Consider the following 144,179-nt stretch of genomic DNA (forward strand, 5'->3'; position numbering starts at 1 on the left):
CTTGGCTAAGAAACCTAAAAATCGTCTTGAATTCGGAAAGGGTAGCATATACACTGACTGAGTCGCCCCCTGTTGAGGCTCCGACTGACTGCAATCCTGAGGAATTGCAGGCTTACAAGGAATGGTGTGACCATGACTTGATAGCCAGGTGTTATATGCTGACTTCTATGAACGATGAGCTGCAGAGGCATTTTGAGGATGCAAAAAGTGCTGCTGACATTCATTTGCATCTCAAGGAGCTCTTCGGTGAGCAAACACGGCCTCTTAGGCATGCTACCGTCAAGGAGCTGATCACTTTGCGCATGCGAGATGGGGCATCGGTCCATGAGCATGGCCTAAAGTTGATTGGGCTCGTGGACAAGCTCGTTGGCATGGATATGATCTTGCCTTCGGAGTTGACCACCGACGTGTTGCTCTTATCCCTGCCTAGCTCATTTGATCCTTTTGTGGTGAACTTCAACATGAACAAGATTGAACCGACCCTTGAGGAGTTGGTGAATATGCTTGCTACGTTTGAATCAACCATCAAGAAAGAGAAGTTGGTTCTTTATGTGGGTTCTTCATCTGGTACGAAGATTGATCTACATGGGAAGGGAAAGAAGAGTTCTTTCCAACGTCCCAAGAAGAACGTGCCCTTGATGAGGCAATCTCCGAATCCCGTTGTGGCAGCCACACCAGTTAAGGCTGACAGGACTAGTGATGTTTGTTATCACTGTAAGAAGCCTGGACATTGGAGGTGAAATTGCAAGGAATATCTGGCCCAGAAAAGTTCTGAAAACGGTATGTTCTAAATTGAAGTAAACATTTCAATTAACTCTACTTCTTGGGTATTAGATACCGGTTATGACTCACATCTCTGTAATGGGTTACAGGTGATGGGAAGAAGTAGGAAGCTTAAGGGAAGGTGAGACCTTCTTGAGAATGGCTATGGAGCAAGAGTTGCTGCCAAGACCTTAAGAAATGTTTACTTAATGTTGAACAATGATTTTAAGTTAATTTTTAAGAGATGTTTTGTTTGTAACTTTTTGGTGAAAAACATTATTTCCATTTCTATTGTGATAAAGATGGATATTCTTGTCTATTTAGCAAAGGTGTTTGCAAAATTTACAAGAATGAATGTTTAATTGGTACTTGAGAACTTGAAAACGATCTCTATAACTTAAAATTAAAAGATATTCCACTAAATGTCCATTCAAAGGCATACACCATATGAGATATGGATGGGTAAACCTCCTAAGTATTCTTATCTTATAATATGGGGGTGCCCTGCTTATGAAGCAGGTAGTGGGAGATAAATTGGATAGTCGATCTATTTTATGTTACTTTGTGGGATATCCAAGGAATTCCGTTGGATATCACTTCTATCATCCCCAAGAAACAAAGGTGTTTGTTTCTAGGAATGCAACCTTTTTGGAAAAGAAATTTCTATTGGATAGAAAATGGGAGATGATAGAACTCGAAGAGGTTCGAGAGACACCCACAATTATAGAACCCACACCCGAAGAGCCAAGTGAGAAGATACAAGCTCCTAGAAGATCCGAGAGAGTCTCGAGACCACCTATAAGGTATGGTCAGCTTCTTGAAGAGGGCCATGATGAGCCTAACCATGGATGTGATCCAAGGACCTTCAAGAAAGCGTTATCTGATGCCGATTCATCCAAATGGCTTGAAGCTATGGAATCTGAGATGAATTCCATGCATTCGAACCAAGTGTGGGATCTTATAGATCCACCTGAGGGAAAGGTTCCCATAGGGACTTGGGACGGATGGGAAGGTATTGACCTTCAGGGCGCGATTGGTGACAAAAAGATATACTCAAAGACAAGGAGTTGACTTTGAGGAAACCTTTTCACCAGTTGCAATGTTCAAGTCCATAAGGATTTTGCTAGCCATAGCTGCATGGTATGACTATGAGATATGGCAGATGGATGTCAAGACAGCCTTTCTTAATGGGGATATTAAGGAAGAGATTTACATGTCTCAAACCTGGAGGGTTTACATCTATCGGAAGTGAGCATATGGTATGCAAACTTCAGAGATCTATTTATGGTCTAAAGCAGGCATCTAGGAGTTGGAACCTTAGATTCGATAGTACAATCAAAGAGTTGATTTACTAAGAATCCTGAGAAACCCTGTGTATAAGAAGGTCAGTGGGAGTGTTGTGACATTACTGGTGCTTTATGTTGATGACATTCTACTAATTGGGAATGATGTAGGAATGTTGCAATCAACTAAGATATGGTTAGCGAGTAAGTTCTCGATGCAGGACTTGGGTGAAGCATCTTTTGTATTGGGATACAGATCTATAGAGATAGATCGAAAAGATTGCTTGGTCTCACCCAGTCCACATACATTGATACCATCGTGAAGCGGTTCTCGATGGATAAGTCCAAGAGAGGACATCTACCAATGTGTCATGGCGTGTCCCTATCCAAGTCTATCTTTCAAGACTGATGCAGAGATAGCGGCGATGACAAGCATTCCTTATGCATATGCGATTGGTAGCATCATGTATGAGATGATATCTACGCGTCCTGACGTGGCTTTCGCACTAAGTGTAGTGAGTAGATATCAATCGAACCCTGGTCTTCCACACTGGAAAGCTGTGAAAGACATCCTCAAGGAGTTGTGAAGGACCAATAAATTGTTCTTGGTCTATGGGGTGGAGAACTAAAATTGGAAGGCTATACCGACTCTAGCTTCCAAAGCGATATCGATGACTCGAAGTCAACCTCTAGGTTTGTATTCATGCTCAATGGTGCTGCTGTCTCTGGGAAGAGTTCCAAGCAAGACAATACTGCGGATTCCAGCACAGAGGCCGAATACATTGTTGCATCAGATGCAACAAGGGAGGCTGTTTGGATAAGGAATTTCGTCTAAGAGTTGGACGTCATTCCTAATGGAGTTGCTCATGTCCCGGTGTTGTGTGACAACACGGGAGCTTTAGCTCAAGCAAAGGAGCCAAGGTCTCATCAGAAGTCCAAACATGTATTGAGAAAGTACCACATCGTCGGAGAGATTGTGGAAAGAGGAAGAAGTGTCTATTGACATAGACGGCTCCGCAGACAATGTTGTTGATCCACTAGCTAAGCCTTTACCTGGACCATTATTCGTCAAGCATCGCGAATCAATGTGTTTAAAGCATATGGGTAGTTGGCTCTAGTGCAAGTGGGAGATTGTTAGAGTAGGTGCCCGTCGAGCCAAGTGTTGGCCGAGTGTTCACAATGAAACTCTATGTATAAGCAATCTTTATTTTAGTAATATTTGATATTATTATTTTGGCACATCTTTATCTGTATACCCATGCTAGTTGCATAGATAAAGCCCTTGAATATACAAATAGTAGAAAGAATATGAGATGCTCATATGATGAGTATCATGAAACTCATATTTGTAATACTGTATATTCTAAACGGTTCCTAGTCGATTCAGCCGCCACTAAGAAGGATATAGGCCGCTCGAGTTAGAGACTAGTATCTGCGATGTGAGTACCATGTTTCATTGGTAGGGGACATTGTGATGTCCGAGCATGCAGATAGGTGCTCCTGGTAGAGTGCACTGAACAACCCTCCATAAAAGGACTTTCCAAGTGGTTCTCACTTATCGAGTGGAAAAGTCCTGGTTTATGGTTGTACACCATTAGTCCTTATGACCCGGGACAACATTGAGACTCTATGTGCTAGAATTACACTTTGACTTGTTTACCGACTCTCATGGGGTCATCAGGTGGCAAGGTTGGGTGTTCTGTCGAAACACATAGGAGTCGATGCATTGTAGTCGGGGATTCACCGCTTACCTTCGGGTATGGATATCCTATGTGTTATCATGTGTATGTAGGTTGAAATCTCTGGCCAGAGTATGGTTGTAATTATGAAAGGGGTTTCATAGATTACACAATCGATGCAACTACGACATGACACATAGTATCGATTCATTGACAACTCTCGATAAACCAATGGTTGTCGAATCGGTCGGGATATATGAGTTGAAGGGACCGTACTGTACGCTAACCATAATAGAATGGTTCTTGCAGGCACTATCATTTGATACCTAGGGAATCATGTAAGCGATGCTGCTAGGCGTTTAACATGATTGGTTGGGTACTATCAGACTTGAGTTCTGACGTTCTTGTTATCAAGGAGTTGATAAGTAAGAATGGAGCAATTGGGGTATGCTCATATAAGGACATGTTTAGTCCGAATCACATGGAGATGTGAACCTACGGCTAGTTGTATCAATGAACCATTGAGGGCCAGACAAGTACTAGCTTTCTAGATCCCGTTGAGAAGTAAAAATAGTTCAATGTGTTGAACGGCTTATAAAGGAGTTTATAAGCGTAAGGAAGAATTAGAAGTATGACTTCTATAAAGGAGAAAATAGTTCAATGTGTTCAACGACTTATAAATGAGTTTATAAGTGTAAAAAAAAATAGAAGTATGACTTCTATGAGAGAAATGTAAATTTTAATTAATGGAAGTGTTCCTAAATTAAAATTTGACCAAGTGAATAATGTATTTGAAAATTGTGATTTTCATAAACATTATTATGGACTAAATTAAATTAATTCAAGTGTTGAATTAATTAAACACTAGTGGGCCTAGTAGAGTCCAAATAATTAAATTAATTCAAGTGTTGGATTAATTAAATAACATTGGGCCTTGTAGAGCCCAATTGAAAATAATTATTTAACTAGTGGGCTTGAGTAAAATCAAGTAAAGTCTAATTGGGCTCAAATGGGTTTGAGACAATTTAAATAAAAGTCCATGGGCCCTTGTAAATTGTTACAAGCCCACATGCAAAGCATGCATGGGAGGTGAAGGGTTGTGAATACTTTTTATTAAAATATTGCAAAGACATGCAACTTTTTCTCCCAACTTTTCCCACAACCAAAAAAATGTCTCTCCTTCTCTCCTAGCATGAATAGTGCCGAAAATACTATTCATCCTCTCCAATATTTTTGTTCTTCAATTGTTGAGGAAACAATACACTTCTCAAAGAAAAATGCTCTAATTTTTCTAGTGCAAAATTAGAGTGGTTTTAGCTAGTTGGTGGTGGGCTTAATATTTGAGCAAGGTGGGCTCAAAGGAAGCTTGAAGATTGTCTTGCCATTAAAGAGCTTAGTTATATATCAACTAAGTTGGAGCCATCATCAATCTTTTAAGATTGATAGGTACAATTCTAAACACACTATGAATGTCATTTTTGGTGTTTATTGTATTTGCTACACATTATCATGAGGTGGCCGAATTTTTGATGAAAAATTAAAAATTTTAAACTTCCGTTGCGCTTCCGGTCACCGTAACCGATCCCCTTTCACTGAGCAGGTCACAGAATTTCCTTCATTAAGGGAACAATGAATAGCTTTTTAATGAAGCGATTGAAGTATTTGAACACCCGTTTGGAAAGTGTAGAGGCCCGAAAATTCGTGTTTGAAAATTTGCGGAAATATTTGAAAATTTTCTTTTAAAATAAATAAAATTGCCTCATTCATAAATGAATTAATAAATAAAGTTTGATGTTCAAAATGGCAGCGGAAGAAATTAACATTTGAAATAACAGAAAAAGTTTATCCAACGATAATTAAAATATTTGAGCAATCAAATAATAATAAATGCTGAACTGAGGTCCTCGGGTCCTACTACTGCCGACTCGAGCTGGCTCAATGATCCCCGCCCTCGATCCCGACATCATCAGTACCTACAACAATCAAGTCTAGTGAGTCTAAAGACTCAACATGCATATATCGTAAATAACAAGTAAATAAATAGTAAAATTTGCATGAGATAAAAATATCATGTCATGAGGCATAATGTGAAAATAACTTGTCATGAGCAATTATAATACGTGCATAACTGAACTGAAAATCATGGTGAAAATGTTTGCTCCTTGGAGCCCTGTACTGAAATAGCATGTAATAATTTTCTGGTGAGATTATGGTCTACGCAAATGGTCCCTGAACTGTACTGAACTGAGCTGACCGGCAACTGGCGACCGGACCGGTAACTGGCGACCGTGTTTAATAATGTACGTCTGATCAGAATACTGCCACAGTATACTGGGTGAAACAACTGAACTGACCGGTAACTGGCGACCGGGTTTAATCATGATAGTAAAGTGACCACAAGCAATATCGCATAAATCTCAAAATGAATATTTTTGCACGTAATATAATTAATTAACATTATTAAATATCCTGCAATAATTTTACTGAATGGATTGGATCGCTCTCAGGCTCGCTGCAACCTACATATGCCATGAAAAATATGCAATAGCTTTTACTTGACCAAACTATGCAATTAAATCCAAAAACTGAGACAAGTGCGCCTAATGACTTCGTATTTAATCATGACTCCGAACCAACCCGAACCAACACTGAAACATCATATAGTCATGATTAAAATACGCTTAAAATGATGAGATTATGCTCCTAAAATGGTGAGGGTCGAAATCTAGGTGAATGGAGGCCAAAACATGAAACGCTCTTTCGAGAGTCAATTTGGCACATCGCACCGTAGATTCTCGTACGACCTCAAAATGATCCGAATCACGAACGGCCAAAAACATGACCTTCCTAACTCAATGAGGCACTGTCCAGTCCAAGGCCATAGGCTGAAAGCCATCCGAGAACTCGAAACACGCCTGAGAACAACAGCACCACTTGCTGTCAAATTACAGCAGCTGTGCAATCGCATTTCTTGTGTCGTTTTCGAGACTACCGGCCATTGGGGCTTGAACCACCGACCAGAGACTCTTACCAACATCCCAAAAAATGATTTGAACCATGGCTAAGGGCCCTAGGCCAGCCACAATACGCACCATTCCAGCAAACATCAGAAAACTCCAACCGAGAACACTAATACATGCGTGTGTAGTGTTGTCTTTCATTTGTTGTCTCGTGTCATTCCAGTGGCCATTTGATTGACCATGGCACGATATAGACATATAGGGGCATGGTATGAACCGTGGCTAAGGGCCCTAGGCCAACCAAGATCCATACCATTCCACAAAATCGAAACACATGTGCTGTCAAAAAACACGAAGCCGAAGGGTGCAGGGACTGTTCTTGAGTATTTTGAAAAAACCGATTCACCATGGACCAAGCCTCCAAAAGGGCGACTTAGTCACGTCTTATACATGCTAGGTAAGTGATCTAACCATGGCTATAGGCCTTGTGGCAGCCATGATCAGATTCATATCCCTTATGACAGCAAACAGAATTTTTCGAAACACAAATGGGCAGAAATGGGGAGTTGCTGTCATTCCTTGCTTTCGGCTAGCATGGGACTCAAACCAATGGACAAATGTGTTCCTAACATGTCCAAGTACATGCCTAGGAGCAACCTTGAGAGCCTGGAATCTATTCAATACCTGAAACCAACACATCAAAGCAACCTTTGAAGAGCATCATGAAAACCGAAAATCTGCATGCTTATTTTCTGAAAAATTCTTGATGTATTTCGGTTTTTGCTTATCAAAACATGATCATGTAATGAAAATAAATGATAATAGGACTTGATTGAAGAGTCAAGGAAGAACATAGGCATGCCTGGTTTGTTTTGAAAGAAAAACGAATGAATAAGACGACTCGGCGCAGAGGAGTGGAGCGCTTTCTTTTCTTGCAACCTTGATCTCTATTTTTTTCTCTTAATTACACTGATATTCTCACGGTTTTATGGCTCTTAAAATGGTTCTGAATTTGGTGGAGAGGGGGAGAAATTGTGGTTAGGGGAGTGAGGGAATGGTTGCCAAATATAGGGAACAAATCAAGACCAAGTCTCCACCTTTTGAATTTTGAATTTTGGTTTGATATCAAATATTTGTTGGGGTGTTTATTTGAAGGCTATGACCGAATTCCTCATGCTCTCTAGACTAGGATAATGCTTATTAGTTAATTAATTAAGGTTGCTCAATAATTAAAAAATTAGCATGCTAAAACAACAAAGAATGTGTCAAAGGGTGAGTTGGCAATTGAATTGCTTAATATTCTAAGGTGGCCGAAATTTATAGATTAAGTGGAGGGGAAATGTTGATTATTTAGTAAATTTATAACCCTTAAAAGTTTTACCTCTCTATTTAAATAATTTAGTGAACTAACCCCTTAATTATGGAACTTAAATGAATTTATTTTCTACTCACCTCAAGTTGCTTAAATAAATCATCAAACCTCCTTTTAACTTAAATTAAATTACTTGCAAGATAAAATAAATTCTGGAAATGTTTTCTAAATCTTAAATTTTATCCCTAAACTCCAACTCCAGTCCGGCCTCACTGAATAAGCTGAAATTATAGAAATTAAACTACTACGTAAAATAATTAAATTTAAATACTCATGAAATAAAAATCATTTTAATTTAAAACCAGAATTATGCATGGCTTATACGTAGTCTAAGTTACGGGTTCTCCAGAAAGCTTCCAACGGTTGAAACTCTTCTGCTGAAGTGGTCGAAACCTAAGCGGTTGAATTGTTCATGTTATACAAGATAGATAGCGGATGTATCCTGAAACAGTTAGATGTTGTTTTGATTTTTTCAATTACTAAAACTTTAGGGTAATAATAATTTCTTAAAAATTTCTCCCTTTTTGGTGATAAAAAAACCCAGATGCAGAACTATACAACAATTTACATATACTTAAGAAATCGTAATAAGAGAAAATATTGTATTCCATCGATTGAATGAAATTACAAGCTTCACAAAGTACAAGAAATTTCATTAACCTATTAACCCAATGTTTTAACCTTTATTTTCTTCTTTAACTCTTCTTTTGTTCTTCAAGTTGTTTTTGTATTAAGGCTTCATCTGCTTTGGCACGCTCTACAACTGTAACGTCCCAAAAATTCGAAACTTCACGTGAACCACATGCACACAAGATTATCAAATTTCTTATGTATTTTAATTAAATTGCTTTATTTTAATAAATTTATTATGATGTGCATATTTACATGTTTAAAATGTGCTTTCTACATGAATGCATGAAACCATGTTTTTAAATTTATTTGAAAATGCGATCGAGGAACGGAGACTGAGGGCTGAAAAGGGAAAATATTTTTATTAAATAATTGCTTTTAATTATTTAAAATAAGGTTGATGCTAAATGATATTTTTGAAAATAAGGTGTTTTAAGGTGATTTTATACGCTGAGACTTAGTTTCTAACGGTATTCGATTTTCGACGAATACATGAAATTTTTGACAACTTGGCTAATATTTTCACAAACTTTCCTAAACGAAATATTTTAAAAATTCACTAATGGGCTTAATGAGCCTATTATACTAGACTAATGAGTCCTATCTTGCACACCTATGTATTTAGTAAAATAAAAGCCTAAAACCCTTCCCATTAATTTTAAAACACACGCCCCTTCCCCTACATCACACAAAGACTCTTTTCCCATCAGTAAATACACAACACACATGTGATTTTTGAGAGGTAAGCATCGGCCTTCTCAAGGTTTTTAGCCTAGGGAATTTCTACGTCGTCGTTCTTTGTATCGTCGATTGTTTTCGTGTGTAAAATACGCAAAGGCATGCCATACATCTCTTTTTTCTCATCTATCACATCATAATACTTGTTTGAATTCTGTTTGCATGGAAAAGATGATGACCTTGTTAATATTTTCGTTTTTATGGATAGGCATGTGATTAATTCATGATTCTTGTTCCAGAGCTTGAAATATATTTGCGTGAAGGGGCTGCCATGCTAAAGGATCATAGGGGGGAAGTTTTTACTCGAGTTTAAAGGCGACACGACGCACGGTTAAAGGCTGTACACAATAGGAACCAATCTGGAATGAATTAATGCATGATTGGATTAAAAGGGTTCAGTTAGGGGGTAACCATTGCATGGGTCGGCCAGGGCTTGACCAGGGCAGGGCCCGGATGTGGTGAAGTGTGAGGAAGAGTTCTAGCCATGCTAGGACTCGAGCACAGTGGCTGGGAAGGAGTCCAAGCAAGCTAGGACTCTTCCCGAGCCAAAATGCGAGAGTGCAGCTGTGCGCAAGGGATTGTGGCTCGTCCAGGGTGGTTATGGCTGGGCTAGGCTAGGGTAGGAGTCCTAGCCCCCGAGCTACAAAGATTCCTAGGGTTGTATGGCATCTCAGCCGCAACCCTTGTCTTTTGCAGGTGGCTTCGACGCGGGCTAGGGTTTAGTCCTAGGGGTCTAGTAGTGTCCATAGAGGGTCTGGGAAAATTTTTGCTCGGGGTGGCTCGGGCTTGGCTCGAAGGAATCGCAATATGGCTCGATGGGTAACATAAGGTTTCGAATTAAGGGGTGTAATTGGTTAGGGGTTAAACCGTGGGTCCACGGGGGCGGTTCATGGTTCACAAGGGTAAAATAAGTAATAAAAAGTCAATGTTTAAAATTTAGAAATTTAATAATAAAGTTTGAATTAATTTGAGAATTCAACGCTCTACAAATTAATAATTATGAAATAAAATGAAAGCCTAGTTTTAAGCTAAATAAAAATATTAGAAAATTATTTTAAGCTTAAATAATTATTTGGGATGGTCTAGAGTCAATGAAAGTAAGAAAATGTTAAAAGCGAGAAATTTTACGTCTAGGGGTAAAACGGTCATTTTAAAATGAAAATGGTTAGACGGCATGGCAGTGCCCCAAATGCTATAATATATGATAAAATGCTTATTTTAAATTTTTAAGAAATTTTATGATAAAATTTTAAAGTTAAAAGATATGTTGCATTCTTGGTTTAAAAGAAAAATGATATTTATATGCATGATTTTTATAAAGTGATGAAAATATGAAACGTTGGATGATTTGAAGTAATTGTGACTATTATGATGATATGATTGAAGATATCGTGAGGCAAAAAACCCCAGAGCGAACCTATTTATGGGAGAAGGCCCCAGAGCGAACCCATTTATGGGAGAAGGCCTCAGAGGGAGCCCGTCTATGGGAGAAGGCCCCAGAGGGAGCCCGACAATAGTATTTCCATATGATGATGATAGGCCAAGGCTCAGTTGATAGGTGAGAGTGTCACTGATGTCCCCGCCGCCCAGTACCGTGGTTACATGTAGATGGATCCATCGACCTTATGATGAAACGAAAGTCACAATTAACAATTCGAATTCAATAAAAGGAAAATGCTTATGATGAAAAGGAAAATGTTTATGATGAAAGAAAATATGATATGTTATGAAATGATGAAAGGAAACATGTTTATGTTTATGTTCATGAAAAGTTATTTTAAGTAAAAGTATTTTCACTGTTGCATGCGATTGTATATGTATTACTTGTTATAAAGATTATTGTTTGATGAGTATTTAGACTCACTAGGTGTGATGGATGTAAGTGAGCATGATATTAATGTTGATGGAGGTTTTGATGGTTAATCTTGTTGGACTGAAGGTGCACACAACCCGAGGACCAGCGCTATATTTTCCGCATTATGATTATGATTTACGTTTAAGATTATGATAAAGATTTTTACGACTTTTATATGTTTTGAGTGGTTTTGGAGAGGATATTAGAGTTAGGTTGATTTTGAAAAATGTTAAGTTTAGGTTTGGTAAACTAGTGATGAATTTATGTTTCAAGTTACATTCTTTTGAAATTTTAAATATAGTTAGTATGTTTTATTTTAAAATGGTGTCAATATATTTTATGCATGTATTTAGGAATTTCGGCCGAGACTAGGAGTTAGGAAGAAAAAAAAAATTCTAGTATATTTTAAAGAAAACGAGTAGTGGACGTTTCAGCAACCCTTTTCTTTATAGCTTCTTCAGTTTTCTGAGCTTCATTCTGCCTCTTTCTTTCCCCCTTTTTGACATCACCATGCATAAGGAATTGCATGATTTCGGTCAGTTGAGCTCCTTGGACATCCATGCGCTGGATCAACATGTGCTTGAAGTCTAGATATTTTGAAACGTCCACTACTCGTTTTTCATAAAAGTACTAGAATTTTTTGCCAAGTATTCTGCCGAAACTACAATGTATATACATATATATATATATATTTTTTTTTTAAAAATAATTTTGCATCATTTATAATAAATCAATCAACTATTATTTGAAATCTAAAAGAAAGTAATTCAAAGCATGAAAATCATTAAACGTCAACCAATCCTAAACTAACATTATTTCAAAAATAATCTTAACTCTAACATCCTCCCAAAACCTCTCAAAAGTATCATAAGTCATAAAAATCTTTAAATAATCATAAATCATAAACATAGTTTTATTTGCAGAAAACTAGCGACGGTCATCGGGTTGTGTGTACCATCAATGTAGCAAGATCAACCATCAAGACCTCTATCAATATCAATCTCATGTTCACCTGTATCGATCACACCTAGTGAGTTTATTGACTCAGCAAACCTTAATCATGATAACAAGTAATACACATATATTCACAAGCAACAGTGAAAATAATTTTATTTCAAATAGCTTTTCATGAACGTAAACTTTAACATTTTCTTTTCAATATATCATATCATATTTTCTTTCAACATATACGTATATGTTTTCCTTTTTATTGATTTTAGATCCTCAATTGTGACTTTTATATTAGTTGTAGGTCAATGGATTCATCTACGTATTACCGCGGTACCGGGCGACGGGGACATCAGCGACACTCTCACCCACCAACCGTGCCTTAGCCTTACATATCATCGTATTAGTCACAATCAATTCACCTCTTTCAACTTTTTATATTTTCATCACTTATAAAAAAACTCATGCATATATAATAATTTTTCTTTTAAACCAAGCATGAAACATGTATTTTAGCATTAAGGTTTCATCTTAAAATTCCATAAACATTTGAAATACACATTTTAACATATATTACAGCATTCAGGGCACTGCCATGACGTCTACTATTTTTCATGTGTAAAATTACCGTTTTACCTTTAAAATTAACTTTCCCAATTTATCCTTAAACTTTAAAACGACAACCCAAATCATCCAAACTCAACATATCACCTTAAAATGAACCATTAATATTTCTTAGACATAAACTTAGGCTTTTCGACTCATTTCCCAATTCATTTTTAGACTTAGACCTACATCCCGAGTTTGACTCGTATGGACTCGAAACTTAACCAAACTGGAACCATAGCTTAATAACACCTAGTTATACCATATATAACCCAAATAAAACCAATCAAGACCCATTAACAAGCCTATCAAACCAATAAAGACCCATGAAGAAGCCTAAATCAGCTACTGAATTTTATGCATGTATGGACCGAACCCTCACTCATGTCATCCTCAAAACTTTCGAACCTAGACCCTAACCGATTGGACCGGCCCCTGACCAACCCTCCTAGGACCTATACCGAACCCTTTAGTACCCCTTTAGACCAGCCCCCACAGCCCATGCACGTAAACGTGCATGGTTCATCCCAAGCACTCGGCCGTGGCTAGGAAGAGTCCTAGTCGTGCGCCTCCTCTCTTCCTGCTCCTCCAGCCTTGCGTGGACAACCATGGCTCAATGCTAGGACCCTTATTAGCCCAGCCCCTTTCCTAGAAAGCACCATGCACGACCCATTTCCTGAATCTCCCAAAAGTCGAGCCCTAGTAACCCTAAACCACAAAATTCATGCAACCCTTAGCCTCCCATGTTCCAGCCTTGCATCATGCTTATATGGACTCTTAAACATGTGAGAAAACATCCCTTCAAGAACCCATAACATGGCAGCCCCTTTGTGCATCATTAGGAAGAGTTTCAAAAAGAGAAAACTCTAGTTTTGTGCATGTATAGCCATAAAAAAGAAAATAAAAGTGGTGCATCATATTCCTCATGCAAACATAATTAAACATACATAATATGATGTGAAAGATGTTTGAAGGAAGATTAAGGTGGCCTTTGCATTTATTACGCACGAAAAACAACTTGGCGATGCAAGGACGTCGACGAAGTGAAGACCCTATGCTGATTTTTCTTCAAAAACGTGACCTTCCCCTTCAATATTCACGTGTGGTGTGTGCACTTGCTGAAGAGGAGTCCTAGTAATTCTTTAGGTGAGGGTGAGTGTGGATTATGGGGTTTGGGGCATGGTTTGTTAGCTTTTTATTTTAATTAAAGCCCATTGTGCAAGCTTGGGCCCATTAACCTAGCATAATAGGCTCATTAAGCTCATTAGTAAATATTTAAAATATTTTGTTTAGGAAAGATTGTGAAAATATTAGCCAAGTTCTCGAAAAGTTCATATTTTCATCGAAAATTTAATACTGTTTAAAAAAATGACTCGACGTATAAAACACCTCGAAACACCCAATTTTCGAAAAATTCCATTAAAAATACACCACACATTAAACAATTAAAAATAATCGTTTAATAAAAATATTTTCCCTTATATGGTCCTTGGTCTCCGTTCCTTGACCGCGTCTCGAATAATTTAAAAACACACAGTTATGCATTCTAACAGAAAATCCTATTTTAAACATGTATCCATGCACCACATATTAAATTTATGTAATTAAAACCATTTAATTAGTCTTTTTTCATTTTTTTTCTAGATTTTCATGCAGTTGGATTACTTTATCATATTTTGGACCTTACAATTTCTCCTTGCCTTAAATGAAATTCCGTCCTCGAAATTAGAACTTACCGAATAATTCTGGGTAACGAATCCTCATGTCCCTCTCGGTTTCCCAAGTAGTTTCTTCCTCCGAGTGGTTTAGTCACTTGACTTTGACCACTTGGATAACTTTGTTTCTGAGTCTCCTTTCTTGTCCACCTAATATTTGTATAGGTCTTTCGTCGTATGCAATATTTGGAGTCAATTGCAGAGGCTAATAATTTAGTACATATGAAGGGTTCGACATGTACTTTCGCAACATCGAGATGTGGAACACATTGTGTACTCCGGCTAGCATTGGTGGCAATGCAACTCTATAGGCTAGTGTTCTAATCCTCTCCAAAATCTCAAATGGTCTTATGAACCTCGAACTGAGCTTGCCTTTCTTGCCAAATCTCATAACACCCTTCATAGTTGCTATTTTCAAAAATACGTGGTCGCCTACGGCAAACTCTATCTCTCTTCGTCGCTTGTCGGCGTAGCTCTTTTGTCGCCTTTGTGCAGTCTTCATCCTATTTGGATTTTGATTACTGGCTCTGTTATTTGCTTGATCAAGTTCGGACCAAATTACCCTCTTTCACCAACCTCGTCCCAATGTATAGGTGATCTACACTTCCTTCCATATAGTGCCTCGTAAGGAGCCATTCTATAGACGATTGGTAATATTGTTATAGGCGAACTCTACTAGAGGTAACTTCGATTCCTAATTTCCTTGGAAATCAATCACACAAGCTCGTAGTAGTTCTTCCAAGATTTGAATCACCCTTTCAGACTGACCATCAATTTGAGGATGGAATGTTGTATTGAATAACAACTTCGTCCCCGTCGCTGCATGTAGACTCTTCTAGAAAGATGATGTGAACCTCGGATCTCAGTCGGAAACGATAAACACTGGAATCCCATGCAGTCGGACTAACTCTCGAATATACAGCTCTATATACTATGTCATGGTGAATGTCGTCTTTATATGTAGAAAATGCACTGATTTCGTAAGTGAATGTCGTCTTTATATGTAGAAAATGCACTAATTTCGTAAGACGATCAACTATCACCCAAATGGAATTGAAACCCCTAATAGTCATTGGCAATCCCACAACAAAATCCATCGTAATATTTTCCCATTTTCACTCAGGAATAGGAAGTGGCTTAAGCTTTTCGGCTGGCCTCTGATGCTCAGCCTTGACTTGCTGGCATGTCAAACACTAGGACACAAAATGCAAGATATCTTGTTTCATGCCCGGGCACTAATACAACAACTGTAGATCCTCGTACATCTTCGTACTTCCAGGATGAACGGAGTACGATGTATTGTGAGCTCCCTTCATAATAACCTCTCGCAGTGAATCACCACTAGGAACCCATAGTCGATCTCGATATCGAACTATACCATCCTCCTCAAAATACAGCTTCCGACCCTTAGCTTCATCTCTCAGTCTCCATTTTTGTAATTGCTCATCAGAAGACTGACCTTCTCGAATTTTATCCCTCAGAGTCGACTGGACTGTCATAGTAGCAAGATTTGGGGCCTTGCCCCTATCATTCTATCGGTTCCAAGTCACTTATCGGGCTTCGCCTGATGTCGAGTGATTGTCGGCTTTTGCCTGGCTGAGAGGGCTATCGGGGTTCTCGTCCGGTGCGAGCTTGAATCGCTGAATCTCGGACTGCAATGGTCTCTGAAGTGATAATTCAATAATAACCGTTGTCTTACAACTCAATGTGTCCGCTACTACATTAACTTTTCCTGGATGGTAGCTAATATCGCAGTCGTAGTCCTTTACCAGCTCTAAACATCTTCGTTGCCTCATATTCAACTCTTTTTGGGTGAAGAAGTACTTGAAGCTTTTATGGTCGGTGAAAATCTTGCACTTCTCTCCATATAAGTAATGTCCCCAAAATCTTCAATGCAAACACTACTATTGCGAGCTCAAGGTTGTGAGTCGAGTAATTCTTCTCATGAACTTTTAACTGTCTAGACATAAGCTATAACTCGGTCTTTTTGCATCAAAATTGCGCCCAAACCAAGTTTCGAAGCGTCCGTATAAAGAATATACTCTCCTTGACCCGATGGCATCGATAGAACTAGCGCTAAAGCCAAGGCTTGCTTCAACTTCTCGAAGCCCTCTTGGCATTCGGATCCTTAAATAATTTTTGCATTCTTCTTCGTCAAAGCAGTCAAGGTATCACAATAGATGAGAATCTGTGAATGGAATTTCGATATTAGCCAGCTAGAACCAAGAAACTACGGATCTCGATTACGCTCTTTGGTACTGGCCACTCTCTAACTGCCTCGACTTTTATTGGATCAACTTCAATTCCATCTCTAGAAATGATGTGGCCTAAAAATGCCACTCTCTCGAGCCAAAACTCGCACTTGCTGAACTTGGCGAATAAATTTTGATCTTGTAATAATGTTAGTGTCGTTCTCAAGTGCTGACTATGCTCCTCTCGTCTCTTTGAATAAATCAGAATGTCATCAATAAATATTATGATGAATTGATCAAGATATGGCTTAAATACGTGATACATGAGATCCATGAAGATCGTTGGCGCATTGGTGAGCCCAAATGGCATGACCATAAATTCTTAGTGCCCATACCGAGTCCTAAAAGCCGTCTTATGAACATCAGACTCTTTTATTTTCAACTGATGGTAACCCAAACGAAGATCTATATTCGAGAAAATCGATGCTCCTTGCAATTGATCAAATAGGTCTTCGATTCTCGGTAAATGATACTTATTCTTGATGGTGACCATATTCATCTCTCGATAATCTCTACAAATTTGCATACTGCCATCATTTTTCTTCACAAATAATACCGGTGCGCCCCACGAAGAAAAACTCGGGCGAATAAAACCCTTGTCCAGCAATTCTTGAATTTGATCCTTTAGCTCTTTCATCTCGGCGGGTGCCAGACGATATGGTGATTTAGATATTGGCACAGTTCCCGGCATCAACTCAATAGAAAATTCCACTTCTCGGTCCTGTGGAATGCCAGAAACATCCTCATGAAAGACGCTAGGAAAGTCTCTGAAGACCTCAACATCCTCTAGCTTCTGACTGTCAGGAATGGGTGATGACGTAACACATGCTAGAAAATCTTGGCAGCCTCGTCTCATAAGTTTCCTCGCACTGATGCAGGAGATGATGTACGGCATTTGCTTGTTTCTCGCTGCCTCAAAGATAAAAAATTGTCATTGGGTGGTCGAATAGACACTAACCTCTGCCGAAAATTTGTCGAAGCTTCATTCAATGATATCCAATCCATGCCAAGTATGATGTTGAATTCAGGCATTGGGAATACGATAAGACCTGTCCGAACCACATCTTTTTGCAAACGAAGCTCCAGATTATTCACAATGCTCGAGGTGACCATTTGATCACCGGAAGGAATAGAAATTTCGAAGCACAATCCCATATCTCGGTATGATATTTAGTCGCTTGACGAATGCATCGGATATCAACGAGTGTGTAGCTCCCGAATCCAGCAATGCGCAGGTAGCTACACCTAGAATGAATCTCCTTCCTGCGACGAATCCACCATCCAATCCATTCGTGTTGAAGCTTAATGAATTTCTATAATTATTTTCCCAATTTTTTTAAAAATTTAAATGCCTGAAGCCTAATTTTTCAAAAAATATGCATTCTAACCCCTTAAATTTTCGAAAATATCCTTGTCATCCTTAAAAGTTTCGAATTTTGCCACTCTAGTCCCCAAAAGTTTTGAAAATTTCAATTTAGCACCATAAATTTTGAATTCCATCAAATTAGGCCCTAAAATTTTGGAATTTAATTTTTTAACCCTTAGGATTTTGGAAATTGCGAAAACAGCCTTTATTTACCTAAGATCTTCAAAACAGCACCTATTCTTTTAAAATTTGCAATTTAGTCCCTGAATTTTTGAAAATCCCATATCATCCTAGAATTTTCGGTTTATCACAATTTTAGTCCTTGGACTCTTCAAAAATTCGTATTAGCTATAGGTTGATGGATCCATCTACGTATTACCGCGGTACCGGCGGCGGAGACATCAGCGACACTCTCACCTGTCAACTGAGCCCTGACCTTACATATCATCCTTTCATCGTATTAGTCATAATTAATTCATCTCCTTAAACTTTGCATATTTCCATCACTTATAAAAAAAATTCATGCGTATATAACTCATTTTTCTTTTAAACCAAACATGCAATATGTCTTTTAGCATTAATGGTTCATCATAAAATTCCATAAACATTTTAAATACACATTTTAACATATATTACAGCATTCAGGGCACTGCCAAAGACGTCTATTATTTTTTAGGTGTAAAATAACTGTTTTATCCGTAAAACCCTAACTTTTTCAATTTATTCTTAGACCTTAAAACGACGACCCAAAGCATTCCAAACTTAACATATCACCTTAAAATACACCTATAAATATTTATTAGACGTAAAATTAGGCTTCTCGACTCATTTCCAAAATCGTTTTTAAAATTAGACGTACATCCCGATTTTGACTTGTATGGACTCGAAACTTAACCAAACTTGAATCATAGCTTAACAAAACCTAGTTATACCATATATAACCCAAATCAAGCCAATCAAGACCCATGTACAAGACTAAATCAGCTACTGAATTTTCTGCATATATGGACCAAACCCTCACTCATGTCATCCTCAAAAATTTCGAACCTAGACCCTAACCGATTGGACCAGCCCTTGACCAACCCTACTAGGACCTAGACCAAACCCTTTAGGACCCCTTTATACTAGCCCCCATGGCCCATGCATGTAAACACGTATGGTTCATTCCAAGCACTCGGCCGTGGCTAGGAAGAGTCCTAGCCGTGCTCCTCCTCTCTGTCTGCCCCTCCAGCCTTGTGTGGACAACCATGGCTTGATTCTAGGACCTTCATGAGCCCAGGCCCTCACGTGGGAGGCTAAGGGCTGGACGAATTTTGGGGTTTAGGGTAACTAGGGCTCGACTTTTGGGAGATTCAGGAAAGGGGCCATGCTTATGTGGACTCTTAAACATGTGGGAAAACATCCCTTCAATTACCCCTAACATGTTAGCCCCTTTGTGCATCATTAGTAGTGGTGATCAAATTTTTTTATTAACCACACAAACCGTCCGAACACATTGCACCGCACCATTTTTCTTAATGTTTTATAAAAACCGCGATTAAAAATAGTAATTATAAACCGCACCGCATTCGCGGTTCGGTTATTTTTTTGCCAAAAACTGCACCGCTCAAACCGTTTGCCATAATATGTGGCCTAGGATTATAAAAATTTATAAACAACTTATTCAATTAAAGAAACCGTCCTTCATTATATCTCAACTCTCTTCAAAATATTACTCCTACAAAATAAGCTTATCTTCAACTTAATTTATTTATTTATTTCTTTTACAACAATATTTTGTTTGAAGTTTGAAAATAAATAAGAAAAGATAAAATATTATAAATGTTATTTTTTTGTGAGTGTGTTGTATTGTTAAATTATTAACTTAGTTTTGAATCTTGATTATTGTTTTATATAGTTTTTTTATTTGTGTGGTTTGAACTATATTTTATATTTGAAGACACTATATTGTTATTATTTTAAAATCAATATGAATATGAGTTTTAATATTTTTCAATAAAAAAACCGTAAACCGACAGCAACCGCCTGAAACCGCTCAAAACCGTAAGATTAATTCTACATGTAAATCCACAATTATTTTTCTAAAATACTAACCGACCGCATATGGAAATTCGGTTTTAATTTTTTTTAAAAAACCGTAAAACCGCATTGTGATCACCCCTAATCATTAGGAAGAATTTCAAAAAGAGAAAACTTTAGTTTTTTGCATGTTTAGCCATAAAAAAAAAGAAAATAAAACTGGTTCATCATATTCCTCATGAAAACATAATTAAACATACATAATATGGTGTGAAAGATGTTTGAAGGAAGATTAAGGCATGCCTTTGCGTTTATTACGCACGAAAAATAACTTGGCGATGCGAGTACGTCGACGAAGAGAAGACCCTATGCTGATTTTTCTTCAAAAACATGTCTTTCCCCTTCAATATTCATGTGTGGTGTGTGCACTTGCTGTAGAAGGAGTCATAATAATTATTTAAGTGAGGGGGCGTGTGGATTATGGGGTTTATGGTAGGGTTTATTAGCTTTTTATTATAATTAAAACTAATTGTTCAAGATTGGGCAGGAATACCCGTCTTTCTGCTAAACCCATTAATCTAGTATAATAGGTCCATTAAGTTCATTAGTTAAAATTTAAAATATTTTGTTTAGGAAAGGTTGTGAAAATATTAGTCGATTTCTCGAAAAATACATATTTTCGTCGAAAATTTAATACCATTTAAAAATACGACTTGGCATATAAAAATACATCGAAACACCTCATTTTCGAAAATTCCTTTTAAAATACACCACACATTAAACAATTAAAAATAATCATTTAATAAAAAAAATTTCTTTTATATGGTCTCTGGTCTCCGTTATTCGATCGTGTCTCGAATAATCTTAAAAACACAGTTTTATGTATTCTAACAAAAAACCATATTTTAAACATGTAGCCATGCACCTCATATTAAATTTATGCAATTAAAATCATTTAATTAGTAATTTTCCATTTTCCCTAGATTTGCATGCAATTGGATTACGTTATCATACTTTGGACCTTACACATTTGCCTTGAAAGCTTGGTGCACATGTTGATATGCGAGAAATTGTGTCGTTCTTGTCGGAGGGAAATACTTGTATTATGACGAGAAATTCTTTGGAGAGTTCAAATTTCATAGACTGAAAAACTTCTTTGAGATCAAATTGCTTCCGGTTGAGAGCAAGAATTGAGTTATCCATGGTCTTCAGACGGTCCAAAATCTCCTTCTAGCTATGTTCTTCCGCAAATTATTCCTCAGGTTTGAAGAGGTCTGATGAAAAAAATTATTCAAACCTTGATGGAGGCTATTTGAGAAGAAGATGCATTTCCGGTTGACTTGGAAGGCTGTGGTGCATCTATTTTGGAATCTAGAACATCAAACGCCTTGTCATAAGCAATACAAGAAATAGGAATTGCTTCCTGGAGGACTTATTGTGCTAGAAGACTATTCTATGGATCCTCAGAAAAATCAGAGATTATTGGTACATAATTTACCATTGCAGAGTCATCTTTAGGTGCACCAGGTGAAGATATTGACGGTTTTTGGAGAATGGTGTGAATAGGATCAGCAGATTCAGACTTTGAAGGAGAAGAGATTTCCACCTGCGTTGTACCTGATCAAAGTCAAAAAGGATTGCACAACCTCTTCGGCAGAGATAAGAGGGACTTCTGAAAGACCAATATGCGTCAAGAGAGGATGCACAGCTGATTTGGACTTGTGAATGGGTTTATATTCCTCATGGATCTCTTGAGGAGCTGCCATGGAACCAGGTTCATCTTGTTCATGGATTGTCTCAATGATTGGATCATCCTTTATCGTGATGATTTCGGCAGTTGAAAGGATGTAATCAGCATCACTGGTCATAGCGGTTTCAACCGGTACCTCGGAAACAATAGAAGTGACAAGGACATTAGAGGATGAAGATGGTGGTACCTGAGTAGTAGAGAAGTCTTTGATGGTCTCAGGAGCCAGCACTTCATCAAGGTTCTGTTCTGGATAAAAATTGGACGTATCCCCAACCGTAGGAAGTTGAAGTTCATGCCGCTTAAGAGCAATACCCATTGAGAGTGAAAGGCGTCCATTTCAAGTTGGGCTATGACAGAAGAGTCATCCTTGGCGGTTGGACAAGTAGGAACAAAATTGTTCCTCTTCAGTGGAATTAGTGCTTGGAAAATACTCTCCTTCAGCTATAATTCAAGAAAGTCTCTTCATAGCAGAGCGGTTGGGATGTCAGAGGATTCTGTCCACTCCAACATTGAAAGTTCAAGTTTGGTAGATGTTATATCTTGTCGGTTTGAATAAGTGAGTTGAAGTTTGTGACGTTCGAAATTCAACCCACTTATCAAATATTTCCATTTTCTGTCGAACGATCTCATTGACCTATTCGCTTGTTAGCACAATAGCATTGTGGACATTATTGTTTTTTGGTGGATATTCTTGCAGAGTTTTCTTCCTCTTTTCTGTAGGATGAAGGAAAGGAATACTAGAGAAGGAAGACGTGATTTTCAGTTCAGCAATTTTAATTCCTTTGAGATTCCTTGCTTTAGCGGCGAGGACTGGAGGAGGAATCAATGGTGCAGAGAGATGTTTGATCATCTTAATTCTTGCAGTCTTGGGCTTTTCTGACCGTTTCTTCTTAAAGACTTAGGAGACTGGTATGTCATCCTTAGATTCTTCCTCATGACTGGATTTCATAACCTTCTTACGTTTGGATGACTTCTTCTTATTAACAAATTCGATCGCGATCTCTATTTTGACAGAGACACTCTCCTCATATGTTGGAAGGTTCTTCTTTTGAAAACTTTCAACTACTGGCCAGTTGAACAACCTTGTTTTTTCGACATGAATCATGTCCACCGGATGGACTCCTTCCTGTAGCAGAAGATGACAAATTTGAACCGCCAATCCTTGAGACTGATTCTCTTTCTTTATCATAGCAACCAGTGTCTTGAATAAGACATCAAACCAGTTGACTTTAAGATTTGAGGCAATAGTGGCCATGACAAGGAATTTTTCCGAGGTGATTTTATCAAACGCATCAGCCTTGATTAGAATTCTCTTCGCCACTATATCAGCCATCAGTCTCAACTCAATCTTCATATCTCGTTTTTAGCAAGTTGGAGAAGAGATAGGAGAGTTAGAGAGAGAAGTTACATCGCCAAAGCTCAGCATTGCCATCTGGAAGAGTAGTAAATTCGGTGATTCCATCGACTGATAACTTAAACAAATCAGCGAACATCTTTCGATAATGCGAAGGTTCTTTCCCTGAAAAGCGCATAAGATTTCCCCATTTTCCATGTAGTGCAGTGTCAAAGAATTCCTTTAAAATGGTTTCAGAGTATTGCTCGCTGCAACTCAGAAATGTTTGGGGGCCCGAGGCAGCAATCATTCTAAACATGGCTACCATAGACTTGTTGGTCATAGCAAGCACCGATACAAAGTCGACGACCATGGTGTTGTGAGCAATGGAGGCAGCCATTGGATCGAGTGAATGAAGAATGTTTAATTAGCAAGTTCTGCAAACCAATCTTAACGAGCAAAAGTCACAGAGTGTTAGAGTGCTAAGATGCTAAATGTTTGCAATGGAGTAAAGATTATGATGTAAATTTGATATGAGTATATCTGGTTCGGGGAAGCACAGATCAATCACTTGGTGGATTGTTAGTGGTTTGATTTTGAACAACCGATGGTTGACAGAGATCTCTTCATATTCTCATGTCAATAAGTAATAATGGTGATTGCGACCCTTCATATGGTTCGAGTCTATAAATAAGAGCTAATCAGTTAGTCACAAAATCACTGAAAACTTTTTATAGACAAGATAATATTATATCAAAGCAAAAATAATGGATAAGGCAAGCAGCTCTAAGGAACCAGATATGGCGGAGGAGTTTCAGCGGTCCATAGTGGTCGCCCGCAAGCTGAAGTATGAGGACAACATTTTGGAGAAGATGTTGTCCACCTGGTGCAAACTCCGGGAGTTGCAGTCCTTCTCTCAAGGAGGACCTGTTGCCACAAGGGAAAGGAAATACCAGCGTCGTCTAGGCGTCCCCCATGCTGCAGACATCTTCAAGGGTGAAGGTGTCTACCTCCTGATGCTCTTCAAGGAGCAGAAGATTCTGAGAAGTATTGTCTTCTCAGATGAATTTTTTAATACCATCACCAGCGGGATAAGCGCTTGGATGTCCTTTTGGAGGGATGTTGTAGACAGGGAAATAAATGATGTAAAAGCCTGAACAGAAGAAATTTAAATTGTTCTTTCTTATTAGGGTTAAACAAATTGAATGAAATAAAAGTTTATTTTTTGCATTTGGTGTTCAAGTTTTCTTTTTCATTCTATCCAACACTAATTCCTGGAAGTAAATAACATACTAAAATGTTAAAGAGAATAAGATAAATCGATTAATCCAAGTATATTTTGGAAATAAGAAAACTGGGCGTCTGGTAGAAGTTTTGTGAATATGTATGCTGCATGCTGATCTGTTGGGACATATTCAAGGTGAATCTTCTTCTTTATGACTTGTTCTTGGATAAAATGATGTCTAATTTCAATTTTCTTTGTCCGAGAGTGCAATACAAGATTATATGTAATGACTATTACACTTGTGTTGTAACAGAAGATAGGAGAGTCAGCGGTTTGAATTCCATAGTCTTTGAGCTGCTGTTGCATCCACAACATTTGAGCACAGCAACTTCTAGCCGCAAGATATTCTGCTTCCGCAGTTGAGGTGGCGATAGAGGTTTGTTTCTTGCTGAACCAAGATATTAATCTGTCGCCCAAGAATTGACATGAACCGCTGGTGCTTTTCCGTTAAATTTTTCATCCTGCGTAATCTGCATATGAGTAACCTACACTATTAAAAATTGAATATTTGGGATACCAAAGACCTAGTGCCTTTAATATATTTAAGAATTCGTTTAGCAGCAGTGTAGTGTGATTGCATAGGATTAGCTTGAAAGCGTGCACACAAACAAATTGAAAACATGATGTTTGGCCGGCTAGTGGTCAGATATGACACAGAACCAATAAATCCCCGGTATATGGTTGTGTCTACTGAGATTCCCCCTTCATCTTTGTCAAGTTTGATTGATGAGCTCATTGGGGTAGCAGCTTTAGAGCAAATTTCCAGACCAAACTTCTTTAACATGTCTCTTATATATTTGTCTTGGTTAATAAAAATGTCATTTTTTGACTGCTTGACATGCAGTCCTAGAAAGAAGTTTAATTCACCCATTATGCTCATTTCAAACTTATCATGCATGAACTTGGAGAATCTTTCACACAATTTAGGATTAGTTGATCCAAATATAATATCGTCGACATAAATTTGTACAAATAGTGAATGATCATCTTCTGAAAATTTAAAGTTTTATCAACCGTTCCAATTAAGAAATCTTGATCAAGTAAGAACTTGGTTAAAGTGTCATACCATGCCGGTGTTGATTTTTTTAAGCCATATAATGCTTTATCCAATTTATAAACATGATTAGGATGAGTGTGACTAATGAAGTCGGGTGGTTGTTCAACATATACTTATCCATTTAAGAATGCTGATTTGACATCCATTTGGTACACTTTAAAGTCTTTGAAGGCAGCAAATGCAAGAAATATTCTAATAGCCTCTAGTCTAGCAACATGACCAAATGATTCATCAAAGTCAATATCTTCTTCCTATCCATAGCCTTGTGCTACTAGTCTAGCATTGTTTCTGACTACTGAACCGTTTTTGTCCATTTTATTTCTAAACACCCATCTAGTATCAATTACATGCATATTAGCAGGTCGACGAACTAAGTGTCATACTTTGCTTCTTTCAAACTGATTTAGTTCTTCATGCATCGCATCTATCCAGTTATTATCATTTAGTGCATCATCAACTTTCTTAGGTTCTATCTGAGAAACAAATGTTGCATGCATAAATTCATCAATCATTTTCTTTCTAGTTCTAAGAGAAGCAGTTGATTTACCGATGACCAGCACAAGTGGATGATTCTTTTTCCACCGGAGACATGGTCCATATGGAATGGGCTTTGTTGGTTGAACCATAGCATCTTCTTTTTCCACCATTTCCTCCTCTATCTGAATAGTTTCTGGAGTGTGATTTTCCGCCGGTTCATCCTTCTGATGAAGTTGTTCTTGGACAGTTGGATTTTGTCCAGAGATATGTTCGCCTGTTATTCTCAAATCTATCGCATCATCACTGCTAGATTCAAGGTTAATAGCATCTAATTTATTACTTAAATCATGAATGTTGTTACTACTATAATCATGACAGATAGATGATTCATCAAATACATTATGTATGGATTCTTCAACAATTAGAGTCCTTTGATTGTATACTCTATAGGTTTTGCTCAGTGCTGAATATCACAAGAAGACATCATTATCATATTTAACATAACTGCTAATAAATGTTTCTTGCCATTATTATGTATAAAATACTTACAACCGAATATGCGAAAATATCCAATCTCAGGCTGCTTGCCGATCCAAATCTCATATGGTGTCTTTTTCATGATTCTTGTTGATCATAAACCGGTTCTGAGTGTAGCAAACTGTGTTGACAGCTTCTGTCAAAAATCTCTTAGTTCTAGCTGCTTCTTTGAGAATGCAGTTTCTTCTTTCAGCAACTCCATTTTGTTACGGTGATCTGGCAGCTGAGAGCACATGCTTGATGCCATGATCTTCAAGATAGGATGACAGCATTTGGTTCAAGAATTTAGTTCCTCTATTACTCCTGATCCTGTCCACCATTGCAGTTCTTTTATTCTGAAGTCTCTTGAGAAGTTTGATGAGCTGGGCAGCGGTTTGATCCTTGGAACTTAAAAATATTACCCACGTGAATCGAGAGAAATAATCAATTACCATTAGGGTATATTTCTTTCCACCTAAGCTCATTACTAGTATGGGTCCAAACAAATCCATATGAAGTAGTTCCAAGCATCGAGCTGATGAGTTTCTTATTTTATTCTTGAAGGTTGATCGAACCTGTTTACCTAGTTGATAAGCATGGCAGATTCTATCTTTTGCAAAATCACTGTTAGGCAAACCAGATACCAACCTAAGCTTGATAATATTGGCAATAAACTTGAAATTAAGGTGATTAAATCGTTTATGCCATAACCAATTTTTATTTCCATTTAAGGCAATAAAACAAGTAGAAATGTTTAAGTTGTCATCATTTCATCTTACTTTATATGTGTTTTGTTCTCTAAGACCAGTCAACATAATATTGCCAGTTACATATTTGACCATGCAGGTGTGCTTGTGAAACTCAACGATAGAACAGTTGTCATATAGTTGTCTTATGCTAATCAAATTGTAACACAAATTTTCAACTAAGAGTACATATTTGATAATTATTTTTCGTGGGTAATCTTACCTTCACCCACTGCTTTACCTTTAGAGTTATCACCAAATGTGATTTTTGGTCCTTGGTAATCAATAACTGTTGATAGAAGTTGTCTATTTCCTATCATGTGTCTGGAGGAGCCACTGTCTAGGAACCAAGTAGATTCTTCTACATTCTTCTTCTTTTGTACCATATCTTAGGTAGATTCTGATACTTCATCAGCCATGAGACATTTGACTGCCTTATCGTCGCTTTTACTCGAAGATTACTCGGAGATGGACCGCTCTGAGTCTGATTCGACCCACTAGTTATTTTCTTCCTCTGAAATTAAAACTCTCCGATCTTTCTTTTTGATAAACTTCTTATCGTCTTTGGACAGTCTCATTTCAATCGGCCTCTTTTCATCCTTATTTGGCCTGTTACATTCTGGAATAAAGTGTCGATTTTTCCCATTGTTAAAACATGCTTGACCATCATCTGTATGGTCCTTCTTGTAATTTGGTTTAGCAAATTGATATTGATTTTTACGTATAAATTTACCAAATCTTTTGACAAATAGAGATATAGCTTCATTTCTTAGTTGCTCAGCCGATTTCTTCTTGCATACTGTCACTGTGGTTACTGCCAGAGCCTTGGTTTGCAGGGATGTAGATGGTTCATCTTCAGTCCGGATTCCAAGCTCGAAATCATATGCTTTGAGATCGGCAAAGAGATCATGAAGCTCCAGTTTGTTCAGATCTTTTGATTCCCGCATCGCTATTGTCTTGACGTCCCATTCTTTGGGAAGAGTTCTCATTACCTACAAGGAATTTCACGGTTAAAATATTCTTTACCTAGAGAAATAAGTTCAATAATAATGCTGCTAAACCGTTCATCAAATTCGGAAAGAGTTTCTCTTGGCTTCATTTTGGCGTTGTCAAACTTCTGGATTGCAACGGTTATTTTGTTTTCTCTGATCTGATTGATGTCTTCACACAGTTGTGTGAGTTCTCCCATATCTCTTTTGCTTTGGAGCAAGTTTTAATTTTGGCAAACATATTCTTATCCAGAGTTTTATAATGGATATCCTTGGCCATGTTGTCAAAGTTCACCTTTTTCTTTTCCTCAGCGATCCATTCAGATCGATTCTTTTCCACCATCTGGGGAGCACCTTCAGTTATAGCCACATCTGGATTTATTTTCAAAATCTTCATAGGCCCGTCAGTGACGACATACCACATGTCATCGTCCTGAGCTGCTAAATATGCATGCATGCGAATTTTCCAGTCATCATAGTCTTCTTTTGAAAACATGGGAATCTTGTTAAATCATGCCATATTATTGTAAATATCAAAGTTCAAGAAAACCTACTCTGATACCACTTGTTAGGATCGGGAAAGAGTTTAGAGGGGGTGAATAAACTCTTTAGAAATAGTTGTTTTTAAAATTTATTTTCAATCGTTTTTAGGCGGTTGAAAATTTTTCTCGAACGATTATAATTATGAACCACTTTAAAAGTATAGAAAACGGTTCAAAATATCTAATGATAGCTGTAAACGATTGGCTGGCTTGTTAAAAAAACGTTTTAAAATGTGAGTGCTTGCAGAAAGTAAAGACACGTGATTTTATGGATGTGCGGAGATAAAACTCCTATGTCACCAATTTTTCCTCTTTATGAAGGATTCCACTAAAAGACTTTGACTTTACAAACTATTGCAACAGCCCACTCCAATCAGGACTTATCATACTGCCTATTTTTGAATTCTTAGCGAGATCACTTTATACTTTTGGATATTTGAAAAACCTTGGTTCACCAGACAACCCAATAAATCAAATAACCAAATGTTACTGATGTAAAGAAACATTATGTTTTGAGTAGCACGAAGTTGATCCTTGAATGATCAGATATATTTCTGTTGAGTGCGTGTTTGATGAGCGATGAAGTATATGAACTTTAGGTGCGCTTAGAATCTTGAAGTATGCAAGCTTAGTGATGTGTCAATTGCGCGGTTGAAAAGCTTGTATTATCTTAATTGATCGATCTTCTTTCTGTATTTTTCAATTCTTCTTTTATAAGCTATTATTCCAATGGTCGAAAAAGATGTGTAACGTAAACCTGTAGCGCTGGAATGAAGTGTCACTATCAGCTGCAACAATATTAAATGTTCTCAGCAAACATTTACTGTTCTCTTTGTTTGTGCAGCTTTGAATCATGTTCCTTTGAAGATTTGTTGTTGAGCATCTTTTTCTGGTAACTGTTAGCTCCATCATAACTTGTAGGACATTTAAGCAATCTTTCTGTTTTGGGATAGTGACATAAATGAAGATCTTTATCGGGACTGGTGCTGGATATGGTTGACTTGTAGCGGTATAAAATCATTGAATGTCTTGAGCCGTTCAGATAACGTCTTTCATTAAGCGAACAATGAATAGCTCTTTTCACGAAGCGGTTGAAGTCTTTGAACAGCCGTTTGGAAAGCTTCAAACGGTCGAAACTCTTCTGCTGAAACGATCGAGACCCAAGCGGTTGAATTGTTCCTGCTATACAAAATAGATAGCAGCTGTATCCTGAAACAGTTAGGTGCTGTTTTGATTTTGTCAATCACCAAAACTTTAGGGTAATAATAATTTCTTAACTGTATATATATAAATATTTGTGTAATAGTTTTCCATTTTTTGTTATTCAATGGTAGAGTGAGGAGTTTTTAACTCTGAGACGCATTAGTTAATTTCATCATATTATCACAATGAGTTAATTTTTCTTATTGTTCTTTATATTCAAATTGAAAAATATTAATAAAATGAATTTTTTTCGTATGGATGATATATTTCTTTTCATCAATTCAATAGATAATATATAATTGATGGGCTCAAAGTATATATAATTGTTTGTATATATATGTAATTGTGTGTTTTTAATTAAATATTTTCTAAAACTTTTATGTATATCTTGTTCAAATGATATTCATTGATATGTATTGAAACATCTACTAATTTTAAAAGCGCGGAAATATTTTTTTTTAAATAAAAGCTCGCATTTTCGAAATAACATTCGAAAATGATCTTAAGTATTTGACAATAAAAATAGTGCGTAAACATAAACGAGTAAAAATTGTGAAAATCAGCAGCGTATCAAAACCAGCGTATAAAAATATCATATCATCTCAAATCTCATAAAAACAAAATGCGGAAAACATGTGGTCCTCGGGTCGTGTCACCCCACCAGGTCTGTCTACTCAGTGTTCAGCACCTCTAGTCCTTTCAATAACAAGCTCACCTGGATCACACACGCCTAGTGAGTCTAAAGACTCAACACACCTGTACCGTTAATAACAAGTACATATACATGGCACATAGCAGTGAAAAATATCATACTCAACATATATTTCATGAACTTAAAAGCATAACGAAAACGTGTCATATAAAATCATGTCGTGTCAACTCATGTCGTCTCATATCATCATATACGTGTCAAAACAATTCATCATGTCATCATAAACTTAACATTTTCTTTTAATTGAATTCAGTTCATTAGTTGTGACTTTCGTATCAGCTCTATCGATGGATCCATCTATAAAAACCGTGGTACCCGGCGGCGGGGGACATCAACGACAGCATTACCCGCCCATTGAGCCCGGGCCTCAGCTCATCATATCTCATGTCATCGTATACATATACATCGTCAGTCACAACCAATTCCCATCCTTCAAAAATATCACCATTTTCATCACTTAATAAAAACATGCATATGCGTAACGTTTCCATTAAAACAAGCATGCAACGTATTTATCGTAATTGCGTAAAAATCATAAAAATGATGCATAAACATTTAAAATATCATATATTTGTGCTTAGGGCGCTGCCAGGACCAAAATCTCACCCCGGGTGCAAAATGACCATTTTGCCCCTAGAAACCCGAAAATTATCGTTTCAACTCTGGACCTCTAAAATTGACCAGAAGCTTACCAAACTCCTTAAAATATCCCAAAACATTATTAAAAGCTTCCCTAGACGTAAATTCGAGCCTAAAACAAAACTTAATCGATTCATTTTAAAACTTGGACCGGGGTCCCGGTTTTAACCCGAATCGACTCGAAACTTAACCCAAAATTTCTCAAACTTTTACCACAATTACTATACCCTCTAACAGCCCCTAAAATATTCAGAATTAGCTCTCTAACCTACGGCTAATCCACTTCACTCAATAATTCTCGGCCACCCCCACAAGCAACATCCTAAACCCAACTCATGGCTCCATTTCTTAATTTCCTTCGGTCCACCCAAGTACCACCACATGTCCAACCTTTACGAATCACCATTTAGTCCTTAATGAACTCCTAAACTAAGCAAAACTCACGTGAAATGCTGTTGTACGAATCCTACAAGGGAAATGTTCGAACCTCTCCAAGAACACTACCCGGACTCCCACTCCACAAGACATGCAGCCGACTCATCTATGGTTCCAGCAGCGGTGGCCTCTTCCAGGACCGTGACTCAGACCCACCAGGGTCTTGTCTTGGCCTCGGTTCAGCCCTCACACCAACCATTTTATCTCAGACCTGACAGCAGCCCCTACCGAACGAATCCCAGCCAATCTCCCTTCGATCTCGCCTCCAAGGACATTATCGATCAGTTTCACTCCAAGGTTCCATTATGACACAACCCTCAGCCTCTAAACAATCCTAAGCCGCAGCCCCTTACACTTAAAACAGAAACAAAACGTGAGTAGCAATTATAAGAATGCAAGAAACTCATGAAATTCATGGATCTTCCCTACACATGCTTGGACCGAGAGTTTTACATGCATAAACACATACAAATCAGTACTATAACATGAATGATGCAGCAAGGGAGATACAAGCGTGCCTTTGGAGTGTGAAGCTCAAGAACAAGCCAAAACCGATGGACTCTAGCTGGAGATGATAAAACCGAGAGGAGAGTTGGAATTGTTGAATGGTGTCGGCTGGTTGGGTTTTAAAACCGATTGGGGAGAGAATTTGAATAGACAAGAAACTTATATGACAGCGTGGGGTTACTGTTGTCAAATTTATCTCATAATAATTAGTTGGTTGATTAAATGGTTAGTGGGTCTTAATAAAATAATTAAGGGTTTTAAGCTCAACAATCTTAAAATAGGCCCATTAAATCTAAACGCACTCCCGAAAAATATTTTGTGTCGAAAAGAATTTAAAAATATTAGCCGAAGCCTCGAAACGACCCCCGTTTCGATAAATTTTTACGTTCTGTTAAAAAATAAAAATCATGCGGTTAAAAATACCCAAAAATCCCATTTTTGAAAAATACCTTTAAAACATATTATATTAATTAATAAAAATTAATCTTGTAATAAAAATAATTTCTTGATAAATCTTCGGTCTTCGTTCCTCGTTCGAGCTCGAAATGCAACTTAAAAATCTTTAATGCATGAACCTTTAAAATTTCATTAAATAAATTCTATCATGCATAAATTATGCATAAAATGCATAAAAATAATTAAACACATAATTAATAAAATAAACATGTATTTTATGCTTTAAAAGATTTTAATAAAATACCAAAGAAATTTAATAATTTGCATGTACGTGGTTCACGTGGACATTCAAATTTTCGGAACGTTACAATCTTCCCCCCTTAAATTGAATTTCGTCCCCGAAATTCGCTTACCCTCGATAAACAAAAAGTTTAGATTCTTAATTCTAGAATCTCATTAGTCCACGCTTCCGCTGCGCTACTCTAATAAAATAAGTGTTGAGTTTTCCTTACGTCTCCTCGATCCTAATTAAATTGCCTATTGAATCCTTGATTGCAAATCGCAACTTAAAACAACTTATAGTGACTTAGTTCTATTTTTCTATAACCTCGAATTTCAAATTTTCTCAAAATTCTCAATATTAGAAATGGTAGTCCGAATTTATTGCGTCTTATTTTCTTATTATATACTCAGGATGTTCATTGATCTATTATATTAGCATTTATGCAGTTTGACTTGAGAAACCTTAGCACCAAAAATTATTGATCGACTTCTATCCTTAGTAATACACTTAAAAGTTAAACCTTATCTCAACCCCCATAATAATATTAGCATAAGATCCTTGAATCGAATCTTTGTCTTACGGCACCAACTTACCTAACTTAATTATTTATAAGTACATCTCAAATATAAAATCGTTGCACATCTTAAATTCGAGTACGTTAATTCTTAAAACCCAAAATGTACAATACCGATTTTTCACCTAATATTAAAACCTTTCCAACATAAGTTGCACGCTTAAACTATTCTCTTCTCATTTACAATATAGTTCAGGCCTAAGACCCTTGATCTTTTCTCATTAGAACAAATGTCGTATACTTACGTATCCTCAATACTTAATTAATTCCAGCGTATAAAACTTACTAAGTTATCCCATGTTAGTGTTGGACTAACTCTAGTAAATCAACTTCACTTATAATCCATAGAATTCTAGAATTCCCATATCAAGATTTTAGATTTCTTAGTCAATAAAAATCTTAATATTCATTCATTGATAACTTATGTTGTACACAACTAATTCCCTTTTTGTTTTTGTTTCATCGAAAAATTTTCGTATGAACGGATATCCCATAAATTTGAAATTCAAACTTACATAATCCAAATAGCTTTAGATAAAATAATTCCAATACACATATTCGCTTAGCAAGTTTCTTAATAACTTTCAAAATTCCTCAAGACAAGGTGTCAACCTCACCTCTTACATGCGTCTATCAAATATCTTAACCATCAATCACATCCAACTTTCTAGAAAAATTAAATTCCAACAAAAGTATAATTTTAACTCTTAAGATTACGATTAAAATTTATGATACATCAAACTTAAGTTCCCAAAATTTTGCGAACTCAATGTTTATTCTTATAATTTAACTATATGATCAACTTCACCTTAAACTGCTATAGTTTTAAATTCTTAATTTGTCACACATTACTCTACTAACGCTTAGATTTTCGAGCCCAATATCGATTCATGCTACAATGTATTTGATTATCATTCCTTATAACATTATAACCCAAATGTTTCGAGGTTCTAAATATACCTGCTAGCCTAAATCATCGAAATTTTTGTCTTTTAAACTGTTCGATTCTCACTTACTGATAAACTAGTCTCCAGATTTCTTAAAAATTACAAAATTAATTCTTAATTTCCTCGAAAATCATCCAATTTTTCCTAAATCTCGGAAATTCTACAATTACCCATAAGTCCTCGACATTTTCAACATCATTTTATAGGTTTTTCGTACATAAGGTTCAATAGCCTTAAGTTTATTAAACCCAAAATTAATTCCCATAACCCGTCTTACATTTCTATAAATACTTAAAATCCCAAGTGTTCCTCAAAAGTTCGCATTTAATCCTTAAAAATTTTGAAAATTGCAATCTTGCCCTTAAAGTTCTCCAAATTTATATTTTTGGCCCTACAACTCTTCGAAATTTGTATTTTTGTCCTCATAATATTTTCGATTTTACCCTCATTAAACATTAACATTCTCAAAACTCAGAACTAAATCCCAAAATTTGGTAAATTCAAAAATAGTCTCTTAGAAGTTTATTTTTTGTGATTAGGTAATCAAATTATTGGTTATTACACTTAGGTCCTTAAAATTCTCAATTCATGCAATCAACTCCTTAAGTCTAACTACGTAGAGCGTGCATCCTAAGTAAATTCTACGTTTTTATACTTCCAAAAATTGTCATAGTCTTCGAGTCATTATTCCTTACATGAAATCCTCAAAATTAACTCAACTAACAACCACGAACCATCAATAACTTCTTAGGAAATCTATAAGTCCCAAAAGCATTCATAATTTTAAATTTTAACTTATGACCCACAAGTAGAACATCAGTACTACTAACCAAAAATTAATATAGTAAAATCATTTCTAATTTTTCCTAATGCCCAATAGCAAAATTCTTATCATGTCCAATTCCACCACAAAACCAGTATGCATGAAAATCATATAATTTCTCATTTCATGTCGTAACATGCATAAAAATTTTAAAACATTAAAATTCAAAACATAGCGACCGATAAACATGTATTGTAAGCATATATCATGTAAACATGCAGGTGATAGCATTAAAAACATTTAGAATATTTAAATCATAAAAGCTTACGGACTTGAGGCTTGAAGATTGAGCGGCAGAAGCTGGCGGTGGCACAACCCTATACAGGACCCTTGCTCTGATACCACTTGTAACGCCCCAGATTCGACGACTGTCATCACTGTATCAAGACGGGTCTTTCCAGCGTGCTTATGTCCTCACTCACACGCACCCTAGGAAACTTCCCAGGAGGTCACCCATCCCAAAATTACCCCAAGTCAAGCACGCTTAACTTTAGAGTTCTTATGTGATGAGCTACCGAAAAGAAGATGCACCTTCGTGATATGAGTAGTACCAATCAAATCTTTTAAGCCCTCTTCAACTGTTCAGTCCATTACATTGCACAGTCTCAGAATCCCTCTCATTCCCATGTGGGTCGGTTCATTCATGTTCCCTCCACCTAGAAGCCTGCCAGGAGCCGCTCATTGTCCGTGCAACTGATGGCACCGGCAATCACCCCCCGCCCTCTTCGGCCCCGGGCCTCACATGCCCACCAGCTTCCGCTTGGTTCGTCCCCGAACCATACCATACTAAGAGAGGTCGGCTCTGATACCAACTGAAACATCTACTAATTTTAAAAGCGCGGAAATATTTTTTTTTAAAATAAAAGCTCGCATTTTCGAAATAACATTTGAAAATGATATTAAGTATTTGACAATAAAAATAGTGCGTAAACATAAATGAGTAAAAATTGTGAAAATCAGCAGCGTATCAAAACCAGCGTATAAAAATTTCATATCATCTCAAATCCATAAAAACAAAATGCGTAAAACATGTGGTCCTCGGGTCGTGTCACCCCACCAGATCTGTCTACTCAGTGTTCAGCACCTCCAGTCCTTTCAATAACAAGCTCACCTGCATCACACACGCCTAGTGAGTCTAAAGACTCAACACACCTGTACCGTTAATAACAAGTACATATACATGGCACAAAGCAGTGAAAAATATCATACTCAACATATATTTCATGAACTTGAAAGCATAACAAAAACGTGTCATATAAAATCATGTCGTGTCAACTCATGTCGTCTCATATCATGTAATCTCATATCATCATATACGTGTCAAAACAGTTCATCATGTCATCATAAACTTAACATTTTCTTTTAATTGAATTCAGTTCATTAGTTGTGACTTTCGTATCAGCTATATCGTATCAGCTCTATCAATGGATCCATCTATAAAAACCGTGGTACCCGGCGGCGAGGGACATCAACGACAGCATTACCCGCCCACTGAGCCCGGGCCTCAGCTCATCATATCTCATGTCGTCGTATACATATACATCGTCAGTCACAACCAATTCCCATCCTTCAAAAATATCATCATTTTTATCACTTAATAAAAACATGCATATGCGTAACTTTTCCTTTAAAACAAGCATGCAACGTATTTATCGTAATTGCGTAAAAATCATAAAAATGATGCATAAACATTTAAAATATCATATATTTGTGCTTAGGGCGCTGCCAGGACCAAAATCTCACCCCGGGTGCAAAATGACCATTTTGCCCCTAGAAACCCGAAAATTATCGTTTCAACTCTGGACCTCTAAAATTGACCAGAAGCTTACCAAACTCCTTAAAATATCCCAAAACATTATTAAAAGCTTCCCTAGACGTAAATTCGAGCCTAAAACAAAACTTAATCGATTCATTTTAAAACTTGGACCGGGGTCCCGGTTTTAACCCGAATCGACTCGAAACTTAACCCAAAATTTCTCAAACTTTTACCACAATTACTATACCCTCTAACAGCCCCTAAAATATTCAGAATTAGCTCTCTAACCTATGGCTAATCCACTTCACTCAATAATTCTCGGCCACCCCCACAAGCAACATCATAAACCCAACACATGGCTCCATTTCTTAATTTCCTTCGGTCCACCCAACTACCACCACATGTCCAACCTTTACGAATCACCATTTAGTCCTTAATGAACTCCTAAACTAAGCAAAACTCACGTGAAATGCTGTTGTACGAATCCTACAAGGGAAATGTTCGAACCTCTCCAAGAACACTACCCGGACTCCCACTCCACAAGACATGCAGCCGACTCATCTATGGTTCCAGCAGCGGTGGCCTCTTCCAGGACCGTGACTCAGACCCACCAGGGTCTTGTCTTGGCCTCGGTTCAGCCCTCACACCAACCATTTTATCTCAGACCTGACAACAGCCCCTACCGAACGAATCCCAGCCAATCTCCCTTCGATCTCGCCTCCAAGGACATTATCGATCAGTTTCACTCCAAGGTTCCATTATGACACAACCCTCAGCCTCTAAAAAATCCTAAGCCGCAGCCCCTTACACTTAAAACAGAAACCAAACGTGAGTAGCAATTATAAGAATGCAAGAAACTCATGAAATTCATGGATCTTCCCTACACATGCTTGGACCGAGAGTTTTACATGCATAAACACATACAAATCAGTACTATAACATGAATGATGCAGCAAGGGAGATACAAGCGTGCCTTTGGAGTGTGAAGCTCAAGAACAAGCCAAAACCGATGGACTCTAGCTGGAGATGATAAAATCGAGAGGAGAGTTGGAATTGTTGAATGGTGTCGGCTGGTTGGGTTTTAAAACCGATTAAGGAGAGAATTTGAATAGACAAGAAACTTATATGGCAGCGTGGGGTTACTGTTGTCAAATTTATCTCATAATAATTAGTTGGTTGATTAAATGGTTAGTGGGTCTTAATAAAATAATTAAGGGTTTTAAGCTCAACAATCTTAAAATAGGCCCATTAAATCTAAACGCACTCCCGAAAAATATTTTGTGTTGAAAAGAATTTAAAAATATTAGCCGAAGCCTCGAAACGACCCCCGTTTCGATAAATTTTTACGTTCTGTTAAAAAATAAAAATCATGCGGTTAATACCCAAAAATCCCATTTTTGAAAAATACCTTTAAAACATATTATATTAATTAATAAAAATTAATCTTGTAATAAAAATAATTTCTTGATAAATCTTCGGTCTTCGTTCCTCGTTCGAGCTCGAAATGCAACTTAAAAATCTTTATTGCATGAACCTTTAAAATTTCATTAAATAAATTCTATCATGCATAAATTATGCATAAAATGCATAAAAATAATTAAACACATAATTAATAAAATAAACATGTATTTTATGCTTTAAAAGATTTTAATAAAATACCAAACAAATTTAATAATTTGCATGTACGTGATTCACGTGGACATTCAAATTTTCGGGACGTTACATGTATGATTGAAGAAATTGATTTGTAAAAGTGTAATATATATTCATACAAATCTTATGAGTAAGAGGTGAGCATTCAGAAAACAACTTATAAACTATTATTGATTATTATAAAATTGTTAATTACCATAATAAAACCTTTCTTTTAAAAAAAATATCTCTGGAAAATTGTATGAAAATTCGATTATAATGTTATTAGAGTATATTATTTCTCGAATTAAATTTCTAAATAGATATACCTGTTGGAAACTAAATTCTGGAGTTTGACAAAAACATAAATCAATCGATTAAATCATCTAATACGCGAAAGCAAATTCGGCAGCTGATTCGGCAGCTGGACTTATCAACTGAAATCAGTTAACACAAACTGATCAGTTGAGAACTGATCAGTTAAAACATTCAGCCGAAAATATTAAAATCTCTCAACTGAAGATACCTCGGGAAAGATCATATCAGCAACTGAATATGGAAAGTCGCACCTCGATCACTACAACATAGAACAATGTGTTTCGGCTATTGCATTTAAGACGTCGTATCACAATCAATGAAGAGAACATTGCCCAAAGGAATATTGAAGAAGCAATCAACGGATACATAAATTCAAAGTTACCGTTGAAAGACAAGTCTATAAATATGACAAAAGAGCAGTTGAAGAACAACAACGATCTATCAATTTCAAACTTTCTATTACTCTGTCAAAATCTCAGTTCACTCTTATTAGACTTATTCGTAGCAATCAAGGCTACAAGTTGAGCAAACTAGCACTCTGTAATATTGATAATTCAACAAGTGCTAAAGTTCAGTTACTTACAGAGATCATTGTATTATACTAAGAGTTTCAGTTTAGGCAATAGATAAGTCCTAACTGAAGTGGGTCTGTACAAGTGTTGTACTCGATCAAAGTCTTTTAGTGAATATCCTATCCTTGAGATAGAAGAGGTGACGTAGGAGTTATTCAAATCTCCGAACATCCAGAAACATATTGTGTTGTCTTTACTGCAGCCTTTCATTTTCAGTTAGATATTCTATCTTTCAATCAGTTTATTTTCCGCAACTGCTTATTCAGTTTAACTGATTGTTATTGACCGACGGGATATTTAGTTCAATTTGTAATAAAACTGAACTATCTTTTTCAAAGAACTTTTAAATTCATAGAAGTGTTTATTCAACCCCCCCTTCTAAACACTCCTTAGTCAATAACCGATCCTATCAAGTGGTATCAGAGCAAGGCATATCCTATCAAAGACTATCTATACTCAATCTGATCACTATGTCCTCATTCAATAAGATTCCTATGTTCTCCAGAGAAGATTTCGATGATTGGAAAATAAGAATGCAGGCTCATCTAGCTGCACAAGACGATGACATGTGGTACGTTATAACCGACGGACCCATGAAGATTTTGAAAGCAAACACAGCTGTTGCTATTACTGAAGGGGCACCTCACCGAATTGAAAAGCCCAGAGATGAGTGGACTACTGAGGACAAGAGAAAGGCAAATCTAGACAATGTTGCAAAAGACATATTGTATAAGACACTGGACAAAGTAACGTTCAGTAAAATCAAAATGCGCAAAACCGCCAAAGAAATTTGGGAGAAGTTAATTCAACTTTGCGAAGGCAATGAACAAACCAAGGAAAACAAACTTTCAGTTGCTGTGCAGAAGTTCGACAACATCAGAATGAAGATTGGAGAAACAATGCACGAATATGATGAAAGAACCAGCTGTATCATCAACGAACTGAATGCACTTGGAAAAGTGTATACAAATAAAGAAGTAGCGTTGAAAGTAATCAGAGGACTTCCCAAAGAATGGGATGTCAAAACTATGGCAATGAGGGAATCAAAAGATCTGAACAAAGTTGAACTTCATGATTTATTTGCTGACCTGAAAGCATATGAGTTTGAACTTCAAACTCGAGAAGGGGAACCATCTACCCCAGCAGCAACTACTGCCTTGACTGCTGTTAGAAGTGAACCAACTGGTTCAGTTGAGAAAGCTGCTGATCAACTGAGCAATGATGCTATGTCACTATTCATTAAGAAATTTGGAAGATTCATGAGGAAAAATCAAGGAAATTTTCAGAAGAATTATCAAAGAAACAACTCTAGAGAAGAGTCTAATGTATGTTACAATTGTGGCAAATCTGGTCACTTTATTGCTAACTGTCTCAAGCCGAAAAAGGACAATCAAGTCTCAACTGAAAGAAAGAAGAAAGTGTATGAGCATAAGAAGAGATCTAAGGACGACAAGAAGCCTTACAGAAAGAAACATGAAGTACTCCTAGCTGAAGATAGCAAAGCCAAATGGGCAGAAACTGACAGCGAAGAGTCAGAACCAGAAAGTTCTTACAGTTCTAGTGAGGATGAAGAAGAAGTAAAATGTCTGATGGCTGATAACATGGAAGATCAATCAAACTATCAGCAGGTATTTGATTTTAGTTCAACTGATTTTACAAGAGAAGAACTCATATCAACTCTTCATGACATGGTCAGTGAGTATCAAAAGCTTGCCTTATCATTTGAAAAAATCAGAGCAAAGCAAGATGATCCCAAAGACAATAAGACAAAAACTGATGAATCAGTTGATATGTTGAGTCTGAAAAGGGAGATTGCTGAACTCAGAAATGAAAGAAGCATGGATCAATTAATGATTCAAAAATTGTAAAATTCAAAGCACAATGAGCTTATTCAGGCTTGGAACAAATCATCTAAAGCTTTAACTAATATACAGAATTCTCAGAAATCAGTTGAAGATAAAACTGGTTTAGGATTCTGTAGTAAAGATGATTCGTCTTCCCAAGATATTCAACCAAAACTGAATATGAACAAAGGGAAATATATTCACTTTGTAAAATCAGTTATGGTACAAGAACAAGCAGAGTCGAGTAAACTGATTGTACAGCCATCTCAGAATATGAATAAAGGAAAGAGATGTGGGATTGGGTATAATCCAAAAAGTAAGACTGACTCATGGAGTCAGCAACTAAAAACTCTTAGCAGAAAATATTCAAATGGCTACTCAAACTACTACAACAGTAAGCCAGTTCAGAAAAGATATCGGTTGAACAATCAGTTGAAAAAGGGCAAAATACATGTTGTATCATCCACACACCATACACCAAGCACAAACAGACAAGGAAGGATCATATGGAATACAGCAACAGGACGGTCAGTTAGACTGATTCAAGTTTGGATTCCTAAAGGACTAATCAACTTTGGACCCAAATAAAAAAAAAGGGTACCAAAATCTTATTTTGTGTTTAATTGCAGAAAATAGGTACAAGCATTGGACCAATATGGTATTTGGACAGTGGATGTTCACGACATATGACAGGAGATTCAAATTTATTATCTCAACTGATCAAATACACTGGTCCAAACATCAGTTTTGGGGATAACTCCAAAGGTAAAACTGTGGGTAAGGGTAAGCTTATCCATGGTAACTTCACCATTAATGATGTTTTATTAGTCGAGAATCTCAAGTATAATCTGATAAGTATTAGTCAGTTATGCGATAATGGATTCTCAGTTCAGTTTGACAAACACTCCTGTTCAGTCAAAAACTCAACTGAAGAGATTATTCTAACTGGCAAAAGGTGTGGAAACACTTACAAAGTCAGCTGGAATGATCAACCTTATACACCAGTATGCTTTATTGCATCTAAATCATCTCAAAACTGGTTGTGGCATAAAAGGTTAAATCATTTAAATTTTAAATCCCTTGCCTATCTGAGTAAGCATGAACTTGTAACTGGTTTGCCCAAAATAAATTTTTCAAAAGAAAAACTTTGCTCAGCATGTCAGTATGGAAAACAAGTACGATCCTCTTTCCAAAACAAAGGCTGTAAATCTTCATCCCGATGCTTAGAATTATTGCACATGGATCTCTTTGGTCCAATACCAGTCATGAGCTTAGGGGGAATGAAATACACCTTGGTGGTCGTAGATGACTTTTCAAGATTTACTTGGGTTATATTTCTCAAATCCAAAGACCATACGACTGCACAACTGATTAAACTCTTCAAAAGACTTTTAAATGAAAAATCAGTTGGAATTGATCGAATCAGATCTGATCGAGGAACTGAATTCATCAATCCAACACTTTCAAGCTTTTTAGAAAATACTGGAATCAAGCATGAGCTCTCAGCAGCAAGAACACCTCAGCAAAACGGTGTAGCTGAGAGAAGAAATCGGACTCTTAAAGAAGCTGCTAGAACAATGCTTGCTGATTCTGGTATTTCTCAAAGATTTTGGGCAGAAGCAGTTAACACTGCATGCTATACTCAGAACAGATCGATGATTAATAAGAACCACATGAAAACACCATATGAGATCTGGCATGGAAGAAAAAGCATAATCACTTACTTCAAAATATTTGGCTGTAAATGCTTCATTCATGATAATGGTAAAAATTATTTAAAGGCTTTTGATGCAAGATCTGCAGAAGGAATTTTCCTTGGATATTCATCAGTTAGCATAGCTTACAGAGTATTTAATAAGAAAACCTTAAATGTTGAAGAATCTGCACATGTTGATTTTGATGAAACGGCACTAATTGATAAGCCAACTAATCAAGTTGAGCTAGCTGATCAATTTACAGATATCAGTCTGGAAGATGATGACTCAGACGAAAGTCGTAATAATCAAAATATCCTTCATACATCTGAACCTGAGATATTGGATCAACCAGCTGAATTAGAAGCAAATCTTGACAATCATTTAGTGGAGCAAACTAATGTGAATCAGTTAACAACTGAATTAGCTCCAACTGAAACTGAGAACATTCAGTTACCTAACGAAGAATTTGCTGACAGTGTAGCAACAAATGCTGAACTTAGATGGAAGAAATCACACCCTCCAGAACTGGTAATAGGTAACCCATCTGATCCAGTAAGAACAAAAAATCAGATGCTCAATCTATTTACTCATTCAGCTTTTGTATCTCAATTAGAACCAACAAAAACTGACGAAGCTCTTGCTGATCCAAATTGGATTAATGCAATGCAAGAAGAGCTAAATCAGTTCGTTCATAACAATGTCTGGAACTTAGTTCCAAGACCAGCTTTTAAAACTGTTATAGGAACAAAATGGGTGTACACAAACAAACTGAATGAAGATGGTTCAGTTGTGCGCAACAAAGCAAGGCTAGTAGCACAAGGATATAGACAAGAAGAAGGAATTGATTATGATGAAACATATGCACCAGTTGCAAGACTGGAGGCAATCAGAATATTTCTTGCCTATGCATCCTTCAAGAACTTTAAAGTCTATCAAATGGATGTGAAAAGTGCATTCCTAAATGGCCAATTGCAGGAAGAAGTCTGCGTTGAACAACCTCCAGGTTTTGTCGATCATAACTATCCTGATCATGTCTATTATTTGAACAAAACGTTATATGGTCTCAAACAAGCTCCAAGAGCTTGGTATGAAACCCTTTCAAAATTCCTAACTGATCATGATTTTTCTGTTGGATCAGTTGATAAGACTTTGTTTAAATTTTCGAAAAATGATCATATCTTACTTGTTCAAATTTACGTTGATGACATTATTTTTGGGTCAACTAACCCCAAATTGTGCAAGAAATTTTCCAAGTTTATGCAGGATAAGTTCGAGATGAGCATGATGGGTGAGCTGACATTCTTTCTTGGTTTACAAGTGAAGCAACTGGATTCAGGAACATTTATCAGTCAAACCAAATATACCAAGGAATTGCTGAAGAAATTTGGCATGGAATCTTGTTCAGCAGCAAGCACTCCAATGAGCTCATCAGTTAAATTAGACACTGATCAAGGGGGAATATCAGTTGAGACGACACTATACAGAGGTTTAATAGGTTAATTATTGTACCTAACTGCTAGTCGCCCTGATATTATGTTTGTTGTATGCATATGTGCAAGATTTCAAGCTAATCCTAAGCAATCACACTTTTCTGCTGCCAAACGTATCTTGAAATATCTTAAAGGCACGGAAAATGTTGGATTATGGTACTCTAAAGACTCATCTTTCAATTTAGTTGGCTATTCAGATGCAGATTATGCAGGATGCAAGCTTGATCGGAAAAGTACAAGTGGATCATGTCAGTTTCTTGGAGACAGACTGATCTCTTGGTTTAGTAAAAAGCAAACATCCATAGCAACTTCCACAACTGAAGCAGAATATCTTGCTGCTGGAAGCTGCTGTGCCCAATTACTTTGGATCAGCAACAATTGAAAGATTATGGTGTTGATGCAAAGGAATCACCAATATTCTGTGACAACACGAGTACAATTGCTATTACATACAATCCAGTTCTTCACTCCAGGACTAAGCATATAGATGTCAGACATCATTTCATCAGAGATCATGCACTGAAGAAGAACATCAGATTAGAATACGTCTCAACGGAACAACAAGCAGCAGACATCTTCACAAAACCATTACCAGAGGCTAAGTTTTCTTATTTCCGAAATATTCTTGGTTTAATTGATCTATCTTAAGATATTATTAGTAATATAATTTCACTAACAAAATTAAGTGCAAAAAAAAAATAAGAACACAACAAATTGAAAATAATATTTGTAACGCCCCAGATTTGACGACTGTCCTCACTGTACCAAGACGAGTCTTTCCAGCGTGCTTATGTCCTCACTCACACGCACCCTAGGAAACTTCCCAGGAGGTCACCCATCCCAAAATTACCCCAAGTCAAGCACGCTTAACTTTGGAGTTCTTATGTGATGAGCTACCGAAGAGAAGATGCACCTTCGTGATATGAGTAGTACCAATCAAATCTTTTAAGCCCTCTTCAACTGTTCAGTCCATTACATTGCCCAGTCTCGGAATCCCTCTCATTCCCGTGTGGGTCGGTTCATTCATGTTCCCTTCACCTAGAAGCCTGCCAGGAGCCGCTCATTGTCCGTGCAACTGATGGCACCGGCGTTCACCCCCCGCCCTCTTCGACCCCGGGCCTCACATGCCCACCAGCTTCCGCTTGGTTCGTCCCCGAACCACACCGTACTAAGAGAGGTCGGCTCTGATACCACTTAAATGTCACGCCCCGAAACTCGGAGTTGACACCGGCGTCGTTTACAATCACACAATTTAAAACGACAAGCCTTCGTAGCACAGTTTAAACCGAATCCAGTTTATAAATCATAATCTCAATAAAATTGTCTTTACAATAACGAAATAACTTAAAGGACAGAATTCAATGCGGAAGCGTAAGACTGAAATAAAATAGCTTAAACATATTAAATCTTTCTCGAGCATTCACCATCCCCAAAACTGCTCGGATTCTTCCTCCTCAATCTGTTCTTCGGGCTTATCTGGGGAGGGTCGTAAGGGGGGTGAGTATTTTGGGAATACTCAGTAAATGGGGGAAAAATCGAGCGCAATAAATACAACATGCATAATTTCGAAACATAAATCATGAGTTTCATACGTACTTCATAAACATGCATAATCTTGACACAGCACTGCGACTCATCTACTTTCTACGGTTTACTGACGTCAGTCCCTAATTTTTACTCCTCTAAGGGGGCGAGGCCGTATAGCGGTTATGTCCCCCACCGCGTAAGGGTACGTCGTGGTTGGGATTCCCTCCCGTATACAGTTGACTCCTCACAATGCGTTTAAAATCGTATGACAATACAAGAAAGGTAGAAAGAAGATTGTACTCGACTATTTATTTTTCGTTTAAAAATCGAAAACATGCATACTAAATTCCGAAATTTTAAAGTCTTAAAACAAGCCCACTTACTGTAATTAAATTGCTAAAACGTGGATGCTTGACTTCGAAAATAGGTCGCTCCTTGATCCTCGCTTCGGCAGCACTTCGGCGCGATTTCTTGCACGACCTTGGAGCAGAATTTCGGCTTGGATGCTTGCTGGATTTTCGAGGGTTCTAGCTCTAGGATTTCGAAAATTGGAGTGGAGAATGAGTGAGGGTGATGGCCTATTTATAGGTGAAGGGAGGGGAGCCAAATTTGGCACTCACATCTTTACCAAAAATCATTCAAAATCTCAAGGATTGGCTCAAATATTCCTTGCTATATTGCTGATGATTCATCTCCCTAATCCTTGAGATTTAAATCCTTGGTTTCCTTTCTCTTAAATTTCGAAAGGGTAGGTGGCTAGGTCCACGATTTTGTGCCAAAATTTTGGTGGATTATTTCCAATTTACCTTGTATCCTTACCTTATATCCATGCCTCCCAATATTTAGCCATATACTGACACATAAATTTCGAAAATTGCTTAGCAATATCATGCCTTAATTCCTTTAGAATTGTATGGTATCCCAATCTTGTAAAACTCCTCCCAAAATTTCGAAACTAGGCTTGTATAAGTGCATGAAAAAGAAAAATCTTGACATTAAAGATTCTCCATAAAATATTCTCCAATATCCTCCCTTATTTTTAAAATCCATAAAATATTCTCCAATATCCTCCCTTATTTTTAAAACAATAATCCACAAGAATATTTTCTACACTTAAATTTCCTTACACTTGTTAATCATATAAAAATTCTCGGTTCTTACAATATTTCACTAAGAATACCAACGTTCCCAATGTACAGAAGAAATCATAGATCCAACTGTATCTAGCCATGTCCTAACCCAATCATTTAACTCATAAATTCGAACTCCAGCAAATGCCCTTGACTTTGAGATCTTATCAACAACATGCCACTCCTTCCATAGCATTGCTTCTAAAAGACATTTGTCTTCAACCAAATCATTAACATGCCTAACCTCAAAACGAGCAAGGTATTTCAGTGCTCTTGCCTCCTGAGCACGAGTAGGAATGACACCACTATCACTCACCATCTTCAGTTCATAAATCTTTTCCCAGGTTGTCAATACCTTTTGAAAAACATATCTTTCCATTTTTCTTTTGATCTCAGTTAAGAGAGGGGCTGACTGATCAGTCACATGAACGTGAGTGCTACTGCATGCATCAGAATCAGACATGTTGAAATACTTTTGAACTGATGTGGAATCACATTTTTATCACTATCATCTCATTTATAAGAAAAAGGTGTTGAAGAAGTTGAAGAATCAAAAGTCAATTAAAGCGTCTCTCACATTTACCGAGGACATTTAAGATATCAGTTGATCATTGTCAACTGATAACAGTTTGAATTTTATTAGTTGTTTCATTATCAACTTATGAAAATAAGTTTTTTTTTTCAGTTCATTTGTTTACTTATCAAAACTGATGACTGTTAGCATTTCATTAGATCATATAACAAATAATTGTGTGAAGAAATAAAACAAAACGATGCAATAAATATTTTATTCATCCATAAATATTTGAAAGGATTACATTATCATAAGTTTCCTTCACACTAGCTATCCACATATTCATCCAAACAGCTAGTGCTGAGGACGAAGTTTTGCAGAAACTATGTGAAGAAGCAATGCTGTTAAGAGTCTCCAACTCCTTGCGCAGCATCAGCTCATACAGATGGCCTTCCTTGAAGGCATCCACCTTTGCAGAAATCTTTAAGTGCTCTCGCACTTCTCTCAGTTGGGCCATCCGCCTGAACGAAGTAACCCTTCCTGAGTTATACAGGAGCTCGAGCTCCAGTAATTCTTCCCAGAAGGGAAGACTAGCATAGAAAACTTTGTCTTCCATAGCAGCTTTCTGTGCTTCCAGCGAAAAAGGATCAACGTTTGAACTACTTGCTCCTGCCATCTTTGAGTATTTTCTGCTGATGCTTGTGACTAACTTCTCTACTCTTATTTATAGGCCAGGTCAAATAAGATGAAAGGACACTCCTTTAAAAGACGATTAAAAGCCTTGGGATTTCCTTAATCAAGATTATTTTATTTAATGCATCTATTTAGGGGGAATGAAGGTTTAAGAAGTTAACTGAGAAGACAGTTGTTAGTGAATTCTCAACTGAAAGGAATCAGTTTTCCCTAACTGGTCGTTCAGTTGATTATTCAACTAATCTTCTCATCAAAGTTAAATAATTAAACATATTATATTCCACATCAAATGACATGACTGTCTGCTAATTCATGATGAATTTCAGTTTATAACGTGTACACATTTTTAACCGCTCATTATTTTACACACAAATTACAGTACACGTACACATATTTTTACTCAACATTTTACTGGACTGACACGTGTTTGAGAATTCAAACAGTCATAAACATTAGTACTATTTTCCGCTTCATCTCAGTTTTCCTTTACGAGAATTTTATCTTTCTAAAGAACTCTCACTTCTCCTAATTTTATCTTGAGAAATATCAGAATTTCTAACACTTTCAAATGGCAAACCAGATTCCAGCACATCTTTTGAACGCCATGGCTATCAACTTCAACTCAATTATGACCATTACAGACGCTGATGTAAAGAAAGTATTTCAGCAACTGGAATCAGCAGGCTTAAAACCCTTTCTGGGTCTCTACGCTCAGGAAATTTATCCCAAAGAGCTTCACGACTTCTATTCAACAGGATTCATCAATTCGGATGAAAATATTGCTGCTACCATCAATAACAAACTAATGATCATCTCTGAAGATTATTTTGGAAATTTGTTTTCACTGCCTTCTGATGGGCTAGCACAAATTTCTGAGATCCAGGCATCGGAAATCGAAGAGATGCAAACTTTACTCTCTGCAGATGGAAGGAAAATCAAAGTTTCCGATCCAAAGAAGGAGTTAAAGCACGAAGTGCAACTGCTGGCAGACATTGTAGCCAAAGGGCTTTTGGCGAAGGCTGGGTCGTTTGCTGCTCTGACTCTGGAAAAGTTTCAACTCATCACCGTAATCATGACTGGACGACGAATCAACTGGAAGCATCTTCTATTCACTATTTTGAAGAACATGTTCTCTTCTGCTAAGCAATCCAAAGGTTTTGCTGTCCAGCTCAGTTATCTGCTGAAAAACCAAGGGTTAATTGCTGATGATTTTGACAGATTAACAAGATTCAAGGTATTCAATGCTAAAAACATTCTACCATCCAAAACCAAATTAGATCTTTCCCCTGAGAAATTCATCAAGATCAAAAAGGAAATTGGGATGGAGCAGGCTGCTCCCAAATCAGTCAAAGTTGCCAAGAACTTGACAAAGAAGAAAGAGTCAAAACGCAAACTGACTCTCAGTGATTCTGATAGTCAGAAGACTCTACCTCTTCAAATTGTCAAGAAACCAAGGACACTGAAGACCAAATCAATTGATCATGTTAAACCCACATCCACTGATCAGGTAATGGATACAGGAACTCAACAGCCAATCCAGGATGTTTTCTCAAAGGAAGTTTCAGTTGCATCCTTAACTGAGGATCAGTTACCGTTATCCTCATTACTGCCAAACATCACTGCATACAGCAAATCATCAAAACTTCGAGGGGTCAAAGCACCACTGATTAGTATCTCACCTTACTCTTCTTTACCATTTGCCAGACCCACCGGAATAATACTTAGAGAAAATATTGACGCAACTAAATCAGGATTAACTATTCCACACATTTTAAGTGACTCTAAGGGCAAGAGAAAACTTCAAGAAGAACCCAGGCCCTCAAATGCAATTCAGACTCATATTGACCTTATCTAGCAAGAAGTCAATACATTTGCAGCAGAGAAGCACCAAGTTTTTGAGAAATGGGTCAATTTCAGAGTTAATGTTTTTGCTAAGGAACTGCGCAATAAATCAAAGTTGAAAAGATTTATTGAACTAGAACGATTAGTGCTCAAAACAGTTAAGGCCTCCTCTATTCAGCAAGCTTTGCAAAGGAAGAAATATTTCTTTAACTTACATCGGGAACAAAAGTTGCAGCAAATAGTTGCTGAACTCAGGCAAAACTTTAATCCCCTTAGTCCAACTGCATTCAACGACAAAGCAGTCTATGCTCAATTGGAAACAGATCTGATAACACTACAAGCAGAAATTAAAGACTGGGAAATGGGTCAAGAGCTGATCATCCCAGAGATGTCTCAAAAAATTGCTGAAGAAGCTCCAGCTGGAAAAGTTTCAACTCATCACCGTAATCATGACTGGACGACGAATCAACTGGAAGCATCTTCTATTCACTATTTTGAAGAACATGTTCTCTTCTGCTAAGCAATCCAAAGGTTTTGCTGTCCAGCTCAGTTATCTGCTGAAAAACCAAGGGTTAATTGCTGATGATTTTGACAGATTAACAAGATTCAAGGTATTCAATGCTAAAAACATTCTACCATCCAAAACCAAATTAGATCTTTCCCCTGAGAAATTCATCAAGATCAAAAAGGAAATTGGGATGGAGCAGGCTGCTCCCAAATCAGTCAAAGTTGCCAAGAACTTGACAAAGAAGAAAGAGTCAAAACGCAAACTGACTCTCAGTGATTCTGATAGTCAGAAGACTCTACCTCTTCAAATTGTCAAGAAACCAAGGACACTGAAGACCAAATCAATTGATCATGTTAAACCCACATCCACTGATCAGGTAATGGATACAGGAACTCAACAGCCAATCCAGGATGTTTTCTCAAAGGAAGTTTCAGTTGCATCCTTAACTGAGGATCAGTTACCGTTATCCTCATTACTGCCAAACATCACTGCATACAGCAAATCATCAAAACTTCGAGGGGTCAAAGCACCACTGATTAGTATCTCACCTTACTCTTCTTTACCATTTGCCAGACCCACCGGAATAATACTTAGAGAAAATATTGACGCAACTAAATCAGGATTAACTATTCCACACATTTTAAGTGACTCTAAGGGCAAGAGAAAACTTCAAGAAGAACCCAGGCCCTCAAATGCAATTCAGACTCATATTGACCTTATCTAGCAAGAAGTCAATACATTTGCAGCAGAGAAGCACCAAGTTTTTGAGAAATGGGTCAATTTCAGAGTTAATGTTTTTGCTAAGGAACTGCGCAATAAATCAAAGTTGAAAAGATTTATTGAACTAGAACGATTAGTGCTCAAAACAGTTAAGGCCTCCTCTATTCAGCAAGCTTTGCAAAGGAAGAAATATTTCTTTAACTTACATCGGGAACAAAAGTTGCAGCAAATAGTTGCTGAACTCAGGCAAAACTTTAATCCCCTTAGTCCAACTGCATTCAACGACAAAGCAGTCTATGCTCAATTGGAAACAGATCTGATAACACTACAAGCAGAAATTAAAGACTGGGAAATGGGTCAAGAGCTGATCATCCCAGAGATGTCTCAAAAAATTGCTGAAGAAGCTCCAGCTGATCATTCAGTTGGAAACTCAGTCACGGATCTTGCTGATTCTTCATCTCAACCAAAAGGTATTTCATCAATTGCTCCATCTTCATCCGACACAGCACCTACAACTAATATTCCTAAGATGTATTCTGAGGCTGAGCTGAAATTGGGAAACATTGATGAAGTTATTCAGTCAGTTGTTCAGGAATTTTCCACAGTTGATCACTCTGCTGATCAAATCAATCCGGAGGTCACTATTGAATCTGTACAACCTGATCTATCTACTGATCCGGTTCACCCCACTAATGAGCCAGACACTTTAATCAATCATCCTGAAGAGGCACCAACTTCAGTGCTTTTATCATCTGCTGAACAGAACCCTTCTTCATCACCTCAGGATTTAGATGAAATCACTGCTGATGATATTCCAGTTCAAGGAGAAATAACTGAAACTGATATTTCAGTTCAAAATGTTATTGAATCAGTCTCAACTGATCAAACTTTGGTCATTTTTGAGCACATCTCTAAAGAACCAGGAACATCTTATCAGTCTCCTCCTTCATCTTCTTCAGATGTTGCACTTATCTTGGAAGAAGTTCAGCACCTACAGAATAATATGGAGCAAATGATCTCTACCATCTCCAAAATTCAGAACACACAACTATCTCACACTCTAAAGCTGGACCATTCACATGCATCCAACTTAGAGAAAATGAATAAACTTCAAGCCAATATGGACTCTCTTATCCAAACTGTAACAGATATGAAGAAGGGACTCATCAACTCTTTCTCTACAAATCAGGATGTAAACAGTCAAAGAATTGGGCGACTGGAAACCTCTGTTTCAAAGAAAATAGAATTACTGCAGACTTCTTTCACCACTATGGCCACAAGTATCTCCTCAGATGTAAAACTTCTATCCATCGATGTTAGAAAGCTCTCAGACAGAATGGAGGTATTTGACAAAAAGGGGGAAAGCAGCTGAAGCAACTGATATCATTTGTCCAGTTATTTTATGATTCAGTTGTGCTGAAGAATTAGTTGAAGAATTAATCAGATTATTATTATCAACTGATATCATTTTCTCAGACTTTATATTATCTACAAGGAACCCAGCTATTCTATGATTCAGTTGCGTAATCTATTATCAACAAAGAGCTGAGTTAAATCTCTTGGTTTTGTCAAACACCATAAAGGGGGAAATTGTTGGAAACTAAATTCTGGAGTTTGACGAAAACATAAATCAATCGATTAAATCATCTAATACGCGAAAGCAAATTCGGCAGCTGATTCGGCAGCTGGACTTATCAACTGAAATCAGTTAACACAAACTGATCAGTTGAGAACTGATCAGTTAAAACATTCAGCCGAAAATATTAAAATCTCTCAACTGAAGATACCTCGGGAAAGATCATATCAGCAACTGAATATGGAAAGTCGCACCTCGATCACTACAACATAGAACAATGTGTTTCGGCTATTGCATTTAAGACGCCGTATCACAATCAATGAAGAGAACATTGCCCAAAGGAATATTGAAGAAGCAATCAACGGATACATAAATTCAAAGTTACCGTTGAAAGACAAGTCTATAAATATGACAAAAGAGCAGTTGAAGAACAACAACGATCTATCAATTTCAAACTTGCTATTACTCTGTCAAAATCTCAGTTCACTCTTATTAGACTTATTCGTAGCAATCAAGGCTACAATTTGAGCAAACTAGCACTCTGTAATATTGATAATTCAACAAGTGCTAAAGTTCAGTTACTTACAGAGATCATTGTATTATACTAAGAGTTTCAGTTTAGGCAATAGATAAGTCCTAACTGAAGTGGGTCTGTACAAGTGTTGTACTCGATCAAAGTCTTTTAGTGAATATCCTATCCTTGAGATAGAAGGGGTGACGTAGGAGTTATTCAAATCTCCGAACATCCAGAAACATATTGTGTTGTCTTTACTGCAGCCTTTCATTTTCAGTTAGATATTCTATCTTTCAATAAGTTTATTTTCCGCAACTGGTTATTCAGTTTAACTGATTGTTATTGACCGACGGGATATTTAGTTCAGTTTGTAATAAAACTGAACTATCTTTTTCAAAGAACTTTTAAATTCATAGAAGTGTTTATTCAACTCCTCCCCCCCCCCCCCCCCCCCCCCCTCTAAACACTCCTTAGTCAATAACCGATCCTATCAATACCTTTTAAAAAATAATCATTGGAGGTATTTTTAAAAAATAGACATATCGGGAAAAAAAAAAATTTGTTCTGCTTCTTGCTCCAAAATATTTGTTCTGCTTCTTGATAGAATGGTGGATAAAAATTTTGTAATAATGTAAAACTTTGAGCCAAAGAAAAAGAAAATAGAAAAAATAAGTTTATTCTTGGTAAAATATCCTATCTTATTTTCAATATAAGTTTATCTGATTTTTTGCTTTAAATATTAGCCATTTTTAATGAGTGTGCAATTTTTATCCAACTCCATGAGTGGAAACATCCATTTATAAAATATTTTAGCTTAAGAAAATATGGAGTTGAGGCTTTTATATCAATATTCTTGATATTTATATGTTATGAGGATAATGAGTTTAATTATATTATTCTATAACTTTTTAGAATATATATATATATATATATATATATATATATATATATATATATATATATATATATATATATATATATATATATATATATATATATATATATTCAAACTTGCAAATATTATCATTTAAAAAAAATGCAAATATTATCATTTAAAAAAAAACTGTATGACGATGTACAAATCTTTCTATCAACTAATATATTAATATATAAATGATGGGTAAATAATTATTATTTAACACGCAATATTAAAATATTGAATATATATATATATATATATATATATATATATATATATATATATATATATATATATATATATATATATATATAAAATTAACTTTTGATTTTCTGATATTGTATTACTAAGGGACTAGTAATAAGCTGGTTAGGAGATGTGATAAATATAAATAAATGTATATATGTTAAATGATGTTTTCTAAAAAAAATTTATAGTATAAGTTGTATTAAATATCTATATTTTATAAGTTTTATAATAATTTGTATTTAAAAATATGTGTTGTATAATATTAATATTTTTGCTATTTTTACAGGTTCGGTAAAACTTGAATAACTTTTGCTTGATAAATGAGAAAGAAATGATTCTTGAACTCGTAGAAAGTTGATTTCAATGTCTACAAAATTGATGACAACTATGAGCTAAAATTCTCGACACAAACGAGGACTAATGGATCAACAAGTAAAAGTGGTATCAATGGAATGACTGTTTTACCATGTTTGAGTGTATTTACCATAACTCTGAAACTACTTGGTACAATGTCACGAAATTTTACTACAAACCAGTCAACAGAATTATCGACAATTTTTTTATGTGAAAGACTCAAATTGATCGACAAGATTATTAAAAATTGAGTGCAAAATGCTTGAACCATTCATGAAGATCAATTGCACCAATTATATGTACAAATTAATATTTTAATTTTCTTGTCTCCCCATATTTACATATAAATAGAGGCCTTGTAATAGCTTGAAAGGGGGGAGATTCCATTGTAAAAAAATAAAATTTGTGTGTGAAAACAAAAGTTCTAATTTATAATATTTTTCTTATCATTCATGAATGTTAGATTAAATTCAAAAAAGTTTATGGCAAGTTAAATACATTGATGTCAAAGTAAAAAGATTGCACTCTTGATCAAGTAAGATTGTAGACATTTTTAAAATTTTCTTTTATTTATTATGGTTTTGCTAATTAATCTTTATTTGTAGGTATAATTTTATTATCAATTAACATCAAATGATTGGTACCATAAAAGCGGTTATCTTAATTTGTTGTTTTAATACGATATGATGAATACTATATCATTATAATATAATTATTAAATCCTCACTTTTATAAGTAAGGGATATGTATATATATTTATATATATACATATATAAATAATTATAATTAAATTTATGTTTATTTAAACAATAGTGTGACTTTGTCGGTTGTTCTAAATAATACATATAGTTTAATTAACTTAACAATTAACTTTTACTTTCTGCATCTAACTTTTATTTTACCACAACTAACTTTTACTTTCTGCATCTAAGTTATTAAATCATATATTTCATTTAGGCAATAGCATGACTCTGCCAGTTGTTCTAAATGAAATATATTGATATAAAATATCGGTTAATTCGATATTTTTTATAGTGAAAAATATATTATATTATGTATGTGTTTAAATATTTAATTTTCTTTTTCTTAGAACCATTATTTAGAGTGGTTTTTTTTTATTTAATTTTAATTAAACAATATTACATAAACCAAGAATGAATCTTTGAGCCGTAACAAATTTATGATTTGTAAACTTCATTCTTGCATTTTGTAACTAATAAATTTAAATTTAAAATAACCTCTCTGTGGATCGATCTCGTACTTACGAAATATATATATTAAAGTGCAAACAACTTACACTTGGGTTAATTATAATTTAAGTAGTAGCAAAGAGCATGACAACGAGTTGTCAACGGTTGGACTCCACCGAAAAGAGTAAATGAAGATGGTGACACTTTGCCAAAGCAAGGAAGTGAATGAACAGTTGATGAAGTTCAAGTTTCAAACCACAATTCAAAGGCTTTAAATGTCGTCTTCACATCAGTTGATCTAAACATGTTCATTTTGATTACCGACTGTATTTCTGTTAAGAATGCATAAAAAATCTTTTAAAAGCATCGTGATGGATCTGAAAGTATTCGAAGTACAAAGCTAAGAATTCTAACATCTAAATTCAAATTTATGAGGATGCAAGAGACTGAAAAATTCATTGATTGTGATCGTCACCTTAGAGATATTGCCAACGAATCATTTATCCCTAGAGATCCAATCTCGAATGAATGACTGGTTAGAAAAGCTTCCTGAACAATTCAATATCAAGAATTTTGCATTTGATGAAGTACAAGACATATCTCAACTCTCTGTGGAAGACTTGTTCAGTCCTATTCATGATTTCGAGATGAATGTTGACTTACAAAATAAGGAAAAAGGTAAGACCATTGCTTTCCAAGTCTCTAATGATTCCTATAACGACCTTCTTCAATTATCACAAGAATTCAATTAGTCGGATCTTCGTGAAGACTCTATCTTTTATATCACGAAGAAGTTTATTATTTTTTGAAAAGAATAAGAGACAAAAAGAAGATATGACAGCAATCTAATTTTCCTAATCTAATTGTTCCTAAAAAAACTCAGAAGTTTCCTACCCGATGACAATTTTGGCAAAGGAATGAAGGTAAGAATCAAATTGATTCTAAAAGGTTTGATTCCGTGCAATGTAGAGAATGTAATGGTTTTAGACATTATGCGAATGAATTTGCAAATAGGATTCTAAAAAATAAAGGATTAAATGTCTCTTTAAATGATGAGAAATCCGATGAAGATCAAGAAGAAAGTCACACTTCCCTAACCCCACTTTTGGAAAAAAGATCCTGGTTGCAAGTCAATCTACTGGGTGTTGTCTAAGGTGGTATGTTGCCTCTGGTGGTGCAACACCTGGTCAGAACATCACTCTAAAATCAGTATGCTTTAATGCTAAAACTTTTGAGGATTCTATTATTCAAGACACTCTAGAGGAAGATGATGAAGAAATCACTCTAGAAATGTACAAAAACTATATGAGGAGTTATATGTTGACTGGATAAAAAGAAATAAGTTGAACACAACTCTCTCAAAAGAGAATACTGAGCTACAGTCTATTGTCAGTAAGCTCAAATTTATCTTAAGTAAGAAGGATTTGGAATTGTATAAAATCAAGGATGAGTTTGAAAAGGCAACTGAAACACTTTTTAAGTTCAATTCTAGTACAACCAAGCTTGATTCCATTCTAATTGTAAGGCCCTGTAATTTATTATCCGGTAATTTTGGCATAATTAGAATAATTATTGAGTTATAAATTAAAATAATTATTTATGCCAAATAAATTCATGAAGTGTGTTAAAAATATGTATTTGAGAATATCGGAGAATTTAACGATATAAAATACATATAGAGTTTAAATAACACACGAGAGCAAAATAAATGCAAAACCGGGATTATTGGGCATGTGTTATTATTTTTTTATTAACTAAATATACATATACATATACACAATTTATCTTGTGGAGAGAGAAAGGAAGAATCATAAAACCATTTCCCTCAACCCCCATTTTCGCAACACATGTAGCAGCTGCGGGAAAGTTGCGATATCTCCTCCGTCCGGCGTCCAAATCACGAACGGTTTGAGGTGTTTTCTTCCTTACATCAGTAGCTTAGTTTTGAACCATGAATCGCTACTTTTGATGCTCGTTTCAGCCCAAATCGAGGCCTGTTTCGTGGCTGTTTTTGTTCAAGTTTCTTGTTCGATTTTAGGTGAGCTATTGCTTGGTTTTTCTTGGTTCTTTGGAGTATATTGAGCAAGGATTTGAAGCCTAAATCTTACCTTGCTGTTCCTGCATTTTCCAGCTAGTTTTCAGTTCGGTTTTTGGTCGTGAATAGTGTTTTCCGGCGTCTTTTCCGGCGAGTAGCAACATTGGACCACTAGCGACTAGTTTATACTTCGATCTTGGTAATTTTGGATCCAATTCCAGATTTTTCGGTGCATAAGTAGGCTTCCCCGGAGTGTAATTTTATTCTCTTCGATTTAATTTTGCTTTGTCGATTTTAATGCATTATATTGACGTATATATTGGGTTTATATTGTAGGTTCGATCGTTGGAGAGCTTTGAGGTATAAATCGAGGAGTTTGTGAATTAGTATCGAGTTAATCGTTTGATTATTTTGGAGAATTACGGTTATTTAGTTGAAATTTCAGAACTGTTGAAATTGATTTAGGAATTAAGTTTGGATAATTAAAAATCAATAAGTTGGATTAATTTAGTATTATTGGTGAATTGTGAATTATTCGACCTATTTTATCATTGTTAGGTCGAGGAGATTAAAGTTGAGCTTGTTGTGATTTTAGAGTCTGTTTAGGTATGTTACAGTTCGGTAGCATACGACGGTAAAGTATATATTATGTTTAATTGTCATTATGTGTTGCACTGATCGTGTTTATGATTGTTGATTGTTGTAATATGTTAAATGTCTTCGTTGTGATATATGTTTATTATTTTGACATATTATCTGGCATTTAGCTTCGGGCATACAGTTATGACATTCATGTTGAGCCTATCGTTCTTGTTATCCCATTGTTGATATTCGTTGTTATCCGGTACTGTTGTTTATCTCGGGATCATTGTGTGGCTGTGTAGTAACCCGATTCCTAATTTGAGTTAATTATCGGATTAATTATATTTTCGGTGGGATCGGAAGGACCGAACAAGTTCGGATCGTCCGATGAGTTCGGATCGTCCGATGAGTTCGGATCGTCCGAGCCAGTGTCGGACCGTCCGGGACAGGTGGCTGGACACGTGGAAGGGTTCTGGACACGTGGTAAGGTTCGGATCATCCGATTGGGGTTCGGATCGTCCGAGACAGGTGGCTGTACTCGTGGAAGTCATGCAAGGATCGGATCGTCCGATCAGAGTTCGGACCGTCTGAAGTGTGCCGGATCGGAGCTTCCGAAATGGTCGGATCGTCCGAACATTAGCTATAAATAGAGGCGCGAGGCTTCATTTGTGACTCGCCAATTCAGAGAGTTCCATAGCATTTCAGTCGTTTCTGTGAGATTCTAGTCTTTTTCCGAGGTTCGGGCACTAGCGGGGAGCTGCTGGTCTTGTAGCGGAGCTGTGCTCTAGTTGGGAGCTAGCGGCATCAGTGGGCTAGCGACGGACGAAGGTTTGGAATTGTATCAGTATTATCTCAGGATTATCTAGTTAAGTCTGGTAGATAAGTTTTAGTGATGGTTTTCACTTGATGAATAGGCTTGGACTAGACCTGTTGTCTGGTTATTCCAGTGGATTAGGATTGCTGTGATAGAGGTACGAAAGTACTATCCGAGATATCCTGGTTGAGTATACATTTTTATATGTGTTGCATGATTATGTGGTGCATTGATATATGTCATATGATGCATGCTATTATGTCACGTTTATTACTGCACGTTGCATTTCATGTTGAGCCGTATCTCCTTCGAGATAGCCTTTACTGTTGAGCTGTATCTCTTTCGAGATAAGCTATATATCTTGTGGGGCCGCTCAGCCCTGTCTTGTCTTGTGGACGCATGGACACCGAGAGTACACAGTGGCCGACGGGTCCGGAGGGCTTCGGTGATCTGGGACATTTTAGGTCCACGTCTGTTCTTGCAGTGGATGCAGTGACCCAGAGGTAGGACCGCGCGGCACTATCCACTTGGCGCCTCTAGACTGAGCATTTTGAGATCTTTTGTGATTCCTGTTTCTTGACTACCCTGGTATCATATCATAGCATGTGCATTTCATATAGGTTTGTATACTCATGCTTTTGTACTGGGCGTTCTTATCGCTCACGTCCTCGGTTTTGTTTATCTTGGACACCCCATTTCCACGGGGCAGGCCTCAGGTTGGATGGCTCAGGAGGAGGAGGAGGACGTTGAGTAGCCGGTGGAGTTATTTATTCAGTACTCTTTGATTCGATATGGTTGTACCGTATACTTTCTTTTCATTCTGAGTTGTTATGGATTTTCGATGGGGTTGTATAACTATCATTTGTTGACCTTTTCCGCTATTATCTCTGATTGTTATTAATTAAGTTAAGTTGCATGCTTAGTTCTTGATTAGTAGGTGATTCTGGAACGGGTCACTACAGGCTGATAGGCCTATACACATGAGACCGTAGATGTGATTGAACGATCCCGTGGTTAGTGCAGCCTTTTGAGGTGAGCGCTGGGATTGTGTCATCTAGTTCGTTCTGTTGTGCCATCCTGTTATTGCGTATCAGCTGTATGGAGGCCGAGTCAGGGGTGTTTTTCAGCACAGCTTGGCATACCTCGCATACTTGGCAGGGCGGTTTAGCTGCATGACGATGTAGCTCCCCTGTGTTGTTGCTCGAGCATTATCCCAGTTATTATCGTATCGTTTGTTGGCTCCTGTTATCCCAGTTATTCGTTGAGACTTTCGTGCATTGCACATTACATTTTATTATACGATTATGCATGATTTATGTTTTTTTTGTTATTGTTGAACTGTTTCATACCAGAATCCTAACCTCAGTTGTTTACTGGGGGGCTGCTGTGGTTGCTATTGGGCACCATGGTAGATCTCCCGAGTCGTTTTGCAGCATCAGGCCGAGGTTTCGGCAGCGGAGCTCGGGATTGAGGTTGGATTGCTTGGTTCTGTTCAGTGGAGTCTCCCAGTTAGTCTATATGTATGTCTTGAGTTTGTTTCAGACTTGTATTGTATTTTATTTGCCGGGGAGATGCCCCGTGTATCTGTAGTGATATTTGGTTGTTCTTGTTATGTTCTGAGGCGATTCTGTGATTTTAATGATCTGGTGAGTATGTGGTAAGTTTTAAATTCTGTTTAGTACTGGCCAGTGCGGCTATAGGTTGTTGACTTTGGTTTTGTTTTATTGACTCTATTTGGAGTATATTTTGATATAAAATGCTGCTTGAGTTTTCGGGATGTCCTACTTACGGAGAGGTCATGCCGAAATTTTTCTAGGCCCTGAGGTCCATTTTAAAGTATTTTAAACCTTTTTCCGCTGCAGTTTTAAATCAAACCATTATTGTTTGATCATTAATTGTCGTTAGAGTAAATGGGCCTCACACTAATGATGGGAAATGATATTAAGATCAGATTATGTTTCAACAATAGTGTGTTTGAAGTTGGAGAATCATCCAAACCAATTGTATTTTTGAGAGAAAACAGTAATACATCAAGTACACCAATTGTCACTCCCTTCTATGGCCAAAAATTTTCCATCAAAGAAGCAATTTGCTGCTCAAAAGCCGAAGAAAATGAAACGCCATTTTGTGTGTCACTAGTGTTTCAAACATATTTATATAAAATCGTATTGTTTTAAGCTAAGGCACGACTACATGTTCTGGGAAGCAAATCGGATGTTGCACAAGGTGTCCCAAAACACCTACCGCAACACCTCCGACAAATGAATTTCAGTGAAGAAAGTTTGGAGACCTAAGGCTAAAATTCATTGTCATATTGTTTATACATCGTTAAAATCTAACAATACAGATCAATGGTACTTTGATAATGGAAGTTCACGCCAAATGACATGTTCAAGAGAACATCTCACAGACTATGTTGAACAAAAGAATGGTAGAGTCGCCTATGGAGATGGAGCAAAATGAAGGATTGTTAAAGAAACACTGAATGTTGAAGGAAGTCCCAAGCTTTGTAATGTGCCACATGTCGAGGGACTAAACTCAAAATTGATAAGCATTAATCAATTGTGTGATGATGATTTGCATGATAAGTTTGATAAAAATTCTTGTAAATTTTTTTAGATAATTCTAACATTTTTGTTTGAGAAGTACAAGATCTGCAGATAATTGCTATCAATTAGGAGAAGAACTTATATAAAAACATGCAAAAGTGAGTGAACTTGATCTTTGACGTCAAAAGATGAGTTACGCAAATTTCAAGACATTGAAGAACCTTTGTAAGTATGATGTTGTATAAGATATGTCTAATTTATTATCTGGCATACCGTATATTAGTGGAGCTTGTAAAAAGGTAAGCAAACTCAGGTATCACAGCTTGTGTTGCAACATTCCAGGACAACACGTTGTCTTGAGTTATAATTATTTAATTTTCATTTATTTGGGACAGTGTACATTTTCTAGAAGCTATTCCTTTGTGTTAAATTCCCACTTGTAGAACGTGACTTGATTGTTTTTTTAAAAAGAAAAAAACAAAGAAAAAGATAAATAAAAAGAAAAAAGGCCCCACTTTTCCACATTTGAATAGCATTGGTACACCTCTCAACGCGTTTCCTTAAAATCAGTGGGCTTTAGTTACAAAATAAAATAAATGAGTAGTTTTCATTAGAGACAAAGGTGGATCCAAGTTGATTGGAAGTATTGTTTTTTTTCTTAATATTATACTGTATTTATTTACTAAACTGGAATACACATTGCAATTCTATTCTAGAAAAAAAATGCAGATTTTCTTGGAATCTTTGAAGTCGCAGACCGTAGTTTTTGGGTGCAGTAATTTATGTGAAAAGAACATTTGATCACTTTTGTTTATTTAATGTAATAACCAAAAAATTAATTTGATTCCTTGACTGTATTCTTTATTAATTGTAAAATTAACTTTCCATACGCCAACTTCTTTAAACTTCCCCACCCTTCATTAATGTCTTCATGTGTCCCCTGTTTCTCGCCACCACACACTTCTCTCCTCCGCTGCCACGCCGCCGTGTCATACTACGCTTGAGTACCGGCGAAACTACGCTGCCCTGCGGTTGTGGAAGTGAACACAAGACTCGTTTTTTTTTTGGCAGGTTCTACTGGTACTATTTCACCGCCGATAAGTGGACAATTTCACTTTAAAAGATGATTCTTTTTCTACTCTGACGCCAAATATCCCAGCTTTAAGCTGGTAGCTCTGCTCCATTCTTCTTTTTACGAGAAACCCTCTTTTTTTACTGGGGTAAGTGGAGGATTTAGAGAATTATGCATGGGTTAAGCCGACTGAGCAACGGGACGAGTTCTTCGTCCCCGCCTTCTTCTCCCCGCCATCGTCACAGCAGTGGGAAGACCTCCACCGCGGATGCAGGTGTCTCCTTTGTTTTATATATCCGGGATGCTTATGTATATGGGTACTCTGGGATTTGATGTTGTGAATAATAATTCTAGTAGTAGTAGAGGAAGTCGTGATGTAGTGGGACCTGGATCTGTTTACAGGAGCCCTGAGGTCTTTGAGAAACTCTGGCCCTTAATGGAGGCTGAGAGCAATAGTAGCTCAAATATGGTAATTTGATTCTCTACATTGTGTTTTTTTCGCCATTTCTGTGATATTCCATGGTATCTTAGGTATGTAAACAAACCAAACCGTTCGCGAGCTATTCGGAGCTAGCTCGGCTCGATAGAAAGCTTGTTTGAGTTCGTTTGTTAATCATATCAAACCAAGCTCAAGCTCGATTTTGAGCTCGACAACTTAATCAAACCAAGCTCAAGCCTAAGCGTATTCGGCTCGTGAGCTCGCAAACATGTTCGTTAATAGGCTCGCGAGCTCGAACTCGGCTCGTTTAGGTGGCTCGTAAGCTCGAGCTTGACTCATTTGTTGAATTAACAAATAAAAATATTAGTACTAATAAAAGTTAAACTTGTATGTCTAATATAAAATTAGTTCATAGATATATTTAATTTTAACAAGCTCAAATCAAGCTCAAATTCGAGCTCAATTGTATGTTTTACGAGCTCGAAAACGATCCGAGCTCAAGTAAGGCTTGTTAAATATGATAAACGAGCTATTAATAAACCAAGCTCGAGCCCAATTCATAACTTAACCGAATTGTTTTAAAACTTGGAGCGGGGTCCAGATTTTAACCCGAATCGACTCGAAACTTAATCGAATTATACCAAACTTATACCATGCCCAAAACACGCCCTATCAGCCCCAAAACTCCACGTTCCAGCCCTCATAGACTCACGAAGACAGCCTCAACAGCTGCTGGAATTTTCCAGCAGCTTCCCTTCGAGCCTAAATTCTAGCACTATCCATAAATGCGTTCCTAGCCTTCAGCCCACGGATCTAGCCATGAACCATCCTCCCCTAGCCCACCCTAGGACCCTGCTGGACCCACTAGACTCAAGGCCCCAGCTACATGCAGGCTACAACCTGCTGAGAGCCGAGAAACAACACCACCCATCACCCGAGTCCTAGTCCCTCGAAATTGCACTCGATCGCCCGGCCTTGGGGGCGGTTCCAGCAGCGGTCAAGCCTCTCTAAACCGGGTCTCAGACCCAGCACGGCCTGATCCAAGGCTTGGTTCAGCCCTCGCACAGCTGGTGTAGCAGAAAAACATGGATTGAAACTCCTAACACCTCACAACCGATCTACTCCTCAAACTTTCGATCCCGCTTACTCTTGATCATTCTTCTACTAGAATTTAACACACCTCAACCCCAGCCCTTAGACATCTTAATCCCGACCTTAACAGCACTCAGCACCCATCGGCAGTCCCCTTTACATCAAAAGACAAAAAAAACGTGAGATGCCAAGAAGATGCAAGCTTAAATCATGAAAACCGAAGCCATGAGAATTTGTCATGAAAATACCGAGCCAAACATAAATAATTCACACATGACAGCATATAATAACGTGAATGATTCAGAAATAATGATACAATGCGTGCCTTGATGATGTAGTCGCGAGGGAAACGAAGAACGAGTGCCGGAGAGCAATTTTCTTTCAAGAATAGAGCTTGGCCGATGGTTCCTTCAGCTGTGAAATGATGAAACCGATGGAAAAAGCTGAGGGAGGAGGTGTCGGCTGTTGGTGGGGGAAGGGTTAGGTTAAATATTAATTTAGGTGATAAATATATGGTTTAATATTAAATAAATGGGCCCTATATGTTATTTAAAAGTTTTAAAAAGATATTTAAGTGCCCAATAAATCCAAACATACTCCGGAAAACTATTTCGTTTTGGAAAGATTTTAAAAATATTAACCGAACCTTCAAAAAGTCCCCCGATACGATAAAATTTACGTACCGGATAAAATAAAATCCTACGGGTAAAAATACCCAATAAAATCTCATTTTTTGAAAAATATAATTAAAACGCTTCAACTTAATTTATAAAAATAAATCGGGAAATAAAATAATTTTCCTGAAAATTCTCCGGTCTCCGATCCTCGTTCGAACGTGACATGCACCTAGAAACCCTAATGCGTGAACTTTTAAATTTTCATGAATTAAATCCACCATGCATGAATTACGCATAAAATGCATAAAAATAATTAAACATAAATTAATGAAAGAAACATGCATTTTAGGCTTTAAAACAATTTAATAAAATACCAAAGGAATTTAAAAATTTATATGCACGTGGTTCACGCGGACCTTTAAATTTTTGGGACGTTACAATCTTCCCCCCTTAAATTGAATTTCGTCCCCGAAATTCGCTAACCCTCGACAAACAAAAAATTTAGAATCTTAATTTTAGAATCTCAATAGTCCATGTTTCCGCTGCACTACTCTGATAAAATAAGTGTTAAGTTGTTCTTACATCTCCTCAATTCTAATAAACTCTACCTTCTAAATCTTTGTTTGCGAAACTCAACTTATAACTACCCATGGTAACCTAGTTTCATTTTTCTATAACCTCAAATTTCAACTTTTCTTAAACTTCCCAATATTAGAAATGACAGTCTGAATTTTATTGCGTCTTACTTTCTTACACTATACTCAGGATGTTTATTGACATATTATATTAGCATTTATGCAATTCAACTTGAGAAACTTAAGCACCAAAAATTACTGATCGACTTCTATTCTCGATAATACACTTGAAAGTTAAACCTTATCTCAACCCCATAATAATATCAGCCTAAGATCCTTGAATCGAATCTTTATCTTACGGCACCAAACTTTCGTAACTTAACTAATTACAAGTACATCTCCAATATAAAATTGTTGCAAATCTAAATTCTCGAGTAACGTTAATCCATAACACCCAAAATATACAATATCAATCTTCTTCTACCTAAATAATAAAATCATTCTAGCACCAATTACATATTTAAACTATTATCTTCCCAATTGCAATAAATTTGAGGTCTAAAACCTTGGATTTTCCTCATTTAAACGAATATGTCTTTCTTACGCATCCTTAATACCTAATTAAGTCTAGCATATAAAACTTAATAAATTATCCCATGGTAGCCTTAGACTATCTCTAATAAATCATCTTCGCTTATAACTCATAGAATTCTAGAACTCCCATATCAAGATTTTAGATTTCTTATTCGGTAAAAATCTTAATATTTGTTCATGGGTAACCTAAGTTGAACACCACTACTCTTTGTTTTAATTTCACGCAAAATTTCCGTATTAACGCATATCCCATACATTTGAAATTCAAACTTACGCAACCCAAATATTTTTGGATAACATAATTCTAATACACATATTCACTTATTCTCAAGTTTCTTAATAACTAAAAAACAATTTCTCAAGACAAGGTGAATACCTCAATTCTTACATGCGTCTATCAAATATCCTAACCATCAATCACACCCAACTTTCTAGAAAAAAAATAAATTCCAACAAAGTAATAATTTTAACTCTTAAGATCACGATTAAAAATTTATGATACATCAAACTTAAGTTCCCAAAATTTTGCTAGTTCCATGTCTATTCTTATAACTTAGCTAACTGATCAACTTCACCTTAAATTGTCATAACTTTAAATTCTTAATTTACCACAACATTATTTCACTAACACTTAAATTTTCAAGCCCAAGATTGATTCACCCTACAATGTCCTTGTTTCTTATAACATTATAACCCAGATATCTCAAGTTTCTAAATATCCCTTCAAATCTAAATCATCCAAAATTCCGGTCATTTAAACCCTTTGCTTTTCGCTTACTGCCAAACAAATCCCCCAAATTTCTTAAAAATTGCAAAATTAGTTCTTACTTTCCTCGAATATTATCTGTTTGTCCTAAATCTCAAGAATCCAACAATTATCCATAAGTTCTTGGCGTTCCTAATCCTACTTTATAGGTTTCTCGTACATAAATTTCAGAAATTTTAAGTTTATTAAACCCAAAATCAATTATCATAACCTCGAAAAATTATTGATTCAACCTAAGTGGTCCTCAAAGTTCAAATTAAATCCTCAAAATTTTCGAAATTTGCAATTTGGCACTAAAAGTTCTCAAAAATTATATTTTTGTCCCTACAACTCTTCGAAATTTGCATTCTTGGTCCCTTTAAAATTTTCGATTTAGCCTCATTAAACCTTAAAATTCTCAAAACTAAAAATTTAATCCCAAAGTTTGGTAAATTCGAAATAGTCCCTTAGAAGTTTATTGTTGCACTTAGGTCCTCAAATTATTGGTTAATACAGTTATGTCTTTAAAATTCTCAATCCATTCAATTTAATCCTTAGGTCCCACTAGGTAGAGCATGCATCCTAAATAAATTATACGTTTTTATACTTCCAAAGATTGTCGTAGTTATCAAATCATTAATCCTTACATGGAATCCTAAAAAATTAATTCAACTAGCAACCACGAACCAATTCAAGTTCCAAAAGCATTCATAATTTTCAAGATTAACTTATTACCCCAAAAGTAGAACATCAGTACTTCTAACCTAAAATCAATGTAATTAAATCATTATCAACTTCTCCTAAAGCCCAATATTCAAATTCTTAGACACGTCCAATTCCAAACGTAATCAACATGCAATTTAATCTAGTTTTGAAAACAGTAAATCCTTAAATCATAAAAGCAGTTAAACATATACCGTAGATCATCATAAAGCGTAAATCATGTTAACATGCAGGTGATATGAGTAAATCATTTAAATCATAAAAGCTTACAGACTTGAGGCTTGAAAACTGAGCGGCAGAAGCTGGCGGTGGCACAACCCTATACAGGAACCTGGCTCTGATACCAACTGTAACGTCTCACTCGTTTTAAAAAGTGCGGAATAATTTTTTTTTTTATTTATAAAAGTTCGTATTTTCGAAATAACATTTAAAATAATCGTAATTATCTGCCCGTAAAAATAGCGCAATTTAAAATAACCAAACTTAATTCATAATCATAAACTTATCCAGAATCATACGGATACGTGAACGAATAAAAACTTAAAATCATCAACGTTTGAAAATATTCATCTCCTCTCAATCTCATAAATCGTAATGCGGAAAACATGTGGTCCTCGGGTCGTGTCACCCCACCAGTTCTGCCTACTCAGAGTTCGGCACCTCAAGTCTCCTCATCATGAAACTCACCTGCATCACACACGCCTAGTGAGTCTAAAGACTCAACACGCCTGTATCGGGAATAACAAGTACATATACATAGCACACAGCAGTGAAAAATATCATATTCAACATATATTTCATGAACTTAAAATCATAACGTAAACGTGTCGTGTAAAATCATATCGTGTCAAAACGTGTCTAATCATGTTATCATATTGTATGCGTAACTGTGACCTGTTAAAACGTGGTAATAGCATGTATCATCGTATCAGCATATACGTGTTAAAATCTTAATTTGAATTCCGTTCATTAGCTGTGACTTTCGTATCATCATGTCATCATGTCAGTCGATGGATCCATCTACGTGTAACCGCGGTACCCGGCGGCGGGGGTCATCAGCGACACTCTCACCCGTCAACTGAGCCCGAGCCTATCATGTCATCATATCATGTCAATGGAAATACGATCGTCGGGCTCCCTCTGGGGCCTTCTCCCGTAAACGGGCTCCCACTGGGGCCTTTTCCCTCACGATATTTCCAATCATATCATCGTGTCATCGTGTTAGTCACAACTAATTCACTTCCTTCAAACGTGTCATCATATTCATCACTTAATAAAAGCATGCATATACATAATTTTTCCTTTAAACCAAGCACGCAACGTATTCATCATAATTACGTAAAAATCGTAAACATGATGCATAAACATTTAAAACATGATAATATGTGCTCAGGGCGCTGCCAGGACAAAAATCTCACCTCGGGTGAAAAATGACTATTTTTCCCCTGGAAACCCAAAAATTACCATTTTGCCCATAGACGTAAATTTTCACTTCTTTGACATTTTCTTAATTCCATTGACTCTAACACATCCCAAATAATTATTTAAGCCTACAAAAATTTTCCCATATTTTTATTTGGCTTAAATCGATGACCTTTAAATTAATCCTTAAATATAACATAATAATGTGCTTTAATCCCGAATTAAATCAAACCTTAGCATAAAATTCCCAAATTAAAAACAGACTTCAAATAATGATGTGAGCTTAAATATAATTTCTCATAATTTTATTAAGCTTAAATCTAGACGTTTCCATTATTCCTTTAATTAACATTTCGTGCGGCGATTAAATCCCGAATAATTCCAAAACTCATTATTTTGATCTGAAGCTTACCAAACTCCTAAAAATATCCCAAAACATTTTTAAAATCATTCCTAGACGTAAACTCGAGCCCAATTCATAACTTAACCGAATTGTTTTAAAACTTGGAGCGGGGTCCAGATTTTAACCCGAATCGACTCGAAACTTAATCGAATTATACCAAACTTATACCATGCCCAAAACACGCCCTATCAGCCCCAAAACTCCACGTTCCAGCCCTCATAGACTCACGAAGACAGCCTCAACAGCTGCTGGAATTTTCCAGCAGCTTCCCTTCGAGCCTAAATTCTAGCACTATCCATAAATGCGTTCCTAGCCTTCAGCCCACGGATCTAGCCATGAACCATCCTCCCCTAGCCCACCCTAGGACCCTGCTGGACCCACTAGACTCAAGGCCCCAGCTACATGCAGGCTACAACCTGCTGAGAGCCGAGAAACAACACCACCCATCACCCGAGTCCTAGTCCCTCGAAATTGCACTCGATCGCCCGGCCTTGGGGGCGGTTCCAGCAGCGGTCAAGCCTCTCTAAACCGGGTCTCAGACCCAGCACGGCCTGATCCAAGGCTTGGTTCAGCCCTCGCACAGCTGGTGTAGCAGAAAAACATGGATTGAAACTCCTAACACCTCACAACCGATCTACTCCTCAAACTTTCGATCCCGCTTACTCTTGATCATTCTTCTACTAGAATTTAACACACCTCAACCCCAGCCCTTAGACATCTTAATCCCGACCTTAACAGCACTCAGCACCCATCGGCGGTCCCCTTTACATCAAAAGACAAAAAAAACGTGAGATGCCAAGAAGATGCAAGCTTAAATCATGAAAACCGAAGCCATGAGAATTTGTCATGAAAATACCGAGCCAAACATAAATAATTCACACATGACAGCATATAATAACGTGAATGATGCAGAAATAATGATACAATGCGTGCCTTGATGATGTAGTCGCGAGGGAAACGAAGAACGAGTGCCGGAGAGCAATTTTCTTTCAAGAATAGAGCTTGGCCGATGGTTCCTTCAGCTGTGAAATGATGAAACCGATGGAAAAAGCTGAGGGAGGAGGTGTCGGCTGTTGGTGGGGGAAGGGTTAGGTTAAATATTAATTTAGGTGATAAATATATGGTTTAATATTAAATAAATGGGCCCTATATGTTATTTAAAGGTTTTAAAAAGATATTTAAGTGCCCAATAAATCAAAACATACTCCGGAAAACTATTTCGTTTTGGAAAGATTTTAAAAATATTAACCGAACCTTCAAAAAGTCCCCCGATACGATAAAATTTACGTACCGGATAAAATAAAATCCTACGGGTAAAAATACCCAATAAAATCTCATATTTTGAAAAATATAATTAAAACGCTTCAACTTAATTTATAAAAATAAATCGGGAAATAAAATAATTTTCCTGAAAATTCTCCGGTCTCCGATCCTCGTTCGAACGTGACATGCACCTAGAAACCCTAATGCGTGAACTTTTAAATTTTCATGAATTAAATCCACCATGCATGAATTACGCATAAAATGCATAAAAATAATTAAACATAAATTAATGAAAGAAACATGCATTTTAGGCTTTAAAACAATTTAATAAAATACCAAAGGAATTTAAAAATTTATATGCACGTGGTTCACGCGGACCTTTAAATTTTTGGGACGTTACATATTTAATTTTAACAAGCTCAAATCAAGCTCAAATTCGAGCTCAATTGTATGTTTTACGAGCTCGAAAACGATCCGAGCTCAAGTAAGGCTTGTTAAATATGATAAACGAGCTATTAATAAACCAAGCTCGAGCCCGGCTTGATTAACATGATAAACGAGCTTTTAACGAGTCGTACTCGAGCTTTTCACAAGTTTGGTAATTTCAAGACAAGTTGAATTATAACCTGATGATAAAAGCTCGAATAAAGCTCGAGTTTGAGCTCGAGCTCTATCAATCTTAAACGAGCCAAACTCAAGCCAAATGCTAAAAACTCGAATCAAGCTCGAGCTCAAGTTTGAGCTTGAATTAATCTCAAACGAGCCAAGCTCAAGCCCGATACTGTTCGGCTTGGTTTGGATCGTTTACATCCCTATATCTGTTGTCTAATTTTGAAGAATTCTGCGCCAACTCTTGATCTATGGATTTTTGTAGCTAATTTTGGCAGAAGTTGAAATGCATGATAAGTTTAAGTTTTGTTTGTTTGTTTTGTTTTTGTTTTTAGAACAATTTTCTGGAAGTAGAGTTTCCTAGAGAATAATCAGTAATCATTGGAAGTAGACTTATTCCTCCTCGGATATCAATGCTGCTCGGGCTTGGATACTGGTGTGAAAAATGTGACTGTCAATGTAGTAGCTAACAATTTCGTCAAAACAAAGTATTATCTTAGGGAAGGATTACTATATTATCGTGCAGTTTCATCTGTGGTTGGGTTAAGCCTTTACACTTGTGGTCGATTTTGATTACTTTGTTATCAGTTTAAAAGGGGGTGAACTTTTCCTTCGATAACTGTCTGCAATATACAAAGCCATTTGTACAAAAGGAGAAATTCGAGTTGAAGGACTGATAATGCTTATATCTGAGGTGGTGCCTTTGTATGGCTTTTTTAAACGTTTAGTTCTTCCTGTCTTCTTTGAGAATTTTGTGCTCGTATGCTTACACAGTAAAGTTTCATCTCTGGCTGAATTTAATATTTGTGGCTGAAAACTATATTCAGTTAATGAATGTATGGAAACCCAAGCTGCGTCAGTGGAAGCCTTGTCTTGGGCAGACTGTTTCTCAGTCAGGTTTGTTATAGAATTACTTGTTTATTTATTCGATAACTAGATCCCTCAGTATCAAACAATATTACAAATCCTATCGGATGCGTGTCTTCATAAAAATTTGTAATTGTTGGTATAACTTGGCAGTTGAAAGCAGTAACTTCATCCATATATATGTGTAATTAGACTTCTTTTTACATGGTTTCATTGTAAAGACTGAAGTACATGCCGCAGGCCCTCCCACTCCCACTTTTTTATACTGCATATGCACGTATGATGAACTCTGTACCCGCATAAATGCTATCATTTTTATGTAATTGTGAAGAAAATCACCTCAATGTTTGCCTGAAAAATGACACTTTGAACTATGCTTATGTTCAGTTTAATTAATGTTTTTTACTTGTAAAGTCAAGCAAGGTGCTGGAAAATGGCAGCAGGAAAATTCTGTGTATTCTTTTGTATCATTATATTACCTCATAGTCTTTTCCTAAAGTACAAGCATCTTCTTTCCTTCATTGGGAATGTATTAAAAACTTTGAGGATAGGTATTCAATAGAGTTAGTCTTAAGTTACTTGCAAAATAGACAGTTTGTCTTCATATATATTCAACTGATGTCATGCCTATCACTTTTGTGTTTCTAGACTTCTCAGAATTGCCGAAGTCCAAATGGTTTCCTGATAATTGAAGCAAATGGAGGGTTAAACCATCAAAGATTATCGGTACGTCTTTTCCAATGAACATTTATCTGGACTCTGAAGTTCTTCAAACCTTGAAAATAAGTTGCTTCCGGAGTCTCTTGGTTGGCTTACATTTGAAAACTATATTCAAGAATCATATCTTATAGTTACAATATGTGGAAAATGTCAGTGCAACAATCAAAGGGTAAGGTAGGGGTAAATCCTTGACCGTATCTACTAAATTCTTGAATGGATAAAATAATACGATCTTTTAACAAAAATAAATCTTCAAGTAGTAATGCTAAAAATAAAGAAGTAATTATTTCCTGAAATTTCGAGAAAAATATTCAAAACTGGAAATTACCAGTATCTTCTAATACAAAGATATATAGATCTAAAGGATTTAATTTTAAATCTGATTATATTATAAAAACCATAGAAGAAGCTATTCCTCTAAAAGGAGGTTATGATTCTTTCAGTTTGTTATCCCAAAATCTTATAAATATACATATGAAATCTTATAGATTTATGCATTTGGGTATGATTTAAGTAGGTTTAAAACCTCTCACCAGATTAGGTTTAAACACTTCGGCCTTAATTTTAGTAAGAGATCAAAGGCATAACAAATTTGAAGATTCCTTATTAGGAATAGTAAAGTCCTCATTATGTGAAGGACCAATACATTTTAGCTATTTTCTTAATTTTCCAATCTCTCTTTCTGATCCAAATCTCATGAAAGCCCTCACATTAAATATAAAGACTGAAGGCTTCGATATGATAGATGGTACAGAAAATGTTGTTCTATTATATAGAATTTGTTATAAAGTTATGAATTCTACAATTTCTAATTTCAGAATTAATACTAATCAAATTAAATCAAAAAGAGGTGAAACTACACTCTTTATAAATGATATTAACAAAAGTAATATTATGATTCCCAAAACAATAAATTAGAATCAAGTTACTTTACCAGAAATCTGGAAAATGGAGAATATTGCTCCTACTATTAAAGAAGAGTCTAGAAAACTATAAAGTATAGTTCAATATGTAGATGGTGATGTGAAAATTAAATTCTCATCCCAAAGACATTTAAGAATTAAACTTCCAGAAGAAAGTAGAAATTATACTTCTTCTATATCTGATTTTGAAAAAATTAGTATATCTGGTCTTCAAAAAACTAATGATAATATATCTCAACCAGAATATAAGGTTGATCTTCCTGAATCTAGTACTTCTCGATTTCAAAGAAGTTATTCTGTTAATAATAGAATCAGACTCTCCTACTTTTTCTGATATGGGTTATAATGTTATGGTGATTAATCATAAAAATTTTATTCAAAAAGTTTAGAGAAAATTAAAAATTTATATAAGAAAAAATGGTTTTTAAGTTGTTAAAATTCAAAGCAACAAGCTTTATATTATTTAAGATATAAAGAATGGGTTGAAGAAACTAAATTAAATTTAGATTTTTTCAAATGGCTAGAAAATTTATATTTTCCAGCAAGAAATAAAATATTTCCAAATTTACCGATAAGTCTTTTATAAATACACTTGAATCAACATATAAATTATATGTTCATGAAACTGGAGAAGAATCTTTTGAGATTCATCATCCTTTTACTGCTTTACAAATTAAAAAAGGTAATAAAGAAATTTATGCTACTCCCATAAAATCAGAAATAGGGCATGGTAATTTTGACCATATAATTCAACAAAATAATTTTACTAATCTTACTTTACATTCTTTAAGAAATCAAACTACTAGAATAGAAGAAATTCTTTCTAAACCAAAACAAGAAATTTCTAAAGGAGAAAGTTCTAAAGCTTTAATGATAAAACATCCCCCTAATCTTAAGCAAGAAAAAAACTTTCTTTTAAGTTCCAAAAAAGATGAAGATTTTATGGAAGGTCTAATAGACCGATTACAAAAAATAAATATAAAAGAAAAAGGTTCTATTTCGGTAATTACCAAAGAGGAACAACTTGAAAATTTTTCAAGTTCTTCTGAAGATGAAATGCAGATTAATAAAATGCATAAAATATCAATTGTAAAACCTTTTTATAAAAAGACAACACCTATAGATCTTCAAATTGAAGAAAAGAAATATTATGTTCAGTTTAATGGTGAAGCCATTACTGAATGGAATATAGATGGAAAGTCTGAATATCAGATTAAAACTGTTATTAAACAAATGTTAATATACTCTTCTGCCGCAAAGATAAAAGGTAATAATGATAGGCAAATTGCCCAAGCTATTATTACTGATTTTACTGGTCAACTTCAAGGATGGTGGGATTTTTATCTTTCAAAAGAGGCAAATAATAAAATTCTTAACTCTTCTATAATTGATCTAAATGGAAGAGAAGAATTGGATGCAGTTAATACACTTATTTATACTATTCTATCTAATTTTATTGGAGCTAATGAAGTTCAATTAGATAGATCTCAAGAACAATTAATGAATTTAAGATGTCCAACACTATCTGAATTCAGATGGTATAAAAATGTGTTTATGACAAAAGTTTTAACCAGAAATGATTGCAATGCAAATTTTTGGAAAGAAAAATTTATTTCTGGACTTCCAGTTCTTTTTGCTGAAAGAGTGAAAAATAGATTAAAATCTAAATCTCTAACAAACTCTATAGATTGGAGTATTCTTACTTATAGAGATTTATCTGCAGAAATAACTGCAGAAGGTATAACTCTTTGTAATGACATCAAGTTAAAAAGACAACTTGATATGCAAAAAGAAGAAAACCGAAATATTATCGGAGACTTTTGCGAGCAAATGGTTTTCAACAAATACAATATCCTAAAAGGGATAAAAAGAGAAAGAGATTTCCTTTTAAAAAGAAAAAAACATTATCTAAAAGATAAAAAAAAAATCTAAAAAATATTCTAAGAAAAGATTTAAAAAAACCCATAAAAAATGATTCTAATAAAGTTCCAGTATGCTGGAAATGTGGAAAGATTGAACATAAGGCTAATAAGTGTTGTGTCAAGAAAAAGATAAATAATCTCAATATAAACAATGATTTAAAAGAATCATTGGTAAATATTCTTCTTAATAAAGAAGAAAATCTAAAAGAAAAAGATTTTTATATCAATATTATTGATAATGAATTCTCTGAATATTCTAATAGTAGTTCCGAAAATGATTCTGAAATATCAGAAAATAAAATCTGTGATCCAGATTGTGATTGTGATACACGTCTCATAAATTTTATGGGGTTAGAAATAAATTTATATCAAATGAAAAAACTTTCATTTTAGATCTAATAGATCAAATAAAAGACCCTATTGAAAAAAGAAAAGCTATAGAACATTATTTAAATATTGCAAATCACAAGCCTCCTAAACTTGTACAAAATACTGTACAAGAACATGAATTATATTCTTATTAAAAAAATATTAGAAAAGGCAAAACAAAAAGAAAGAGAGCCTACTATCTCTGAATTAAAAGGAGAGATAGATCAGATAAAATCTAAGATAAAATATTTAAAAGAAAGAGTAAATAATCTTAGTATTAATAATGATCATATTTTGGAAAAAGATTCTACTTCTGATGAAGAAGAAGAAGAAGAAAATATTTTAACCAAAGATGATAATGAAATAAATCAAATGGTATGGGTTAATAAAATTGATCAAATCATTTCTCAAAAATGGTACTCAAAAATAACATTAATTATTAATAAAAAATTTAAAATTACTATTGAAGCACTTCTGGATACAGGAGATGATGTAAATTACATCAGTGAAGGAATTGTTCCTTCTAAATATTATAAAAAGACTGCTCAATTTATAACAGCTGCTAATAAACAACCTCTTATAGTCAATTACAAATTGTCTGATGTAGCAATATGTAATTCTGGAGTTTGTTTAAATACTATTTTTATTCTCATTAAAAATATCTTTACTCCTGTGATTCTAGGAACCCCATTTTTCCAAATGTTGTTTCCTATTAATAAAATTAATGAAAAGGGTTTATATACCAATATTAAAGGAGATAATTTATTTTTCTCGTTTACCACTATACCTGTTTCAAAATCTATTAATATTTTACAAAAAATAGTAAATAATAAAGAAAATTTTGTTAGTTGAAGTTTTTTTAAAAAATATTGAAGAAAAAAATAAATTTTGAGAAAATTCAAGAAAAAATAAAAATTATTTCAGAAAATATATCTAAAGAAATTTGTGTTGATGTTCCTAATGCCTTTTGGAATAGGAAGAAACATCAAGTTAGTCTACCTTATATGGATGATTTTATTGAGGATAAAGTTCCTACTAAAGCTAGGCCTATAGCTATGAGACCTAGACTTTTAAATTATTGCAAAGAAGAAATTGATAGTCTTCTTAAAAAAGAATTGATAAGACCAAGTAATAGTCTTGGAGTTGTCCAGCATTTTATGTAGAAAATGCAGCAGAAATTGAGAGAGGAGCTCCAAGACTTGTTATCAATTATAAACCGCTTAATAAAGCATTAAATGGATAAAGCATCCATTACCAAATAAAAGAGATTTATTAAATAGATTATTTAAAGGGAAAATATTCTCTTGTTTTGATTTAAAATCAGGATTCTACCATATTCTTCTAAAAGAGGAAAATAAATATAAAACAGCTTTTACTGTACCATTTGGCCATTACGAATGGAATGTAATGTCATTTGGATTAAAAAATGCTCCAATGGAATTCCAAAATATAATGAATGAAATTTATAATTCATATATAGATTATATTATCGTCTATATAGATGATGTCCTTATATATTCCGATAATATTGATCGGCATTTTAAACATCTGAATATATTTGTTCAAGTTACCAAAAAAGTTGGATTGACAGTAAATCAGAAAAAAGTAAAACTTTTTCAAACTAAGATAAAATTCTTAGGACATTATATTGAAAATGGAATAATAATTCCTATTGAAAGAGCAATTGTTTTTGCTGATAAATTTCCTGATAAAATCACTGATGTAAATCAATTACAAAGATTTCTTGGAAGTCTTAATTATATAGAAGATTTTTTATAAAGATCTCGCTCAAGATTGTAAATTATTATTTCAAAGGTTGAAGAAAATCTTCAACTATAGACTGATAGTCATACTTTAGCAATACAGAAAATAAAAGAAAGAGTTAAAGAACTCCCTTGTTTATCTATTGCTAATCCTGAAGCATTCAAAATAGTTGAAACAGACGCCTCTGATATTGGATATGGAGGAATACTTAAACAAAAATTAGGTAATACATCTAAAGAAATTCTTGTGAGATATACATCGGGAACTTGGAATAATACTCAAAAGAATTATTCTACAATAAAGAAAGAAATTGTTTCAATTGTTAAATGTATTACAAAATTTGAAAGTGATCTTTTAAATAAGAAATTTTTATTAAGGGTTGATTGTAAATCTGCTAAAGATATTCTTTTAAAAGATGTTAAAGTAATAGCATCTAAACAAATATTTGCTAGATGTCAAGCTATATTAGCATGTTTTGATTTTGATATGGAACATATCTCTGGAAAATCTAATTCTTTACCAGATTTTCTAACCAGAGAATTTTTGCAGGGATCAACCTTGGAAGACGGTTCTAAAGAGACCAGCAACCGGAAAAAGACGATGAATAAACCACCCTTTAAAAGAGGGGTCACAGTTCCTCAGCCTAATATGGCTTCTACAGAAGAAGAAAAATTTGATCCAATTAAAGAATTTGCAGATGATGATACTGCTTATGAAATTCATTACTATCATAATGCAATATTTGCATTAAAGGGTTCAAAAGAAGATTTAAAATATCCCTATTTAATATCAGGATGTATTAATTGATGTCCTGTTGAAAAAGACCTTAAAGGTCTATCACCTATCCATATAGCTCAAAGCTATTTAATTAAAGATTTACAACCCATATTGGGCAGAAAAACTAGACTATTTTGAAACAATTTTAGTAGAAACTGGATCAGTTGAAATTCAACATATAGATCGCAATCGCGATTATGCATTTTCTAAAATGATAATAAAAAAGATTATCCCAGCTGCTAATTGGGGTTTACCCCTTAGCCAAGCCAGACAATTAAACACTTTTCAGATAATGCCTAATATGTTTAATTATCATGATTATATCATGGCTTGGGATATCATTGTATTATATGAGAATTCTCAAAGAAAACACTGTTGGTGGATAAAATTCCAATTAGATGATATTCATCAATTCATACCCACATGGTTCAAAACCTTTTTCTTCTCATGGGGGGTAATGCCCTCAATCCTTCCAAGAAATGTTAAGAACATATGGATTAAGTTCCAAAATGTCAATACCCAGTTCGATGCTTACAACAAACAACCTTAATAAGGTTTTAAAAATAAAGATTAGTCTTCAAATCTTCAGCTTTTAAGCAGGAAGCTGTGAGCTTTGTTTCTCGAATGCCTTTAAGGTAATCTTGGATCTCTCCAAATGTGGATAAACAAACCACTGTTTATAAACATGATTTATCTCTGGATCTTTTAATCGATTTTCAAGATCTTCAATTTGAGTTTTGATTAATTTAATTTTCTTTTTTAAAATTTTTAAATAATTTGCAGAAGGCATGATATAATCAAATGGAGGATCATAAATATAATCGTATGACATATACTTACATATTGAAATCCTGAAATCTGAAGAAATTGCTCGCAAACTTCTTTTATTTAGAGAGAAGCTATTTTTTGGTGTGTGGTTCACAAAGGATAACCACTCCTCTTATAGATTCAAAAAGGAAACAGTACTTCCACTATCTATATTACTTAAACCAATACAATAAGGACACGTACACAATAAAAGATAAGATTATAGACTTTAGTAATTTACAACAATAATGCATGACTTTTAGTCGAGACACAGTTCACAAAGCTCTTGACTTCCAGCTCACACATCCACTGTCTCATGCATTCAATAATGCAAATATGTCATCACCCTCATATGGGTCCTGAGCATCTTGCAGATCGTCTTGATCAGTCATCTGTGTATCGTTTTCCATTTTTTCCTTTCCTTTTGAGGAAGTTGATTCTTGAGTGGATAATTTTGATTTTTCACCAAAAACTTCTGTAAACATAGAAGTAATGGTATCTTTTTCCAATTGTTGAAAAAGTTCTTTTAACAATGTGGTTTGTGTTGAGGTGTCACGATTCAAATTCTTCATAGTTTCTCTAGCAACTCCCAGAGCTATTACTCCCTGTCGATCATAAACTTTGTCTTCTGCAAAGAAGTCTTCTTTTCCCCACCATTTTATAAGAATTTTCCTAATTAATATAGTAGGGGCAAACTTGATTTCAAACTTTTCTTTAGTCAGGTCTTGCAGTCCATATTCCCATCGAATAATCCTGGGAACATTATATAATGGCAAATTGAATCATGGTTGTTAAACCATCGAACTGGGTATTAGCATTTTGGAACTTAATCCATATGTTCTTAACATTTCTTGGAAGGATTGAGGGTATTACCCCCCAAGAAAAGAAAAAAGTTTTGAACCATGTGGGTATGAATTGATGAATATCATCTAATTGGAATTTTATCCACCAAGAGTGTTTTCTTTGAGAATTCTCATATAATACAATGATATCCCAAGCCATAATATAATCATGATAATTAAACATATTAGGCATTGCCTGAAAAGTGTTTAATTGTCTAGCTTGGCTAAGGGGTAAACCCCAATTAGCAGCTGGGATAATCTTTTTTATTATCATTTTAGAAAATGCATAATCGCGATTGCGATCCATATGTTGAATTTCAACTGATCCAGTTTCTACTAAAATTGTTTCAAAATAGTCTGGTTTTTCTGCTCAATATGGTTTGTAAATCTTTAATTAAATAGCTTTGAGCTATATGGATAGATGATAGACCTTTAAGGTCTTTATCAACAGGACAATAATTAAGACATCCTGATATTAAATAAGGATATTTTAAATCTTATTTTGAACCCTTTAATGCAAATATTGCATTATGATATTAATGAATTTCATAAGCAGTATCATCATCTGCAAATTCTTTAATTGGATCAAATTTTTCTTCATATGTAGAAGCCAAATTAGGCTGAGGAACAGTGACCCCTCTTTTAAAGGGTGGTTTATTCATCGTCTTTTTTCCGGTTGCTGGTCTTTTTAGAACCGTATTCCAAGGTTGATCCCTGCAAAAATTCTCTGGTTAGAAAATCTGGCAAAGAATTAGATTTTCTAGAGATATGTTCAATATCAAAATTAAAACATGCTAATATAGCTTGCCATCTAGCAAATATTTGTTTAGATGATATTACTTTAACATCTTTTAAAAGAATATCTTTTGCAGATTTACAATCAACCCTTAATAAAAATTTCTTATTTAAAAGATCTCTTTCAAATTTTGTAATACATTTAACAATTGAAACAATTTCTTTCTTTATTGTAGAATAATTCTTTTGAGTATTATTCCAAGTTCCAGAAGTATATCTCACAGAATTTCTTTAGATGTATTACCTAATTTTTGTTTAAGTATTCCTCCATATCCAATATCAGAGACGTCTGTTTCAACTATTTTGAATGCTTCAGGATTAACAATAGATAAACAAGGGAGTTCTTTAACTCTTTCTTTTATTTTCTGTATTGCTAAAGTATGACTATCAGTCCATGGTTGAGGATTTTCTTCAACCTTTGAAATAATAATTTACAATCTTGAGCGAGATCTTTATAAAAAATCTCCTATATAATTAAGACTTCCAAGAAATCTTTTTAATTGATTTACATCAGTGATTTTATCAGGAAATTTATCAGCAAAAACAATTGCTCTTTCAATAGGAATTATTAATCCATTTTCAATATAATGTCCTAAAATTTTTATCTTAGTTTGAAAAAGTTTTACTTTTTTCTGATTTACTGTCAATCCAGCTTTTTTAGTAACTCGAATAAATATATTCAGATGTTTAAAATGCTGATCAATATTATCGGAATATATAAAGACATCATCTATATAGACGATAATATAATCTATATATGAATTATAAATTTCATTCATTATATTTTGGAATTTCATTGGAGCATTTTTTAATCCAAATGGCATTACATTCCATTCGTAATGGCCAAATGGTACAGTAAAAGCTGTTTTATATTTATCTTCCTCTTTTAGAAGAATCTGGTAGAATCCTGATTTTAAATCAAAAGAAGAGAATATTTTCCCTTTAAATAATCTATTTAATAAATCTCTTTTATTTGGTAATGGATGCTTTATCCATTTAATGCTTTATTAAGCGGTTTATAATTGATAACAAGTCTTGGAGCTCCTCTCTCAATTTCTGCTGCATTTTCTACATAAAATGCTGGACAACTCCAAGGACTATTACTTGGTCTTATCAATTCATTTTTAAGAAGACTATCAATTTCTTCTTTGCAATAATTTAAAAGTCTAGGTCCCATAGCTATAGGCCTAGCTTTAGTAGGAATTTTATCCTCAATAAAATCATCCGTATAAGGTAGATTAACTTGATGTTTCTTCCTATTCCAAAAAGCATTAGGAACATCAGCACAAATTTCTTTAGATATATTTTCTGAAATAATTTTTATTTTTTCTTGAATTTTCTCAGAATTTATTTTTTCTTTAATATTTTTAGAAAGAACTTCATCTTTAAATGAAGTAACAAAATTTTCTTTATTATTTACTATTTTTTGTATAATATTAATAGATTTGAAACAGGTATAGTGATAAATGGGAAAAATAAATCGTTTCCTTTAATATTGGTATATAAAAACCATTTTCATTAATTTTATTAATAGGAAAAATGGGGTTCCTAGAATCACAGGAGTAGAGATATTTTTAATAAGAATAAAAATAGTATTTAAACAAACTCCAGAATTACATATTGCTACATCAGACAATTTGTAATTGACTATAAGAGGTTGTTTATTAGCAGATGTTATAAATTGAGTAGTCTTTTTATAATATTTAGAAAGAACAATTCCTTCACTGATGTAATTTACATCAGCTCATGTATCCAGAAGTGCTTCAATAGTAATTTTAAATTTTTTATTAATAATTAATGTTACTTTTGAGTACCATTTTTTAGAAATGATTTGATCAATTTTATTAACCCATACCATTTGATTTATTTCATTATCATCTTTGGTTAAAATATTTTCTTCTTCTTCTTCATCAGAAGTAGAATCTTTTTCCCAAATATGATTATTAATAATACTAAGATTATTTACTCCTTCTTTTAAATATTTTATCTTAGATTTTATCTGATCTATTTCTCCTTTTAATTCAGAGATAGTAGGCTCTCTTTCTTTTTGTTTTGCCTTTTCTAATATTTTTTTAATAAGAATATAATTCATGTTCTTGTACAGTATTTTGTACAAGTTTAGTAGGCTTGTGATTTGCCATATTTAAATAATGTTATATAGCTTTTCTTTTTTCTATAGGTTCTTTTATTTGATCTATAAGATCTAAAATGAAAGTTTCTTCATTTGATATAACATTTATTTCTAATCCCATAAAATTTATGAGACATGTATCACCATCACAATCTGGATCATAGATTTTATTTTCTGATATTTCAGAATCATTTTCGGAACTACGATTAGAATATTCAGATAATTCATTATCAATAATATTGATATAAAAATCTTTTTCTTTTATATTTTATTCTTTATTAAGAAGAATATTTATCAATTATTCTTTTAAATCATTGTTTATATTCAGATTATTTATCTTTTTCTAGACATAACACTTGTTAGCCTTATGTCTAATCTTTCCACATTTCCAGCATACTGGAACTTTATTAGAATCATTTTTTATGGGTTTTTTAAATATTTTCTTAGAATATTTTTTGGATTTTCTTTATCTTTTAGATAATGTTTTTTTTCTTTTTAAAAGGAAATCTCTTTCTCTTTTTATCCCTTTTAGGATATTGTATAGGTTGAAAACCTATTTGCTCGCAAAAGTCTCCGATAATATTTCGGTTTTTTTCTTTTTGCATATCAAGTTGTCTTTTTAACTTGATGTCATTACAAAGAGTTATATCTTCTGCAGTTATTTCTGCAGATAAATCTCTATAAGTAAGAATACTCCAATCTATAGAGTTTGTTGGAGATTTAGATTTTAATCTATTTTTCACTCTTTCAGCAAAAAGAACTAGAAGTCCAGAAATAAATTTTTCTTTCAAAAATTTGCATTGCAATCATTTCTGGTTAAAACTTTTGTCATAAACACATCTTTATACCATCTGAATTCAGATAGTGTTGGACATCTTAAATTCATTAATTGTTCTTGAGATCTATCTAATTGAAGTTCATTAGCTCCAATAAAATTAGATAGAATAGTATAAATAAGTGTATTAACTACATCAAATTCTTCTCTTCCATTTAGATCAATTATAGAAGAGTTAAGAATTTTATTCTTTGCCTCTTTTGAAAGATAAAAATCCCATCATCCTTGAAGTTGACCAGTAAAATCAGTAATAATAGCTTGGGCAATTTGCCTATCATTATTACCTTTTATCTTTGCGGCAGAAGAGTATATTAACATTTGTTTAATAACAGTTTTAATCTGATATTCAGACTTCCCGTCTATATTCCATTCAGTAATGGCTTCACCATTAAACTGAACATAATATTTCTTTTCTTCAATTTGAAGATCTATAGGTGTTGCCTTTTTATAAAAATGTTTTACAATTGATACTTTATGCATTTTATTAATCTGCATTTCATCTTCAGAAGAACTTGAAGAATTTTCAAGTTGTTCATCTTTGGTAATTACCGAAATAGAACATTTTTCTTTTATATTTATTTTTTGTAATCGGTCTATTAGACCTTCCATAAAATCTTCATCTTTTTTGGAATTTAAAAGAAATTTGTCTTGCTTAAGTTTAGGGGGAGGTTTTATCATTAAAGCATTAGAACTTTCTCCTCTAGAAATTTCTTGTTTTGGTTTATAAAAAATTTCTTCTATTCTAGTAGTTGTATTTTTTAAATAATGTAAAGTGAGATTAGTAAAATTATTTTGTTGAATTATATGGTCAAAATTACCATTCCCTATTTCTGATTTTATGGGAGTAGCATAAATTTCTTTATTACCCTTTTAAATTTGTAAAGTAGTAAAAAGGGGATGAATCTCAAAAGATTCTTCTCCAGTTTCATGAACATATAATTTATATGTTGATTCAAGTGTATTTATAAAAGACTCATCGGTAAAATTTGGAAATATTTTATTTCTTGCTGGAAAATATAAATTTTCTAGCCATTTGAAAAAATTTAAATTTAATTTAGTTTCTTCAACCCATTCTTTATATCTTAAAGAATATAAAGTTTGTTGCTTTGAATTTAAACAACTTAAAAATCATGATTAGGAACCATAAAATAAATCAAACAATGAAACTTCTCCCACTCTCAATAAATTAACTCAAATAAATGAAAATATAAATACACTAGTCCACATAAAGAAACATACCTTCACAGAAAGATTTTGTAAAAATATAAGAACGAAAGTGAGAATGATTATTACTATAAAAAGTGTATATAATGGACATTCTTATTTCAATGCCATACCAAATATGAGTACATAGAATGAAATGAGAGTAATATAAGAGTGATGCTACATATACATCGATATTTGTACATCAATTCGTATAACACAAAAAATTCAATACAAAAATTCAATTATTCAAAATCTCAATATATATTGAATATAAAATATCACGATATGATAATAAAATCTCGTGATATAATGGTTGAAAATATTGTTGTAACGATATATTGGTTGTACCTTTAACATTATTCATAATATAATTTATTAATGATAATGTAATTATTATTGCCATCTTTGAAAGAAGCGGGCTTATGTAATAATAGACATTTACGGTATTAAAAAAATATCATGTTAAAAGAAATTTCTATTTTTTTGGTATAAATAATTTATCAACAATATTAATATTCATACGTAGTACAAGCTCAAAAAAATATTCATATGTAACTCTACTGAATTACATTTGAAGAAAATTTAATTAAATAACATAATTTTTAATTAGTATATGCAAATAGCAAATATATGGAATATATAATTAATTATTATTTTCTAGATGCTAAAGAAAAAAAAAAATGAATACAAATTTCATTATTGTTAGTAGCAATGCATAAAATTGAAGAAGTGGTCTAATAATTTTTTTTATGAAAATCGCTAAAATAGAAGAAGATAAAAGTTAAAAAATTAGTTATTGGGAATGGGGAGAGAATAGAAGATAAAATTGATGGTGAGATAGAGAACCAAATTTGATTCTAATTTTTTCGTCAGAAAAAATTATAATTATTTCATCTATCAATCGTTACTCACCTGTACCTTTTCAAGATAAAATATTAAACAAAATAATATAACGTGTTGATCCACATGGTATTTCTGAATTTTTTTTAAAAAAATAATTTGTATCATATTTAGAGGGTATTAATTATATCTACTTGCATTGCACATGCAATTGTTTAGTTATGTATAAATATCATAATTTTTAAGGTTTCAAATATTCACCATAAACAAATGGTGTTTTTGGTATGCCATATTCCAAGGTTTAGAAAATATCATCAAATATATATAAGATTCAGAATGCTGAGGTAAAGAGTCCCCTCAGTCCTGGTATCATGCTAAAAAGGCATAAACGAAATGTATTTGTGTGAATATATATATATATATATATATATATATATATATATATATATATATATATATATATATATATATATATATATATATATATTGTTAGAGTAGATGCCCTGCAAGCCAACGGTTGGCTAGGGAATTTATTGACTCAAGTGTAATAAACAATCTTTATTTTAATATAATTTAATTTTTAATGGTTTCGTTATACTTTATCTGTATACCCATGCAAGCAGCATAGATAAAGTCCTTGATTATGCTTTAATACAAATGAATCGTAATTCGATGTTGAAACTCATTTGTAAACACTGCATATTCTAAATTCGTTCCTAGTCGATTCAGCCGCCTAAAACATGGATAAAGGTCGCTTGAGCTCGAGACTAGCATCTGTGATGTTGTGTACTGCGTTTCTTGGTAAGGGCATAGAGATGTCCAAACATACAGATGGGTAGTCATATGATGATTATACCGAACAACCCTCCCTCGGACTTTCCAAGTGGTTATCATTCATCGAGAGGATAAGTCCGTGGTTATGATTGTACACCATTAGTCCTTACGACCCGGGACAACACTGAGGCTCTATATGCTAGGGCTGTGCTTTGACTCGTTTACCGGCTCCAGGAGAGTCATCAGGTGGCGAGGTTGGGTATAGTTGCGACACATATAGGAGCCAGTGCATTGTAGTCGGGGATTCACCGCTCACCTGCGGGTGTGGATATCCTATGTGATCTTATGTAATAATAGTGCATGGAATCTCTGGCCAGAGTATGAGATGTACATTGGAGAAGGAGTTCTCCGAATAGTACATGCGATGCCACTATTAAAGTTATCACATAGTTATCGAATTAATATGCAACCCTCGATGAACCAATGGTTGCAGATTCGATCGGGATATATGAGATGAAGGGACCGTACTGTACGTTAATCATAATCGACTGGTTCTTGCAGGCACTATCAGTGATACCTAGGGGATCATGGGGCGATGCTACTAGACGCTCTTACCATGATCCGATGAGTGCAATCAGAAATGAGTTCTGACATTCTTGATCAAAGTGTTGATGAAAAGAATGGGGCTAACTAGGGTAAGCCCGAATAAAGGATTATGTCCTGAATCACAAAGAGTTGTGAACTCACGGCTAGCTGTATCCCTGAACCATTGAGGGTCACACAAGCACTGGATCGTTTGTTCCCGTTGAGAGAATAAATTCAAGGAGTTGAATTTATAATATAGTAAATTCAAGGAGTTGAATTTATGATAACTAAATTTTGAGAAAATAAATTCAAGGAGTTGAATTTATGATATAGTAAATTCAAGAAGTTGAATTTATGAAATTTGATAATTTAATTTATTAAACTCAAAAGTTGGGTTTATTAAATATTAAATTTTGGAGGTGATAAAATTCAAGGAGTTGAATTTATAATTTAAATATTAAATTCAAATGTTGAATTTATAATGTATTTAATTTATTAAGCTCAAAGGTTGAGTTTATTAATTAATAAATTAAATATGGTGGATAATATGTTTAATGGGCTTGTAGGGGTACAAGTCCAACATATTAAATAATTAAAGTTTTAATGGACTTTGCTTAAATTAATTAAACTAGTTGGACTAGCTCAATTAATTAAATCAAGCCCATTAATGTTAATTATGTAATTAGGGTTTTATTTACTTATAAATAAGACACGAAAAAACAAACCCTACGACCACCAAAAAGAAACTCACGTGAACCTCCCCTTTCATAGAGATTTTCGGCCACTTGGTTTTGGGAAAAGAATTTCATTTACTTAATTAATTGGATTAATTAAGTTAAATGAAGGATTTGTATTAAAATAAGGATTTTTCTTATCCTTGAGATATGGCATGAAATCATGAGAATGGGATTCTCTCTTTTTCAACAAAAATTCCTTTCGGCTCTTCCAATAATTTCTCTCGAAAATTCCCTCTCAAAAGTCATGAGTATTTCGGCCACCATGAATGGTTTTGGAGTTGTGCCGTCTCTCGATTTTTAATCTCCAACGATAAATCCTTCTACACTTTCTAGTGCAAGTTAGAAGAGGAACAAATATTCCAGTCGTGGACCGGATTAGGAGATTTGAAGAAAAGTTCGTAGGGATTCATCAAGAGCTAGATCCGTAATACCGGATCAGTTGGTGCCAAGTGATTTAATCACCAAAGGTATAACTTTTAACATCCTATGTATGTTTAATTATAATAAAATCATACGAGCGTCCAAACACATCTTGAATGTCAAGATCTAAAAATTTTAAAACTTCCGCTGCGTTTGGGCGTGTAGAAAACGAGATCCAACAGTGGTATCAGAGCCAGGTTTTCTGAATCGTATGGTTTTAAATCATATTGAATAATTTATTCTAACCACACAAGAAAATTTTTCAGAAAAAATTGATGCACCATAAAATTTTATTTTTTCCAGATTTTCGAAATTAAAAAAAAAAAAAAAAAATTTAAATCTGCCCCGAACTGTTCCGGGCAGTCCGTGCGCGCAGGGTCGCGCACGGCAGCGCGCAGCGGGCGCGCAGGCGTCGGACGCCTGCGCGCACAGCGCTAGCGCAGGCGCCGGACGCCTGCGCGCACCGCGCTAGCGCAGGCGCCGGACGCCTGCGCGCACCGCGCTAGCGCAGGCGTCCGACGCCTGCGCCCACCGCGCAAGCGCTGGCGTCCGACGCCTGCGCGCGCGTCGGCGCGCCTGTGCGCGTTCTGCGCGCACAGGGCAGTCGCCGCTGCCCGAAACGTTCGGGCAGCGGGGCGGCTGCCCGGGATCGTCTCGGGAAGCGTGCTGAATGTTGGGCCTGAATTTTTTGGGCCTAGGGTGCAATTTTCTGAATTTTAAAATTTTTGGGTAAAATTGTTATTTTTGAAAATTGGTTCAATTTTTATTTTGAAAAATTGATTTTAGAAAATTAATAATTTTCTTGTGAAATAAATAATTAGAATATGATTTTAATTATTTATGATAAAATGAGTTTTACAAGAAATCAATTATTATTGATTTAATTGAAAATTAAATAAAGGAGTTTATTTAATTTATTAAATCTTTAATAATTGTGGTGGTTAGTGATAAAATTATTAGATATATGATTTATAAATTAATTAAATTGTTTAATTAAATTGATGTTAATATTTGATATTAAATGCAAGGAGGATGATCGAGAGCCTTGACCAATGTGTTAGGTGTATTTTACTGTTTTATTCGTTTTTTTTAATATTTGATATTATTAAAGTGGGCCTGGTTTATGGCCCGTTCCCACCCCATGAGATGTATCCCTTATGTGCCATGGCTATTTAAATGTAATATTAGAAATAGTGGGAGATCAAGACTGGAAGATGGTGGGCCCGATGATCAAGACGAAGACATGTAAAATATTGGAAGCTCTTGTAATAGTTGCATTTGCATCCCTGCATTCACCTAGGTTGGACCTGGATCCATGTATGGCTCACATGGATCTAATAGTGTTGGCGATCGATCATCCTTATTTATTGTTGAATGTCATATTATGATATATGCGATATATAGTAGTATGCATGTATGTATATTATTAGATAATATAGTTGCATGAATCCGACAAACATACAAACTCGTGGCACGCGATTTTTAAATTAAAATGATGAGACAATTTTAAAATTAAAATCCCTCATTTTGAATATGATTCAAAATTTATATCAAACCGAAAAAGTAAAAATTAAAAGAGTTTAATTTTTTCTTGCCTTCCATCAACCGTGGTTGCATGTTGATCGCTACCCGCGGACAGTGTCTGGCTCATATTATTGGGGAGGCCTGTACGCCGGAAAGCTGTGACTTCCACCGGACATATGATGTGAATTGAGTGGAACTCCCATGACTTCGGCTCATATTATTGGGGGAACTCATGGCGAACGTCTACTACAATTCAATATTGATGGGTTGGTTTGACACGCAAAAATAAACGGCGTCATATTATTGGGTCCTTATTAAACGTGAGGCAAAACGCGCCGAGGTTGCATAGGGATGCAATTGGATTCTACCTTTTAGAAATTATAATTGGCTGATATTATTCGGGATTATAATTGGCTAATTGGACTCTACGTGCCCACTAAGGAAATACGATTTCCCTTTTTCATCAGAGGGTGGTGGAAATGTCAAAATAGTGGGAGGGAGATTTATAAAATGAAATCCATATTTTATATCTTAAAATTATTTTAAAATAATCAGCAACTATTATTTTGTTTCCATATCAGTATTTTTTCGATTTCGTCACGTAATAAATTTTTATTATTAACAAGCTAATCGAATCTAATTTTCAAGACTGGTTGAGAAAATTGTTCTGAATTCAGAGAAAATAGCATACACACTAATGTCAGTCTTGTTGAACTGACAAAACATGCAAGATGGTAGGACCATAGTATACAAGCTAAAGTGTAACATGCTCGCTTTTATGTCAAATGAACTGTAGGGACAGTTTGAGGAAATGTTGAATGCTGCTGACATTCGAATGCATGTGCAAGAGTTGCATGGTGCATGAAACTCGTACGATCATGCACACCACTTTCAAAGAGCTCGTGACTACACATATGCAAGATGGGGCTTTGGCTCATGAGCGTAGTGTACGTATGACTGTGCTTATTGAGAAAGTGGTGGGCCTGGAATATGTGATTCCTAATGAGTTACTAGATAACATCAATTTGTTGTCTTTCTCTTCCTCATTTGACGGGGTTATGGTGAATTGAATAAGATAGATGATAGCCTTGAAGAGCTAGTCATTATGCTTATACCTTATGAGATCACTATAAAATAGAAAATTATTGTTTTCTAATGGGCCTCTCGTCAGACGAAAAATGGCCCACAAGATAAGGGAAAGAAATGTTCTGCCCCTCACAAGAAAAACAATCCCAATAAGAAGCAAACTCTGAAAGACACTTAAAAGGCCTACAAAGCCCGATAAGTTAGAACATATTTATTTCACTGCAAGAAGTCCGGACATAAGAAATTATATGCGCCAGAAATGTTCTGGAAATGATAAGTGAATGTCCAAGTAAACATGATTTCAACAACAAACAAAAGAAAGTGAGATGATCCAAATCCACACAAATATGACACGCTAGACTAGATCATATTTCCCAAAGAAGGATGCACAAGCTAGTGGGAGAAAGCATGTTTGACTTGTCAGACATAAATTCTCTACCTACTTGTAAGTCCTGTCCAAAAGAAAAATTGACCAAGCTTCCATTCGATGGAAGCATGGAACGTGCATATGGTCTACTGGATTTGATCCAAACAGACGTTTGTGGCCCGCTAAGTGTTAGCACAAAATATGGGCAATCCTACTTCGTTATCCTTACTGATGACCATTCGAGGTATGGATATGTTTATGAAACACAAATCTGAAACATTTGAATGGTTCAAAGAATTCAGATCTGAAGTAGAAAAATCAGCTAGAAAGAAGTATTAAGGCATTTCGATCTGATCGAAGTGAAGAATACTTGAGAGCTGAATTTTTGGGTTATCTAAAAGAGAATGTGATTCTCACAGTGGACTCCACCAGCAACACCACAATTGAATGGTGTTTCTGAACGTCGTAAGCGAACCTTGTTGGACATGGTTCAATCCATGAAGGGATTCACTGAATTGCCTACATCGTTGTGGGGCTTTGCGCTTGAAACTGCGGCAATGTTGTTGGATAATGTCTATACTAGAGCAGTCGATAAAACACCATATGAGATATGGATGGGGAAACCTCCCAAGTATTCTTACATGAGAATATGGGGATGTCCTGCTTATGTGAAGCAGACAGTGGGAGACAAATTGGATAGTAGATCCACTTTGTGCTACTTTGTAGGATATCCAAAGAATTCTGTTGGATATCATTTCTATCATCCCAATGAAGCAAAAGTGTTTGTTTCAAGAAATGCCACTTTTTGGAAAGGGAATTTTTATTAGATAGGAAAGGCAAGATGATAGAACTTGAAGAAATTCAAGATACTCCCTCAACTATAGATGTTGAACCCATTTCTCAAGAACCAGTAGTTGAAGTACAAGCTTCTAGAAGGTCTGATAGGGTTATTAGACCACCTGCAAGATATACGCTTCTTCATGAACAAGGCCATGATGAGTCTTGTGTTGGATGTGATCCAATGAATTTAAAAGAAGCAATATCTGATACTGATTCAACCAAATGGCTTGAAGCCATGCAGTCAGAAATGGACTCTATGTATTCAAACCAAGTCTGGACATTGGTGGATCAACCTTAAGGAATCGTTCCCATAGGGTGCAAATGGATCTACAAAAGAAAGCTTGGGGCGCATGGGAAGGTAGTGACCTTCAAAGCAAGACTGGTTGCAAAAGGTTATACTCAAAGGCAAGTAGTTGACTATGAGGAAATTTTTTCACCAGTTGTTATGTTTAAGTCCATTAGAATACTACTAGCCATAGCATCATGGTATGACTATGAGATATGACAAATGGATGTAAAGACTGCATTCCTCAATGGAGACATCAAAGAAGAAATTTATATGTCTCAACCCGAGGGATACACATCAGTAGGAAGTGAGCATAAGGTATGCAAACTTCAGAGATCAATATTTGGTCTCAAGCAGGCGTCAAGGAGTTGGAACCTCAGATTTGATAGCACTATCAAAGAGTTTGGTTTTGCTAAGAATCCTGAGGAACCGTGCATGTACAAGAAAGTTAGTGGGAGTGCAGTGACATTCCTAGTACTTTATGTTGATGATATCCTGCTCATTGGGAATGATGTAGGATTATTGCAATCAACTAAAGTATGGTTAGCCAGTAGATTCTCCATGAAGGACATGGGTGAAGCATCCTATATATTAGGAATACAAATCTATAGGGATAGATCAAAAAGGATGTTGGGGCTCACCCAAGCCACATATATCGATACCATTCTAAATAGATTCTCTATGGAAGAGTCCAAGAGAGGATACTAACCAATGTGTCATGGTATTACTCTATCTAAAGCTATGTGTCCCAATACTGATGAAGAGATAGAGATGATGACACATATTCCATATGCGTCAGCTATTGGTAGTATCATGTATGGTATGATATCGACACGTCCTGATATTGCTTAGGCTTTGAGTGTTACAAGCAAATATTAGGCGAACCCTGGTCCAATGCATTGGAAGGCCGTGAAAGATATTCTTAAGTACTTGAGAAGGACTAAGAACTTGTTCATGGTCTAAGGGGGTGGAGAATTAAAATTGGAAGGCTACACTGATTCTAGCTTCCAATGTGACGTAGATGATTCGAAATCGACCTCTGGTTTTGTATTCATGCTATATGGTGCGGCTGTCTTTTGGAAAGGTTCCAATCAAGACACCATTGCGGATTCCACCACTGAAGCTGAATACATTGTTGCATCTGATGCAGCCAAAGAGGTAGTTTGGATGAGGAATTTTGTCCAAGAGTTGGGCGTTATTCCTAATTGAGTTGATCCAGTCCCGTTGTACTGGGACAACACTGGTGCCGTTGCGCAAGCAAAGGAACCAATGTCTCATCAGCGATCCAAACATGTACTGAGGAAGTTCCACGTCATACGGGAGATGGTGGAAAGAGGAGACATATCAGTTGAAAGAGTCCCCTCTGCAGATAATGTTGCTGATCCACTTACAAAGCCCTTGCCAGGACCATTGTTTGAAAAGCATCGCGAAGCAATGGGATTAAGGGTAGTTGGCTCTAGGGCAAGTGGGAGATTGTTAGAGTAGATGCCCTGCAAGCCAACGGTTGGCTAGGGAATTTATTGACTCAAGTGTAATAAACAATCTTTATTTTAATATAATTTAATTTTTAATGGTTTCGTTATACTTTATCTGTATATCCATGCAAGCAGCATAGATAAAGTCCTTGATTATGCTTTAATACAAATGAATCGTAATTCGATGTTGAAACTCATTTGTAAACACTGCATATTCTAAATTCGTTCCTAGTCGATTCAGCCGCCTAAAACATGGATAAAGGTCGCTTGAGCTCGAGACTAGCATCTGTGATGTTGTGTACTGCGTTTCTTGGTAAGGGCATAGAGATGTCCAAACATACAGATGGGTAGTCATATGATGATTATACCGAACAACCCTCCCTCGGACTTTCCAAGTGGTTATCATTCATCGAGAGGATAAGTCCGTGGTTATGATTGTACACCATTAGTCCTTACGACCCGGGACAACACTGAGGCTCTATATGCTAGGGCTGTGCTTTGACTCGTTTACCGGCTCCAGGAGAGTCATCAGGTGGCGAGGTTGGGTATAGTTGCGACACATATAGGAGCCAGTGCATTGTAGTCGGGGATTCACCGCTCACCTGCGGGTGTGGATATCCTATGTGATCTTATGTAATAATAGTGCATGGAATCTCTGGCCAGAGTATGAGATGTACATTGGAGAAGGAGTTCTCCGAATAGTACATGCGATGCCACTATTAAAGTTATCACATAGTTATCGAATTAATATGCAACCCTCGATGAACCAATGGTTGCAGATTCGATCGGGATATATGAGATGAAGGGACCGTACTGTACGTTAATCATAATCGACTGGTTCTTGCAGGCACTATCAGTGATACCTAGGGGATCATGGGGCGATGCTACTAGACGCTCTTACCATGATCCGATGAGTGCAATCAGAAATGAGTTCTGACATTCTTGATCAAAGTGTTGATGAAAAGAATGGGGCTAACTAGGGTAAGCCCGAATAAAGGATTATGTCCTGAATCACAAAGAGTTGTGAACTCACGGCTAGCTGTATCCCTGAACCATTGAGGGTCACACAAGCACTGGATCGTTTGTTCCCGTTGAGAGAATAAATTCAAGGAGTTGAATTTATAATATAGTAAATTCAAGGAGTTGAATTTATGATAACTAAATTTTGAGAAAATAAATTCAAGGAGTTGAATTTATGATATAGTAAATTCAAGAAGTTGAATTTATGAAATTTGATAATTTAATTTATTAAACTCAAAAGTTGGGTTTATTAAATATTAAATTTTGGAGGTGATAAAATTCAAGGAGTTGAATTTATAATTTAAATATTAAATTCAAATGTTGAATTTATAATGTATTTAATTTATTAAGCTCAAAGGTTGAGTTTATTAATTAATAAATTAAATATGGTGGATAATATGTTTAATGGGCTTGTAGGGGTACAAGTCCAACATATTAAATAATTAAAGTTTTAATGGACTTTGCTTAAATTAATTAAACTAGTTGGACTAGCTCAATTAATTAAATCAAGCCCATTAATGTTAATTATGTAATTAGGGTTTTATTTACTTATAAATAAGACATGAAAAAACAAACCCTACGACCACCAAAAAGAAACTCACGTGAACCTCCCCTTTCATAGAGATTTTCGGCCACTTGGTTTTGGGAAAAGAATTTCATTTACTTAATTAATTGGATTAATTAAGTTAAATGAAGGATTTGTATTAAAATAAGGATTTTTCTTATCCTTGAGATATGGCATGAAATCATGAGAATGGGATTCTCTCTTTTTCAACAAAAATTCCTTTCGGCTCTTCCAATAATTTCTCTCGAAAATTCCCTCTCAAAAGTCATGAGTATTTCGGCCACCATGAATGGTTTTGGAGTTGTGCCGTCTCTCGATTTTTAATCTCCAACGATAAATCCTTCTACACTTTCTAGTGCAAGTTAGAAGAGGAACAAATATTCCAGTCGTGGACCGGATTAGGAGATTTGAAGAAAAGTTCGTAGGGATTCATCAAGAGCTAGATCCGTAATACCGGATCAGTTGGTGCCAAGTGATTTAATCACCAAAGGTATAACTTTTAACATCCTATGTATGTTTAATTATAATAAAATCATACGAGCGTCCAAACACATCTTGAATGTCAAGATCTAAAAATTTTAAAACTTCCGCTGCGTTTGGGCGTGTAGAAAACGAGATCCAACATATATATATATATATATATATATATATATATGTTGGATTCCAGGTGATGTAAGATGATTCCTTTTGACATCTGTTATCTGTTTTTGATGCTCTCAAATATCCTATTATTCTGCCACCCTATAGCCAATGAGATCCTCTCTTTTTTCTTGAATAGTCAATCAATAGTTGAATGTATTTTAAAATATTAGTGTTTTCACCTACATATTGCAGCAAGTTTGGAGAAATATTTGACGAGGAGTTCTTCATATATGCGCTCAGAAATCATGTTAATGTTGTTAGAGAGCTACCAGAAGATGTGCTCCAGCTATTTGATAATAATATAAGCAACGTAGTGAATATGAGGATTAAAGCATGGTCAAGCCCCTCCCACTATCTTCAGAAGGTTCTGCCGAAGCTTCTGGAGTTGAAGTATTGATCTCTCATCTTTTGTACTGTGATCAATCTTTAGTTTTTGTTTCGAATAATAACAAGCAATTTGGTCTGATTTGTGACTCAAATCTTGCGTTATAAAAATGAAGCTGTCCAAAGCCAATTTCCCGGGTTATTTTAATGTTGATGTGCTCGTCGATTTTTGGGTTTTGACAATACTTCATTTACGGAAAAGTAATATATTAGATGATAACATGATACTCATTCGGCATAGTATATGCAATTAGCTGGTATAAGCACAAAAAACTGCATTCCACCATCGATCCAAAGCCTCCGATGCCTATGCAATTTTGAAGCACTTAGGTTTTCAGAGCCCATACGGATTTTAGCTGCTAAGATGGTTGATCGGATGGTTAAAAATAGCTCCAAAACTGGGGGAACATACGTTTCAGTACATCTCCGATTCGAAGAGGTACAGTTGTTTTTGTATTTGTGACCCTGAAGAAATTGATTATGATTTTTTTTTTTTGTGTATTGCAATTTGCTTGAACTACAAAGCCCTTTCTTTCAGGACATGGTGGCATTTTCATGCTGCATTTATGACGGCGGTAAAGAAGAAAAGCGCGAGATGGATATTGTTCGGGACCGAAGTTGGAGAGGAAAATTTGAGGCCGAGTAATAAGACCAGGTGCCAACCGAGTAGATGGGAAGTGCCCTTTAACTCCACTAGAAGTATGATCCAAGCTACCTTTTTTTCCCTCCCTTCTACCTCAGTTCTTGTGTTGGTATAAGAGCATTGCCAGTGAAACATTAGAAGAACCTGTCGTTGCATTCTCCTGTTCAGTTAGAAATAAAAGATTATATTATGAAATCAAATGTACGATTTATACTTCATATGATTTAACTGTGATGTAGTAAGAGTGATTTTCAATTAATTTATCCCAATCTTGTTTTACCTACATGAAGAGATGATGATTGTGATCTAAACAGAGATTAATAATAGTTTTATCCTGAAGGCACATGTCGTGAAGACCAATATGTAATTATGAGTTATGTTGTATTCTCGTATTTCTACGACTTAAATTCAATGATTTACTCTATTCTTCAGGTCGGAATGATGCTTAGGGGCATGGGATTTGATAACAATACTTCTCTTTTTGTTGCCGCGGGCAAAATTTACAAAGTGGAGAAGTATATGAGCCCCCTTAAACAGATGTTTCCGTTTCTGGAAACAAAACAAACTCTGGCCTCCACGGAAGAACTTAGTTCATTTATGGTACAGTTCAGAACCTGTAGCTCTATCCGAAGTTACTGTTCTTGTTCTCAAGGCATTAAAATCAACATGTCTTGTTATTCAGGGCCATTCATCAAGACTGGCTGCTCTTGATTATACTGTTTGCCTCCACAGTGAAGTTTTTGTCACAACCCAGGGTGGTAATTTTCCCCATTTCTTGGTAGAACACAGACGTTATTTTTTCGAAGGACACGCCAAAACCTTAAAACCTGATAAGAGAAAGCTAGCGCAATTATTTGATAGCCCGAGTATCAGGTAATATGTACGCATTTTATTCGTTGCAAATGTCAGTTTCATACCGATACTCTCTACCTTTCTCAATAGAATATTTGTTCAGATGGCAGGATTTTAAACGGCAGCTGCTGGATATGCTTCATCACAGTGACATGAAAAGGAGCGAGCTAAGAAAGTCCGGTAACTCCCTCTACATCTATCCCATGCCAGACTGCATGTGTAAAAAATCAGACACTAAAAGTGACTTGGGAAACTCAACCATGTTAACTTAATTCAAAGTATACAAGTTTTTAGTTCTTCACAGGGTTCGTATAGGTATAACAATTATGTAGCATTCAATTCTGTTATATAAGCATTCAATTTTTTTTTTTTTTTTGATGATGATAGTATATCTACACACGAAACAGTTGTTTCAAAACAAAAGCTGTATATTCATTGTATTTCTTTTATTCATTCTTTGTTTTTTTATTTTTTTCCTGTTCATTTCTTTATCTCTGATACTAATTTGGTGTTATGGGAACAACTGTAAGTTTGTAAATAAAAACCACGGGATACAAGAACCCGCCCTTCTGCAGGCCTCGCAACTTCTGTTAGCTGCAATTTAAATATGCTTGAATTTGATTGTTTTGGTATGTAAAGGAAAAAAAGGCTAAATTATTCTCTGCCTCTGGCCTATTAAAACCATCCTTTTATCAGTCGTTGTGTATATCTGCTAGTAGTCGGGATCGAGGTTTTGGAGTAGTCCTTGTTCCACTGGAGATAGGCGAGCTTGAAAAATGTGAACTGATCTTGATGCGCTTTTTCTGTGAAGAATGTAGCTGAGGCAACTTTCAAGCGGCCTATTTCTGGTAGTATATGTTTTTAGAAAGGATGCTGCCGTAGCCTGTGTTACTACTACAGCAGCACTGTTTCACTTCATTGGTTAACATCCGAGTGGATGGCAAAAAATCTGCTTTGTTGGTTTCAACGGAACTCGAACGGCATGCTAAAGTGTTTGTTTCAAACTTTCAAGGGCAATATTACAGTTTGGCTTTTCTATGTGAAAGTTTTGAAAGTAAATTAAGGAGAGTGCTTGCCACTTGTATGAATTGAGTACTTCGGGAGTTTAGAGAATTAATGGAAATTAAATGAGAATCTTTATATACATACACAAACTCACTTGTCTTTATCGTAATCCTTGAAAAACACTTTTAACATGTTTGTTATCATTCAGCTCGTGAGATGAAATAACGATTATTGCACTCATCTTCGCTATATCTGTAATTTGTGCATTTATTATAAAAAATAAAAATTAGTAATTTCCAAAAATTAATAATTTGTGCACTTATTATAAAAAATAAAAATAAAAACAGAGTTTTTGCCAAAAATAGTAATTTCCTTCCAAAATGTCATTTCTAGAAAAGAAAAGATATATAATGAATATTGAAATATGTGTACTGCAATAAATGATAACTTCAATTATTGTTTGCATTGATTATAATTTATGTATTATATGTTTTTTATTTTTTTATTTAAATTTAAACTAATCTCTATTGAAAACATAAACTACATTAAATTTTTTGCATTGATTATATTAATCAATTTAATTTGTGATATGATTTTGTATTACTATGATATATTTAATTTTTATTACAAACTGTATAAAAAAATTATATATATATATATATATATATATATATATATATATATATATATATATATATATATATATATATATATATCAGTCAAAATGTCACTTCTAAACAAAGAAAAATATATCATGAATATTGACATACGTGTACTGCAGTAAATGATTATTTCAATTACTGGTTGCATTGATTATATCAATTCATTTAATTCAATTTTGAATTTAATTAATTTTTATATTAATTCAAATTTAATTTATGTAGTATATGTTTTTTATTCAAACTGAAACTAAACTATATCGAAAATATAAACTATATTAAAAATTTTGCATTGATTATATCAATCAATTTAATTAAAAACTGTGTAAATAAATTTAAAATATAAATGATTGCAATGTTCGGTATCACTCATTAGGTAAATCATTCAAAAATACTTTTTGCTATTTTAAGTAATTTCATGTTCAAATTACTTACTAAAAAAGAAATACAATATTTAATTAGCTACTTTAATTTTCTAAAAATAAAATTGGTGGAGTATTAAAAGTTATCACTACTCCAATGGACATTAAATTACCATTTAAAAATCAAATTTTTTTTATCTCAAATGCATATTATTTCGAGAATATCTTAACTTGAAAGAATTAATGTATTGTATTTTTTTTTTCCAAAATCATATGTATATTGTATATTTTGAATTGTCTTCTTAAAAATTCAAATAAGAGAGCCCAAGAAAATTAAAAGAGATAGATTCAAAAGAGTTTCAAATGGATATTAAATTTCCCTCAATAAACATGTATATTTCCCTCGATAATCAGAAATGTTGGCACTCAATGCATGCAATTCGAGATTTTCATAATTTCAAAGAGTTAATGTACGATATAATTTTACCAAAAGCATCCAATGTGTTGTCCCTTTGATGTCCCTTTGATTTATTATTTGAATTTTAAATTATAAATAATGCAATATTGAATATTATATTAAAAACCAATTTTATTCTATTTATCTTACTAAATTTACCTACTCCAAAATTGAATCCTGAAATGACTCATCTTTTCAGCACCATATCTGAGTTGAATCCTTCCAAGATGTAATGTTCATTTAAATTTAGATTTATTCGTTTTTATGAACTACCTACATATGGAAACAACGAGATATTAAATTTGAAATCTGACTTTCATGATCGAGAAATAAAAAAATATTATTATTCTATTTGTACAAAATTTTAATTATTACATATTTACTAATGTGATAATTTTTTTTTTATATTACAAAGTTCACGGATACATGATAATATAAAATGTCCGGTAATGGAAATGATTAAACCAATTCTAAAGAAAGTGTGCATCTTATTAGAAGACACATTATAAAATTTATTGACATTGTTTTGGAATACACATAAATCTCAATAAAATAACTTTTCTGTTTATATATAATTTATTCATAATCGCATATTTCATTTTTCTTTAAAAATGATAGGCTGTTTGTGTATACTATGAAGAGATTTTGTAAATAAAATCACAACCCATTTGGATGAAGTTATTGATGAAACAATTATTGTTATCATTTAAATGTGTCAGACACGTGCATGTCACAAAATTGTTTGTGAATGTAGATTTAGATGAAATTATTGATTATTTTTTTTAAAAAAATATTTCTCATTAATTTTATTGAATTTGATTTAAAATTTTTTTTATCACATGTTAAAAAATAATAATATATAGCTTCTAAAAAATTAAGGAATTAAATATGTATTAAGGTTGGTGGTCGACATCAATACACTAAACACGATAAGCATCATGTCATTGCCATAAGCTAACACAATATAAAATTTTGATATATGATAGTGATTATTAACCAAAAAAATTAATCGACATGTGTTGTATTTAAGAAAGATTTTTAAAATTAACGAAAAATAGTTTTTATAATTATATTATTTTTTTCATTTTAAATGTTTATTCAATTTTCACTAATTTTTTAATAATATCATGTCGTACATCGTATGAGTTAAATATTAGTATAATAAAATAATAGTCTCTTGTAATTTATCCGGCAGAGACAGAGTTGACATATCGGACGTATATTGAAGTAATGGGTGCCACTTTGATTGTGTCCGTCCCATCAACATCATTTTCTTTTCTTTATTCTTTTTGGGTTCACCAATTACCGAATCACCGGTTCATGTCGGACATTAGATTAGATTGACATGATGGAATGCGAATCATTAAATATTTAGTTATTTTAATTTTATTTGCCTTTAAGACTTCAGTCATAAGTGTGGAGAATTTTTTAGTTGGGAAGATATTATCACACAACATTTCTTAAATTTAAGAAATTGATGTCACATGAACTACAAATCATTGTCAGCTCAGCAACCCTTTTGATTCATTTGTGGATGAAACCAATAATTTTGCATAGAATATTGTTTCTTTTTTAAAAAATAAAAAAAAATTCAAACCCCGTCGTGATCTCCATCCTATATACCTCGAGAACTACTTTTGTCGGTCTTCGTTTTAATTTATGCTAAAAAAAATATCAACTTGTGGAGTTTTCAATTGTCAGAGTCTTTTACACGCTTTCAATTCTCTATTTGAAATATAGATATGAATTTCCTATCAACTTAATCCCATGATGATGCAGGCGAATAGGAAATTGTATGTGGCCAGTTGTTCCATCATTTTCAACCGTTTATATTTTTTTTTTATCACCAAAATATATGAGTTTTATACTATTATTATATAATAATAACGCATGTCCCATTCTAAAACATAAAATCCAAGAGATTGGACTATATATATTACAAGAATCACATTCACAAATGCAATCCACACCAGATGAGTAAGAGCTTCATTTTCAAACCCAAAATTTGGGAAAAATGAAAAAAAAAACATCCATATAAGATGCAAAATCAGAGAATAATATCGATTTTAACGAGAAGCAGCAGAGGACATTCCAAGTGTCATTGTAAGTTGTAACAAGTTCAAACGTTAAAGACTGTAAAAGAGAAGCACATAAAACTACCAAAACGATACAGTACGAGGCTTAGTTTATGAAATTCTGTGGATTCTGGAAAAAGTTCTCTATTACTTTACAGCTGAGCCTTTAATAATCAAAGCCTTGCCTTGAAATTGTGGTAACAGTGATGTGTTCGCATCCTAATTACTTTGGTATGGGAAATACATGCTAACAGTTGAGCCTACATGAGCTGCAGCATAGACCAGTAAGAGCTTACTCAAGTAAAATATCTCTATCTCAAGAAACCTTGGCATCAATATTGATCAGTGACCTAATCTTCTGTTTCTGATTCAATCTCTCGCAATGACAGAACATCGACCTTACGAATCCACTGACTAATATTGATCAAGAAAAGAAATGCAGTAGTTCGGTCAACAATATAACATGATCATAAATATCACTAACCAGCATCAACTAATATTTCATTCAACGAACAGCTTGATAACATTGCATCACTAAATCACAATAGTGAAATTATTTTGTGAACTAGAGAAAACTCTGAAAGCTGCAAGATCAAAAACAAAATCATGCTGCTATAAGAGATGGGATAACGACGAAGAAACACAAATACATGCCGTATTTGGCAATCTATATATATATATATATATATATATATATAAAGCACAAGTCATCAAAATCAACTACTTATTTCTGTCAATGGATTCCAATATACATGTCAAACTATCCCTATGCAAGCATCAAGAGACAAGCAAGCCATCAATGGGCAGAACAATCACAACTCATTATTCGTCGAGGGTTATCTAAACAGGATCTGCAGTTTCACATTTATCAACAAGCATCCAGCAATTCTACATATAAGCATAAAGGGGTTAAGGGAAATGGGAAAAAGGAAAATAAACATACTGCCAGATAAAGCTATCGATCACTTCCCCATGGACCTAAGTTCCAGTAATTGCTCTTTGATCTGATCCTGCATCAACTCCAACCGCTTGGAGAAAACCTCCAATTCCAATATCTGCTGCTTCCGCCACTTTTCGTCAGCCATTTTGGCTCCGCTCATGGCACCAGCAAAACCCAAAGGCATCGGACTAAGTGTTGCTGCAAACCCATGTACGCAGCAAGGTCCATTAGGATTTGCATTTAAACTCATCGAATTTCCCAACAACTCCTTGAATATAGGTGACAAACAGCTCTTCACAGTCTCTTCTATCACACTCGAAACAGATTGTGTAGTCCCTACGGCTGCCACTGGAGTGGCGGCGATCGGCGTAGCCGCTGCAGATGGCTGGTTATAAATAGTATTACTGTTGAAAACAGGCTGCTGTTTGTCCTCAACTTTCACTGCTCCGGTTCGGTTTCTCTTCCTAGGCCGAGGGGTTTTGCTATTTACATCAATACCATTAGGGTTAGGGCTTTGACAATAAGCGAAATTGGGGAAGCCAGGGTCGTCGTCATCCTCATACATGGAAAGAGGTGCGGGCGCGGAGATGGCAAGAACGGCGGAGGAGGAGCCATTGAGCACAGAGGTGCCCCAGATTTTGGAAGAGATTTCGAAGGTAGCGTGATCATGAGGGCTCTTAAAGGCGTAGTCTTTTCCGGAGCCAAATTTGTTGACAACATTACGGTACTTCTTCTTGAGCCTGCGCAGCTTCTCAACAAGCTGATTCTTATTGAAATCGAGCTGAAATTTGTCCCTGATCTGATCATAAAAAGCGGTGGTGTCATGGTGGTGGTGGTTAAAGGAGCTGTGAGGTCCGCCTCGCTGGGTGGTGTAGTCGAGAAATCCCTGCAAGAGCTCAATTTCGTCACCGTCGGTCCAGAGGCGTTGGAAGAGCTTGCGAGAGTCGTCGAGCTGCGCCGGTTTCTTGGCAACGACCGTATCCGGTAGTTGTTGCTTAAGATGCGGATCGGGGACTCCGGGAACCGCGATGGTGACCTGAGCTGCCGCGGAGGACGTCGGAGGAGGGAGATCGGCGGCGGCTGCGGCGGAAGAGGCAGAGTCGTCCTCATCGCGATCGGAGCTGTCGTCATCGTCGTCGTCAAGGAGGTCTTCGTCCTCGTTGAAGATGTGAGCCGCGGCGGCGGCGGGGTCTTCGGTGGAGGCCATAAATGTGTTTGGGCGGAAGGGTTAGGCCAGGGTGGGGGGATGGGTCTGCCTTTTGGTGAGTTTGGTTTCTTTGCCAACCACTTCACACGCACATAGGCATCTCTTCCAATGCCCGCACCATTTACTTCATTTATTTTTTACAAAATAATTAAATCAATTTTTTCAAAACATATATTCTTTTAAGGAAAAATTGGTTTTAAATCCCCCAATCCAAATTTATCTTTATCTTAATTTTTTATATCTAAAAACTTTGCCCAAACTTCCTAAAAGTTTGAAGTTGACAAAAATACCATTACATATTTTAATGATTGATTTTCCTGGAAAATGATATCAGAGCCAAGGTAAAATTATTTCAAACACACAAATTTATTATTATGAAATGATTAAATGTTTGAGGAGGAGAATTTTCTTGAATTACATGAATCCAAAACCAGGTCCGAGATTAATTATTTACAGGATTTATTCCATAACTCTGGAATACTTGAAACAGGAAGATCTAACCAAAATTAGATATCAAGAAGAAACTTATCAGAGGCATAAGGTAAACTTATGATTCAAAATAACAGATTCTTAGAAATAGTACCTGATTCCTCGAAACTCTCGGGAGATCTTGGAGAAATTCAAAAGACGGTACAAAATTAAGGCAATATGTTGTATTATGTACCACAGAATGTGGAGAAAATCCTTGAAAACCAGGAAGAAATTCTTGGAATATTAGGATATCTGAACAAGAATTCAAATCCTAGAACAACAACCAAGTTCTAGTAAGAGAATTTCAGAAGGAAGGTTAACACCATCCTTAGGTACTGAACCCTTGTTACATCAACGAGGAAAGGCCAAAGTATTGCCCAAACCTTTGAATGAAGAAGAAAAAATGATCAATCTAATTAAATCTGTCTCAGAAAAGAAATTAATCTGATGACAACTTTAGAAAGAATTGGTCTCGAGGATCTACAAGACCTTGCAGAAATCATTGCAAATCTCAAGGTTGTAGATCTAAAGACTAACACAATGGAAGGTGAACAACCTTCTATAACCTGGTCATCTTCTCAAGAACCACCAAGGAAAAGTGTGGGATCTCAGAATATAAATATGAGAGAACCTCAACCCTATTTCCATACTGGTGGAGAATCACACCCATGGGAACAAGGACAAGGAGAAATCAAATTCTCTTGCACCAAACACTCTATGGAAAAACTGTTTTAGAACCTATACATCCTTATGGGGTTATTCTTAACCTTGATTTACTAGATTTCAAAAATAGAGAAGATCTTATAGATGACTGGATAACTGCTATGAGAATCGTTGGAGGAACACTTGATCTCAACAGAGAAGGATTCATTAAACTCCTAGAAATGAGGCTTATGGGATCTGTTAAAATTGCTTGGGACATGACTTCATTAGAAACCAAAGAGGCAGTCCTAGCTGGAGAATCTCTTAGTGAGATAACTAGAAAAGTGGCTACCCTATTTTAAGCACAATTTATAGGGGTAGACTATTTTAATAGTCAAGATACAAAGAAGAGGAAAAAATATACTTAAGCTCTGTATGTCCTTGAATTACATGACATATGTTTAGTGGATGAATATATTATGTTATTCAATAAATATAGATGGAATTCAGATGTCAAAGAAAATATAGTTATGAACTTTTCTTCGCCAAAATGTCGAGTCCTTGGAGAGAAATGCTTATAAGGGAATATGTCCCTGGCATTCCAGATACGCTGGCACGAAGAGCCTCTTTCCTCAAAGAAAAATTAGCAGAATGTGTCATATGACAACATTACAAAAGAATTACAAATGCTTAAGGGATATCAATAAAAGAACTCTTTTGTGTTGTAAAGAAAATGATCTTCCAACAATTATTGGAAGTAAACCACAAAAGCAGAAAAGGAAGAATTTTAGATCTCATCCTTATTACAGAAGTGGAAGAAGTTATTGGAAACGAAGAACAGTATGATATAGACAGAAAGCTAGATCTTACAAATCTGGACAAAGAAGTGGACCATCAAGAAGTAGGATATCATCTCAAGCATCAAGTACATATCGAAGCACATGGAGAACACCATGTTAGTCTTTAGATCTATCACACTCGAGCTAATGAAAGTTTTAAGGATTGTAGTTGCTGGACATGTGGAGCAAGAGGTCATATTTCGACCAACTATCCAGAAAATGAAAAAAGAGGAATAAAATGCTTCGATCCAACCCCGTATATTGAAGAAACAATTTATTACAAGGATATTATTCAAATATACGAGTTTGAGGATATTGCCTCAGACGAAAGTATATATTGTAATGTCCGGTTACTCGTACAAATGATAATAATGTGTTTATGTAATTTATTATATAGTTATTTAGCTTATTATGTTTTACTATTGATTGAGATATCGATATTGAGATTGAATATGATTTTTAGATTGTCCATATGTATGAGAATGAATATATGTCTCAATAGTGATACTAAGATGTGTAGGTAAAATTAGTGTAATGGAAGTTGGTCGGAAATGAGATGAAAATATTGCAGTTTTTACGGGTTCTAGCATAATGATTTGAACAATTATCCAAATTATGTGAGGCCACAACCATTAGAAAGCTAAGATATAATGCTACAACTTTCATGTTTTGGGTTTTGTCCGAGCGTGTGCAGGACAGAATGCTTGGCGCCCGAGCGGTAAGTTATGACCGCCCGAGTGCCCCTATATTACAAGTTCAATAATATTCCCGAGAGTTCCTCGCCTGGGCGGTAGAAAATGACCGACCGAGCGCCAGTACATATTTTCAAAAAGTTGGGGGCCAAGAGTTTCGTGCCCGAGCTGTAATAAATGACCGTCCGAGCGCCGCTTTGAATATGAAGAGATAATCTTCGACTTTTCTAAGCAATTCCACCATTCCTCCACTTCATTAACAGCATAAGCTCGAGAAAAACCTAGAAAACTTCCTCCAAAAGCTCCTTTCATCCTTTTCTTCATCATTTTGAAGTAAGAAATTAGTTCTTCATCACAAGAATTTCCTAAGCATGTAAGTTTTCATCTCTTTTGGTTGTTATACATTTAGAGGAATAACTTTCACCTAGTATAGCCATAGTAACTGAACTATTGATATATTTGACAATATAGGAGCGAGAAACATCATCTCAAACCAGTGTTTTTATGCTTGGACAGTTATCAATTTCAAATGCTTCCCATTGCTTATTGATATAAGTACATTGTAAATATGTTTATTGATGAAAACATAGAAACATATTCCATTTTTATGTATTAAATATGAAAGACATTCATGAATATTGAAGATGGGTTGCTATGTCATGAACATGAATATGAAAGAAAAAGGAAATGATTGATTTTTATATGATATACGAGCTTGTTGACATCATGTGGTTTTAAGTCCACCAAACCTATTGGTCAATATATGTTCATGGGGTGTGGGTTGTCAAAGATGCTCCCTGACGTCCAACACAGTAGTATCTATATAATAAAGCAAGCACAGTAGTACATGTCAACTAATGAGGCTCAAGTACAAAAACGAACATAAATATATGGTATGATATGACATTGTTTAAAGATTCATTGTTGATCACGGCTTGATATGTATCTTCTTTCTATGCATATTGATACGTATAAGTGCCAACTTATTTAGTTTTATAAACTTACATAGCTCATGTATTACATGATCATGTAATGAAGATACATAGGATGCTGGTTCGTCAATGGATGCTTGTGACGTGCTTTACCTCGACAAGAACCTGGACGTCTTATTGTATATCTTCCGCATATGTACTATAGTTCATTTTATGTCAGGGTTTGAAACAAGTGTCACGACGTTTATGATTATTTGTATAACGATACTGTGTATGTTTGAATATGATTATATGTAAATAAAGATCTTGTTGCTTGAGTTATTGGTTGATACAAAAATGTAGGGACATCATGCCAAAAATTTTATAAACCGTCACATTATTCCCCTTGTTTGAATTATTTCATACTATAGGTATATCATTAAAACCATATTTTGATTACAAGTATAAGTATCGTTAATCATGGTAAGAATAGAAGAAGGGTGTGACATTTTAGTTGGTATCAGTGCCTAAGGTTTTTCGACAGGGAAGACACTGCACTTAATCCACACGTGGGGAACTCGGAAAGTAAGCATCTTTGTATCCCATATGATAATTTATGTGCTTCTATGTATCCTACATGTAGAATAAACGACGATGCCACCTAAACGTAAGGTATACATGAAGGAAAGTCATCTAAGGGCAAGGCCCCAGCAGCTGAAGGTGAAGGCAGTGCGCCACGACCTATAGAAGATTTTGCTCAGCTGCTTCAACAACAAGCGAAAGTTCATGGGGAGAAGATACAACAATTACTTATATATTATTTTAAGGGAAAATTGGTTTTAAATCCCCAAATCCAAACTTATCTTTATCCTAACTTTCTTTACCTAAAAAACTTTGCCCAAACTTCCTAAAAGTTGACAAAAATACCATTACATATTTTAACGATTCATTTTTCTGGGGAAAATGATATCAGAGCCAAGGTAAATTATTTCAAAAATACAAATTTATTATTATGGAATAACTAAATGTTTGAGAAAGAGAATTTTCTCGAATTACATGAATCCGAACCCAGATTCGAGATGAATTATTTACAGGATTTATTCAAGAACTCTGGAATATTTGAAACAGGAAGATCTAACTAATGTTAGATATAAAGAAGGAACTTATCAGAGTCTTACGATAAACTTATGATTCAAAATAACAGATTCTTAGAAATAGTACCGGATTCCTCTAAACTCTCGGGAGATCTTAGAGAAATTCAAAAGACTGTACAAAATTATGGCAATATGATGTATTATGTACCACAGAATGTGGAGAAAATCCTTGAAAACCAGGAAAAAATTCTTGGAATATTAAAGAATATCTGATCAAGAATTCAAATCCTAGAACAACAACCAAGTTCTAGTAAGATAATTTCAGAAAGAAGGTTACCACCATCCTTTGGTATTGAACCTTTGTTACATCAACGAGGGAAGGCCAAAGTATTGCCCAAACCTTTGACTAAGAAGAAGAAATGATCAGTCTAATTAAATCTGTCTCAGAAAATAAATTAATCTGATGACAACTTTAGAAAGGATTGGTCTCGAGAATTTACAAGACCTTGCAGAATCATTTGTAAATCTCAAGGTCGTAGATCTAAAGATTAACACAACGGAAGATGAACAACCTTCTATAACCTGGTCATCTTCTCAGGAACCACAAAGGGAAAGTGTGGGATCTCAGAATATAAATATGAGAGAATCTCAACCCTATTTCCATACTGGTGGAGAATCACATCCAATGGGAACAAGGACAAGGAGAAATCAAATTCTCTTGCACCAAACACTCTATGGAAAAACTGTTTTAGAACCTATACATCCTTATGGGGTTATTCTTAACCTTGATGTACTAGATTTCAAAAATAGAAAAGATCTCATAGATGACTGGACAACTGCTATGAGAATCGTTGGAGGAATACTTGATCTCGACAGAGAAGGATTCATTAAACTCCTAGAAATGAGTCTTATGAGATCGGTTAAAATTGCTTGGGACATGACTTCATTAGAAACCAAAGAGTCAGTTCTAGCTGGAAAATCTCTTAGTGAGATAGCTGGAAAAATGGCTACCCTATTTAAAGCACAATTTATAAGTGTAGACTATTTTAATAGTCAACATACAGAGAAGATGAAGAAATATACTCAGGCTCAGTATAGCCTTGAATTACATGACATATATTTAATGGATGAATATATTATGTTATTCACTAAATATAGATGGAATTCAGGGGTCGAAGAAAATATAGCTGTACAGCTTTTTTTCGCCAAAATGCCGAGTTGCTGGAGAGAAATGCTTATATGGGAATATGTCTCTTTCAATCCAGATACGCTGGCACGAGGAGCCTCTTTCCTCAAAGGAAAATTGGCAGAATGGTGTCATATGACAACATTACAAAAGAATTACAAACGCTTAAGGGGTATAAATAAAAGAACTCCTTTGTGTTGTAAAGAAAATGATATTCCAACAATTATTGGAAGTAAACGACAAAGGCAGAAAAGGAAGAATTTTAGATCTCATCCTTATGCCAGAAGTTGAAGAAGTTCTTGGAAACCAAGAACAGTATGGTATAGACAGAAAGCAATCTTAAAAATCTGTACAAAGAAGTGGACCATCAAGAAGCATTGTAGAGCCCAAAATCAGTACAATTAAATCTCATACATTTATTTAATTGTTAAAATTATTTATTTAAGTTTAAAATTATTTTTAGTGATGCATGAGTTATTTAAATTCAATATTTTAAATTATTTATGTTTACGTGATGCATGTTAAAATATTTCCCGAGTTTTCGATGCGAGATCGAGGAAGAGAGACCGACTACGAGTTTGGCAATTTTAAAACTTGGTATTTTAAGTTAATGATGTGGCATTTTAAATAAATTATTTTTTAGTATTTTAAAAGCCTAATTTATTCATTCAGTGATTTAATAGTTTAAAACTTTTAAATTTAGCATTTGTGTGTTTTATTTTAATTAAGGGATTTTTATTAAAGTCTGTGGCAATTTACTATTTTGATTAACCTGTAAATTGAGTTAGTATTTTAAATTAGCATTTTTAATTCGTTAATTAAGCAATATTTTTTTCCCTAATTAAATCTACACACACACACACAATCACACGCACACATATTTTTACACACATTAAAAATCGGCTAACACACACACACACACACACACTTCATTGTTCACTTTTATTTTTTTTTAAAGAGAAAACTAGGGTTCTTGGTAGAGGGAGCAGCCGCCCCTATCTCTCTCAATTTCCAGCAAGTTTTCGTGACTTTCGTTGTAAGAAAATCGTGCCACGTTCATCCTGGATCAATCTCGCATCTTTCCCCGCTTCGGTGTCGTTGTTCGGTAACGTTAAAGATTTAAAGGCATGTATATTCTATTTTTTCTACGTCAATTTCGTCATATTATGCGTTGTGTTATTTATTATGCGTAAAAAAATCCATGTGTTATGTGCAAAGTTTGAGCAGAAAATCGTTGGATCGATTTTTGAAACGTTTTTAGATCTAAAACTCGAAATTTACTGTTCTTTTAAATACTGCGATTTTTCAATCATTTTTTTGGAAACACTTTCAACATATAAAATGTATAACTTTTTGATACCTTCGATTTGACAGTAAATTCGAAATATTTGGATAAGAAATGAGTGAGTTATGATCGTTTTCGTGAGACTGCTCAAACTGCGTTTTTCTGAAAATGTGTTCTTGATGTGTTCTTGAAGTTTTATGGTTGCAGGCTTCGTTGGGGATCGACGGGTGATCGCTGCTGTGTTTAGGTATATCGAGAATGATGTTGAGATGATTGTTGGTGTTTTGTTTCGTGTCATTAGTCATTTGGTTGAATTAGAAGTCGTAGAAATTGTTTTGGTGTCAAAGGTCGTGTTCACGGATTGGGTTGCGTTTTTTGGGATGCGTAGTTGTTCTGGGGCATTCGTTTGAGTTTGATTAAGTGTCATAGCATCCTAGGATAGGTCTCGAGGCATTGTTTCATGGTCCGTATGATCGAGCTAGGAGGAATAAGCCTTAAGTGTAGTGTTTCTTCGTTGGTTCTATTTTCCAGCACCTACACGAACCTGTAGACGGACCCTGACACGGGGTCCGTGCACTTTTTCCTTCAAAATTCAATTTTACAGTGCCTACACAGACCCCGACATGAACCCTTACACCGGGTCTGTGTCCTTTATACATTTTTTTCCCTTTTTTTAGTGATTGTTTTGAGGTTTGATGTTATGATTTAATATGAAGATTAAGCGAGGTCAATTCCCGAGTGATCTAGAATGTCTTAAGCTATTTATTTAGTCCAATGGTGAGCAAGAATACCTATGTCTAAGTTATGCAAGATAAGTGTTTGAATTCATGCAAGTATGTGCAGTAGTGGCCCCAAGCGAGATCCAACAAATCCCTCAACGCCAAGTAAGTATGTTCGATGTGCTAAAGAAAATACTTTTAAGTTTTTGAGGTAAGCTAAATATCTTGTGACCAAATTTATGTATGGGATTGGAAAGTGGTAAAGTATGACCAGGGACCGATCCACCCCGTTAAATTATGAACATGTTAGATCAGGATTGGAAAGCGGTAAAGTATGACCAGAGACCAATCCATCCGTTAAATTATGAACGAGAATCTCATGTATGTGGCAGTGCATCTTCCCTGTCAGTCTAGTACTGTGGTTTAGTCTAATCAGACATTTTTATGTATGGGTCACTTACTTTGAAACATTTCTCTATGCAAAATGATGAAGTTTAAGTATGTACAAGTAAGCAAGCATGTTTAAGAAAAGTTTCACGTTTATGGCACGTCTATGATATGTATGCATGTTCAAGCTTTTGTATGCAAGTTAAAGTTTCAAGTATGTATGCTCTACTTTAAATATGCATGTGGTTTTATTACGTATTACTCGTTATCTCTAGTTTATCAAGGTTGAGTCTTTAGACTCACTAGACTTGATCGATGCAGGTAAGGATGACATTGAGGAGACGAGGGGTGGGGAACAATGAGATGGCTTGGACTGAGCGGGAGGCTAAACCCGAGGACCGCCCATGTTTTTAAGATTTTTATGCACGTCTCAAATACTATGATTTTACGTTTCGATTGAAATGTTTAAACAAGTATTTTTCTTAAATACTTTTGGCAAACTTTATTTTTTTTAGAGCTTTTGTTGCAATTGTTGTTGGATGAACATTTTATTTTAATCGAAATTTGAGAGTTACTTCCTATTTCAGAAAATTTGTAATTTTATTGCAAAATTTCAAGTAGTTAAAAGCACGGTACGTTACAAGTAGGATATCATCTCAAGCATCGAGTACATCTCGAAGCACAGGGAGAACACCTACAAAAAAAACTTTCAGAAGAGCTCACACTCGAGCTAATGAAAGTTTTAAGGATTGTAATTGCTGGACATGTGGAGCAAGATGTTATATTTCTACCAACTGTCCAAAAAATGAAAAAATAGGAATAAAATGCTTCGATCCAACCTTGGATATTGAAGAAGCAGTTTATTACAAGGATCTTATTCAAGTATAGTTGTTTGAGGATATTGCCTCAGACAAAAGCATATATGAAGAAGATGAAGTTTTAAGTCGAGAAGAATCTGATGGAATTGAATCGGAATCTGACTGAAGACGAGGTTTTTCGACAAGAAACACATGAATATTTGTCTGGTTTGTTTAGCCAGAAAACAATATCTCATAACATAGTCCAAAGGATCATGAAAGAAAATCCTAGTCTTCAGAGATATCAGGGATTCTCTGCAGGACATGTAGAAAAGTTCTTAGGAAATCTTGTCTAAGAAACAGAAAACATCATCTAATATATAAAGTTTCCAGAAGGAGAATGACAATTCCAGTGAAACTTACGGGAAATAGAATGGAGATCCAACTAATTCCTTCTGAAGAGATTAAAGAGGAATTACAAAAACTTAAGATAGAAGTAGCGCGGACCATGTCCTGGATTCAAATTGGAGCAATCCAAATTATGATAAAAACTAATTTCAAAGAATGAATAGATTCATCTATTGATATCGCTATATGCGATAAAAGAATGAGGGACATTTAAGATTCAGTACTGGGAACTATCTCAGGAAATCTCTGTGCAAGAAAGATTGTAGGAGTAATCTATCCGAGAATTGCCTACAACTTGGCAGATAGTGATTTTAGTCGAGCATTGACATTACGTTGAATTTCAAGGAAAAAAGACTAATGAAAGAAGGTAATAGACCATGGTCTATTGCGTATCAAATTTCATAAGCTCTATCTAATACACATAATTCAGAATTGTTTATTAGAAATGAGTTCATTAAAATACCTGAAAAATATTTGGAAATGGTGCTCAAACAATTTTTCCAGAAAGAGTTGAGTTTCCCTTAATACAGGAAACAGATATCCAAATACAAGATAAACTGATTCTACAGAGGAATCAAAGTATTAGATTGGAATCATCAAGAAGACTATCTTTTCAAGGGGATATAATTACAAGTTATAGGTGGGGAAAAGCACATGTCCAAGAAACCAAACAGTAGCAAAAAATCTTTTCTTCAAACGGAAAGCTCAGATGCCTAGAAGGGTGGAAAGGAGCAGAAATAGTATTTGGTATTACAAAACAAAGAAATCAATTCCCTCGTAATATCATATACTATTTAGAACAACTTATGATAGGAACTTACCAAGGTATGATCAATATCGGAGAATTATAAGTTCATATCAAAGGATTTCCAGGGAAAGAGCCAGATCAATTGGTTCTTGGACTAGAGTTTCTCGAGGAACAAAAACCTTGGAAACGTCTGGAATATTGAATGGAGTTTATGGCCGAAGATAGGACGTAGAAAATCCAATGACCACAAGCTCATTCTCGATATACATTCCAGTAGGAATGTTATACGAACAATATAAGACAGAATATTTTGCTGCTTATATGGATTCAAGCGCTGAAATATGTACTGCAAAAAGAGGGGTTTAATTACTAGCTAAACTAAAATCGATAATCATAAATTTCATCTATCCTAATTATGGGTGATTTTTTATTTTTTCCTGTAATTTAGGATTCTGTAATTTTTCATCAATTGTAAGAAATTTTATTTCTTCTTTTAAAGAATTTATTTGAAAGGTTTTTCTTTCAATCTGTTCTTGTAATTCATTTAAGATTCTATGAACAGGTTTAGTTATAAACTTAAAAGAAATAGGATTACCTTGATAAGTTCCTATTATACCTGTTTCATCAACATATGTTAAAGGATAAATTTGATATATAAAAGGAAGACCAAGTATAAGTTGGCTAGAAATGTCTTTCGCTAATAAAAAACTGGTTTGAATACAGTTTTTATCTTTGCAAATATAAGCTTTAGGTAATTTATAATTTATTTCTAAAGGTTCTCCTCCTGCATGAGAAAGAGAATGAGTAGTTTTATGAAAATATTTTGTAGGAATTAATCCTTCCTGTATAACATTTAAATCTGCACCACTATCTATCATAGCAATAAAATTCTTTTTATAAGAATTATCAATTAATAAAGTAATATTAGTATACCATTTTTGAGATATTATCATACTCAAAACAGATAAATGTTTCTGATTATTATCAGGAAATGAAATATCTTGAATATTTTCAAAACTTTCAGAAATTGAGTTGTTATGATTTTCAATAACTGAAATACGATAATTTAAACTATTATTGTTATCATGTAAAATTTTTACTTGTTGTTTAAGATTATCAATCTCTTTAACTAAATCCTGTATAGTAACTGGATTTTGTTGACTATATTTTTTCTGTAAAAGATTTTTAACTTCTTTCATAGAATAAGCTTGTTCTTGTTTAACAAGAATATTATTATCATTATTACTTGTTGAAGCAGTATTCTCCATTTGATCTATGATAGTGGATTTTAATATTGGATCCTTAATCATTTTAAGGAATTCTAGAATATTATTGTTAGTTAAAACATTAATATTTAAATCTTGAAATTGAGACATAAGTTTATAAAACTCATCATTTTTATTATTATTATTATCCTCTATAGGATTTATACAAGATTTTCCTTGTATACAATTATTGCATTCTTCTAAATCAGAAATATCTGATTCATTATCCAGAATTTCTTCTGAATTATAGGATTCTGAAGAATTCTCAGTTTCACTATCAGAATTATTATTTGAATTCATTATTATTTTAAATAATGTTTCTTTTAGATTATCATCTATATCTAAATTATTAATTTTGTTTTTAGCCCAACATTGATTAGCATAATGACCTGGTTTTTTACATTTTCTACAAATTATTAATTTATTTTTGTATTTATCTTTTTTCCTATCAGCTTTGGCTGATTCACGAATTTCTTTTCTTTTCTTTTTTCTTTCTTTTTGTCTTTCAGACAAATGTCTTTTCTTATAAATCTTATCATCCTTATCTTTAATTGTCTTCTTACCTTTATTAGGTAAGTCCATACCAAATTGATCACAAAATTTACCTAACTGTTTTTTCTCTAGTAAATTCTGTCTTTTAATATGATTATTTAATTTTAGTTCATTACAGAGAGCTAAACCCTCTTGAATACAAGTATTTATCAAATTACCATAAGTATAATTATCATAGGAGATATTTATATCATCCTTTCTTAATACTTTTCTAACCCTTTCAGCAAATAAGAAAGGTAAGCCATCTATGAATTTAGCTTTCCACAGACTATTATTACAGTCTGGAATCTCATATATACGAGATAAAAAAGTATCTTTATACCATCTAAAATCAGTAAGTGTTTTACATTTTAGATTACTTAATAAAGTTCTAATTTGTTCACTATTATCAGTGAATTTTCCTGTGAAATGTTCAATCATAGTTAGTATTAATGTATATACCACATTTTCTGATTGAATATTATTTTCCATTTTTATGGAATTAAAGATTTCATCTTTTTGAGAATAATGTAAATAATTATCCCACCAACCTTTAAGTTGGCCAGTAAATCCTGCTGTTATCATTTTAGCAATATTCTTATCAGTATTACCTGATGATTTACACACAGTACTATACATAAGCATTCTGTGAGCAGTATTATAAATTTGCCTATCACTATAACCATCAATATTCCATTCATAAATATTTTTCCCATTATAGCTATTAGAATAAATATATTCATTTTCTTCAATGAGAACATCTATGGGAGTAGGTTTATTATAGTAATATTTGGATGTAGTAGGTCTATCAGCCCATTTGATTTTATTAATTTCATTATCAGAATGATTATTAATCTTATCTAATTCTTCAAACTCTTCATTAAGAGTATTTAAATTAAGATTTCTAAATTTTTCTTCTAATAATTTTTCTATATCAGAAACAGAAGATTTAAATTTAAAATCCTTAATATCAGGTGGTGATTGTATAGATGAAGTAGCAACAGAAACAATATTATTTTTTGGTTCTTCGATATGAACATCTGGTTTAATTTTATTAATAGCTAAAATAATTTTATCAATACGATCTTTAAGAGAATTAATCTCTTCTCCTATAATCGTGAGATATAAATTTGTATAATTTTGTTTTTCAATTATCTGATTAATATGTTTAACAGTAATTTGTAACATATCATTCTCAAATAATTTTGAAAAAGCAGTAAAATTTAAAATTTTATTATTCTTTTCTATTATAAAAGATTGTTGAGGAGGATAAACAGATTTTTGAATCTGTCCTGAAGAAAGTTTATAATTTCTTTCAAGAATAGAAATATAATCTATAATAAATGTTTTAAAAAACCAAGGAACAAAATGTATAAGTTTATTCTGGTTTTCACAATATTTATAAAATGTTGAGACAATATATTCAAACTCTTCTTCAGAAAAACTTTTAAAATACCAATTTCTGAAAGATTCCCATCTGGGTAAATAAAATTCTGCATTGATCTTTGCTCTAGCAGAAGATCCTTTAGTAAAATCAATTTTAGATTTACTATCCATTAAATACTGAAATTCATTTCTGAAACTGTATCAGTTTCTCTAACTTTTTGAAAGTTACTTTTATGAACAATATTGTTTTGATTTATAATTAAATCATCTACTGTATTAGTAGATTCTAAATCTTCTCTAACTTGAGAAGTAGAAGCTCTAGAAGTTTGTGGTATATCAACCATATAATCTAGAGGAGAAATAAATGAATGACTAGATCTTGATCTAGCATAAACAGAAGAGGGTAATAATCTTCTTTGTTCATTATTAAACTGTATTTGAACAGATCCTTCATTAGTTTGTATGACTTGTTCTAAATCTCTATTTATTATAGGATTTCTAGGAACAGCCTGTTCAATTATCCAATTTTCTGGAAATTCTATTTCTTCCCATTTTATAGATCTTCGAGTTGTAATGTTAGATCTATTAAAATTAGTTTCTATTAGAATAGTTTCATTTAATTTTTTATCTATTCTTTTACACATAGGATTCAGTGTAAATAATGGTTTATAATAAATACGACAACAGATACATATAACTTCTGTTCCAGGAGTATAATTATAACAATGAGTTTTAACATTTAATGTTAAAGCATCTAATATATTTGGATCAAATAAAGATAAAGATAAATTTGGATAAACATCAAAATATACTGGACCATGTGCCAGACTAGATTGAATTATTCCCATTAGGGATTGTTTCCAATTTAAATTTCTTCCATCTCTTAAAGCTGCTATGAAGCATTCTGGTAAACCTTCTAATGTTAAAGGTCTAAAAGCAATTTGAATTAATCCTATATGAATAAATTTATAATTTTTCATATAAGGCATAATATCTTTATTATTTAATAATCTTATTACCATTTCATTATTATGAAGAGGTATAGATGATTCTGTAGTTTTAACTACTTGTTTAAAACCAATTCTTTCAAAGGTTCCTAACTTGTAGATCATTTTAGATTCTATCTTAGGAATAGTCCATTTATTCAATAAATCTAAATTTTCAGGTAAATCATATTCTTCATTTAAACTGTTATGAACAGTTTCTTTCATACTGAAAATATTCATTTGAATAAAAAGTGCTAAATTATTAACCAGACTATTTCCATGGCTCTGATACCATCTGAGGCTTGGAATCAAAGAGGAATCCAATTGTTTTATTTTAAAAAGAATCCAATTGTTTTATTTTAAATTATTTTAATAATATTATATTCACTCTCCATGTCCCAATTTAAATATTTAATAGCTACCATCAGTGTGCCAATTTGATCAATTAAAGTGTAATTTAAGGACATCTCTAACCTTGTACCAAAAAGTCATTTTGGTGCAAGGCTGATTCCAATGAGGGCACTATCTTTTACACCAAGATCGCACCTCACCCTCTCTTGCACCAAATTTGGCGTAGGGAAAATCTCTCCGCCAAATTTGGTGCAATAATTTTATTTTTTAAATAAAATTGTTTGTTTTTAATAATTATTAATAATGTATAAATTGTAATTTAATAATTGATTTTTTAATATATATTTATTTATGTAAATTATTAATAATTAAGGAATAGTTCGAGAATATTTGTGTGTGTGTAAGATTTGAGATAAATGGGCTGGAGATAAATGTTGTATTGGTGTAAAAATCGCACTATTTTAGTGTAAAATTTATACCTAAATAGATTTTGTGGTTGAAGATGACCTAAAACAACTAAGTTGATTTATCTTAATTTTTTGAATAGTGGGTTATTAATGGTATTACCGCTAGACGATGTCGTCCTGACAGGTTGAAAAATTCTCAACCCGACCCGACCCGACATGATCCAATATGGGTTGCAAGTCAGACAAGTCAGTCCGCAAGCCAACCCATAAATAAAAATTTCTAAAATAATACTAATAAAATTCTTAATTTTTGATTTCACACGCATAGCCAAATTAATCAGTACACAAAATTCACTACAAAATACATATACATATATACCTGCACGCAAAAATTGGAGCGAAACAACATAAAATAATATTTCTAAATTTATTTTTGTACAAATATACATATTTTTTGTCATCAATTTTTAAAATCCAACGACTAAACTTCAAAATAAAGCATAAACTCTTTAAATAAATAATCCTCAAAATCTTAAATCTTAATCTAATGCGAAAAATAAAAGTCAATCGGGAGTATACTGGCGAATCCGATCCACTCAAGCGTCAACGCCTCTCTCAAAATCCTAATCGCCTGCGACCATCCAAACATCGTGAGTCAATGACTCGGCACGTTCTAACCATATGTAACAAATAATACATATACATGCACATACGACTTTAAAAATAAATCTTTTAATAAAATAAGCTGGCGTAAAATCCCATAACATATATCATATCATAAATCACTAAATCGTAAAGCTTTTTATCATCATATTTCATTTTGGGTAAAGTTTGATCTTTGAAAGTGACTAATTATTGTAACACCCTTCTTCTATATTTTACAAGATTAATGATACATATACTCATAATCAAAATAGGGTTTGAACGATATACCTATATTATGAAGCAATTAAAACAAGGGGTATCAAATTGACGGTTTATAAAAAATTTGGCATGATGTCTTTACATTTTCTAATAGCCAAAAACTCAAGCAACAACATCTATATGTACGTATAAGCATATCTTCATATACAAACATACACCGTGTTGTTATACATATATATAGTTATAAACGTCGTGAAACTTGTTTCAAACCTTGACATAAAATCCATTATAATACTTATGCGGAAGCTATATAATAAGCCTTCCAGGTTCTTGTCGTAGTAAGGCACATCACAAGCATCCATTGGCGAATCGGCATCCTATGTATCTTTATTACTTGATCTTGTAATACATGAGCTACGTGAGTTTATAAAACTCAATAAGTTGGCACTTACACGTATCAATATACATCGAAGAATTATACATATCAAGTCATGATCAACACTGAATATATAAAATGTGTCATACCATAGCATATATTCACGTTCATTTCTGTATTTGAGCCTCATTAGTTGGCCTGTACTACCGTGCTTGCTTTATTATATAGCTACTACTGTGTTTGACGTTAGAGTGCCTAGTGACAACCCATGAACATATATTGGCCAATAGGTTTGGTGGACTTAAAACCACCCACGATGTCAACAAACTCATATATCATATAAAAATAAGTCATTTAACCTTTTCTTTTATGTTCATGTTCATGACATAGTACCTATCTTCAATATTCATTAATTTCTTTCATATTTAATACATAACACTCGAATATGATGCTATGCTTTCATCAATAAACATACTAAAAATGTACATATAGTAATAATAAATGGAGATCATTTGAAATTCATAATATTACTCATGTATTTACTTAATGTATAAAAGACCTAGGACACTTATTTATAAATAAGTGTCCTAGGTCTTTTAAACCTCACAAATCAGAAACCTATCAGCCAAAATTTACCAAGCACACACTTCAATTTTTTCGAAAATAAGGAGGAAGGAAAAGGCTTGTGTTCTTCGTCGTCCGGTCGTCCAACGTCGCACCCTCGCAAATGATCGTCTATTCGATCGTTATAAACGTAAAGACACGTTTTATAAACCCTTTTAAACATCATACAAATCATATAATGCATGATTTAATTGTTTATTCATGAAAATTTAGGTGTTTGATATCTTTTACGGTAAAACACTTATTTTCAAAAATACGATGATTTCAAGCTTGTTTTAAAAACGGTATTGAATCCAACGAGTACGCTGCTAATACACGATAAAATATGAGGGAAATATGAAAAAAAATATGATAAAATAATAGAGGAAATAACAAGTTGGAACCATAGGAATCATTCAAGAAAGAACCGTGGCTTTTATTGGTTGCACAAGGATTTTGTTGCTCGTTACTTTGCATGGGGGCTCACGACTTGGCTACGGCTTGGGTAGGGGCCTGGGCTGGATGTGGGTCAAGGTCAGGTAGAGTCCTGGCATGGCTAGGGCTCAAGGGGAGTGGCTAGGGAAGAGTCCACTTGAGCATGGACTCTTCCCGAGCGTGCGAGAGGGAAGGGTTGAGGAGAGGGGCCCGCAGCTGGCCTGGGGGCAAGCCAGGGTGGCCCATTAGGGTCCAAGGGAGATGTTCAAGAGTTGGGGTAGGGGCTGGAGTGGCATGGTTCGCCGCTGGCTCGAATGGAAGTGGTTAGCATGAGGGAACCGCATGGCAGCAAGGTGAACACGTAGGCCGCTGTAGGCTTCAGGTGGCTTGTGTGCGGATTCAAGGGATTGGGCTGGTCTGGGTTTGGTTTGGGAGTGGTCCAGGGATGGTTAGGGTCGGGTGGGCTCGATGGTGGCTCGGCTAGGAGAGTCTTTGAACTCCCCGGCATTCTTTGGAGTCGATCTGCTAACATTGATGCCAACCCACTAGAGGGCCTAGAACTTTCTCTGGATTTGCTCTTTCAGTCAACTCTTTCATTCCTATATCATCTCAATTCTAAACTAAGGAAGAAATAAATCTAGTTAGGAGTCCTAGTACCCCAAGGAGACTCAGGCACATACACATATAGAACAAGATCAGGTTACATGGGAGTTTGAGCGAGCTAGGTCTAGGTTCTTTGTGCTGGACTTGGTCAAGAGGGTGTATAGGTGGGTTGGCTCAGGTTTTGCTCGAGTTGGCTCGGGCGTGGCTTGAGTAAATTGGGAGATGGCTCGGTGTGTTCGAGTGAGGGTCAATTTCGAGATTAATTGAACTAAAATAGGAACCATGGGTCTATGGGTGTGGTACATGGCTCACAAGGGTAGATTAGGTAATAAAAATGTTATTTTTAAAATTTGGGATCAAAATATGGAGTTTTAGATTTATCCAGGATTTAAACACATCAAAAACCGTTAATTAAGGAATTAATTAAAAGTTTAGAATTTAAGCTTAATAAAATTATGAAAAATAAGATTTAAACATAAATAATTATTTGGGAGAAGTCCATGTCATTAAAAGTAAGAAAAGATAAAATCGAGAATTTTTACGTCTAGGTGCAAAACGGTAATTTTACACTTAGAAAAATACGTAAAAACTTGACAGCTTCCCGAAGGATCATAACCCATGTTATATGATATTTTATGATTTAAAATAATGATTTTGATGATAATATGTTATTTTACGGTTTATTTTAAAACTGTGCAATTTTTACTGTTTACAATGTTATTTTTGGAAAGTTATGCTTTTTAAAGAATAGGGAAAAAAAGTATTTTCAGGTATGTGAATTAACTGTGACCTATGATATATGGTTTGTGAGGGATCCGTTTATGTGAGGACGGCGAACTTACAATTTTGTGGGGATGACGTGAGGGCCAAGGCCCAAGAGGAGCCCATATACGGGCCAAGGCCCCAGAGGGACCCCGTTCACGGACCAAAGCCCTAGAGGCCAGGACCCTGACGAGCATATTTCTATGGTGGAGCCTAGTACACATGTAAGGACTGTGTATCGTATTATCATAAATCTTATATGATTATCGATAATTTACGAAGTTGTCATGTGATTATGTATTTGATGTATATCGTGACAATGAATTGAAAAAATGAATATTGTATATGAATCGACGTTGTAAGAACTTGATTGGAAAGGCCGGACGCCAAAATAGTACGAACATAAACATTTGTACAGAAGAATTGGCTCCTGGGCGGTAGAAAATGACCGCCCGAGCGCCAGGGTATATGAAGTCTGTGTTCGGGCAGAACACTTCGCGCCCGAGCGGTAGTTTGTGACTGACCGAGCGCGAAGCGAGTGGCATGGGACAGAACATGCCGCGCCCGAGCGGTAACAATTTACCGCTCAGGCGCGGTACAAGCAACACTCGGGAACAGAATGTCTCGCGCTCGGGCGCGAGAATTCTACCGCCCGAGCGCGAGAGCGGTGGTGATAAGAACGAGATTTCTTATCTTTCTTTCTTCATTTCTTATACGATAGTTCGAGAGGAAAGTGCGAGAATTCGATTTTCTTTCTTCCAAATCGACTTCGAAACGCTGTCTAAACGCGAAACAAATTATATATTTGTGATCGTCGCGTCGAGGGCTTCTGACTGAGGTAATTTTCTTCTAGTTCCAGCAGCTCTAAATATTAAAGTGCTGGAATATAGTGTATTTGAAGTTGAATTTCTGATATGTAGTAGAATAACCGACAAGAAACTCATATTCGAAGTCGGAATTGAATTATGATATAATTTTGATTTGATATGAATTTTTGAAGTTTCAAATGATATTTGAAACTCATATTAATGATTTTGGAGTATGTTATTGATTGAAATGAGTATGTTATTGATGTAGATAAAGTATTATACCGATATTTTCAGGCTACATCAATCGGAACGAAGAATTGAGGTATGTTGCGACCGGGGTAACATACGGCAGGTATCTGTATTATATGATATATGATTGGATTGGAATAAGTGTCTAAATGCCTTATGTGATGAATTATGTGGCATACATGACATTGTGATTTGAATATCGATGTATAAAACAAATGTTTTGGTAACACACATCATTTTATGCATACATCGATACATGACATGCACGTTGAGCTATTATCCTTGGATACCTTGATATGATTGGATTGGATTCCGGGGTTTGTGAACACAATCGCTATGTTGGTATTATATGACCCGTAAACATAGATAATTGTGGCCCCATATGATTGGATATGAGATGTGGGATTTGATGGCGCTTTGCCGACGCTGTCATACGTATATCCCATATTGGCCGGTGTGCCAGCTTGAGCATTGATTTGATAGCGATTCGTTTGATTCTGACATGTGCTCAGTGATGGGAATTTGACCTGATACCTCCACGACATACATACATCGCATATCATATATCATTGTTTAGATATCTGCGGTATATATGATTGGTTGTTCCATACGGAGCTTTGCTCACCCCCAAAGGGGGGCTGTTGTTGTCTTTGTGTGTGGACAATGGCAGGTACTCCAGGATATCAGGAGACCGGAGAGGGTGCTTCTGGAGGAGTCACAGTTTGAATTGAGGTTTATATTTTGGTTCCCAGTATATATGTATATGTATATGTATCTATATACCGGGGCATGTCTCGAGGATATGAGTTGTTTGTATGTGATTAGTTTTGATTATGTGTGGGCGTGTTTTATGATTTAAAATTAAATACTATTTTTAGTATTCAAATTATAGAAGAGATATTTTGGGCTCATTGTAAAGAAAATTTAAAATCGTTTTCTGCTGTAATTAATTAACCCTAATCAGATTGTGTTGTAATAACGATTAGGAGCTAAGTGCCCCACATTGAGTGCATCTGGTGTGGGGCCCTTTGCTCCTAATCGTTATTACAACACAATCATATTAGGGTTAAGTAATTACAGCGGAAAACGAGTTTAAATTTTCTTTACGATGAGCCCATAATATTTCTTCTGATATTTGAATACTAAAAATAGTATTTAATTTCAAATCATAAAACACGCCCACACATAATCAAACCCAATCACAAACAAACAACTCATATCCTCGGGACATTCTCCGGTATATAGATACATATACATATATACTGGGAACAAGACATAAACATAAAACCTCAGTCCAAGCTGTGGCTCCCTCCAGAAGTACCCTCTCCGGTCTCCTGATATCCTGGAGTACCTGCCATTGTCACACACAAAGACAACAACAGCCCCCCTTGTGGGTGAGCAAAGCTCCGTATGGAACAACCAATCATATATACCACAGATATCTAAACAATGATATATGGTATGCAATGCATGTATGTCGTGGAGGTATCAGGTCAAATGCCCATCCACTGAGCACATGTCAGAATCAAAAGAATCGCTATCAAATCAATGCTCGAGCTGGCACACCGACCTCAATAAGGGATACTCGTATGATAGCGTCGACGAAGCGCCATCAAATCCCAAATCTCATATCCAATCATCGGGGCCACAATTGTCTATGCTTTACGGGTCATATAATACCAACATAGCAATTATGTTCACAAACCCCAGAATCCAATCAAATCATATCAGGGTATCCAAGGATCATAGCTCGACGTGCATGTCATTTATCGATGTATGCATAAAATGATGTGTGTTAACAAAACATTTATTTTATACATCGATATTCAAATCACAATGTCATGTATGCCACAAAATTTATCAAATAAGGCATATAGACACGTATTCCAATCCAATCAATCAAATCAATCCAACATATATTATATAATACAGATACATGTCGTATGTTACCCGGTCGCAACATACCTCAATTCTTCGTTTCCAGTTGATGTAGCTTTAGATTGCAGTATAATAATCTATCTACATCAATAATACATTCATTTCAATCAATAACATTATTCAATATCAACAATAGAAGTTTCAAATATATTTTGAAACTTCAAAAATTCATTTCAAATCGAAATTAGAATATAATTCAATTCCGACTTCAAAACTTAGTTTCTTGTCAGTTATTCTACCGCATATATAACCGGCAAATAATTCTTCAATCTCAATCAAACAAGTAAAATTTCTCTAATTATAATAAATTGAGAATAATTCAAAACAACATCACTATAATCATCTATTCTTCGTTAAAATCATACACTATTCAACAATCTTCAATTCTAGTATGATTTAACAATTTATCGGATTTATTACAAAAACCGATGAATTTCAAACATTACCAAAAATATAAAATTTATACCTCAAATCGAAGACCTCGTGTCAACGATCCCAGATCTGAAGTCGGTTCGTCGATTGGATAAACCGATAAGTCGTACGATCGAAAAAAAAATCGAATCTCTATTTCTCTCTTCTCTTTCTCCTTTCTTCTTTCTTATTTCTTCTTTCTTCTGTAACTTTCTTTCTGAAAGTTACTTTAAATTTGTTTTCAAATTTATCTTTTTATTTTATTTTTTTAATTTTAAATATTATATTATATTATATTATTATATTAATAAATATAGGCTGGAAACCAATAATCTCCATGTGTGCGAAAGCCACTAAGGAAAAGTTTGGTAAAACAATGCCACGTATCAGATTCCTCTTTGATTCCAAGCCTCAGATGGTATCAGAGCCATGGAAATATTCTGGTTAATAATTTAGCACTTTTTATTCAAATGAATATTTTCAGTTTAAAAGAAACTGTTCATAACAGTTTAAATGAAGAATATGATTTACCTGAAAATTTAGATTTATTGAATAAATGGACTATTCCTAAGATAGATTCTAAAATGATCTATAAGTTAGGAACCTTTGAAAGAATTGGTTTTAAACAAGTAGTTAAAACTACAGAATCATCAGTACCTCTTAATAATGAAGAAATGGTAATTAGATTGTTAAACAATAAAGATATTATGCCTTATATAAAAAATTATAAATTTATTCATATAGGTTTAATTCAAATTGCTTTTAGACCTTTAACTTTAGAAGGTTTACCTGAAAGCTTCATAGCAGCTTTAAGAGATGGTAGAAATTTGAATTGGAAACAATCCCTTATGGGAATAATTCAATCTAGCATGGCTCATGGTCCAGTATATTTTGATGTTTATCCAAATTTATCTTTATCTTTGACTGATATTAATATATTAGATTCTTTAACATTAAATGTTAAAACCCATGGTTATAATTATACTCCTGGAACAGAAGTTATATGTATCTGTTATCGTATTTATTATAAACCATTATTTACACTGAATCCTATGTGTAAAAGAATAGATAAAAAATTAAATGAAACTATTCTCATAGAAACTAATTTTAATAGATCTAATATCACAACCCGTAGATCTATAAAATGGGAAGAAATAGAATTTCCAGAAAACTGGATAATTGAACAAGCTGTTCCTAAAAATCCTATAATAAATAAGGATTTACAACAAGTTATACAAACTAATGAAGGATCTGTTCAAATACAGTTTAATAATGAACAAAGAAGATTATTACCCTCTTCTGTTTATGCTAGATCAAGATCTAGTCATTCTTTTATTTCTCCTCTAGATTATATGGTAGATATACCACAAACTTCTAGAGCATCTACTTCTCAAGTTAGAGAAGAATTAGAATCTACTAATGCAGTAGATGATTTAATTATAAATCAGAATAATATTGTTCATAAAAGTAACTTTCAAAAAGTTAGAGAAACTGATACAGTTTCAGAAATGAATTTTAGTATTTAATGGATAATAAACCTATAATTGATTTTACTAAAGGATCTTCTGCTAGAGCAAAGATCAATACAGAATTTTATTTACCCAAATGGGAATCCTTCAGAGATTGGTACTTTAAAAGTTTTTCTGAAGAAGAGTTTGAATATATTGTTTCAACATTTTATAAATATTGTGAAAACCAGAATAAATTAATACATTTTGTTCCTTGGTTTTTTCAAACATTTATTATAGATTATATTTCTATTCTTGAAAGAAATTATAAACTTTCTTCAGGGCAGATTCAAAAATCTGTTTATCCTCCTCAACAATCTTTTATAATAGAAAAGAATAATAAAATTTTAAATTTTACTGCTTTTTCAAAATTATTTGAAAATGTTATGTTACAAATTACTGTTAAACATATAAATCTGATAATTGAAAAACAGAATTATACAAATTTATATCTTACGATTATAGGAGAAGAAATTAATTCTCTTAAAGATCGTATTGATAAAATTATTTTAGCTATTAATAAAATAAAACCAGATGTTCATATAGAAGAACCAGAAAATAATATTGTTTCTGTTGCTACTTCATCTATACAATCCCCTCCTGATATTAAGGATTTTAAATTTAAATCTTCTGTTTCTGATATAGAAAAATTATTAGAAGAAAAATTTAGAAATCTTAATTTAAATACTCTTAATGAAGAGTTTGAGGAATAGAAAAAATAAATAATTCTGATGAAGAAATTAATAAAATTAAATGGGCTGATAGACCTACTACATCTAAATATTATTATAATAAACCTACTCCCATGGATGTTCTTATTGAAGAAAATGAATATATTTTCGCTAATAGCTATAATGAGAAAAATATTTATGAATGGAATATTGATGGTTATAGTGATAGGCAAATTTATAATACTGCTCACAGAATGCTTATGTATAGTACTGCGTGTAAATCATCAGGTAATACTGATAAAAATATTGCTAAAATGATAACAGCAGGATTTACTGGCCAACTTAAAGGTTGGTGGGATAATTATTTATATTATTCTCAAAAAGATGAAATATTTAATTCTATAAAAATGGATAATAATATTCAATCAGAAAATGTAGTTTATACATTAATATTGACAATGATTGAACATTTTTACTGGAAAATTCACTGATAATAGTGAACAAATTAGAACTTTATTAATTAATCTAAAATGTAAAACACTTACTGATTTTAGATGGTATAAAGATACTTTCTTATCTCGAATTTATGAGATTCCAGACTGTAATAATAGTCTTTGAAAAGCTAAATTCATAGATGGCTTACCTTTCTTATTTGCTGAAAGGGTTAGAAAAGTATTAAGAAAAGATGATATAAATATCTCTTATGATAATTACACTTATGGTAATTTAATTAATACTTGTATTCAAGAGGGTTTAGCTCTCTGTAATGAATTAAAATTAAATAATCAAATTAAGAGACAGAATTTACTAGAGAAAAAACAACTAGGTAAATTTTGTGATCAATTTGGTATGGACTTACCTAATAAAGGTAAGAATAAAATTAAAGATAAGGATGAAAAAATTTATAAGAAAAGACATTTGTAAGAAAAAGAAAAGAAATCCGTGAATCATGGAAAGCTGAGAGAAAAGCTAATAAAGCTAAAAATAAATTAATAATTTGTAGAAAATGTAAAAAGCCAGTACATTATGCTAATCAATGTTGGGCTAAAAACAAAATTAATAATTTAGATATAGATGAAAATCTAAAAGAGACATTATTTAAAATAATAATGGATTCTAATAATAATTCTGACAGTGAAACTGAGAATTCTTCAGAATCCTACAATTCAGAAGAAATTTTAGATAATGAATCAGATATTTCTGATTTAGAAGAATGTAATAATTGTATACTAGGAAAATCTTGTATTAATCCTATAGAGGATAATAATAAAAATGATGAGTTTTATAAACTTAAGTCTCAATTTCAAGATTTAAATATTAATGTTTTAACTAACAATAATATTTTAGAATTCCTTAAAATGATTAAGGATCCAATATTAAAATCTACAATTATTGATCAAATGGAGAATAATGCTTCAACCAGTAACAATGATAATAATATTCTTGTTAAACAAGAACAAGCTTATTCTATGAAAGAAGTTAAAAATCTTTTAAAGAAAAAATATAGTCAACAAAATCCAGTTACTATATAGGATTTAGTTAAAGAGATTGATAATCTTAAAGAACAAGTAAAAATTTTACATAATAACAATAATAGTTTAAATTATCGTATCTCAGTTATTGAAAATAATAATAATTCAATTTCTGAAAGTTTTGAAAATATTCAAGATATTTTATTTACTGATAATAATCAGAAACATTTATCTGTTTTGAGTATGATAATATCTCAAAAATGGTATACTAATATTACTTTATTAATTGATAATTCTTATAAAAAGAATTTCATTGCTATGATAGATAGTTGTACAGATTTAAATGTTATACAGGAAAGATTAATTCCTACAAAATATTTTCATAAAACTACTCATTCTCTTTCTCATACCGGAGGAGAACCTTTAGAAATAAATTATAAATTACCTAAAGCTTATATTTGCAAAGATAAAAACTGTATTCAAACCAGTTTTTTATTAGCAAAAGATATTTCTAGCCAACTTATACTTGGTCTTCCTTTTATATATCAAATTTATCCTTTAACTCATGTTGATGAAACAGGTATAATAGGAACTTATAAAGGTAATCCTATTTCTTTTCAGTTTATAACTAAACCTGTTCATAGAATTTTAAATGAATTACAAGAACAGATTGAAAGAAAAACCTTTCAAATAAATTCTTTAAAAGAAGAAATAAATTTTCTTACAATTGATGAAAAATTACAGAATCCTAAATTACAAGAAAAAATAAAAATTATTTATAATAAATTTTCATTAGAAATATGTAATGATCTTCCAAATGCTTTTTGGAATAGAAAAAAACATATTATATCTCTTCCATATGAAGAGAATTTTGATGAAAGAAATATTCCTACCAAGGCTCGTCCTTGTCAAATGAATTCTGAATACTTAGAATTATGTAAGAATGAAATTCATTCTTTGTTAGATAAAGGTTTAATAAAACCTTCTCAATCTCCTTGGTCTTGTACTGCTTTTTATGTTAATAAACATTCTGAGCAGAAAAGAGGAGTTCCTAGATTGGTTATAAATTATAAACCTCTTAATAAGGTTTTAAAATGGATTAGGCATCCTATTCCTAATAAAAAAGATTTATTAGACAGATTAGTTCATGCAATTATATTCTCAAAATTTGATTTAAAATCAGGATTTTGGCAGATTCAGGTAAAAGAATCTGATAGATATAAAACTGCTTTTAATGTTCCTATAGGACATTATGAATGGACAGTAATGCCATTTGGCCTTAAAAATGCCCCTTCAGAATTTCAACAAATAATGAATGATATTTTTTATAACTATAGCAATTTTATAATTGTTTATATAGATGATATCTTAGTATTTTCTAATGATATTGAAACACATTTTAAACATTTAGAAATGTTTAAAAATATTGTTATACAAAATGGATTAGTTATTTCAAAATCTAAAATGATTTTATTTCAAACTAATATTCGTTTTCTAGGTCATATGATTGAAAAAGGAAAAATAATTCATATTCAAAGAAGTATTGAGTTTGAATCTAAATTCCCTGATATAATAACTGATAAAACTCAGTTGCAAAGATTTTTAGGAAGTTTAAATTATATTTCTCCTTATATTCAAAATCTTACTAAAGATTCTGCTATCTTATATGATAGACTAAAGAAAAATCCTTTACCTTGGACAGATAAGCATACTAAAGCTGTTCAGATTATTAAAAATAATGTTAAAAATCTTCCTTGTCTTATAGTGGCAAACCCTTTATGGGATAAAATTGTAGAAACAGATGCTTCGGATATAGGTTTTGGTGGAATTTTGAAACAAAAAGATCCCCAAACTAAACAAGAATATCTTATAAGATTTTATTCTGGGAAATGGAATACTGCCCAGAAAAATTACTCCACAGTAGCAAAAGAAATCTTAGCTATTGTTAGATGCATTTTAAAATTTCAAGATGATTTATATAATCAAAAGTTTATTATAAAAACTGATTGCAAATCTGCAAAATTTATGTTTAATAAAGATTTTAAACATGATGTTTCTAAAAAAATGTTTGCAAGATGGCAGGCTCATTTCGCTCCTTTTGATTTTGAAATCATTTATAAAAAAGGTGAAGATAATCACTTACCAGATTTCTTAACTCGAGAATATTTATCTTAATGTTTTCATTTACAGATATGTACTCTCGAGGCAGAGGAGAGTCCTCTTACAGAGGGCGAGGTGGTAGGGGAAAAACCCCTAATATTATTGCCCAGCATGGTAAACAGAGGCTAATAGCCCAGAACTTATCTAGTTCATCAGCCAGTAATACTGAGCATGATACTGAATTATATAATGAGTTTCAAGAATTTTTGAAACAAAAGCAGAAGAATAATACAGATTCTCAGTCTTCAGCATCATATGCTAATATCATCAAAGAAGATGATAATGATTCAGCTCTTTATACAGAGACTAAACATCGTGAATTAATTCTTCTTATAGAAGAAAAAGATCTCCAATGGGAAAAAGTTCCATGGACTATCATGGACAGATATTTAACCAATACATCATATGTATATGGTGCTTATAAGCAAAGAGGATTTTATGAAAATCTTCTTATTTCTACAAAAAGTGTTGATATAACTCACTTTTTTAGTAATACCCAGCAGAAAGGAAGTTATAACTTCTCAAAATTCATTATCAAAAAGATTATATCTATTGAGGAATGGGGTATATCTCCATTAGTTGAAAAAGAATTTTATTCTGAACCTCATAAAATGAGTTTCAAATTCAATTTTTGGGATTATGTTGAAAGTTTTAATAAAACTTTATTTTATGAAAATGAAAAGAAGAAACATACTTGGTTTCTGAAGATTTGTGAAAACATTTTTCACCATTCTATTCCAAATTGGTTTTACATATGGTGGAAAATATTTGGTCCATCTGCAAAGATTTTGCCAGAGGTTTTTATAAAACCTATGAATACATGGTTAAACGTGGCCCCATGCATAAAGAAATCCTTTTCTGATCATTGGATTGATGGCAAGACTTTATGTCTATTCTTCATGGAATTTGGAATTCCATGGATCTGGAGATAGCAACCAGAATGTGATTATACTGAGGAAGGTATCCCTTGTTTAAAAAGAGTCAGTTATACTAAATTCTGGGATAAAATGTTACGAGAAGATCCAGCAACTGGAAAACTTCATGGCCATGAAACTCTTCTAAATATGGAGGAAAAGATTTCTTTATATCAGAAAGAATTCCAGAATCAACAGGAAAAAGAGAAAGACTCCATGAGTCCTTTTAAGATTCTGACTCAGAAATATTCTGAGATCTATTCCAAAGAGAAGATGATTGAAGTTTATATTGAGGAAATGAAAAAAGATCTTTTCCAGAATATTGGATGCTCAGATTCAAAATCAGATAAATCAATGGCTTCTGAATCAAGTGATAATCAATTCGTACATCTAATGAAGATGCATGATGCACAGGATCCAGATGAGGATATTCCTCAATTATCTCAAATTGAGGATATATTTGAAAATTTGAAGAAATCTCTAAAAGATAATATTAAAGATGACTAGAGTCGTTGATAGTGGAATCTCACTATTCAAGAGTTGGTGGAATAACACATCATGGAATATCGTGACAAAAAGTGGGTGGCATATCACTATTTACTTTTTGAATTTTGTAACAAAAGTTACTTTTGCTTTAATAAAGCATGTACTATTTTTATTTTAAGATGAAATCCGGGGTTTGATGTCCGACTCTTCTATCTATATATAGGTTACTTCTATGTTCTTAGAAGAACACGGTCGAGTTTGCTCCCCTCTCTACTCTCTCTTATACAACCCTTCTGAAGTAAATCAATAAAAGTTTGAAGTTCTGATTACAACTTTGTAAGTTTACTGTTTTTATTTTTGTTTTTATTTTTGTTTTTAATTTAATATTTCAGAGATTAGTCTGAATGACAGGCTAAAGTATTCGTGCTAAATTATTTTCCTTACTATGTCATGATCTATATTTATTTGTAACTTGGAATCAGATTGATATAATAAAAGATTTATTTAAATTTCTGGAATCTAATGTAATATAAGAGTCTTTGGTTAGAACATAAGGTAAGAAGATGAACCAGGAAATGGTGAACACAAGGTTTGAGTTTATCCGGAGAAAAGTAAATTCATGTTGTAGCCCTTCAGCCTGCTTAGCCGAGAAATGGCGTTTAAGGCGTTTATGGGTGATTTTTATGAATTTATGATTCTTTGGGCCCTCAATAAATCCTCTGTTGTTTAATTTCTCTGGTATATCTTTCGTAAATCTTTTTATGTTTTGTAAAATTCCAAGCAAGAATCTTATATTCATTAATATTCTGGAGTTTAAATTTCTCCTTTTCTTAGCTCAGTTTGAGTTGAAGATGGTATATAGGCTGGAAACCAATAATCTCCATGTGTGCGAAAGCCACTAAGGAAAAGTTTGGTAAAACAATGCCACGTATCAGATTCCTCTTTGATTCCATATAATATTATTATATTAATAAAATAATATAATTAATATTATATTAATAAAATAATAAAATATAATATATTTAACATTTTAACATCGCTACATTCTTTTGGACCGGTCAAACGATCAAATTTCTCAAAACTCAAAACATCAAACTTCTCAATCTTTGAGTTTTCTACGTTATATCTAAATTTCAAATCATTTGGACTTCATATGAAAAAAATATGTCACTATTTACCATTTTGCCCCTTAAAATTAATTCATTATTTTTCAACTTATTTACGAAAATGACATCAAAATAAATTGAATATTTTTCAACCTATTTACCAAAATGCCATTAAAGCTATTTTAGTCTCGGGGTCTCACAACACACCCTCATGGGTCACGTGAAGCTGAAGATTGATCAGTCGAATGGAGGATAAAAGCTCGTCACTTTCAAGGATCAAACTTCACCAGATATGATATATGATTGAAAGCTTTACGATTAAAATGATTTTATTATATATGATTTATGATGACAGTTAAAGCTATTTTTAAAATGATTTATTCATACTTAAAGCTTATTTTAATTGATTTTAAATTATTTATTCATTTATGCTTAAAGCTATTCTTAAATGGTTTAATTATGTTTAAAAGCTATTTTAAATAAAAATATGATTTAAATGGATGTGAATGCATATGTATTATTTGCTATTCATGTTTAGAACGTGCTGAGTCTTTAGACTCACTAGATTTGTATGATGCAGAATTTGATATATTTATGGGAGGCGCTGACGATTGAGTGGATCGAGTGCAGCAGTACACACCCGAGGACTTTTATGTTTCTGCACTAGCTAGATAGATAAATGATTTAAAGATTTATGTTAATGATTTTATTAGAGATATTTTTATGGTTATGTTTTTGTTAGTTGATCTTTGTAAAGGTCGATAGAGGATTTTGGTTAGTTGATGATTTAAGATTTATTTTATGCACCTGATATTTCATATGTTAATTTACCATGATGGTTAGAAATGTTAAGTTATTTTATTTAGTTAGTATTTTCGAGTTTATGATTTATGATTAGAAGAAAAAAATTTCGAGGTCGTTTCAGTTGGTATCAGAGCCAAGGTTTTCCCAAAAAGTTGTGTACTGTCACTTCGAAAAGCTCAAGAAGTCACGCCTCAAATATGTGAGTTTTTACTATATATTTTATATACTTAAAATACTTTTAAATATTTATATGATGTATGATATAAATGTTAGTTGAATGTTGCATGGAAAATGATTAAATGTATGTTGGGTTAAGGGATTTGATTGGGTTAATGAAGAACTTAGAGGAGAATAGGGTGCATGCACTACTTGAGCTGGATTTAGGAGTCGACTTTGGGAAATTTTTGGGTTAAAATTGCAATTTCAATATTTGAGAATTTAGTTTGAGGTGGATACGGGAATTTAAGCTTTGCAATCATCAAGTCAAGAAAAATTTTGAGTACGAAATTCTATGTGGGGGGGGAGGGGGGGAAGGAGAATTGTAACGTTCGAAAAACCAACCTACATAAATCACACGCATGCAAATTATTTTAATTGTTTAATTGTTTATTTAATTGTTTTTAGATGCTTGCATGATATTTATTATATGATTAAATGTATGATTAAATGATAATATGACATGATTACATGAAATTAAGGATTTTATCCGAATATTCGATAATAGGCAGGGAAAAGGAGATCGGGGATGACCAAGATAAGGATATGTATTTTTCAGTAAATAATGGCAAGGCTTCCTAATATGATTTACAAATGATTTAATTTTTATAAAAATATTGGAGTTCGAATTATTTTATGAGTCGAGGTCGATTTTTCCCGAAAGTCATTTTTGGGCAAACAAGAAGTTCTGAAAGATCAAAAATATTATTTTTGAGAAACTAATTTTATAAAATTTTATATTTTAATTAAATAAGTGTTATTAGGCCCAATTTAATTAATTTAAATAGGCTCAATTAATCTTAAGCTTGCAAGCCCAAAACTAAAACCCATTAGCATGTTAATTTATTTATAAATAAGTGTCCTAGCTCTTTTAAACCTCACAATGCAGCAACCTATCAGCCGAAATTCACCAAGCACACACTTCAATATTTTTGAAAATAAGGAGGAAGGAAAATGTTTGTGTTCTTCGTCGTCCGGTCTTCCAACGTCGGAACCTCGCCAACGATCTTCTCTTCGAGCATTATAAACGCAAAAACACATTTTCTAAACCCTTTTAAACATAACAAAAATCATATTACGAATGATTTAATTGTTTATGTACGAAAAATATAGGTGTTTGATATATTTTACGGTAAAACGTTTATTTTAAAAAATACGATGATTTCAAGTTTGTTTTAAAAATGTTTTTGAATCCAACGAGTACGCTGCCAATATACGATAATATATGAGGGAAAAATGAACAAAACATGATAAAATAATAGAGGAAATAACAAGCTGGAAACATAGGAATCATTCAAGAAGGAATCATGGATTTTATTGGTTGCACAAGGCTTTTGTGGCTCGTTACTTTGCATGGAGGCTCACGGCTTGGCTAGGGCTTGGGTTGGGTCTTGGGATGGACGTGGGTCAAGGTCAGGTATAGTCCTGGCATGAATAGGGCTTAAGGGGAGTGGCTTTGGAAGAGTACACTTGAGCAAGGAATTTTCCCGAGCTTGCGAGAGGGAAAGGCTGAGAAAAGGGGACCGCGGCTGGCTTGGGGGCGAGCCAAGGTAGCCCATCAGGGTACAAGGGAGATGGTAAAGGGTGGGGGTAGGGGCTGGAGTGGCGTGGTTCGCCGCTGGCTCGACTGGAAGTGGTTAGCGTGAGGAAACCACATGGCACCAAGGTGAACGCACAGGCTCTTGTATGCTTCAGGTGGCTTGTGCGCTGGTTCAAGGGCTTGGGATGGTCTTGATTGGGTCTAGGCGTGGTCCAGGGATGGTTAGGGTGAGGTGGGCTCTGTGGTGGCTCGGCTGGAAGAGTCCTAGACTAGTTAGGAGTTCTAGTACCCCAAGGAGACTCTCACACACACACATGCAGAACAAGATCAGGTTCCAGGCGAGTTGGAGCGGGCTAGGGCTAGGTTATTTGGGTTGGGCTTGATCAGGAGGGTGCCGAGGTTGGTTGGCTTGGTTTAGATTGAGGTGGCTTGGGCGTGGCTCGAGTAAATTCTGAGATGGCTCGGTGTGTTCGAGTGAGGGTCAATTTCGAGATTAATTGAATTAAAATAGGAACCATGGATCCAAGGGTGTGGTTCATGGCTCACAAGGGTAGATTAGGTAAAAAAATGTTATATTAAAAATTTGGGATCAAAATATGTAGCTTTGGATTTATCCGAGATTTAAACGCATCAAGAACCGTTAATTAAAGAATTAATAAAAAAGTCTAGAATTTAATAAAATAATGAAAAATTAGATTTAAACTTAAATAATTATTTGGGAGAAGCCCATGTCATTAAAAGTAAGAAAAAGATAAAATCGAGAATTTTACGTCTAGGGGCAAAACTGTAATTTTACGCTTAGGAAAATACGTAAAAACTTGGCAGCATTCCGAAGGATCATAACACATGTTAAATGATATTTTATTATTTAAAATGATTATTTTGATTAAAATATGTTATTTTATAATTTATGGTAAAGCTGTGCAATTTTTACTGTTTAAAATGCTATTTTTGGAAAGCTATGATATTTTATGGTTTTGAGAAAAGGAAAAAAAATATTTTGAGGGATGTGAATTGACTGTAACATATGATATATGATTTGTGGGGATCCATGTATGTGAGGATGGTGAGCTCACAATTTTGTGGGGATGACGTGAGGGCCAAAGCCCTAGAGGGAGCCCATATACGAGCCAAAGCCCCAGAGGGACCCCGACGATCGTATTTCTACAGTAGAGCCTATCGCATACCGCCATGGGCCATGTGGAGCTGAAGACTGATCAGTCGATCGGATGATAAAAGCTAGTCACTTTCAAGGATCAAACTTCACCCAATATGATATATGATTGAAATCTTTACGATTAAAATGATTTGATGATATATGATTTATGATGATGATTAAAGCTATTTTTAAAATGATTTATTCATGCTTAAAGCTTATCTTAATTGATTTTTAAATGAATTATTTATGCTTAAAACTATTTTGAAATGAGTTAATTAGGTTAAATAGCTATTTTAAATAAAAATATGATTTTAAATGCATGTGAATGTATATGTATTATTTTCTATCCATATTTAGAACATGCTGATTCTTTAAACTCAATAGGTTTGTATGATGCATGATTTGATGATTTTATGGGAGGCGCCGACGATTGAGTGGATCGAGTGCAGCAATACACACCCGAGAGCCTTTATGTTTCCGTACTAGCTAGATATATAAATGATTTAAATATTTATGTTAATGATTTTATTAGAGATGTTTTTATCCTTATGTTATTGTTAGTTGATCTTTGTGAATGTCGATATAGGATTTTGGTTAGTTGATGATTTAAGATTTATTTTATGTACTTGATATTTTATATGTTAATTTATTATGATGGTTAGAAATGTTAAGTTATTTAATTTAGTTAGTATTTTCGAGTTTATGATTTGTGATTAGAAAAAAAATCGAGGTCATTTCAAAAAACATGCCAGCTTACAGTCCAAGCGTAAGAATACTGGTTTAGACGACGTTTCTCGCTCCTATATTGTCAAAATATATCAATAAGCCAATCACTATGTCTATACTAGGTGAAAGTCACCCCTTTATGGTTCTATACATATATAACAATCAAAAGATATGAGTACCTACAACCCTAGGATGCTCTTGTGATAGAGAATTCAATTTTAGCTTCAAGATGAGGAAGAAAAGAAGTAATTGATCACTTGGAGGAAGATTTTTTGTTTTCTCTCGAGTTTTTTTGTTGTGAATTGAGGTTGTGGAATGGTGAAGATGCTTAGAAAATTCGAAACTTATCTCTTCATATATAAAACGGTTCTCGAGCGGTAATATTCTAGCGCTCGGGCGCGGAACTTTCTGTAAAAATATTGAACTTGTAATACAGGGGCGCTCGGACAATAATATCTTACCGCTCGCGCGCCGAACATTCTGCCCCTGCACGCAGTTTCATCAAAGATCGCTCCAGAAACGTCTCTTCCCTTCATAATTTGAATAAGTGGTACACATGAAAGTTGTAGCCCTTTGTATTTCTTGCATCTCCAATTGGTTTTCATGTCATTGGAATGTCTGAGTAAAGTTTTATGCTCATTCTCCCAACATGTGTCAGTGAAGTAACGACGATACACACTACACAATTCAGGACGATTTTGGCCTTGTTTCCCAAAGGATTTGGACAAATATCAAAACACAAAATTTGTAGTCCTACTTGTTTGATTTCTATTGAAATTGGCCTTATATCAATATGATTAATATTAAAATAAGTATGCTAAAAACCGTAAGAAGTGTCATAGTTTTCGTTCTCGTTTCATGCATTTCAATATCAATGTTCATGACACTATTTCATTCACACATCTTACTGTCACTATTCAATAGAGTCACCATATTCAATCTCACAATCGATACCTCAATCAACACGTGAAACATAATGAGCCAAATAACCACATAATAAATGACATAAACACATAATTAATCATTTTTACGAGTAACTGGGCATTACAATTCTCCCCTCCTTCAAAGAATTTTGTCCTTGAAATTTGACGTACCATATAGTTCATGATATATCTGTTGAATTTCGTCTTCTCGCTCCCAAGTTGCTTATTCGATTGCATGATTGCGCCATAATAGTTTCAATAAGGGTATTTCTTTGCCTCGTAACACTTTTAATTTCCTATCGAGGATTTGGAACTGCCGTTCTTCATACGAAAGATTCGATGCAAGCTCAAATGGTTTGTAATGAAGAACGTGAGATGGATTGGCCAAATACTTCCGTAGTAAGGAAACGTGAAAAACATTATGAACATTTGACAAATTCGGTGGTAATGCAACTCGGTATGCTTTGTCTCCTATTCTGTCCAAGATTTCAAATGGACCAATATCTTGGACTTAATTTTCCCTTCTTACCGAAACGCAAAATGCCTTTCAATGGTGATATTTTACAAATACATGGTCACCAACATGAAATTTCAATTGACGATGTCGCACATCAGCATAACTTTTCTGTCGGCTATGGGCAGTGTGCATTCTTTCTATGATCTTGGTTACCAATTCTGCTGTATGTTGTACTATTTCAGGACCTAATAATTTTTCTTTCTCCCACTTCATCCCAATGTACTGGAGATCGACATTTTCTACCATATAATGCCGTATAGGGTGTCATTCCAATACTTGACTTATAACTATCGTTATATATAAACTCAGCCAACGGTAGTTTACTGTCTCAACTGCCTGGAAATTCAATAGTAAATGCCCTCAAAATATCTTCCAATATCCGATTCACTCGTTCTGATTGTCCATCAGCTTGAGGGTGGAATGTTGTACAAAATGCTGTACTAAATGCTAATCGATTTCCCATAGCATGATATAAACTTTTCCAAAATGCAGACGTCAATTTTGGATCTCTATCAGATACAATGGACACTGGGATGCCATGAAGCCTAACTATCTTTTTGATGTATTCTTTAGCATATTGATTCATCGTGTAGGTGGTCTTCACGGGAAAAATAATGAGCTGATTTTGTGACTCGATCGACAATAACCCATATAGCATTGAATCTTCTTTGTGTTCTTGGAAAACCGAGGATGAAATCCATTGTAGTATGTTCTCATTTCCACTCAGCAATGAGTAATGGTTTCAGTAGTCCTACTGGTCTTTGATGTTTAGTCTTGACCTATTGACAAGTTAGACATTTTACAACAAATTGAAAAATTTTCTTTTTCATATCTGGCCACAAAAATAATGGTTTTAAATCTTTATACATTTTCATGCCTCCTAGATGAATCAAATAAGGTGTAGCATGAGCGCCTATAAGAATGTCGGTTCTTATTGTTCCTTGTTTTGGCACACACAATCTACCTCGATATGTCCACATTCCTTTCCCATTCAATTCAAAGTTCAAATTTCCTTTTTCTTCATCTCCTTGTCTCAATTGTTGTACTTCATTATCTGCACTTTGTTCGGCCTTGATCCTATCTGCAAATGTTGGTCGAACCATAAGGGATGATAACCGGATTGCAGCTCCCTTTGGAATAACCTCAATTTTCAAGTTCTGTAAATCCCATAAGATTTGTTCTTGTACTTGCATTGCGGTAATAAAACTGGATTTTTGACTTAATGCATCTGCAACAACATTGGCTTTACCTGGATGATAATTAATAACACAATCGTAATGCTTCACTAATTCCAACCAGCGTTGTTGTCGCATATTCATTTTTTTTGCTTGAAAAAATATTTCAAACTCTTGTGGTCAGTGTATATTTCACACCGCTCACCATACAGATAATGACGCCATATTTTCAATGCAAATACCATTGCAACCAGTTCTAGATCTTGTGTAGGACAGTTCTTTTCATATTCCTTCAATTGTCTTGATGCATAAGCAATCACCTTCACGTGCTGCATTAAGACTGCTCTAAACCTTGTTTAAAAGCATCACTTTATACCACAAAACTTCTTGGTCCTTCTGGAATAGCAAGGACCGGTGTTGATGTCAATTTTGTCTTTAACTCTTGGAAACTGCGATTACATGCTTCGTTCCATACTAATTTCACATTCTTTCGTGTTAAAGCAGTCAAAGACAATTATATCCTAGAAAATGCCGCTATAAAACGACGATAATAACCAGCTAACTCAAGAAAACTACGTACCTCGATAACAGTAGTTGGTCGTAGCCAGTTATTAACAGCTTCAATCTTGCTTGGATCTACAGATATGCCCTCTTTTGAGATGATATGGCCCAAGAATGCTATTTGTTCAAGCCAAAATTCGCATTTCTTCCATTTGGCATATACATGTTTATCCTTCAAAGTTTGCAGAACTAGTTTCAGATTTTCTTGATGTTCCTCTACAGTTCTTGAGTAGATGAGAATATCATCTATAATACAATCATGAACTTGTCTAAAATGACTTGAAAATTCTGTTCATTAAATCCTAAAAGCAGCTGGTGCATTCGTTAGTCCAAATGACATTACAAGAAATTCATAATGCTCATACCTGGTTCGGAAGACAGTCTTTGAGATATTATGAGACGTCT

The 144,179-nt window shown here is 34.4% G+C and overlaps 2 protein-coding genes and 1 long non-coding RNA gene across 4 annotated transcripts; 2 read left to right on the forward strand and 1 right to left on the reverse strand.

The window, feature by feature from the left end:
* The first annotated feature begins 57,969 nt into the window (after positions 1-57,969).
* On the forward strand, positions 57,970-61,791 carry LOC140836205 (uncharacterized). 2 transcript variants are annotated; one of them, XR_012119020.1, is made up of 5 exons: positions 57,970-58,482; positions 58,576-58,678; positions 58,816-58,839; positions 59,038-59,085; positions 61,288-61,791. It is a non-coding gene; the product is annotated as an uncharacterized lncRNA (long non-coding RNA). The 2 variants fall into 2 exon arrangements; XR_012119021.1 differs by having other exon boundaries at positions 59,038-59,075; positions 61,242-61,791.
* Positions 61,792-63,305: 1,514 nt separating this feature from the next.
* Positions 63,306-99,429, forward strand: LOC140837380 (O-fucosyltransferase 9-like). The gene is given in 9 exon segments (XM_073203514.1): positions 63,306-63,965; positions 72,806-72,875; positions 73,494-73,571; positions 97,290-97,920; positions 98,020-98,116; positions 98,119-98,180; positions 98,557-98,724; positions 98,807-98,997; positions 99,080-99,429. Coding segments are annotated over 6 exon segments (882 nt in total). The 5' UTR covers positions 63,306-63,965; positions 72,806-72,875; positions 73,494-73,571; positions 97,290-97,725; the 3' UTR covers positions 99,249-99,429.
* Positions 99,430-104,241: 4,812 nt separating this feature from the next.
* Positions 104,242-105,795, reverse strand: LOC140837381 (probable transcription factor At3g04930). The gene has a single exon (XM_073203515.1). The coding sequence runs from the start codon at positions 105,679-105,681 to the stop codon at positions 104,497-104,499; it is 1,185 nt and encodes a 394-aa protein (XP_073059616.1). The 5' UTR covers positions 105,682-105,795; the 3' UTR covers positions 104,242-104,496.
* Between the last annotated feature and the right edge of the window lie 38,384 nt (positions 105,796-144,179).

This window comes from Primulina eburnea, chromosome 7 (genome assembly GCF_022965805.1).
Source record: "Primulina eburnea isolate SZY01 chromosome 7, ASM2296580v1, whole genome shotgun sequence".
In the NCBI taxonomy this organism is placed as follows: domain Eukaryota; kingdom Viridiplantae; phylum Streptophyta; class Magnoliopsida; order Lamiales; family Gesneriaceae; genus Primulina; species Primulina eburnea.

Coding starts and splice junctions, on each gene's coding strand:
- LOC140837381 (XM_073203515.1), bottom strand. CDS start 105,681: ATGGCCTCCACCGAAGACCCCGCCGCCGCCGCGGCTCACATCTTCAAC.